Source organism: Medicago sativa, chromosome 6 (assembly GCF_051527215.1).
Source record: "Medicago sativa cultivar Bolivia chromosome 6, Bolivia_mono, whole genome shotgun sequence".
Classification (NCBI taxonomy): Eukaryota; Viridiplantae; Streptophyta; class Magnoliopsida; order Fabales; family Fabaceae; genus Medicago; species Medicago sativa.
Window position 1 is genome coordinate 96,047,927 of NC_140754.1, and position 122,755 is coordinate 96,170,681.

Here is a 122,755-nt window from a genome sequence, read left to right on the forward strand (position 1 = left end):
AGAGAATGTTTCTTCAGCCCCGGCTGCATTGTGTTATATATTTGTGGTTTACCACCCTGTAAAAAAAAAAAAATCATTAAGGTTTTGCGAAAACTCTCAGTGTCCGTAATTTAAAAACGAAAAGTAAACCCTCCTCTCATAAACCCTTCATCCAAACACATTTTTAAGGTCTAACTTAAGTAGGTTTTTTTTTAACATTGGAAACCTTATAGCTCACTAATATGTGGGTTGGGATCAAATTTCAAAGGGTCTTATAAATTGACAGATATACCTATATCACCTTACATATATTTTTGAAAGGAACCTATATCACCTTATACTCATTTAGCAGGTTATTAAATATCGAAAATGCTAAACTTTATTTGTACTATCAAGCAAGTTACATCTCAATTATTTGTACTATCATAATTTAAAAGTTAAAATCAAAACTTTGGGGTCATGGTATGGCTATATCTACTAGCTAGCTATATCTTATCTCTTTTATACATAGTACAAATGAACAGACGTGCCTATATGATCAATACCAATCTCATTCTCATAAAGAAAGCATCATCATGCTTTATTTAGCTAGCTATATCATATTTTGGAGGTTGTGTTTTATTTAGCATCATCATGCTTTTCACATGGCTAATTAAGCTTTTGAGAGTAACCAACCAATCTAATATATATATCCTAACCACTTCCTTTGTCCCCATATCTAAATCTTCACCATCCTTAAGATTTGTGCGTGCCTATATGATATGATCAATACCAATCTCATTCTCATAAAGAAAAATAAACCTTTATTATTCCTCCCAACTATTGATCATGACTAACCAACAAACCAAATCATAACTCTATTTGAAAGAAACCTAATATAGCGTTTGCCATGAAAGATGTACACACAATCTTAACATATGTATAGCCCATATAGGTGGCCTATATTCACCATACAAGTAACAACCCTAAAAGCCCTCAAAAAAAAAAAAAGTAACAACCCTAAATAAACATAATGCATATGAAACATTCTAGCTACATAGGTCTAGTTTAATTTGAATGATTTGATGAACAAACCTACGCCTATCTTTTGTTATTTATCAAGTTGTTGGCCTGGCATGTCCCTTCACAAGTTACAAAGCTTCATTTTTGTGTCAACCAATTAAATCTACTCCTAATTGGGTTAATCTCACAGCTTTGCATGTAGAGATTATTCGGTAAATTAAATAAGTAATTAATAAAGAGAAAACAAAATTTTGTTACTTTCTTCGTTTGGTAACATCTAGTGAAAACAAATAATTTTTCATTACATCACACTACTAAAAAAAGTTAAATTACGACAAAATTTAGAGAAAGAAAAAAAATCAGAGTGGTTTTGTTGTATAGCGATTTTAAACAGATAATGTTTGCCTAAAAATATAATGACCTATAACATTTTTATAATAACTTTTATAATCAAGATTTTGTAATTTGAATTCCCAAATATTTATTTATATGATCAAATTTCAAATAACTATATGAATTCATAAGTTTTTATGGAGAAGGGAGGGGAGGATTTTAGAGGAAAGGAATCAGCAAGTGTAAGAAGTAGAGGCAAATAGGATGGGATGACTGGGTTAATTTTTCTTCATAATACAAATCTCTTCTCAGTTGGGGAACTCAAAAATTGTATTGGAGGAGAGTTTTGGAGAGTTTATATAAATTTTTCAAATTTAATTAATATACATTGTTATAATATTCTTAAAATAAAAATATAGTAATCATATGCGTTAATTTATCACTACCTAAAAAACTATTCTATCAAAAAATATGAAAGATTTCTCTATTTTCCCTCATATTTTCCACCCCACAAAACCCTCCATTCCCCTCCTCTCCTCTCCAAACTCTCAAGCAAAGCCTAAGTAAATACCGAAGAGCAATGATAGCAACACACTCATTAACACAATATAATCAGAATACTCTTTTTTATTGATTATTGTAAAATTTTAATTTGATATGACCAATAGATTTTGAGATCTCATATTAATTTGATGAAACTCGTATGAATTTCAACAACAAAAAAAGGAGTATGTGTTAGATAACAAAAATTTGGTGAAACTCATATAAATTTCAACAAATAATTGTTATAGTATACTTATGAATAAATTTAAATCTTTTTTAAAGTACATTTTTGAAACTATATTATTTTTTAAAATATTGGGTGAAAAAGTTGCTACCAAATTTTTGAGGTTAATGGATGGATTCAAAAGAGATTTACCAATGATAACACAAGACAATTCTGAAAAAGTTGCTCTTTTGGTCCTTCTATTTTTCTTTATCTTAAAAAACAATTTTTGGGAGATATCTTTCGAAGCCTTTTAAAACATGAGAAACACTTGTGTGGACCATGACCAAAAATTTTGGTTTGGTCACACACAAAGAGAGAAGAGAGAAGAGAGAGAAGAGAGAAGAGAGAGAAAATGGAGAAGAGAGAAGAGAAGAGAGAGAAGGCAAATTCTTGTGTGTGTGACCAAACCAAAATTCTTGGTCCTGGTCCACACAAGATTTTCTCTTAAAACATATAAAAATGACGTTTGAAAGTTATCTTCCAACGATTTTTGCATTTTTGGAGGTCAAAAGAGAAACCATCTTTTGTGTGTACTTGAGTCCATGCTAAGAACCATAAAAATTGTACAATATTCATCTTTTCACGTTAAATTGCTTATCCAAAAAAAAAAAAAAAAACATTGCATGTTAAATAAGAGGGCCTTGAATTGACAACCAGTTATCCTAATTACACCTAGACTTATAAAAGCTTTATATCTGTGTATGTCCTTTAAACAATATATATTTTTGTGATATTTTTTATTTTAATTCAATCTTTTTTTTAAAAGAAAAATTAATTTTCTTTTTTAACTTTTTCGACAAAAAAAGAAAAGAAAAGATTTTTTTACGTGTTAAATGTAAAATCCGACCTACATTGAGCTATACCGAAAAGTGTCACAAATTTTGAAACTTCTGCTTGGCTTGTTGCAAACTACAAGTTCTTGCCACCAATAACTGCACTTGTTGCTGCTTCATTTGCAGTTTTATGCAAGGTGGAATACATAAAAAGTCAAAGATATGATACTTTTTATGCTTATCTTATATTAAAAAAAAAAAATCTTTGATTCAAGCAAACGTGCAACGAGTTGAACAAAGTTGCTCGTGAACTTTATACGAGTCGAACTCGGGCTAAAAAAATTGTTTGTTTTGACACGTTATTATAGTTGTTCCATATTGACGTAAAAGGTCTTGTATAAATAGTGCAAAAGAAATTGTTGTCTGAATATCGAAGCAAGCATGCATCATTACCAAATAACACCTTCTTTCGACATGGGGCACAATGCGAACAGGTCTTTAGTTGCATTTGTTTTGCATTTGTTTTGCATTGATGACACACTAAAAGTTGTGTTGCTTCTCCACGGAAAAAGCCCATATACATTATCCCATGTATTTAAACCAAGGATGGAGTATACTTTTACTTTCTTTAGCTATTACTTTGGTTTCGTGTCAATACATATTTTTCTTTGTAAAAATATGGTTGTCCAATTGATTGTCAAACAAATGGATGTTCAAATAACACTACTCTATTAAAATAGGGGGCTGATGGACCAAACTCATATTGGCAGTTGTATTTTAAGGCATAATCGCTAATCTTGTTAATAAAAAAAGGCTTCGATCATGCATGTAATTAAGTCTGGCAATGACTGAGTCAACTCGAATAAAGTTCAGAATTTGACTCGATAGTTAACTCGTCATATTTGGTTCATGAACCAAATGAGTTGAACGTGATCTAGAAATTTAGTTTGGTAACTAAATGATCTGAACTTGAACTACATATAGTTCAGCTCCTTTGTTTCATAAATTGACTCGATTATATGCATATGTTTGTGTGAGCGTGTGAGTGCGAGCGTTTGTTTGAAATTAGATATACTTGTTTTATTTTATTTTTTGTATTATTGTATTAGGTTCGTTGTAGCTTATTGTGTGTTTAGTATTATAATATGTCTATATTCATTGTATATTTGACTTATAAATATTTATTAGCAATCCATTAAGTAAATATACAATGAATATAGACATATTCTAATATTTAGTTTTTTATATTTATTTTATATTAATACATGTACTCCGTCCTGTCACTATTATAACTAGAAAAAATATATTTTAAGTTTATTGAACAATTGATATATCCGGTCTATAATATAGAGAAGATACATTACTAATTCAATAAACCTAAAAATATATTTTAAACTTATAATAGTGACTAGAGGAAGTATAAACTTTATTTTTGTGTATGTGATTTAACTGTGCTAATGTTGTGAACTTATTGGTGGCAAGAACTTGAAGTTTGCATTAACCCAAGCAGATGTTTAGAAATCTGTGATACTTTTCAGTTTAGATCAATGCACTCTAGAGTTGTCATTTAATAACTGTTGATCCTGCCTTAATAGTGCCATTGGAGAATTTTCAATGTATAAGGAGATTGCGAAAATTATTTCCTAAAACTGCATGGTTAATCATACTTCAAAAGTCTTTCAAAAATCTCAAGTTCAAAACGAAAATTTTATTGAGCATGAGTGCGGCTCAATAAAGTTCGCACTCGTATAAAGTTCATGAGTAACTCGGTTCGGCTCGTATAAAGTTCGCACTCGTATAAAGTTCATGAGTAACTCGGTTTGCCTCATTAGATTTAAGACGTCCGTTCGAATCAAAGAATTAATTTTTTTAATATCTAAAAAGTATAAAAAATTATATCTTTGACCTTTTAATTTTTCATTTAAAAAGGAAAAGAAAGAATTAAAATAAAAGCTATCACAAGCATAATGGTTAACCCGTTATTATGACAAAATTCTGAGATGCCTCCATGACACTAGGTACTCCTAACTCAAAAAACCTTAGAACTATCCTTGGTGAGAACCTTGATATAGAAAGCACAAGGTACTAAGCCCTCAAAGGGAGCCTATTCCCTTTAAGTTTTGTTTCCCAATTATCCATACTCACACAAAGCATACATGCATTGCATCCACATGCATAAAATCATTTTCTTGATATACAAGTTTGTTTCAGGGAATTGCAAAGGCTAAAATTGTGTTGCAAGTGCATAACAAATTGAACATGGGCTCCGAGAAAAGAACAACTCTGTCATACAAAGTCGACCTCCCAAATTTGGAAAGTCTTAAAGATTTGAGCGTCGAATTAACAGCAATTCCAAAGAGTGTTTTTGTCTTCAAGTATGGTGACATCCTTGACCTCTTATTCACCAATGTCCAAGCAGACGCTATCACAGCATTAGCACAGTTCTATGACCCCCCGGTCAGAAGTTTCCTATTCCAAGACCTCCAACTAGCACCCACGTTTGAAGAGTTTGAAAGGATTGTGGGCATTCCTCCAAAAGGCAAGGGTCCATATGTGGAAATCAGCCATCCTCCAAAAATTGAAAAATTGGATGAAGCTCTAAACATTGAAGTGTCCGGATTTGCTAGCATGTGAAGACAAGAGGAAAAGCTCTCGGTTTCCTCCGAAGTTATCTAGAGAAAAGGCTCGTGAGTTTGCCGCGTCCCGAGATAGCGTGCCAGCCCTCCTTGTTTATGGTTTCGTATTGTTCCCATCAACCGAAAACATTGTTGATTTCACCGCAATCAGTGTCTTTTGGGTTGTCCTTACGCAATCAGTGTCTTTTGGGTTGTCCTTTAAAATTATAGGACAGATGGGATGGTCTAGAAAGATACAATTGTTTATGTTTTCTTACAGTCTGGCTCATACTAAAATAAGGGGCCGATGGACCATACACAAATTCACAACTCTATTTTAAGCCATAATCGCTAATCTTGACAACAACAAAAAAAGGCCTTGATCATGCATGTATCTAAGTCTAGCAATGAACTGAGCAACCTAGAATAAAATTCAGAATTTGACTCGATAATTATCAAGTTATACTTGGTCCAGGAACCAAATGAGCTGAACGTGAGCTAAAAACTAAGTTTGTTAACTTAATTAACTGAATTGGAACTATATATAGGTCTGCTTCTTTGATTCATAAATTGTCTCGATTATATGCATATGTGTGTGCAAGTGCGAGTGAGCGCATGTGTGTGGAATTAGATATACATGTTTTATTGTATTTTTTGTATTATTGTTTTAGGTTTGTTGTAGCTTGCTATGTGTTTAGTTTTCTATATTTATTTTCATATTGATACATGCATTCCCTCTTGTCACTATTATAACAAGAAAATAATGTTTTAGGTTCATTGAACAATTGATATATCCGGTCTATAATATAGACAATATACATCACCAATTTAACAAACCTAAAAATAAATTTTAGGCTTATAATAGTGACTATAGGGAGTGTAAACTTACTTTTTGTACATGTCATTTAAATAATGTATATACTTGTGATACCGTTTATTTTTATTCTTTTTTTCCTTTTTAAAAGAAAAATTAAAAGGTCAATGATATAATTTTTTATAGTTTTTAGATATTAAAAAAATTTAATTCTTTGATTTGAGCGGACATGCTGAAGCTAAAGAATCGAACCGAGTTACTCGTGAATTTTATTTGAGCTAAACACAAGCTAAATAATTTTTTTTTTTTTTAAGGGTCTTGTTATCTTGTGCCCTCAGGGCACAAGTTAAGGAATCCAAAACTAGAATTTTTTTGTGGAAAAGAGTAAAACTTTGACTTTAAAAAGTTGAATGCACAACTTTTAAGACAACTATTTCTATTTTAAATTCCTTAACATATGCCCTTGGGGCACATGTTAACATTTGCCTTTTTTTAACTCTAGGTTTTTGGATGAGATTGAAGTATGATTAACTGAGCAATTTTAGGAAATAAAATTCTCACACTTTCCTTTCCATAACTAAGATCCATTGAAAAATTCTCCAATAGCACTATTAAGGCATGATCAGCAGTTATTAAATGACAAATCTATAGTACATTGAGCTAAACCGAAAAGTATCACAGATTTTAAAACTTCTGCTTGGATTGTTGCAAACTTCAACTTTTTGCCACCAATATGTGCACCTACTGCTACTCCATTGGTGGAATAACATGAAGCTTCCTACATTTTGTAGTTGTTCCATGTGGTAGCAAAAGGTATTATATAAACAGTGCAAAAGAAGTTTTCGTTAGAATATCGAAGCATGCATGCATTGTATCAAATCACACCGTCTTTTGACATGGGGCACAATGAGAACAGTTCTTTAGTTGTACTATTCTTTTGACATACACTAAAGTTTGTGTCGCCTCTCCACATAAAAAAAAATTCATATACAATATCACTTGTATTTACAACATTAATTGTATTTATACCAGTGACTGTAGTGTTGTAGAAACTGGTATTTTTCGAATGGAGAGAGAGAAATATCTTGTACTTTTACAATTGAAAAATAGAGGAATATAACAAGGATGAAGACAAATAATAAATTTTGGCTAACCACAGCGGTGGAATGTGCCGGTTTTTGTGGGATCAGGAAGAAATATTGAGAGAAAAAAAATGAAAACTTAAGTAGCTTTACTAAGGAAGAAATATTAGACTCTTCAAAATACACAACATTTATGATCTGAAATTAAGTTAACAAACTTAATGATCTGAACTTGAACTATATATATTTCAGCTTCTTTGATTCTTAAACTGGCTCGATTATATGCATATGTGTGCAAGCGCGTGCGTGCGAGCGTGTGTGTGGAATTAGATATACTTGTTTTATTGTTTTTTTTTTTGTATTATTGTATTAGGTTCGTTGTAGCTTGCTATGTATTTTGTTTTCTATATTTATTTTCATATTTATACATGCACTCCCTCCTGTCACTATTATTACCAGAAAAATATATTTTAGGATCATTGAACAATTGATATATCTGGTCTATAATATAGACAAGATACATTACTAATTCAATAAACCTAAATCTAAATTTTAGGCTTATAATAGTGACTAGAGGGAGTATAAACTTTGTTATTGTGTACATCATTTAAATAATATTATGTATATGCTTGTGATAGCTTTTATTTTAATTTTTCTTTTCCTTTTAGATATTAAAAAAAAATTAATTCTTTGATTCGAACAGATGTGTTGAACCTAACGAGCTGAGCTGAGTTACTCGTGAACTTTATTTGAGCTGAGCTCGGGCAAAAGAAAATGTTCATTTTAAACTTGAGGTTTTCGGAAGAGATTGAAGTATGATTAACTGATCAATTTTAGGAAATAAAATTCTCGCACACTCCTTTCCATAACTAGGATACATTATAAATTCTCCAATGGCATTATTAAGGCATGATCAACACTTATTAAATGACAAATCTAGAGTGCATTGAGCTAAACCGAAAAGTATCACAAATTTCAAAACCTCTGCTTGGGTTGTTGCAAACTTCAAGTTCTTGCCACCTATAAGTGCCATTGCTTCTACTTCGTTTGTAGTTTTATGCAAGGTGGAATAACATGAAGCTTTCTACGTTTAGTAGTTGTTCCAGGCTGAAGTTATGGTGCATAAGTGATTTCCTTATGCACCGTGCATAAGGACACCACAACCGTCAGATTTGTTTAACGTTCCAGATCTGCTGGACCCCATTAAGCATGCACGTGAAGGGAGGAGGTCATAACATCTCATTCTTCTCTCTCTAACAAACATGTTACCCTCTCCTTTCTCTCAAACTTCATCTTTCTCAATTTTTTTCCAGAAAACCGGTTAATAAACATGAAGATTCCGGCGACGGTTGAGTTTCCGGTGACGGAACCACCGCGCCGGAATCTTAAACTTAATCTTTTTACATCTTTAGAAACCTCTTCTCATCCCTGTTTCAAATCTTTCTCTGTTCTCTGAAAACGGTTTGTTGTTGTTGAGATTCGAGTTTCGGATCTACGATGCTTCACAATTTGGAAGGAGATTTGAACTGGTTTGATATCGTTTGAACGCCGATTTGTGGTTTTGGTGAGTATGTTATTGCTGTCCGATTTTGCAAAACGTAGATTCGAAATTCGGCTTTGAATTGATGAACGATTTGAGTTTGTGTGTTTAGATTTGTGCTTGTGTGGTTTGTAACGATGATTTTTGTGGTGTTATGTGAGTTTATGATTTTCTGGAAAAATTGCTCATGAACATTGTTTGAATGTTCTTGAGAATTTTCGAATGAGTTTGATCTGTTTTTTGGTATGAGAGAGGGTTTGAATTGTGTTTCTGGAAAGAGTTTTTTTAAGAAGACGAAGTTGAGAGAAGAGAGGAGACCGATCAAAGAAAACCATTAAGTACATCTAATGGTTTTGGAGTACAACTCACATAAACCATTTCCACAACAAAATGGTTTTGGAGTCCAACTCGCAGAAACCATTTCCACTGCAAAATGGTTTTGGAGTCCAACTCACAGAAATCTTTTCCATAGCAAAATGGTTTTGGCATTCCGGTACAGTGATGATGACGGTGATGATGATGAACGACAGTGTTGATGATGAGATTGAAGATTTTAGAAACCATTTCCACAACAAAATGGTTTTGGAGTACAACTCGCAGAAACCATTGCCACAGCAAAATGGTTTTGGCATTCCAGTACAGTGATGATGACGGTGATGAGATTGAAGATTCTGGCATAATTTACAATATTCAAGAGAGCAATATTTTGAGCTAAAACAAAACCAAAAGTTATGGCTAGGTGTTAATGATCATTCAGCCTTGGAAACATCGAGCTGCAATTCTTGTTATCATTATCACCATGGACTACTTCTTCATTTGTATCATATGTAATTATGATTTCCAATTTCTCGCAATCAATTATTTCCAAACTCTCCAACAGAAGTGGACAAGTTAAAAGCAGAAACTAACATTGGACATGATTTTAGCGTCACGTTCTTCAGATTGAAAAGATTTAGGCTGCTTTTGAACAACCTTTGTAAATTTTGACAACACTTGATGGTTAGCTTCTCTAAATTGTTCATAGAGTCAAATGAGATGGGACCATTGCATAATTCTTTTAAATTTTCCATTCCCTCCAGATATAGTTCAGCTAACTTGGAGAATACATGTACACTTGGTACTTGAGAATCAATATGTTCAATGTATATGAGGTACTGTAGTTGTGAATCATATTTCAAATGAAGCTCAGTTAGATCATTCATACCATGATCTATTCAAGAGAGCAATATTTACAATATTTTGAGCAATATTCTGGGGTGTAGAAAGCAATTTTGTTGGGCTAGGTGTTAATGGGCTGGACTTATGCAGGACTTATGCATGGTGCATAAGTTATGGCTTATGCATGATAACCACACCCGTTGTTCCATGTGGTAATAAAAGAACAAGATTCAAATCTAAGATTCGTATGCAAACATAGATGAAAGACCATATATTTAAAGATTGAAAGGTCATAAGAAAAGGAAAAACATGAATTTGAAGCTTGAAAATGCATATGCAAATAGACTAAAATGACAAAATTGCAATGATAAAAAGTTAAATGACCAAATTGTTACCTGAAATTAAGTTAAGAGACTAAATGTGTAATTTTGCCTAAAAAATATCTTTTATATTTACTTAAGTATGCAGGTCTCTTAGACCTAAATAGGCTTTTAAAAAAAATCTTAATCTTCTTCATTTAAAAAATTGGACATGATTTAATGTAAGATAGGTCGTTCACCCATCGATTGGTGATCTATTAATTCCTACCCCTACTATAGCCCTAAAGTGAGACTTGCACAGTTTGCATAGGAGGTGTTAAAATTGTCTTTTTTTTGTGTGGCTTATGTTATGGGCTTGGCCTATCGTACGTGTGATAGAAGTTCTCTTTAGACACCTCCCAGTTGCTCACAAACACCTCTAACCGACGAAAACACCCCCAATAACAATTAACTATTGTTCGCTTTAGAACAATAGTTAAAAACTGTTTCAAGAACGACAACTAACCGTCATTTGCAGGAATGGTAGTTAGCAATGGGTTACAAAGAAAAATGCAGTGCAGAACTAAAATGAAAAACCAAGACATAAAATGGCATGTTTAGACGCACCTAATACACAAACAATTCAACAACGAGTAATTTTCTCAACAACAATTACATAGCTCATATTCAACAACATTATACTATAATGGAAATTGATCAACAATATACAAACGATTCAATTAGCACTACATGCAATATCTCGATAATGTACTGAGAGCACAGAATTTGGGTCTGCCTACACCGACTACATGAAATGGTATTTTACCATTTCACATCCATACATCATACACCAGCATGAGGATGTTCATATCTTGAGGCCAGCTGAGCAGGAGGCCTTTGTTGAGATTTTCGCTGAGCAACATGAAGACTGACAATGAGATTGTCACAGTCGGAGCACACCAGAGACCATGCCCTTGGTAACATTTCCAGTAATCAAATGGAGGACTGAATTGTATGTGATTCTACAAGAGGCTCAGAGAGGGGTTGTCTATTAGTGTAAGCGTGTTAGGGGTGGCCATGCTACCCAATAGTTTCATGATTGTGTTGTAACATTTGGATAATTTATGTTTTTTTAATTTGTGTTTGGATCCTTTTGGTTGTAACCTTTGAATATTTGCGACACTATTTTAGTTTTATGTTACATGTGTATAGTTCCACATGCTTTCATTGATTTTTTTTCCTATAATTTGCTTGTATGTATGTTCAAATCAATACTGATTCGTCATTTTGTCAAACAACACAAATTATGTGAATATGTTTCTGTGCCGATACACTTCGAATTATATAATTCAAACTGTTTGTTAAATGTTTAGTTTATATAATCTAAACTGTGTCAATTTATACACTGCAATCTACTTTCAAAATGGTCTTTTAAAGGGTTTAACAGATTTTGGAATCCAAAATAATTTTGAAAGGTTTAGGCTTCTATAATCCAAATTGTATATTGACAAGCTTTGGATAGACATTAGTAATTTTAGAACAGTTCGAATTCTATAATCTAAAGCATAGTTTGGATTCTATACTCCAAGCAAAGAGTATTTTGAAGAAAAAAATGGCATGTGAAAAACGCATAGGGTGAGAAAAGTAATGGCCAAAAGATATTGGATTTGGTTAGTTCAAAAGCCCAGTTATATGAGTAAAAAAAAGGCCCGGTTGTAATTCTCATAAAGGCACTATCAATTATCAATGGGGAATTAGTCACTTTAGTCCCTGAATGGGGAACGATTCGTCAATTTAGTCCCTGAATGCAGATAAATTGCAAAATAGTCCCTGAATGTAGACTTTGTTAGTCAATTTAGTCCCTGAATGCAGACTCCGTTAGTCAATTTAGTCCATGAATGTAGACTTCGTTAGTCACTTTAGTCCCTGAAATTGACCATGCAGGGACTGTTTTGCATATTATCTGCATTCAGGGACTAAATTGACGAATCGTTCCCCATTCAGGGACTAAAGTGACTAATTTCCCATTATCAAATAATAAATTTGTAATATATAATTTACACATAAAAAAATTTCCACCAAGAAAATAAACTATATTATGAAAAATTAATAAACAATCAATGTGTATGATTAAACTAAAAATCGATCCATTCAGTCCCATCAATAAAGGTAAGTGAAAGAAAAGGTCTAGCTTCTTCATCAGTAAGTTCTCTTGACCATGATACTCTCCCTGCAAAACTTGCTCCAGGTCCTGTGCATTTGTATTGTCCATAGAACACAGTCCTGATAGTGGTGGTAGTGTACATAATAAAATACAAAACACATAAGAATAAATATATTTAAACCTACTAATGGGCATGCAACATTTTTTTGGTTACGATGGGCATGCAACATTTTATATATAGATGAATATCAAATAATGAAATAACACATAAGAAAATAACTTTTAATTATATTGACATTAATGATCGTTTTATAACCGTTTTGTATATTGAGTTTACAAAGTCAAACTCTTATTGCTTAATTGACACTTTACGAGCTTCATGTTAGGTGTGACACATGTATTTAAATGCAAATTGTGCATCGTAAATCCTAAACTTGAAACAATAATACTAGAGATTTGCCGTTGCTCTGCAGTCGACATATGCATAATTGATCGAACTTCGTGATCGTTTATTCATTATATGTTTATATCAGTATTCTTTTGATAATGCACCACCATATTGTGATCACATTGTGGTAAGGGCAACATTTTATATAAGTGCAATATATGAAGCCATGGGATTAGTGGCTGACACATTTTTCAGACACTATATGCTCATAGTGCTATGTCCTTATCTTATCTATATACAGTTAAAACTCTATAAATTAATAATGTCAGGACCGGAGAAATTTATTAATTTAGAGAGTTATTAATTTATCGATAAATTAATAATTATTAATTTAAAGAGTTTTTAAGTAATTATACTCTACATACCAAACAAAAAGGCAAATTAGTCTATGCCTCTTAGAATTACATTGCAGCGAACCTTGGGACTCAACGCAAATTAGTAACTACTGTGTTCATATGCATTGGAAATCAATAATGACTTTTGAAGTACAGTAAATGTAAACAAGAGGAACAAATGTGTTCAATGTATTCTTAATATTATTTTTTTCAGTTTCTATGAATTATTAATTTATGATTTTCTTGGGACCGAAAATTATAAAGGGATCTCCCGAAAAATTATTATCTTATTATTTTATCGAGTTTTTCAATTTTTTACATTGGCCCAAGTCGGGACCGGAAAAATTTATTATTTTAAAGAGTTTATTAATTTACCGAGTATTAATTCAAAGAGTTTCTACTGTACCAGCAAATACTGGCATCAAGTTTAGTGGCCAAAACATTATGTGTATTTAGTAGTTATTTGCTGGCCAGAACATTCTCTGTATTTAGAATTTACTTTATCCTTTTCCCTCAATAGTGGTACCAACAAAGAGTTCCTATAAGTTGTTTATTACTTATTTCAAAATAAAATAAATATTGGAGGGTGTATATAGCATAACAGGTAGATTTGCACCATACAAGTGCTATCTTTTGGATAAGATTTTCCACAAGCATTTAATAACAAACAAATATTATCATAAGTTGGAAATTAGTTTCTATGTTTTAATTTTTTTTTAAACACTTTTTTGTTTAACCTCTCTATCAACAATAGTAACCAAAAAAAAAAATACGTAGTTTTTTTATCAATTATGAAACAAAAATTTATTTTATTAATTGAAAATCTTTCACCTAGTTAAAATAAGTTCACATACACTCTCCTAAACAATTAATATGAAACCATATTTACCCAAAAAAAAAAAAAATCTATAGTGCTTGAACTCAAGTGATTTATGAATTTCGGTATAAGGCAAATTAGAGTAGTCTAATAGTTTCGGTTGAGACAACGATGCAGTGATATATGAGAGGTCCATGGCTAAATCTCTGCTACTAACATACTCTCGTCTAACAAACCAATCGCAAACATTTACATATAAAAAAATCATTTAGGAGAACCCGATTTTAAATATTGATTGAAACAATTTTTAGCTAAACTTTTCTTATTATCGACCGAACTTCAAATTATCATAATCGTTTCACCTGAGAACCATAAGGTTATGAAAGAAAAAAAAAACACTTCCTCTATGATTTATTTCCCTAAGTTTCAAGTGTGAATTGTTATCTATGTACTAGAAAAAAGACAAGAAAACATATTTATATACTAGTCAGGCACGGATCTAGGTAGAGTAGATTGGGGGCAACTGTCCCCACTACTCTTCCAGTTATATTTTGCTCAATGATAATAATGTTATTGTTATATCATTTTTGCATTGCTAAAATTTTCTATAAATATCTTTCATATAAAATCTTGTCCCTACAAGTCAATATTTCTGGATCCGTCACTTGTAATGTGTTGCCATGTGTGTGTCTATATACTATGTTAATGTGTCACATTGAATTGATAAAAGAAAGTGATAATATAGAGAGGAAATATGAAGATACATACATTTCACGGTTAGGATCACCCCAATTATACCATCCTTTAGGAATGATGATATTGTCCATATATGTATAAGCAAAGACAACTCGTGAAAAAGGACCCCAAGCTCTTCCAAGGTATAGTGCTCCTGACCCCGTGACCTTACAGTTTACAAATGAGAAACCTGTGTCTTGTAACATACTGCTCCTTCCTTGTGCTGTTAGTGCTCCTGTATTTCTTGCTATTGCATGCACGTGACATCCCTATTTAAAAGTGTCACATACATTATTAATTATAATCTAATCAATGATCAACAACTCTTATGTAACAAAATAATCTAATCAATCAACAACTTTTATGTAACAAACTATGCTCTCCCAACTTGAGACCTTGGAGTCTGCTCCTCCTTAAAGTCTTAAAGTTCGATTTTTTTTGGTATCAATTTCGGTAAAGTAGTTTACCTTTTTTTTAAAAAAAAAAACTATGTTCTTTTCAACAGTACTTCATTGAATTCAGATCATTTCTTTGTTTAGTAGACAACTAATCAAATTAGGGTCATGTTAACCAGTGCCCGGGGCACTGGTTAAGGAAGCAAATATAGTAATATTTGCATTGATAGTTGTGTAATCAATGCATTAAAAATTTAAAAAGTATCTTTTTTAACTTAGAATTTCTTCTTTTAGCATCTTTAACCAGTGCCCCGGGGGCATCGGTTAACATTTTCCATCAAATTATTACTACACTCGATCTTAAATATAGGACTCTATTGCCTAAATCATGAAAGATTAAGAAATTTATTGTATTAAATTTGTTGATAATTAGCTTCAAGATTTGGTCTAGTAACAGGTATTGGATTTGGAGAATTTGGATTAGAGTCTGGTTAGTGTCCCTAAAGAGATGTAATTGTAAATCACTTTATAAATACTTTGTTGGTTGACCCTAAAGTCATTCCTACCTTAAACTGAGACACCGTCACCTCATCCTAAATTTGTTTCATAATTGTTTTTGTTGATGATTGATATTATTTTACAAATTTATCTTTTAAGTAATAATTACTTTATGTTTCCATTATAATATAATTAGGAATATGTTGGTAAATAAAAAACTACTGCAATAAAAAATTTGAAACTGGTCCAATAAGAACAAGAAAAATTCTCAAAAGAGTCTTATATTAGAGGTGAATATGAATAGTTTTTTTTAGGGGTGAATATGAATAGTTAATGGTTAATATCCACCTAACTCAATGTACATGATGAAGGGATTTTGATGAAAAAAAGTGCCCTTTAAATTGGATTTGGGGTTAATTTTTGATCATTAAAAAAATTTATACATATATGTTGCGAGTCCTTTCATCTTGCAAGGGGTCCAGATTAGGTTATGTTGCATTGTTACTTATGTGGCCGAAAAAACCTAAATGATTCTTTATACCAAAAAAAACCCTATGATTCTACATTACATGTATTAAATGATGGACAGAAAAACTAACCTCAAATAGAGAGAGAGCATTGCCAAATATGAAATCAACCGAACCTTCAATGTAACAATCTTTATAGTAATGTCTACCAATATGATCATAAAGTGTATCTTGTGCTCCCAAAAATTTACACCCTAAGAATGATGCTGTGTCTGCTGAAATTCTAAATGCCACTGCTTGTTTTCCAATTGCTCCGGGTGCAGGAAGAGGAAAAGTATTCTACACATTCACAAAATTTTACAGGAAAAAGTTGAAATAACGATGAAAATTACCAATGGAAAAAATAAAATTAGCCCTTAAATTTGACGTCTCTAGCAAGGAGTGACATAATTAGAGACTGATTTCACGTTTTCCTATCTCTAAATTTATGCTGCTATTTCGACTTGTTCTAGCAATAATAAGTAATAACCATTATTGCTAGCAATAATTAGCCCTTATTTTGACTTGAAGGTTTTCCGCATATATACGATGTCGGTTGTTTTTTTCTATATACGAGAATAAATTTAGCCAATTAAAAAAAACTATGTTAATGTAGAAAAATAGAAAGTAGTTTTTTGTTTACATACTTTGAATGTGATGTTCTTAGCAATGAAATAAGGTGAATTAACTGCAAAAGTTGCTGAACCATATGTTCCCAATGGATTCCCTCTTGGACCAGGTGTTGCAGCAGTGTCACCCCATTGAACAATTGTTGTATCTGCACCATCTCCTTCTATGGTTATGAAGGATTTTAAAGGAGGAATGTTAACTTTCTCCCTAGACATAAAAACACACACAAACTATTAGAAGAGAAATCTTGGCTCAAAAGAAAAATCGATACGAAAAATACAAACAGAGAATACACGAGATTTGATTATGGAGTTCGGTCAATTGTGTCAGTCTCTGACTACATCGAGGCAACATTGATTTTATATTATTCAAGCTTAGGAATACATATTATAAGTGTTTAAATACTACAATTCAGTTTACAAGATTATCCCAGAGTCATACCATTGAGGACTCTGCACCAATAAGGGTATAAAAAAAAAAAACTAAATCTTCTTCAGTCAAAGACTAATAATTTGAGAATTGTAAAGATAGAAACTCACAAGGAAAAAACACAAAAAGAAACAAAAGTTGTCTATGTAATATCTTTCCAACAAAATTGTATGTTAAAACTAAAAAACATAACACAATACCAAATGCAGACAAACACCAAAGTTCATCTCTGACAAAAACAAACATCAAATTATTCAAAAATGTTGGCTACTCAATTTGGTCTGACATCAATGTTTTTGATGTCTTTTCGCAGTTTCAATTTAATCCAAAGCTCATCCGAGATGTAAATAAAGTTTGACTAAGGGATTGTTTCAGTTAGAATTCGAATTCAGATTCTTCCAAACAATATGTCTTCTACCTTACAACACTTATTTGATCACAATTTTTCACAATATTAAGAATTCCGACGTGACCGCAAATTAAAAACTTTGGACACAACCACACTACAAACAAAAGGAAAATGAGATGAAGTAGTACTACTCACGTGTAAACCCCTGCATGAACCTTGATGACAACTCTAACAAGATTAATGGAAGGAAGAGAATCAATGGCATCTTGAATTGTATCAAAATCTCCAAAAGAAGGATTCTTATCAACGTGCAAAGTATAAGAAGCAAAGAGCTTATTTTTTGCAGCCTTGTAAACAGTATGTTTAAGATTACCAACAAAACTCACCCATTTCATGAATTGTTGTTCTGCTAAGTCTGCTCTTGTTGTATTGTTGGTCGATAAACCGTTTCGAGTAGAACGTATCGGTCGAATTCCTTTTGTATGACAATGTATTGTGGTGAGATTTTGTACAAGAAGAAGAAATAACAACATGCTGAAAATGTAATGCATGTTTGACATTCTTAGAGAGAAGATTATGAAAATGAAGAAATGATGGAGAATGGTATGTTTTGGTTTGATTTATATATACTAGTTATGTTACCATAGTGCGCGTAATCATAGGTCTTGATTTCGAATTCAGTTAATGAATTGCAACAAGATTAGAACTCTAAACAAAATATTTGGTCGTATATTACGGTCCTATCTGACTCGACAGATTAATCAATGTAGGTTACATTATCCTTAATAATGTTATGGTACTTATTTTTGGTGGAAAAGGGAAGCAATGACAGAAGTATGTCACGGGTAGTTGTAGTGTCATCCATGTAGAAGAGACAATCTAGACCACAAGACAGTATAGGTTGAACTTTTTCTGTATATAAAAACAAAACATTGTCTTGTACAAATATTTGGCCGACTTATGTTATTCGAGCATAAAAAAAAATAAAAAAATTAACGTTATATTTTTATACCGTATTTGGTCTATATTATAGGGATTCGATAAAGTTTTATTGTGCCTGTCGTATATTTTTATACCGTATAAAAATATATTTATTTATAATTGTTGATGTGACAAAAAAATAAAGAGTAAGGAAAAAAGCATCATCATATCTAAATTGTATAAAAATACGGTGTTGGACATGAAAAAAAAAAAAAAAGTTTATGACTTTATGCAACGTTTCTCTATTTGTCCATTTATTTTTATTTGTTATTGTTATTTGGAAACTTCCTATTTTTGTGTTATGATGAAAATACTATTCAAATTAAGATAATGGAATGGGGTAGGTTATGGTCCCATTTAATAGTATTGTTACAATATACTAATTTGGAAACCAGTTGGCCATATTGCTCTATGGTGCATAAACAAACGAATACAATTGTAGTTTCTATAACTGTCCAATTAGATTAAAAAATAAGTGTAAATACGGTTACATAGACTAATTCGTCGAGTGAATGTGACTTAAAATTAGTCGGGATCTTTGATATAGAGTGACACAATCTTTGACTACTTTTGCTCTAAGTGGATTTAACCTCTTGTATCATCTTTAATTTTACTCATTAACTTTTTGATAAATTAAAATTTAGGTGAGTTAAGATAATGGAATGGGGTAGGTTATGGTCCCATTTAATAGTATTGTTACAATGTACTAATTTGGAAACCAGTTGGCCATATTGCTCTATGGTGCATAAACAAACGAATACAATTGTAGTTTCTATAACTGTCCAATTAGATTAAAAAATAAGTGTAAATACGGCTACATAGACTAATTCGTCGAGTGAATGTGACTTAAAATTACTCGGGATCTTTGATATAGAGTGACACAATCTTTGACTACTTTTGCTCTAAGTGGATTTAGCCTCTTGTATCATCTTTAATTTTACTCATTAACTTTTTGATAAATTAAAATTTAGGTGAGTTGGATCGTGAAGGTTCATTAAGGTTAGAGACGTCAAGATCTTAATATATTTATAAATTAATCGACCAACGATATTTTCACACTGAAAATAAAAGTTGAATCTTTACCTTTATTGAGTATGAGCTAACTAACTAACTCATTACCAACTAAATCAACTTCTTCTAACTTCCTCATTAGGACGATAAAAGATATATAATTTAAGAGTGCTAAATTAAAAACATGAGAGTCTATGATGAAATGTTCATTTAAAAAAAATAACAACCGTCCTACTTCATCATATAAATTCAGTGTATATAAAAAAAATTAAAAATATATTATGATTGTCAGAAGATAATTATATAATGGAAGGTTTCTATATTAGTGGATCATTTTATGAATAGTGGATTGCAGAGTGGTTCATCATGGACTTCCCATAAGGTAAAGTGTATAGATAACATTTAATGTGAAGATATATAATTTGAAGCTAACTTTCGGTTTGATAACACCTACTCTGAATCATGACTGTCCTAAATTTGGAACCACACATTAATGTAATTAGAATTATAATCTTTTTGTTGTTTAGCTTTTATTGTTATTTGATTGATCACTTGTAATATTTGTTTACAATAATTCTCAATTATAAATTCCAATTAGTTTGATGTATACCTTGGCATATGGTCTATGGTGGTGCATAGTCGTTCTTATAGTTTTTATTTTATTTCTCTTTATAACAAAGTATGTAATATGAATTCAAAATTATATCTAAAATAAATTTAATTAGTATAACTTGATTGGTATTAAAAATGAGCAAGTCTTACTTGATCATAAACCTCAAATGAAAAATATTTAGGCGCACATATAAATTGGAAAAAAAAATTAAAAGAAAAGAATTGAATGATAATAAATCATGTGTCTAAATTATTATTTTTTTCATTTGTACGTGTGTTCAAATGTTTTCCATTTAAAGTTGTGACCAAGTAATATATACTCGTTAAAAATATTTACATTTTTTCTAGAGGAAAAATATTTACATTCTTAACCATTTAAAATCATCATATAATTATTTCAAAAAAAAAATCATCATATAATTAAAAGCGTAATTTATTGATATTGTAAATTTTTATTGTACGTCAAAACTAAATGAGAAAAATATGGTAAATAAAATAGGTGGGAAAGAAAATTCTAAAGTAACTTTCATTCTTGGAAGGATACTAAGAAAATACTAAAGTACTTACATCACATAATGTTGATGCGTGATAGCAGCATTCAAAAGACACAAATTCTTTCTTCACAAAAAAAAAAAAAAGGACACAAATTCTAACCACAAGCTTTTGTAAAGAAAATTCAACTAAAAGCATTAATTAGCCTCCCCAAAAGACAAGCTAATAAAAATGATCCGTGAATTGTTTAGTTAAAAACAAAAAGAATCCGTGAAGTGAATGAATGAGCACATAGATTTGCTCTAAGATCATATCAAATCCAAAATCATTGGTGAATGATGAATGAATCAATGGTTGTACAATTTTAAGTGAGAAGAGCTTCATGTGTTTCAATTGTACATGTTGCAAGGAATGGTTAATAATAATGTCTTTTGTTTTTATCCCGTGAGCATAACTCAGTTGGTAGGACAATGCATTATTATATGTAGGGGCCGGGGTTCGAACTCCGGACACCCCACTTATTCACCTTATAAGATGAATTCTAGCCACTAGGCTAATAATAATGCCCTTTGTCTTGTTCTTGGAGCTCCCGCTACATACAGAATTTAATAGTAATTTATAAATGTTGATAAATTCCTAATCATGTGACATTAAAATCTAAGAATATAATTTTATTTTTTTAGGGAAAAAAATATAAGAATATAATGGTAGGTGTTTCGCCTAGTAGCTATAGCATCGAGTTAAATAGGTACTCTTATCGTCCACAAGTCCTAGCTCAACTGGCAAAATGTCAAAATTGTTAGGTTGAACGTCATGACCAAGGTTCGAACCCCGACACCTCCACTTGTGTGTGTGATTTTATGATGGCTTTACCATTTCGTCTATCTACCATAAAACCCCAACACCTCCACTTGTGTGTGTGATTTTATGATGGCTTTACCATTTCGTCTATCTACCAAAAAAATAGGTACTCTTATCTTCACTGAACGTCATGACCAAGGTTCGAACCCCGACACCTCCACTTGTGTGTGTGATTTTATGATGGCTTTACCATTTCGTCTATCTACCAAAAAAATAGGTACCCTTATCTTCACTAAGAGTAAATTTTTTGGGTATTGTGGTTATAAAAGCACTATATGTTTCTATAGTAATTTTTTGCGGATCACATTTAGCGTGTGTTTGGAAGGGCTTCACTTTTTTCAAAACCACGGTAGGAAATCACGGTGGCCCAAAAGCTCCACTTTGGAGCTTCATAAAATCACGGTAGGAATGCTTTGATAATCACGCCCACCGTGCTTTTGGGGCTGTAAACTCGGTACCAAACACACACTTAATAGATTGTATTGAAATAAATTAATTTTATCAAAATATAAAGATTTTCTTTTACAAATCAAAATATAATGATGTATACAAAGTTATTTGAAACATATTTGTTAAGTTTTTTTTTTTTTTTGTCAAGTATTGTTAAGTTTTTTTTTTAAGTAGTGTGTTGGAGAGATTAAATGTATCAAAACAACTATAAAATAGATGATGCGTGCCCACTAAACTTTGATGCGGGCCCCTCGTCTAATGGAATTTTGTATGTAACATGCAAACCATCACTGCTGAAATCTTTATCTATAATAAACTCATTAATATCAGCAAAGTGATTTGGATTTACCTTATGTTTTTTCCCTTCATATCTTCACGGTTTCTTTTCTCCTCAAACTTCAGTTGAGATGCACCATTCAATTCAATTGCTTTCGCCTGTGCCATTTGACCAACATTCAGGGACTAAAGTTTGATGGAATATCTTCCTAGTTCGTTTTCTCATGAACTAAAGGAATCTTCATCATAAAATTCGTATTTACCGGTTGTTGCACTTGCGAAATCTAATTCGTCTATAAATTTGCATCACTTATTGCAAACTTTGTCTTCTTAAACTCTCACAAGATCGTAAATTAGAACTCTATTCGTCTCTTAATTATTCGCGACAAAAAGCTTGTTGTCCGGACAAATTTCAACCTTGTGGTCATATTTTCTACAAATAAAACACGCTAATCCTTCACATTCAAGATTAAGAACAAAACATAAAGCGCACACAATAAACTTTGGAATGAGTTTCTTATCCATATATATTTTCACACAAATACAGACAAATAGACCACGAGATTAACTATAAGTCGAGTAGTCCACCTTCAACGTATACATATACAAAGCACCAAATGCCTATGCATGCAATGGAAAAGGATGGCCCGTATATTTTCCTATGTTTTAAATTTTCACTAAAGATTCTTCACCCTTAACTAACGGCTCAACATTTTATCAAATTATAAAACTCTCCTCATTTTCTTTCAATGGTCAAAATATGTACACTTCTTTTTTGTTGGTTTTTATTATTTATTTATTATAAAAAGAAAAACATCATAGAAACTTGATTAGTGGACAATCATAACATCAACGTGTCAAAATATTTAATGCAGATATTTAAAACCAATACAAATTGAAGAGGAAGATGCCAGTTCAAAAATTGCTATAGTTGCATATTGTCATGACTCATATTCAGAGAGCATAGCATTGTATTCTTCGGACATTAGGCATATTCTTATGTCGAGAAATATATACTTCGGCACAACCTCAAATCAAAATTATTTAAACACAGAGAAATGAAAATAAATAAAACCAGTCACATCATCTTTCTCTATCTCATTCTTACGGCAAACCATAGAAACCAAGAAACTTGTCCAACCTTAAACACTTCAAAATATCAAATAAGCAAAAAGAACATTATATATCCATCAAAGTTTTAATTAGCATATGCCATGATTAAAACAATCATCATTGCCTTATTAGCCATAGCCACATCCTTACTTGTTACTTCTTGTTACTCCAACCAAGAAATCTAGCTATTATATATCATTCTCTCTTTATATCCAATTCTCTATCAGATAATGTCTCAATATCCAACAACCTTAAAATTCTCACTCATAGGCCCCACATAGCAGGTTCTGAAGCCAACAATGAAGCTGCAGCTTATGTTGTCTCAGTACTCACTTCATGTAACATACCAACTCATGTAACATCCTATGATGTTTCCCTTGCATCCCCTTTTTCACGTTCCTTGGTGTTGATTGACAACCTCATCAACAGAACCTTCTTTTAGCTTCAATCTAAGACAAGAAAGCTATGAAGGTGGTCCTTATGCTGATGTGATAGATGAGGTTGTCCCAACATTCCATGCATATGCCAAGTCAGGTACTGCCATTTTCTTTTTTTTTTTTTTTATTTAAAATTTGAGAGAAGAGTAATAAGAAAATTTATCGTCGAAATTGTAAGCATTAATCAAAATAGTCCTTCATTTTTGGAAATTGGCAAATACATCCTTGAAATCGTAAATTGTCATTCAAATTGGTCCTCCTATTAACTTATATGGTTAGAGGCTGTGATTTAACATGTTAATTGGATATGTCACATTGCATGTTAATTTGCCTATAAAATTTAGATCATCTCACGAACAAATTTGGAAGTTATTGCAATTGTGCATAGACTAATTAGTAATTGCTAGCAAAATATTAGACAACCATTTTGGTCCCTGGACATGTGAGGTGTTGTAACTATAGTCTCCGAAAGTGTCGAAATTGCAAAATGTACTATATCTATTGTTAGTCTTTTTGGTTCTTGAGTATGTCTTTAGTTAGTTAATTTAGTCGTGAAATGTGTTTTTTTTATGTCAATTCAATCTATAAATTACAAACTAAAGTGACGCTAGGGATGTTTTTGTAATTTCAATACATCCAGGGACTATGTTGACTGCGTCTCAGACCGTCATGGACCAAAATGGTTGTTTACATTTAAGCAATTCCGTGAGTGAAATAAATTTCAAAGACAAATTAGTCTCTAGTGAGATGGCCATGATGTGAGACCAACATGAAGATGACACATATTCGGATAATGTGTCACGTCATAGTCTCTAACCGTAAAAGTTAATAGAGGGACTATTTTTATAGTCATTTTACAATTTTAAGGATGTATATGCCATTTCGCAAAATTTAGGGATCATTTCGACCGATGCATGCAATTTCAAAGACTAAATTGTCAATTAACTCTATTATTAATCAAAGTGTCATTGATGATCATTTTACAACTGTCCTTGATGAAATTTGAACTTTGTTCTGAACTAAGACCTTGTGGATTAGGTACCGCCATTGGTTCTGTGGTTTATGTGAACTATGGAAGGGTGGAGGACTATTTGAAACTCAGAAATGGGAATCAATGTTTCAAACACAGTTGTATTGGCAAAGTATGGAAAAGTCTATAGAGGAGACATTGTGAAGAATGCATATGATGAAGGTGCTATTGGAGTGGTGATATACTCAGATAAAAAGGACTATGGTGGTTCTGATGAAGCAAAGTGGTTCCCTGATGAAAAATGGTTGCCACCAAGTGGTGTTCAAATTGGGGGTGTTTGTAGTAGAGTTGGAGATCCTACAACACCTGGTTGGGCTAGTGGTGGTGAGTGTGAGAGACTATCAATGGATGAAGTGGAGAAAGGAGGAGATGTTCCTTTGATACCTTCATTGTCAGGTGAAGATGGTGAAAAGATAATTAGATCAATTGGTGGTCCTGTTGCTGATGATGATTGGCAGGGAAGTAAAGATGCACCTACTTATAGGGTTGGACCGGGACCAGGAATTCTCAATCTCAGTTACATGGTATCATATATGTGTTTATGTATCAGCTTAATTAATTTCTTATTGAATAATGTTTATCATGTAAGTGTTTATGTATCAGTTATTTCTTTAGTTAAAGTTGAAGTGCTTATGCCATTAGAGTTTATATATAAGCGAGCGCTTATGAAAATAACTAGCGCTTATGTAATTAGAGTTTAATTAAATTGATTATACAAATAGGCCTAAGTGTCTATGTATCAGCTGTTTCCATTCAGTGGCGGAGCCAGACAAAAATGTTTGGGGTGGCCGTCATCCCGCCATCAAAATAAACTAAAATATAATATATAAATCATTCAAAATAAACCAAAAACCGATCATTCAAAATTTAAACTACATATCTAAAGACGCACTTTACGCTTTCCAACACATGTTTTTCCATCAAGATATCTATTCTCTTCAACAATCCTCTGTCTCATTCTGATATCTAATTCTTCAGCACTAAGGTCCAATGGAGAATCTGAAGCCTGTTATAGGCCAAGGAGAAAAAAAAACATAGAATACTTAGACTTGGTCATAAGAACTTGTATTAAAATGAAATTTTATCATCAATAAATAATATATAAACTTACCAGGACCCATCCCCAAATATCAGCATAAGATGGGATATGAGCTGAATAAGGCACCACATCTGCAAACATGAAGAAAACATGTTAATAACAAATACTTGTCTCAAGGTGTTGTAAATACATGAGAAAACTTGTGTGTGGCTGAATATTCCAGCAGGCCCTGCCCGCATAAGAATAATAACAACAATATTACATTTTGAATTCTGTTTCTTTCACCTTATCATGTTTTTAATCATACATATTAGTGACACAAGTATATCTTCCACCACCTACCTGTGTCACAAATATTCCACCTTTCTTCAGTTTTGGCTTGAGAGAGAGTTCATAGAAGTCTTTGGTGTAAAGTTTATAGCAAGGACCTCCTTCTATTGGATCAGCTAAATCACCAACTATTACATCATACCTCTCTTCTTTGCCTTCTAGTTCAGCCCTGTAACATCAAAAGTATAAATTTTAGAAATGATCATAATCATTATAGCTGTAATATCAAATTAATCTTAGTAAGTGACCTCGCATCATTGATGACGACTTCAAGTCTCGAGTCATGAAACGCTTCCTTGTTTACAACTAAGTATGATTTGCAAAACTCAACCACCTCCTGCTTCCATCAAACATTAATACATTAAATTTTAACCACTTGAAATTGAAAAGAAAAAAATAAATATCAAAGTTAACATACCTCATCTGGTTCTGCACTCTGAAGCTTCCCATCAAGTACTAATGCCTGCAAAGGAATTAAACATGTTTTAGATTCATACCCACAATTCCAAAATCTATTTTAACAGAATCTGGAAGGAAAAAATTAACAATTCTTCACAAATTTGAACACCACAACCCAAATTCCAGAGAATGAAATCTGTATTCAAAAACACTTGAACAATAGCTAAAAAGCAAAAATCAGAGAGATAATTGAACTCAAAGTAAACCAACACTTGAAAAAACCATAAATTAAACAATCAGAGGTAACTAAAATTGATTAAAACCAACAAAAATTATAGAACAAATTATCACAACTAACAGTTAACTTAAATAACATCAACAAAAAAAAAACTATACTTTTTCAAACTATTAAGGAAAATAATCAATCAAAAACATGTAATCATCAGAGAATAATCATATTTGAAGGAAAATACATTCAATTTCACATTACCTTACAATTTACAAGAATTAGGGTTTGTGGAGAGAGATGGAGATAGCTCTTTAAACAACACAGAAGATGGAGGAGGATGTGCCGGTGATGGATGGAGAAGGATGTGAGTGGTCGCGGTGGTTAGACCGCGGCGGTGTGGTGTGGTTGTCTGGAAGTGGACCGGCGATGCTTTGTTGGTTGGGAGAAGAAGAAAACACGTTCTCTGTTTCACTTCATGAGAGAGAAAATGGCCAACCAAATGAAATTGAATTGGAAAATATTATTATTAAGCAAGGGTATAATTGTAATTTCACAGATATAATGGGGTGGCGGTGGCTCCCCCTTGCCACCCCCCAGTTCCGCCACTGTTTCCATTGTTAAAGTGTTCTGATATAATTTGTAAGTTGTTTATATGAACTGTTCTAAGGAAGTTCCTGAAATAAGCTGAAAATAGCTTAAGTATCGGTATGTCATAAGCTACTTTTTGTCCTGTCAAACACCATAAGCTACTTCTTTTCTGTCAAATACTTCCCTCTATGTTTTATGCTATACTACATAAAACTCCTATAATAAATAAGTTCTTAAAACAAGTTGAAGTAATTTTGGACATTGGTTTTCAGGGGCAGCAAGTTATAGCAACAATTCAAAATGTTATTGGTGTGATTGAAGGAGCAGAAGAGCCTGACAGGTATGGAAGAGTTCATATTTTAACAGCAATGATATGTGATGCAGCCCAAAATTGAGAACTATAGAAAATTTCAGTCTTGTTTTGTTGGAAACTTTTATTTAGTAACTTCTGCAACTGTTTGTAGATTTGTCATCTTAGGCAACCATAGGGATGCATGGACATTTGGAGCAGTTGATCCTAATAGTGGCACTGCAGCACTACTTGAGGTAACAATTGTTTTGTACTTTGTGCACATGGTTTAGTCTATGAGTATAATTTTGATGCACTTTACACATTAAATCGATGAAAAGTCATCTTGTACGTGATTTTTCGATGAACTTTCGGTCAAAGTTCAGTTTTTTCGAAGCAGTGTGGTTTAGTTTTTGGTTTTTTTCTAATAGTCCTAGTTATGATTAAAGTCAAATATTTTTAATAATCTCACGACTATGATTGATAGACCGTATAAAAAATCTTTATATTAACATATCATAACAATTAAATCATTTGATAATCCATGGCAAAACCAGCTAGAAAAAGAAAAGAAAAAAAAGTGACATGTCACATGAAAATTCAGGTAGCTCAAAGACTAGAGAAGCTTCAGAAAAGAGGGTGGAAGCCTAGAAGAACAATAATCTTATGCAATTGAGATGCTGAGGAATATGGCCTTGTAATTTTCTTTGTCCCTTATTATAATTTGTTGCACACAAGAGATCTATGCCACATCAAAATTTGACTCATTATATTTTTCAGATAGGATCAACAGAATGTGTAGAAGAGAATAGAGAAATTCCTGCTTCAAGGGCAGTAGTTGGACCAGGGTTCCATGCTAATGCTACTCCACAGAATTGATCAAAAAAGCAACTTAGAAAGTATGACAAAAGTTGAATGAAAATTTACTTGAATTAGCACTTCTGTGCATAATCAGTAAGACATCGGACACCACACAGACATTGACACCGAACACGGACACGACACGCCGACACACCTAATAATTTGAAAAAATCACATAATTCAGTGTAATTACAAGTCTCGGTGTCGTGTTGGTGTCGGACACGCCACGTGTCCGACACCGGGACACGCCTAATCCGAGGAGTGTCCGTGCTTCATATAGGAGAATATACATTGATGTGTCACCACTCACCAACACTTCTTTTATTTTTTTTTATTTGTAGGTCAAAGATCCAGATAACTCATCACAAAGTATCTATGATTCTTGGACTAGTTCTAGTAGTTCTCCTCAGGTAAGTATATAACAGTTTGTTCACATTTTTATATTGGAAAGTCCAATTAAATGTCTTGAGGTAGGGCTTGGAAGATACTGAGAGAAGATTAAAATCAACATTGCATAGAAGAAATATTCAGTTTACTTCTTTAATTTCAATAAATTAGTGATTATCAGTGACATACATTATCATAAACCATTTATCTAAAAGTTTGGAAGGTTAGGAGGTAGGGCATCAGATTATGCACCTTTTCTACAGCATATGGGAATTCCAGCAGCTGATAATAATTTTAATTATTATCAGCCTTTGGAAAAGGTAAAAGACATATCAATAATTTAATTTCTGTAATACTACATGCCATTGTTTGGTAGAAGCAAATCATTTTTTTTGGGTTAACCCTCTGGTTTCTACGGGAAAAGGGCCCTAGTAATCCAGAGTTTGGACGGGAGGTAACGTAAAGTATGGCTAAGAATTGTTTCCACCAGGAATCGAACTCGGTTTCTCCCGAACAATTCATCCTACGGGAGCTCATTAACCACTTGAGCTCAATTACTTGGTTAGCAAGTCATTCATGATCAATCAAGTCTCCAACACTATATTTCCCTCCTGCTTTGGAACTTGAGTAGTTGTCTCGGGTGTCTGCTCTGGAGCTTTAGCAGTTGTCTTGGGTGTCTGGTTTGGAGATTTAGCAGTTGTCTTGGTTCGAGGTCTAGCAGAAACTCTATGCAGTCGAACTTCAGCCGCTCTTTCAGCACGACGTTCAGCCTTTATTTCAGCACGACGTTTATCAATGAGATTACGAATCCACACCCCCACTCTCTCCTGCTGGTTTAGAGATTAATAATATAAGATGAAATAGAATGAATAGAAAATACGAATGACTCCTCTTTTTTTGTTGTCCAAGTATTTTTTGGTGAAAATATTTTGTTGAACTTGTTAAATTTTTAAATTATGAAAACTTCCACTTTAGTTTAATTTTCCCCGTTTTTCAGATCTATGGACCGTCTAAACATAATGACTATGGCTTCTAACCATTCACTGTAAAAATGGTCAAATATCAACATGCTCCAAAACGAAGTTTGAAGTCTCAAGAGTCATCAGACGTTAGTTCTTTCGAGTCAACTAACTTGAAAATCAATTCACTTTTATACAATATTTTCCATTGATGATAACTTACATCTCCACAACAATAAATATGATGGGTGATAAATAAATCTTTCATAGTTTGTAATTTGATTGATTAGTTGCACGTTGATTTCTGTCATGCATGGTACATGTTGTCACACACTTGTGTCATGAGAAGCCTAAATGTAAAATAGCAACAATACAATCAAAGGATCATTAGACACTCCATAACAAAATCCAAATCCTAAGAACCAAGCTAAATTCTTAAACATATTGTTATTATACACAAGACAGTCAACAGCAGGACTTATTATCAATCAAGTCTCCAACACTATATTTCCCTCCTGCTTTGGAACTTGAGTAGTTGTCTCGGGTGTCTGCTCTGGAGCTTTAGCAGTTGTCTTGGGTGTCTGCTTTGGAGATTTAGCAGTTGTCTTGGTTCGAGGTCTAGCAGAAACTCTATGCAGTCGAACTTCAGCCACTCTTTCAGCACGACGTTCAGCCTTTATTTCAGCACGACGTTCATCAATGAGCCGAAGAATAGACTCCCCCAGACTCTTCTGCTGGTTTAAAGATTAATAATATTAATTAAAGAACTCAAATATGCACTAAAATTGTGAAACTTGAATCAAAGTATTACATAATAATAATAATAATAATAATAATAATAATAATAATAATAATAATAATAATAATAATAATAATAATAATAAACTTGCCTGAGCTAGACGTCTATCGAGAGACACGGGAAAATCAATCTGATCCTTCATACGATCCTTCAAATCTTTACGCATACGATAATACGATGCCAGTGCGGTATCCTGTTGGTTTGGTTTAAAGAGTAATATTAAAGAAAGTAAAATAATTGTGAAACTAGGATACGATCAAAAGAAAGAAAGAAAGAAAGAAAGAAAGCATTTGCTACAGAAAAAACTTCTTGCCTTGGAGTAAGTCATTTTTGCTTGCGCTTATGAGATATCAAAAGCTGCATATATAATACAAAATAGTATAATTAGTTAAATTGTGAATTTTTGTTTGCAAAAAATCAAGTTACACAAGTTAGGTTACACCAGAAAATATGCATGCATAAGGTTTAAAACCCTAACCCCAAATTAAGAGATGTTGAATGAATGAATATTTTGAGCAATCAGTTCAAGAATTGTAACGAATTGTGTATTGATAAATCACCAACAGGATCAATACGCAATTTTAAAACCCTAACCCCAAAATAAGAGATAGTGAAAATCAGAGAACCCTAACACAAGATCACAATAATAGATTGATTGAAAAAGAAAATCAAAATAAACACAATTACCTGCAATCGTAATCATGAAATCGCAATCGCAGAGAAGGGAATGTGAACGTGTTTGGTTATTTTGGGATTTTTATAACCGAGTGACCCTATTTTTTTTTTTTTTTTGAAGGACAAATTTTCTTTTTTATTTACAGATTTTTTGAATCAATTATATTAATTACTCGAGGCAAAATTTATTTATGCACCAGAAAAATGTTCCAACTAACAACAAAAGCAAAGGGAATATTGATGTGAATTCAGTAGTAAATTTAGAACTTGTGTTTGAACAAACTGAATTGGCCAAATTAAAGGACTTGTGTTTTTTGTAGTGTTGAGTCTTCGGATGAAGACTGATAACAGTGTTTATGTTGCTGGATTTGAACAATATAGTTGACAAGCGATCAACTTGAATTTCTAACTCAACACAAACTGGTGTTGACGATAGTATATAAATTAACGAGTTAACATTATGTGTTTGATAGCTTGCCTTTAATCACTGCATGGAGAACTGTGATTAATTCCAATAAAACAGTTTCATAGTTATAGATGTCACTTTTTTCATTCAAGTTCCTTAATTTGTAGTACCTGTAAAAATCACAACGTAGTTAGTTTCACTTGACAAATCCATGATAAAATGAAACTTTATTTTTATATGGTTTTCATGTACTTCAAAAATGAATAGGGGTTGTCTTCGATACTTATTGGGACTTAAAGACATGTGCACTTATAAAAATATATAATGACAGGAAAGACTATTTATCTAGTATAGGAAGAAAAATGAACTAAACACAACTGAACCGTTACAACAATTTAGTAAAATTGAACCGAACTGTTGAGGGTACTTTCTAAACCGAACCGAACCGGTATGAAAGTTTTGGTGCATTTTTTCTATTTTTTGAACCAAACTATAACTACTTTTACAAATAGCTGCACTGTAACTTTTCTAACTAATTTTCTGTGAACCAAACTATACCAAACTGCTGCTATTGTTATTGAGTTTGTTTAAAAAAAATCAAAAAATCGAACCCAAAAAGAATTGAATTGTGATTGGCATTTGATGAATCGAACCAATCAGTTCAGTTATATTCTGCTCAGTGTAATGGTTTGTTTATTTTTGTTTTCCAACAGTCCTAATGACATGTCTATAGGTTATTTTGAGCAATAAGCTGTTAAAAATAACTTATGAACAAGGGCTTAATTACATGCTTTAAAATAGTTTATGCAATAAGTGCTTAATTCAAATGCATGCTCTAAATATCACACTGATTGATAAGTGAGCAACGTGTGATCGTGATTGTGATGTTGACAGTTCTTGGCACTAGAATGTAAAAGAAATCTTACACACTTTTTAAAAATTTTGTAGGGAATGATAAAAAATGAACCCCCAAACACCCCCTCATTTCAAAATCCTCAATTCTTTCCATTTTCTCTTTCCATTTTCCCAAAGTTTTCTTTTCCCTTTCCCTCAAACTTGCATATAAAGCCAGAGTATTATTTACTCATAGTGCCTTATATACAAAGGTACATAACATCATCATCATCCATCAAATTGGCTTTTAACAATTTTTGTTTTTACATATTATCTGTGCAGCTGAGTCCAAATCCAGTCAGTACGATTCTGCCAAATCCCCAAACCACCAACAAAACACGGCTGACCACATCTTCTGTTTCTCAAGTGCACACATCCATCAATACTTCACCTACTGATTCAAAACACTGTAACCGTGACTGCATAATAGCGTTCAGATCCACAACATGCCAAGATTCCAGAGTTCAGACAGTATGCGTCGGTATGCATCAACGACATATTCGCCAAATGAGATTACGAACTTTTGGAGGAGCTCTTGCTCGCCGGATACTACTCCAATCCCCTTGAATATGAAGCCTCTCTTCATGGCCGTCGGTGCTAATCTTGTTTCTTGACAAATTAAGTATTTGATCACTCTTTGGTAAACATCCTAGTGTGATGCAAACTGCAGAACAATAATAAAGAAAGCGAGTCAATAACCAAAGGGAAAAACCATCCACCTAAGAAGCCTGCCAATGGCTAATAAGCCTGGCCATCACAGTATAGAAAACACCAGAAAAATGTTCCAACTAACAACAAAAGCAAAGGGAATGGTAAAAAATACTGAAATGACACTGAAATATGGAAACCGTCCACCTATGAAAATAGTATTGAAATGATGAATTCAACAAAAGAAATTAACTTCACGTAAGAATCATCCAACTTGCTTTTCTTTACAAATATAAGGAAAACAGTCATAATCACCCCTATTAACTATGTATGTGGATCACACCACAGAACTTGCTTTTCTTTACAATATTTATATGAGAATGTTACAATATATTTTCATCTAATCTATTCTTGAACTACAAAAATGTAAATAACAGCAGAACCATTTCAACAAAACAGACAGCCAAGCACAGGCACATCCTAACCCCAACTTGATGTTCCACAAATAATTATATACTATTACTTCATCAAGTAAATTCAGAAGTAAAAAGTAAACTATACCAAATATGCATCAAGTAATGTGTTTGAAGTCAATGTTACCTCTTCTTTTATTTCTTCATGCTGCATTTTTGTTCTCTGTCTCACAATGCGATTCTCCTCCATTGTCTTTCACGGTATGATTTCATTTCATACTTGAGTCTTGTTTTACCAACAGTATCAATTAAAAAGAGACAAGAACATGTCAGTAATACTTTACTTCCATCATTCTGGCTTGGTTAACCTGCAAAACTGGTGAACATCAAACAGCCTAGTGAACTTTGTTATGTAGTTGCTTCTACAAACATGGCAACTTTTTTTACAGGAAATAAGCTTCGTTCATTGAAATGCTAAAATAGCAACAATACAATCAAAGGATCATTAGACACTCCCCATCCATAAATGAGGACTTATTAAGATAGATGCTAAGGGTACATATTGAACTTTCAGAAGGCATTAAGGCAGTAACAAAACAAAATCCAAATCCAAACAACCAAGCTAAATTCTTAAACATAGTGTTATTATACACAACACAGTCAACATGACTTATTTATTATGTTTCTTGGAACATCTAAAACAAACGAAGGAATATCAAGTCTCCAACACTATATTTCCCTCCTACTTTGGAACTTCAGTTGTTTTGGCTGTCTGCTTTGGAGCTTTAGCAGTTGTCTTGATTCGAGCTTTAGCAGAAACTCTATGCAGTTGACATTTAGCCAATTTTTCAGCACAACGTTCAGCCAATATTGCAGCCTCACGTTCAGCAATGGAATCAAGAATATCCTTCTTAAAATTCTCCTGCTGGTTCAGAGATTAATATTAAAGAACTCAAATATGCGGAAAGAAACTAAAATTGTGAAACTTGAATCAAAAGCATTGGTGAAGCCCACATAATAATAAACTTTTGTTAACATTTCTCGAAAAAACTTGCCCGAATTTCAAGTTCAGAGGGAGTGCTGGGCACAGCAGCATTCACTTGATCAAGCAAAATCTCATACGTTGCCAGTTCGAAATCCTGTTGGATTAAATAGTAATATTAGAGAAACTAAAATTGTGAAACTACGATCAAAAGAAAGCATTTGCAAAACTTGCCTTGGCTATGGTTTTTCTCATAGGATAGTTGGCAAACTGGTGCTTAGGAATTTTTCCGCGATACGGGCCTAAGCGGTGAGAACTGGCTGAGCGGCAAAAAGACATTTTTGCGCTTGTGAGATGTCAAAAGATTGGGGAGAGAAGAGAATCAGCTGCATATATAATACGAAAGAAATAAATAGTTAGTGAAATATGGCTTTATCAAAAAGTTATACTGACAAAAATAGGAATAAAAAACGAAAACATGATATGATGGAAAAGAAAAACCTCTGAACCTGATATGGTTTTATCAAACACTATAACAATAGAAAATACATAGCAGCACATAATTCAACAATAAGTCAAGCTACTAAGACATTATTACACTCAGCAGCATTAGTTATCAAATATAATATCATTCGAATCCACTATACAAGATACATTTTCAAAAAACAATCCTAAAAACGCATGTATTGATTTATCTATCATTAGGTGAATGATCCTAAAAACGATCCACCAATCAAACTCGTGAAAAAAGTTAACAAACATCATTCACCTAATAATAGATAAATCAATACGAAAGAACAAAATAGTCGGTGAAATATTTAAAAATCTGTGTTCACAATGAACAATCACTTTGTTATATGAATATTTGCTCACAAGTTAAAAATCTGTGTTCACAAAACTATAATTTTCTTTCTGTGCAACTAAAATTCATTAAACACAATATAGTAAATTCTGTACATAAAAAACAAAAATCAACCTTAAAAATCCTAAATCACTCACAATATAGTTAGTGAAATATGGCTTTATCAAACTAACAATAACAAGAGAAAATAGATAGCAGCAGCACATAATTCGTGCAATCGGAGAGAAAGAGAGAGAACCTGCAATCGTAATCGTGAAATGCAATCAGAGAGGAGAGAAAGCGAGAGAAATCACAATCGCAGAGAAGAGAAAGCGAGAGAATGTGAAAAATCGCAATCGGAGAGAAGGGAATGTCAAAGTGTTTGGTTATTTCGGATTTTTATAACTGACCCTAATTTTCTTTTTTATTTATACATTTTTTCAATCAATTATGTTCTATATCCGATACATCAAATACTAATAAGTCTTGGAAAAAAAATTAATTTAATTTTTTTTAGATCTTTTAAATAATTATTGTATTTGATCTATATTATATATCATATACATCAATTATTAATAAGTCTTAGAAAAAATTTAATTTTTTTATCGATTTTTTTAATAATTAATGTATCTAATCTATATCATATATCATATACATCATTATTAATAAGTCTTGTGCTCCAAATGTCCAACATCCATGTGGTGGCATTTCAGTCTTGTTTTCTTGAATTCTTTTATTTAGTAACTTTTGTCTGGGAGTGTCCGGACTTCATAGAGTTTAACTATTCTCACCAAATTTTAGAGAATCAAAGATACTTACAAATCAAATTAATATTTGAATGTCAGCTTAACATGGAGACACTTAAAAATGAGATTTCAAATGAAGATATAAATTTGTCTCCTATGTATAAGTCCATCAAGGAACTTGAAAAAGCTATAACTAGGGCTGAAAATGAGTCGAACCGAATCGAACTCAGTTCAACTCGGCTCGATAAGATTTTGTTCGGCTCGAAACTCAACTCGAGTTCGCGACAAACCTTTTTATAAGCTCAAACTCGACTCAATTAAAGCTCACGAACAACTCGGTTCGACTCATTAGCTCGACTCACATAATGAAAAAATTAAAATTTATAACTTTTTTACAAAAACAAGTCTTAAATTTTTTACTCCTTGGCTGGTGTTTATTTAATAATTAATAATCAAACGAAATGAGAATGTTACACTGACCAATTTATTAGTTGTGGTTCATCCTCTAACCAAGCGTTCTTTTTTCCGGTATAAGCCGCTCCTTTTATAGATGAAGTCATCCACTCTATTTTCTAAAACAACCGATGTGGGACAATTTCCTTCAAGCTTAAACGAAACTAATATGTAGAGCAGTTACATGTTGCTGGTATATCAAGTATCAACATGCAAATCACTCACTTTTATCTAATTATTATTATAAATTGATTATTGGTACGTGTTGGACTTGGTTATTTTTTATTTTATAATTGTTAGATTGTTGTTTTTAATAATATAGTATAGATTATTATTATTATTATTATTATTATTATTATTATTATTATTATTATTATTATTATTATTATTATTATTATTATGTACTCTTGGTTGTCAAAAGCGGCTACTGTGTTGAATTGTCAAACTGGCTTGATTCCTTTTGTGTATTTGGGGTTACCTATTGGAGGTGATAGTACAAAACTAAGTTTTTGGAAACCGGTAGTGGATCGTATTACTGCTAGATTGTCGTCTTGGAATAATAAGCATTTATCGTTTGGTGGCCGACTGGTTCTCTTGAAGTCTGTCTTGTCTTCTCTCCCGGTTTACTTTCTTTCCTTCATCAAGGCACCTACAGGTATAATTTCCTCTATCGAATCTCTTTTTAAATTTTTTTTTTTTGGGTGGGTGTGAGGTCTCTAAAAAAATTGCTTGGATAAATTGGGATTCTGTGTGTTTATCTGTGACTAGAGGTTGTTTGGGGGTTCGGAGGTTAGGGGAATTTAATTTGTCATTATTAGGGAAGTGGTGTTGGAGGATAATGGTTCAGAAGGAAGGGTTGTGGTATCGTGTCCTTAAGGCTAGGTATGGGGAGGAAGGTGGCAGGATAAAGGGAGGGGGTCGAAATTCTTCTAGGTGGTGGAGGTCGATTTGTAATGTGAGGGAAGTAAGTGGGTTGGCTGTAGGCAGGTGGTTTGATGATAATATTAGGAGGGTGGTTGGAAATGGTTGTAACACTTTCTTTTGGACAGATAACTGGTTGGGTGGAGTTCCTCTAAAACTTCAATTCAGCCGCCTTTATGAATTATTTGTGCATAAAGAGTGTACCGTGGAGGATATGGCGAGAGTGGGGTGGGAGGAAGGTGGTCGTGGGTGGGTGTGGAGGCGTCGTTTGTTGGCTTGGGAGGAGGAGAGTGTGAGGGAGTGTGTAGAGTTGTTAAATAACATTGTTTTCCAGGTTAATGTTCAGGACAAGTGGCGGTGGTTGCTTGATCCGATTCACGGATACACGGTTAAGGGGACTTATAGTTTCCTCACTACATCAGATGTTCCCGCAACTGATGTCGCTGTTTTTGACGTGTGGCATAAACTGGTTCCTTCAAAGGTATCTTTGTTTACTTGGCGCCTTCTTCAAGATAGAATTCCAACAAGATCAAATTTGGTGCATCGACATGTTCTTCAACAAACTGACAACGTCTGTGTTGGAGGATGCGGTGTCCCTGAAACGGCAGATCATCTTTTCATTAGGTGTCACCTTTTTGGGTGAATTTGGTATCTTGTCTGTTTGTGGCTTGGTGTCCCTTGCGTTTTTTCAGGTTCGGTAACGGAGCATTTCTCTCAGTTTATTCATTTGGCGGGTATGCCGCGGTCTTCTCATTTTTACTTAAAAATTATTTGGCTGGCTTCTACATGGGCAATCTGGAAGGAAAGAAATAACTGTGTCTTCAACAATATGGTTATTGATCCTCTTAGTATTGTAGAAAAAGTGAAGATGATTTCTTTTTTATGGCTTTCGTCAAATGTTGTTTCTCTTCCGTTTGGTCTTCATGATTGGTGGAGATACCCACTACCTTGTATGGGTATCATGTAATTTCTTTTTTTGTTTGTTGTCTTGGGTGAAGGCATCTTTGTTAGGTGCCTATTGTTTGTATCAGACATTGGGTGGTTCATCACTTTAGCACACCTTATGCGGTGTGAATCGCTTCTCTTTTGAGCAATATATTCTATTTTAATTTGTTCAAAAAAAAATCTATATGGGGAAAAAATGTTATCATGTTTTACTTACACCATTAATTGTTTATGTTGTGGAAAAAAGCTGCAAGTGTTTGGGGTTTACTTATACAAACATGGCAACTTTTACAGGAAATAAGCTTCATTCATTGAAATGCTAAAATAGCAACAATACAATCAAAGGATCATTAGACAATCCGAGTGACCGCATCTTCTGTTTCTCAAGTGCACACATCCATCAATACTTCACCTACTAATTCAAAACACCGTAACCGTGACTGCATAATAGCGTTCAGATCCACAACATGCCAAGATTCCAGAGTTCAGACAGTATGCCATTCATACAGTAAGCAATTTAAGGGACAGAAACCTGCATTGGTGCAACCTATCATGCGTCGGTAAGCATCAACGACATATTCGCCAAATGAGATTACGAACTTTTGGAGGAGCTATTGCTCGCCGGATACTACTCCAATCCCCTTGAACATGAAGCCTCTCTTCATGGCCGTCAACGGTGCTAATCTTGTTTCTTGACAAATTAAGTATTTGATCACTCTTTGGTAAACATCCCAGTGTGATGCAAACTGCAGAACAATAATAAAGAAAGCGAGTCAATAACCAAAGGGAAAAACCATCCACCTAAGAAGCCTTCCAATGGCTAATAAGCCTGGCCATCACAGTATAGAAAACACCAGAAAAATGTTCCAACTAACAACAAAAGCAAAGGGAATGGTAAAAAATACTGAAATGACACTGAAATATGGAAACCGTCCACCTATGAAAATAGTATTGAAATGATGAATTCAACAAAAGAAATTAACTTCACGTAAGAATCATCCAACTTGCTTTTCTTTACAAAAATAAGGAAAACAGTCATAATCACCCCTATTAACTATATATGTGGATCACACCACAGAACTTGCTTTTCTTTACAATATTTATATGAGAAAGAATGTTACAATATATTTTCATCTAATCTATTCTTGAACTACAAAAATGTAAATAACAGCAGAACCATTTCAACAAAACAGACAGCCAAGCACAAGCACAAGCATATCCTAACCCCAACTTGATGTTCCACAAATAATTATATACTATTACTTCATCAAGTAAATTCAGAAGTAAAAAGTAAACTATACCAAATATGCATCAAGTAATGTGTTTGAAGTCAATGTTACCTCTTCTTTTATTTCTTCATGCTGCATTTTTGTTCTCTGTCTCACAATGCGATTCTCCTCCATTGTCTTTATCAAACCAACAATAACAAGAGAAAATAGATAGCAGCAGCAGCACATAATTCAACAATAAGTCAAGCTACTGAGACTTTATTACACTCAGTTGGAAGCATATCAGGTTCAGAGGTTTTTCACTATATCAGGTTAACGAGCATCATTCATAAACAAGCAAATACAAGATCAATTTAACTATATGATTCTCTTAATTTTTTCTAGATAAAAAACATCAACATAAGCCTTCTCCAAATACAGTATTTTATAGTGTGTGTGCATAAATAGGAAGACTAGATAGATTACATAGAAATTTCATTGTTGAAATCACCAAAAGGATCAATACTGAGCAATCAGTTCAAGAATTGGAAAAGGAAAGAATGAAAATCAGAGATAGTGAAAATCAGAGAACCCTAACACACGATCACAATCACAGAATTGATTGAAAAAGAAAATCAAAATACACACACTAACTGCAATCGGAGAGAAAGAGAGAGCACCTGCAATCGTAATCATGAAATGCAATCGGAGAGGAGAGAAAGGGAGAGAAATCGCAATCGCAGAGAAGAGAAAGCGGAGGGAAGGGAATGTCAAAGTAGACTATTATACCAAATATGCATCAAGTAATGTGTTTGAAGTCAATGTTACCTCTTCTTTTATTTCTTTATGATATGATTTCATTTCATACTTGAGTCTTGTATTACCAACAGTATCAAATAAAAAGAGACAACAACATGTCAGTAATACTTTACTTCCATCATTCTATTCTAGCTTGGTTAACCTGAAAAACTGGTGGACATCAAACAGCCTAGTGAACTTTGTTATGTAGTTACTTCTACAAAAATGGCAACTTTTTTTACAGGAAATAAGCTTCATTCATTGAAATGCTAAAATAGCAACAATACAATCAAAGGATCATTAGACACTCCATAACAAAATGAGGACTTGATGCTAAGGGTACATACTGAACTTTCAGAAGGCATTAAGGCAGTAACATAACAAAATCCAAATCCTAACAACCAAGCTAAATTCTTAAACATATTGTTATCATACACAACACAGTCAACGGGACTTATTATGTGTCTTGGAACATCTAAAACAAACGAAGGAATATCAAGTCTCCAACACAATATTTCCCTCCTACATTGGAACTTCAGTTGTTTTGGCAGTCTGCTTTGGAGCCTTTAGCAGTTGTCTTGGCTGTCTGCTTTGGAGCTTTAGCAGTTGTCTTGGCTGTCTGCTTTGAAGCTTTAGCAGTTGTCTTGGCTGTCTGCTTTGGAGATTTAGCAGTTGTCTTAGTTCGAGCTTTAGCAGAAACTCTATGCAGTTGACGTTCAGCCGGTTTTTCAGCACGACCTTCAGCCAATATTTGAGCTTCACGTTCAGCAATGAGCTCAAGAATATCCTCCAACATACCCTCCTGCTGATTCAAAGATTAATATTAAAGAACTCAAAGATGCGGAAAGAAACTAAAATTGTGAAACTTGAATCAAAAGCATTGGTGAAGGCCACATAATAATAAACTTTGTTAACAACATTTCCCGAAAAAACTTGCCTCAACTTCACGTGTAAAGGGAGAGGCTGGCCGAGCCATGTCAGCATTCAGTTCATTAAGCATAATCTCATACGATGCCAGTGCGAAATCCTGTTGGTTTAAAGAAACTAAAATTATTGTGAAACTAGGATAGGATCAAAAGAAAGCATTTGCAACAGGCCCCAGAAAAACTTGCCTTGGCTTTGGTTTCTCTCATAGGATAGTTGTCAAACATGTGCTGGGGAGTTTTTCCGTGAAACTGGGGTAAGTGGTAAAAATTGGCAAAGCGGCCAGACATTTTTGCTTGCGCTTGTGAGATATCAAAAGATTGGGGAGAGAAGAGACTCAGCTGCATATATAATACGAAAGAAATAAATATTTAGTGAAATATGGCTTCATCAAACCAACAATAACAAGAGTAAATACACACACTACCTGCAATCGGAGAGAAAGAGAGAGAACCTGCAATCGTAATCGTGAAATGCAATCAGAGAGGAGAGAAAGCGAGAGAAATCACAATCGCAGAGAAGAGAAAGCGAGAGAATGTGAAAAATCGCAATCGGAGAGAAGGGAATGTCAAAGTGTTTGGTTATTTCGGATTTTTATAACCGACCCTAGTTTTCTTTTTTATTTATACATTTTTTCAGTCAATTATATTCTATATCCGATACATCAATTATTAATAAGTCTTCGAAAAAAAATTAATTTAATTTTTTTAGATCTTTTAAATAATTATTGTATTTGATCTATATTCTATATCATATACATCAATTATTAATAAATCTTAGTAAAAATTTAATTTTTTTATCGATTTTTTTAATAATTAATGTATCTAATCTATATTATATATCATATACATCATTATTAATAAGCCTTGCTCCAAATGTCCAACATCCATGTGGTGGCATTTCAGTCTTGTTTTCTTGAATTCTTTTATTTAGTAACTTTTGCCTAGGAGTGTCCGGACTTCGTAGAGTTTAACTATTCTCACCAAATTTTAGAGAATCAAAGATACTTACAAATCAAATTAATATTTGAATGTCAGCTTAACATGGAGACACTTAAAAATGAGATTTCAAATGAAGATATAAATTTGTCTCCTATGTATAAGTCCATCAAGGAACTTGAAAAAGCTATAACTAGGGCTGAAAATGAGTCGAACCGAATCGAACTCAGTTCAGCTCGGCTCGATAAGATTTTGTTCGGCTCGAAACTCAACTCGAGTTCGCGACGAACCTTTTTATAAGCTCAAACTCGACTCAATTAAAGCTCACGAACAACTCGGTTCGACTCATTAGTTCGACTCACATAATCAAAAAATTAAAAGTTATAACTTTTTTACAAAAACAAGTCTTAAATTTTTTTACTCCTTGGCTGGTGTTTATTTAATAATTAATAATCAAACGAAATGAGAATGTTACACTGACCAATTTTATTAGTTGTGGTTCATCCTCTAACCAAGCGTTCTTTTCTTCGGTATAAGCCGCTCCTTTTATAGATGAAGTCATCCACTCTATTTTCTAAAACAACTGATGTGGGACAATTTCCTTCAAGCTTAAACGAAACTAATATGTAGAGCAGTTACATGTTGCTGGTATATCAAGTATCAACTTGCAACTCACTCACTTTTATCTAATTATTATTATAAATTGATTATTGGTACGTGTTGGACTTGGTTATTTTTTATTTTATAATTGTTAGATTGTTGTTTTTTATAATATAATATAGATTATTATTATTATTATTATTATTATTATTATTATTATTATTATTATTATTATTATTATTATTATTATTATTATTATTATTATTATTATTATTATGTAATGCTTTTGGACCACATACATCATTAATTGAATGAATCTAACAAGTAAAATTTGCTTTTAAAAAGAAACGGAGGGAGTAAGAATATTTATAATGGTATGTAGGTGTTTCACATACTAGCATCAAGTTAAATAGGTATCTTATTTTTGGGTATTGTGGTTATAAAAGTAGGTTGTGAATTCATATTCAAAATCACACCAATAAACTTAGATGTGTGGAGTAAAGGAAAGTATTAACTAAATATCAAAGTAACCTCAAGAAACAACAACAATAACAAACTTAGATCTAACCTAGGAATCAAGTGAAAAGTACAAAACCACAAACAAAAGATAAAGACATAAGAGAAACAAACACACCAAAAAATGTTTACCCAGTTCGGTTCAAATTGACATACTCTAGTGAGAGATTGATCTCTCTCTAATCCACTATAAATGAGTTCTTTACGAAGAGATATAAAAGGGTTACAAGAAATTAGTTTCAACAAGCTCACAAAGAACAAACTCTAATTCCTACCCTTCCCCAATCTTTCCAATGAAAAGACATTCAATGATTTTCACCCATACAAGGTGTTTAGAAATATTTCACAACCCAGGAAAACCTCTCAAGAGAACCCTCACCAAAGATCCTCAACCCTAAAATTACCTCTTTTGATTTCTCAAGTTTCTCTCTCTTGAAGTCTCGCCAAAAACATGAAGAATGAAACCTTAAATAGTGTTCAGACCCCGAGGCATCGTGCCACGATGAGGTTGGTAATAGTACAACATTTGATCTTATCATCTACATCGTGCCACGTTGCTCTTGCATTGTGCCACGATTTTTCCGGTGACAGCCTCCCAGAAACACACCCAAAATCGTGCCACGGTTTTTTTTGGACTTTAACATCAATTTTGAGACACATTTCAACAAAGCACTATATGTTTCTACGCTTTTCGCATATCCAATTTAATAAATTGTATTGAAATAAACGAATTTTATTAAAAAAAATATAATGATATAAAGTTATTTGAAACATGTTTCATAATTTTTTTTAAGTGGTGCCTTGAAGAGATGAAATGTATTGAAACAATAATAAAATAGGTGATGTGTGTCCACCAAGCTTTAAACCCATCAAACAAGCTTTGATTTGGGTCCCTCACCTTATCGAGTTTTTTATGTAACGCGTGAACCATCGCTTCTGGAATCTTTATCTATAATAGACTTATTAATATTAATAAATTTATTTGCATCTACCTCATGTTTTTTTACGTTCGTATCTTCATGATTTTCTTTCTCCTCAAACTTCAGTTGAGATGCATCATTCAATTGTTTTCGCCTATTATGTCATCGTAGAATTCAAATTTACATGTTGTTGCACTTTTTGAATCTAAAACGTAGACAAATTTATTGGCAAAAAAAAAAGGTTAAATATGTTTTTGGTCCCTATAAATATGTCAATTTTTCGTTTTAGTCCTTTAAAAAATTTCTTCAACTTTTAGTCTTCCAAAAAAAATTCTTTTTCATTTTTGGTCCCTCCTTTAAAGTAAACTCAGATGTAGAATTCATATTTTTAAACAAAAATTTTCAGGAAAATGTATAATATTATAAGGATCTCTTCCAAAAAATTAGAATTTGTTTACCAAATCATGAATTAAATATGAATTTTTATATTTTTGACCTTAAAAAAATTCATATTTAATTCATGTTTTGTTAAAAAAAAATCTAATACTTTTTTGGAGTGGATTTTACAAAATTCTATACATTTATGCACAATTTCTTTAAAAAAAATACTTAAAAATAGGGACCAAAAGTAGGGATTGAAAATTTTATAGGGATTAAAAGTTGAAGGAAAAATTTAGAGGGACTAAAACGAAAACTTGGTATATTTATAGAGACGAAACACATATTTAACCCAAAAAAAATAAAAACCTCACAAGATCATAATTTTTTTTTTTTTGAGACTATATCCGTCTCTTAATTATTAACAATAAAAAGCTTGTTGTCCGGACAAATTCCAGCCTCGTGTCATATTCCCCACAAATAAAACACAAATGTAATCATTCATATTCAAGATTAAGAATAAAACCAAAAGCGCTCATAGTGAACTTTGGAATTAGTTTCTTCTCCATATATATTTCCACACAAATCGACCACGAGATTAACTATAAGTCAAGTGCTTCACCCTTCAACATATCACTGCTACGTAATAACTCCCCAACACGCCAGATAAAATATAAGATGAAATAGAATGAATAGAAAATATGAATGACTCCTTTTTTTTTGTCTATGTCTAATCATTACTTAGTGAAAATATTTTGTTGAAGTTATTAAATTTTTTAATTATGAAAACTTCCACTTTAGTTTAATTTTCCCCGTTTTTCAGATCTATAGATCATCTAAACATAATGACTATGGCTCCCAATCATTCCCTAGATTTGATGATGCTGTAAAAATGGTCAAATATCAACATGCTCCAAAACGAAGTTTGAAGTCTCAAGAGTCATCAGACGTGAATATCAATTCACTTTTAAACAATATTTTCCATTGATGATAACTTGCATCTCCACAACAATAAATATGATGGGTGATAAATAAATCTTTTATAGTTTGTAATTTGAATGATTAGTTGCACTTTGATTTCTCTCATGCATGGTACATGTCGTCACACACTTGTGTCATGAGAAGCCTAAATGTAAAATAGCAACAATACAATCAAAGGATCATTAGACACTCCATAACAAAATGAGGACTTATTAACATACATGCTAAGGGTACATATCAAAATCCTAAGAACCAAGCTAAATTCTTAAACATATTGTTATTATACACAAGACAGTCAACAACAGGACTTATTATCAATCAAGTCTCCAACACTAAATTTCCCTCCTGCTTTGGAACTTGAGTTATCTTGGGTGTCTGCTCTGGAGCTTTGGCAGTTGTCTTGGGTGTCTGCTTTGGAGATTTAGCAGTTGTCTTGGTTCGAGGTCTAGCAGAAACTCTATGCAGTCGAACTTCAGCCGCTCTTTCAGCACGACGTTCAGCCTTTATTTCAGCACGACGTTTATCAATGAGCTTACGAATCCTCTCCCCCACTCTCTCCTGCTGGTTTAGAGATTAATATTAATTAAAGAACTCAAATATGCACTAAAATTGTGAAACTTGAATCAAAGTATTACATAATAATAATAATAATAATAATAATAATAATAATAATAATAATAATAATAATAATAATAATAAACTTGCCTGAGCTAGACGTCTATCAAGAGACACGGGAAAATCAATTTGATCCTTAATATCATCCTTCATATCTTTAAGCATACGATAATACGATGCCAGTGCGGTATCCTGTAGGTTTAAAGAAACTAAAATAATTGTGAAACTAGGATGATCAAAAGAAAGAAAGAAAGAAAGAAAGAAAGAAAGAAAGAAAGAAAGAAAGAAAGAAAGAAAGAAAGAAAGAAAGCATTTGCTACAGAAAAAACTTCTTGCCTTGGAGTAAGTCATTTTTGCTTGCGTTTGTGAGATATCAAAGAGAGAGAGCTGCATATATAATACAAAATAGTATAGTTAGTTAAATTGTGAATTTTTGTTCGCCAAAAATCTTGTTACACAAGTTAGGTTACACCAGAAAATCCATCACCAATGCATGCATAAGGTTTAAAACCCTAGCCCCCAAAGTAAGAGAGAGTGAAAATCAGAGAACCCTAACACACGATCACAATATATAGAAATACACACACATACCTGCAATCGGAATGCAATCAGAGAGAAAGAGAGAGAAACTGCAATCGGAGAAGAGAGAAAGCTAAGAGAATATGAAAGAGTTTGGTTATTTGGGATTTTTATAACCAACCCTACCCTATTTTTTTATTTTATTTATAGATTTTTTGAATCAATTATATTTCTTATCAGATACATCAATTATTATCTCTCAAAAAAAAAAAAGATACATCAATTATTAATAAGTCTTAGAAAAAATTTAATTTTTTTTTAGATTTTTTGAATAATTATTGTATTTGATCTATATTCTATATCATATACATCAATTATTAATGAGTCTTAGAAAAATTTTAATTTTTTTATATTTTTTAAATAATTAATGTATTTAATCTAATATTATATATCAGATATATCAATTATTAATAAGTCTTGAGAACTTAATGATAGCCTTATGATGAATGAGCGTGCATTCACCGGGAGAGATGGTCTCTTAGGAATACCTTGGTATAAGCATTTGGTAACTCTATTTTTCTTGAGGAATTTTCCTACTTTTAAAAGCTTTTCATAAGCGCGCATCGGAAAAAATACAGTTTTTGAGCCGACTGAATGTGTACTTTTGATATTGTAAATTTTTATTCTACGTCAAAACTAAATGAAAGAAAATGCTAAAGTAACTTTCATTCTTCTTGGAAGGATGCTAAGAAAAGGCTAAAGTACTTTCATCACAATGCTGAGGTGTGATGAGAAAGTCTTACATAGGCACAAATACAAATGAAAAATGTTTGGACCCACTCACATGAATGGAGAAAAATAAATGAGAAAAAATTTAGTCACATCATCCAATTATTTTCTCTTTTAATTTTATCAACTTATGTGTGTGTGCCTAACCACTTTTTATTTGTGTTTCTGACCAGGTAAGTATTTCTCGAGGTGTGATAGCAACATTTAAAAGGACACAAATTCTTTCTTTAAAAAAAAAAGAAAGAAAAAAAAAAGGACACAAATTCTAACCACAAGCTTTTGTAAAGAAAATTCAACTAGATGCATTAATTAGCCTCACCAAAAGACAAGCTAACAAAATGATCCGTGAAGTATTTAGTCAAAACAAAAAGGATCCGTGAAGTGAATGAATGAGCACATACATTTGCTCTAAGATCATATCAAATGCACAATCATTGGTGAATGATGAATGGATGAGTGTTTGTACAATTTTAAGTGAGAAGAACTTGATGTGTTTCAATTGTACATGTTACAAGGAATGGCGTTAATAATATGCCCTTTGTCTTGTTCTTAGAGTTCCTGCCACATACAGAATTTAATAGTAATCTATATATCATTATAATATGCTTAATCAAAATCGGGTAACATAATGGAAATGTATCGGACTGCAAATCCTGGAATGACGGTTCGGTTTTATATGAGGGGAGTCCAGGGAGTGTCAAGAACAACAAAGGACTTGATACAAACATCATACTACATGTACAGTAAAGGTTAGGCTTAGGTTATGACAGAGATTATAATAGAATACTACCTTAGTACCTTAGGTGATCCCAATTTTTTTTTTTTTTTTAATCTGCCTTACTTAGATATTGTTTTTGGCTCTCCACGGTTTATAGAACTAATATCTGCAAACGAGACATTCGGTTTTTAAAGACGATCATAAGTTTTCTCTTAAATGAATCGTTTTATATAACCATAAGAAGAAGAGGAAAAAAAAAACATTTTACTGTTGATTAACTTGAATCAAATTTTTTTGTTCAAAAGAGTTCTCGATGAAACTCACACTCGTTTATTATTGAGAATTGAGAAATTGAGAATTGTACCAGAATAAAAAAAAAAGAAATTGAGAATTGTAGACTTTAACACGCATCGAAACATACTAAATGTTTTTCAACTATCATCTAAATTGTATTCACGGAACACCTAAAACAATATCTAAATCATTTTCTTAAGGGTTAAAGGGTTAAATATGTTTTTAGTCCCTATAAATATGTCAACTTTTCGTTTTAGTCCCTTTAAAAAATTTCTTCAACTTTTAGTCCCTATAATATTTTCAACATATAGCATTGTATTCTTCGGACATTAGGCATATCTTCATGTCGGGAAATATTTACTTCGGCACAACCTCAAATCAAAATTATTTAAACACATAGAAATGAAAAGAAGAAAGAAAAAAAAAAACCAATCACATCATTTAATTTTTCTCTTTTAATCAAAACCAACTTCAAGAAAATAGTAGTATATATAACAATCTTTCTCTATCTCATTCTTACGGGCAAACCCTAGAAACCAAGAAACTTGTCCAACCTTAAACACCTCAAAATATCAAATAAGCAAAAAGAACACTATATAGCATATGCAATGATCAAAACAAGCATTATTATCACCTTATTAGCCATAGCCACATCTTACTTGTTACTTACTCCAACCAAGAAATTTAGCTATTATCATTCTCTCTTTATATCCAATTCTCTATCAAATAATGTCTCAATATCTAACAACCTTAAAATTCTCACTCATAGACCCCACATAGCAGGTTCTGAAGCCAACAATGAAGCTGCAGCTTATGTTGTCTCAGTACTCACTTCATGTAACATACCAACTCATGTAACATCCTATGATGTTTCCCTTGCATACCCTTTTTCACGTTCCTTGGTGTTGACAAACTCATCAACAGAATTTTCTTTTAGCTTCAGTCTAAGACAAGAAAGCTATGAAGGTGGTCCTTATGCTGATGTGATAGATGAGGTTGTCCCTACATTCCATGCATATGCCAAGTCAGGTACTGTCACTTTTATTTTATTTTATTTTTAAATTGGGGTAGGGGAGAAATTATTATTGAGGATGGGAACAAGCTAGGCCGTCCGACAGGGGCCTACCGCCTAACCTATTTAAAGCCTAGTTCGACCCAGCTCGTTTATTAACAAGGTCAGACTCAAGCTTTTTATAAGGCCTATTTAATTAAACAGGTCAGGCTAAGGCTTACAAAAAAGCATATTAAGCCCATTAGGCCGGCCTATTAAGCTTTTCATATATAATATATCTTCCATTATTGATATTTTTGAAGTTTTTTTTTTATAATCACAAGCCTTCATATGATTGGTTATTTAGTAGCTGATATATTGGTGTGATTAGACCTTCGTAAGAATTCATTATTGGTGTTAAAGGCTTAAGTGTAATCATGATATTGGAAGTTGAGTTCTTCAAGAGCCACTTATCTCATTCCCCTTAGCTACTTATAATTTCCAGGTATAGAAATTAAAAATTAAAACTCCATATGATTTTGAACAACAACTTCAAACATATTAGCCTTGGTAGTGTTGTACTATATCAAGTGTGAGTAAGAGTTCAATATTTGATGGAAAATTGGAACATGTAAAAATCAATCATATACCTGAATTCTAGAGACATAATAATATAACTCGAGAATATCCAAACATGTAAAAGTTAATCATATATAGCTCTAGAATCAATTTTGCCTCCTTCTATGGTCGAACAGAATATACACTTAGTCAATTGGGTGATGTGCAAAACAAACAATCAAACTCGGGATTCTATGCTTAGATGTAACATTTTGTCATCGATGAGCAGACACTAAAACCAATTTTATTTCACATATGTTACAGGATACCCAGTATACCATTCACAATATGATGATTTCGTCTGGATGAAAAAATTTGGTGATCCTATGTTTCAAAGACATGTTGCAGGTTAGTACATAAATTATTTTCACAGTTTCTATCACAGTTTGCTTCCTCTTTTCAAATATATATAAAGCTTAGTATTGATACAAAGATGTAAATATTTTACAATGCAAATATATATAAACCAATTTTACACCTTTAATTGTTTGTTGTGGAAAACAGCTGCAAGTGTTTGGGGTTTAGTAGCACTTTGGCTAGCAGATGAGGAGTTCTTACCTTTTTAATTATTCATCCTATGCCAAGGCCTAAGGAGCTTCAGGTTTAATCAAATATTGTAGTTAGACAAAGACTATTCTCACTAAATTTGAGAGAATAAAAGATACTTATAAATCAAATAATGTAGTTAGATCAAATAGTGTTATCTGTTTTCATTCCACCTTCCTTTTTTCTAATTCAAATTCTCATCCATCCATGACCCAAATTTTATTTCCTGCGTTGGATGTTTTGTAAGATATCTATATGGAATGACAGTAGTACTAAATTAATGGCACGTCAATATTCATGTAAATATATTGGACCAGTAAATAAAATAGTTAGGAAAACTTGTTTGTTGATAAAATTATTGAAGAAATAAATTCTACAGACTGTAATCTTCATCTCATATTTGAGAAATTCTGAAAGACACTATTTAATGCCACTTTTACTTGGGAGTGGTATACAAAGCCTACAGCTGAAAGCAGATATTGGCAGACTTATAATCCAAGATTCGAGAGAAACTATTGATCTTGTTAATCTTTACATGAAACGATCAAGGGTAATTAACTAATTGGAGCCACAAGACTCTGAACATCTAACAAAAACTGGTAAATGCCCTCAAGACAAATAATCAGGCCAACCAAGACGACACCTTCAAAGAACTTTTTGTGCTTTATCTAAAAATATATTATTTAAAATAATAATCTTACTGACTACTGACACCGTCAACATTCAAAGTTTAACAAATTTATCTAATTCTCATTAATAATATCTGCTATACAAATCAAGTGTACACCAAAAATTTGGTTAGATCCTATAACTTACTTTATGTACAGTTCTACTAGCTACCAGGAATCACTAATTATGTACAACAATGCCAAAATGAACTTTAGTAATTTACTTCCAAACCTTGATGGCCCCGTCTCTACCACTTGAGAGTACGAGTCTCTGGTTTAACTTAACTGAAGCCACAGACACAATAGAATCACGATGGCAAACGGCAGAATCAGTGGCAGCAGCCGCAAGAATTGCCTTTGGTGTCAGCTTGGTTGCAACAGGTCGTCTTTTTGTCTCCTGTTCATAAGAGTAAAAGTTTAAAAGTTTGCTGCCTATATTCTAAACAAGTTGGAAAGTTTTAAGGAGAAACAAGCAATATCCAACAGCATTTAGATCGTACAATAAGTTGACTAATAAAAGTAAAACAATCACTGGGGTAACAGGAGATTTTGGTCATTGGAAAAACTGGACTGGAAAAAGTACAGATTCCTGTCAAACATTGATTCATATATTACATGTACAACTTGCACTCCAAAACTAGATTTTGTTTCATAAAAATCGTCATTTCCAACTCCTTTAAGGTTTGGTCCACAAATGCAGTAGCTTTTGTCAGGACTGAAACAGAAACAGTACATAAATCAATTAAATTAGACTATTTTCATAAGAAAAACAAGTAACCCAGATTATAGTTCAACACGAAACCTGTAATGATCCCATCTACGTATCTTCAAATCAGTGCCCCCAGTCAATAAATCACCCCCTTGTAAGGGAAGCAATGTGCGAATACCAGGAAGAGCAGGAGGAGGATCATTTAGCTCATCAACTCTGTACTTGCGATTAACATTTCGTCTTGGATCTGACTGAGAAGTTGGCTTACTTGAAGGTTTAGCCAAGGCCCAAGGCATATCGGACATTTCTGCATCACTGTCATAATTGGCCGTCCTACAAGAAAATAATCAGATTACTATCAATATGTAATGAAAATCAATGTATTTCATGTGATTCAACATAGTTATGAGCAATATGGCAGGAGGCTCATATCATAAGCATTATCAAACCAGCTCATGATAAACTATAATTTATACAACACTTTAGGTACTTAAATAAAAACAAATAGAAATTTGAATTTAGACAGTATATTTGATACAATAGAACTATATTTACATGAGAATGTGACTATATTTTTATCTAATCTATTTTTGATTGAACTACAAAAATGTAAATAACAGCAGAACTGTTTCAACAAAACAGACAGCCAAGCACAAGCACATCCTAACCCCAACTTGATGGTCCAAAAATAATTATATACCGAGAGTAAAAAGTAAACCAAATATGCATCAAGTAATGTGTTTGAAGTCAATGTTACCTCTTCTTTAATTTCTTTATGATATGATTTCATTTCAAACTTGAGTCTTGTTTTACCAACAGTATCAAATAAAAAGAGACAAGAACATGTCAGTAATACTTTACTTCCATCATTCTGGCTTGGTTAACCTGCAAAACTGGTGAACATCAAACAGCCTAGTGAACTTTGTTATGTAGTTGCTTCTACAAACATGGCAACTTTTTTGTCTTTTTATTATTATTTTTTACAGGAAATAAGCTTCGTTCATTGAAATGCTAAAATAGCAACAATACAATCAAAGGATCATTAGACACTCCCCATCCATAAATGAGGACTTATTAAGATAGATGCTAAGGGTACATATTGAACTTTCAGAAGGCATTAAGGCAGTAACAAAACAAAATCCAAATCCAAACAACCAAGCTAAATTCTTAAACATAGTGTTATTATACACAACACAGTCAACATGACTTATTTATTATGTTTCTTGGAACATCTAAAACAAACGAAGGAATATCAAGTCTCCAACACTATATTTCCCTCCTACTTTGGAACTTCAGTTGTTTTGGCTGTCTGCTTTGGAGCTTTAGCAGTTGTCTTGATTCGAGCTTTAGCAGAAACTCTATGCAGTTGACATTTAGCCACTTTTTCAGCAAGATGCTCAGCCAATATTTCAGCCTCACGTTCAGCAATGAAATCAAGAAGATCCTTCTTAAAATTCTCCTGCTGGTTCATAGATTAATATTAAAGAACTCAAATATGCGGAAAGAAACTAAATTTGTGAAACTTGAATCAAAAACATTGGTGAAGGCCACATAATAATAAACTTTGTTAACATTTCCTGAAAAAACTTGCCCGAATTTCAAGTTCAGAGGGAGTGCAGGGCAGAGCCAATGCAGCATTCACTTGATAAAGCAAAATCTCATAGTTTGCCAGTTCGAAATCCTGTTGTATTAAATAGTAATATTAGAGAAACTAAAATTGTGAAACTAGGATCAAAAGAAAGCATTTGCAAAACTTGCCTTGGCTTTGGTTTTTCTCAAAGGATAGTTGGCAAACTGGTGCTTGGGAGTTTTTGAGTGATACGGGCCTAAGCGGTGAGAACTGGCTGAGCGGCAAAAAGACATTTTTGTTGCGCTTGTGAGATGTCAAAAGATTGGGAAGAGAAGAGACTCAGCTGCATATATAATACGAAAGAACAAAATAAATAGTTAGTGAAATATGGCTTTATCAAACCAACAATAACAAGAGAAAATAGATAGCAGCAGCACATAATTCAACAATAAGTCAAGCTACTGAGACTTCTCCAAATACATCAACATAAGCCTTCTCCAAATACAGTGTCTAAAGAACAATACAATATTTTATAGTGTGTATGTGAAATCACCAAAAGGATCAATACGCAATTTTAAAACCCTAACCCCCCAAATTAAATGGGAAGAATATTTGAGCAATCAGTTCTAAGAATTGGAAAAGGAAAGAATGAAAATCAGAGAACCCTAACACACGATCACAATCACAGAATTGATTGAAAAAGAAAATCAAAATACACACACTACCTGCAATCGGAGAGAAGGAGAGAGAACCTGCAATCGTAATCATGAAATGCAATCGGAGAGGAGAGAAAGGGAGAGAAATCGCAATCGCAGAGAAGAGAAAGCGAGAGAATGTGAAAAATCGCAATCGGAGGGAAGGGAATGCCAAAGCCAAAGAGTTTGGTTATTTCGGATTTTTTATAACCGACACTAATTTTCTTTTTTATTTATACATTTTTTCAATCAATTATATTCTACATCAATTATTAATAAGTCTTGGAAAAAAAATTAATTTAATTTTTTTTAGATCTTTTAAATAATTATTGTATTTGATCTATATTATATATCATATACATCAATTATTAATAAGTCTTAGAAAAAATTTAATTTTTTTATCGATTTTTTTAATAATTAATGTATCTAATCTATATCATATATCATATACATCATTATTAACAAGAGAAAATAGATAGCAGCAGCACATAATTCGTGCAATCGGAGAGAAAGAGAGAGAGAACCTGCAATCGTAATCATGAAATGCAATCGGAGAGGAGAGAAAGGGAGAGAAATCGCAATCGCAGAGAAGAGAAAGCGAGAGAATGTGAAAAATCGCAATCGGAGGGAAGGGAATGCCAAAGCCAAAGAGTTTGGTTATTTCGGATTTTTTATAACCGACACTAATTTTCTTTTTTATTTATACATTTTTTCAATCAATTATATTCTACATCAATTATTAATAAGTCTTGGAAAAAAAATTAATTTAATTTTTTTTAGATCTTTTAAATAATTATTGTATTTGATCTATATTATATATCATATACATCAATTATTAATAAGTCTTAGAAAAAATTTAATTTTTTTATCGATTTTTTTAATAATTAATGTATCTAATCTATATCATATATCATATACATCATTATTAACAAGAGAAAATAGATAGCAGCAGCACATAATTCGTGCAATCGGAGAGAAAGAGAGAGAGAACCTGCAATCGTAATCATGAAATGCAATCGGAGAGGAGAGAAAGGGAGAGAAATCGCAATCGCAGAGAAGAGAAAGCGAGAGAATGTGAAAAATCGCAATCGGAGGGAAGGGAATGCCAAAGCCAAAGAGTTTGGTTATTTCGGATTTTTTATAACCGACACTAATTTTCTTTTTTATTTATACATTTTTTCAATCAATTATATTCTACATCAATTATTAATAAGTCTTGGAAAAAAAATTAATTTAATTTTTTTTAGATCTTTTAAATAATTATTGTATTTGATCTATATTATATATCATATACATCAATTATTAATAAGTCTTAGAAAAAATTTAATTTTTTTATCGATTTTTTTAATAATTAATGTATCTAATCTATATCATATATCATATACATCATTATTAACAAGAGAAAATAGATAGCAGCAGCACATAATTCGTGCAATCGGAGAGAAAGAGAGAGAGAACCTGCAATCGTAATCATGAAATGCAATCGGAGAGGAGAGAAAGGGAGAGAAATCGCAATCGCAGAGAAGAGAAAGCGAGAGAATGTGAAAAATCGCAATCGGAGGGAAGGGAATGCCAAAGCCAAAGAGTTTGGTTATTTCGGATTTTTTATAACCGACACTAATTTTCTTTTTTATTTATACATTTTTTCAATCAATTATATTCTACATCAATTATTAATAAGTCTTGGAAAAAAAAATTAATTTAATTTTTTTTAGATCTTTTAAATAATTATTGTATTTGATCTATATTATATATCATATACATCAATTATTAATAAGTCTTAGAAAAAATTTAATTTTTTTATCGATTTTTTTAATAATTAATGTATCTAATCTATATCATATATCATATACATCATTATTAACAAGAGAAAATAGATAGCAGCAGCACATAATTCGTGCAATCGGAGAGAAAGAGAGAGAGAACCTGCAATCGTAATCATGAAATGCAATCGGAGAGGAGAGAAAGGGAGAGAAATCGCAATCGCAGAGAAGAGAAAGCGAGAGAATGTGAAAAATCGCAATCGGAGGGAAGGGAATGCCAAAGCCAAAGTGTTTGGTTATTTCGGATTTTTTATAACCGACACTAATTTTCTTTTTTATTTATACATTTTTTCAATCAATTATATTCTACATCAATTATTAATAAGTCTTGGAAAAAAAATTAATTTAATTTTTTTTAGATCTTTTAAATAATTATTGTATTTGATCTATATTATATATCATATACATCAATTATTAATAAGTCTTAGAAAAAATTTAATTTTTTTATCGATTTTTTTAATAATTAATGTATCTAATCTATATCATATATCATATACATCATTATTAATAAGTCTTGTGCTCCAAATGTCCAACATCCATGTGGTGGCATTTCAGTCTTGTTTTCTTGAATTCTTTTATTTAGTAACTTTTGCCTGGGAGTGTCCGGACTTCATAGAGTTTAACTATTCTCACCAAATTTTAGAGAATCAAAGATACTTACAAATCAAATTAATATTTGAATGTCAGCTTAACATGGAGACACTTAAAAATGAGATTTCAAATGAAGATATAAATTTGTCTCCTATATATAAGTCCATCAAGAAACTTGAAAAAGCTATAACTAGGGCTGAAAATGAGTCGAACCGAACTCAGTTCAGCTCGGCTCGATAAGATTTTGTTCGGCTCGAAACTCAACTCGAGTTCGCGACGAACCTTTTTATAAGCTCAAACTCGACTCAATTAAAGCTCACGAACAACTCGGTTCGACTCATTAGCTCGACTCACATAATGAAAAAATTAAAAGTTATAACTTTTTTACAAAAACAAGTCTTAAATTTTTTACTCCTTGGCTGGTGTTTATTAATTTTTTACTCCTTGGCTGGTGTTTATTTAATAATTAATAATCAAACGAAATGAGAATGTTACACTGACCAATTTATTAGTTGTGGTTCATCCTCTAACCAAGCGTTCTTTTCTCCGGTATAAGCCGCTCCTTTTATAGATGAAGTCATCCACTCTATTTTCTAAAACAACCGATGTGGGACAATTTCCTTCAAGCTTAAAAGAAACTAATATGTAGAGCAGTTACATGTTGCTGGTATATCAAGTATCAACATGCAAATCACTCACTTTTATCTAATTATTATTATAAATTGATTATTGGTACGTGTTGGACTTGGTTATTTTTTATTTTATAATTGTTAGATTGTTGTTTTTAATAATATAGTATAGATTATTATTATTATTATTATTATTATTATTATTATTATTATTATTATTATTATTATTATTATTATTATTATTATTATTATTATTATGTAATCTTGGTTGTCAAAAGCGGCTACTGTGTTGAATTGTCAAACTGGCTTGATTCCTTTTGTGTATTTGGGGTTACCTATTGGAGGTGATAGTACAAAACTAAGTTTTTGGAAACCGGTAGTGGATCGTATTACTGCTAGATTGTCGTATTGGAATAATAAGCATTTATCGTTTGGTGGCCGACTGGTTCTCTTGAAGTCTGTCATGTCTTCTCTCCCGGTTTACTTTCTTTCCTTCATCAAGGCACCTACAGGTATAATTTCCTCTATCGAATCTCTTTTTAAATTTTTTTTTTTTGGGGTGGGTGTGAGGTCTCTAAAAAAATTGCTTGGATAAATTGGGATTCTGTGTGTTTATATGTGACTAGAGGTTGTTTGGGGGTTCGGAGGTTAGGGGAATTTAATTTGTCATTATTAGGGAAGTGGTGTTGGAGGATAATGGTTCAGAAGGAAGGGTTGTGGTATCGTGTCCTTAAGGCTAGGTATGGGGAGGAAGGTGGCAGGATAAAGGGAGGGGGTCGAAATTCTTCTAGGTGGTGGAGGTCGATTTGTAATGTGAGGGAAGGAAGTGGGTTGGCTGTAGGCAGGTGGTTTGATGATAATATTAGGAGGATGGTTGGAAATGGTTGTAACACTTTCTTTTGGACAGATAACTGGTTGGGTGGAGTTCCTCTAAAACTTCAATTCAGCCGCCTTTATGAATTATTTGTGCATAAAGAGTGTACCGTGGAGGATATGGCGAGAGTGGGGTGGGAGGAAGGTGGTCGTGGGTGGGTGTGGAGGCGTCGTTTGTTGGCTTGGGAGGAGGAGAGTGTGAGGGAGTGTGTAGAGTTGTTAAATAACATTGTTTTCCAGGTTAATGTTCAGGACAAGTGGCGGTGGTTGCTTGATCCGATTCACGGATACACGGTTAAGGGGACTTATAGTTTCCTCACTACATCAGATGTTCCCGCAACTGATGTCGCTGTTTTTGACGTGTGGCATAAACTGGTTCCTTCAAAGGTATCTTTGTTTACTTGGCGCCTTCTTCAAGATAGAATTCCAACAAGATCAAATTTGGTGCATCGACATGTTCTTCAACAAACTGACAACGTCTGTGTTGGAGGATGCGGTGTCCCTGAAACGGCAGATCATCTTTTCATTAGGTGTCACCTTTTTGGGTGAATTTGGTATCTTGTCTGTTTGTGGCTTGGTGTCCCTTGCGTTTTTTCAGGTTCGGTAACGGAGCATTTCTCTCAGTTTATTCATTTGGCGGGTATGCCGCGGTCTTCTCATTTTTACTTAAAAATTATTTGGCTGGCTTCTACATGGGCAATCTGGAAGGAAAGAAATAACTGTGTCTTCAACAATATGGTTATTGATCCTCTTAGTATTGTAGAAAAAGTGAAGATGATTTCTTTTTTATGGCTTTCGTCAAATGTTGTTTCTCTTCCGTTTGGTCTTCATGATTGGTGGAGATACCCACTACCTTGTATGGGTATCATGTAATTTCTTTTTTTGTTTGTTGTCTTGGGTGAAGGCATCTTTGTTAGGTGCCTGTTGTTTGTATCAGACATTGGGTGGTTCATCACTTTAGCACACCTTATGCGGTGTGAATCGCTTCTCTTTTGAGCAATATATTCTATTTTAATTTGTTCAAAAAAAAATCTATATGGGGAAAAAATGTTATCATGTTTTACTTACACCATTAATTGTTTATGTTGTGGAAAAAAGCTGCAAGTGTTTGGGGTTTACTTATACAAACATGGCAACTTTTACAGGAAATAAGCTTCATTCATTGAAATGCTAAAATAGCAACAATACAATCAAAGGATCATTAGACAATCCGAGTGACCGCATCTTCTGTTTCTCAAGTGCACACATCCATCAATACTTCACCTACTAATTCAAAACACCGTAATCGTGACTGCATAATAGCGTTCAGATCCACAACATGCCAAGATTCCAGAGTTCAGACAGTATGCCATTCATACAGTAAGCAATTTAAGGGACAGAAACCTGCATTGGTGCAACCTATCATGCGTCGGTAAGCATCAACGACATATTCGCCAAATGAGATTACGAACTTTTGGAGGAGCTATTGCTCGCCGGATACTACTCCAATCCCCTTGAACATGAAGCCTCTCTTCATGGCCGTCAACGGTGCTAATCTTGTTTCTTGACAAATTAAGTATTTGATCACTCTTTGGTAAACATCCCAGTGTGATGCAAACTGCAGAACAATAATAAAGAAAGCGAGTCAATAACCAAAGGGAAAAACCATCCACCTAAGAAGCCTTCCAATGGCTAATAAGCCTGGCCATCACAGTATAGAAAACACCAGAAAAATGTTCCAACTAACAACAAAAGCAAAGGGAATGGTAAAAAATACTGAAATGACACTGAAATATGGAAACCGTCCACCTATGAAAATAGTATTGAAATGATGAATTCAACAAAAGAAATTAACTTCACGTAAGAATCATCCAACTTGCTTTTCTTTACAAAAATAAGGAAAACAGTCATAATCACCCCTATTAACTATATATGTGGATCACACCACAGAACTTGCTTTTCTTTACAATATTTATATGAGAAAGAATGTTACAATATATTTTCATCTAATCTATTCTTGAACTACAAAAATGTAAATAACAGCAGAACCATTTCAACAAAACAGACAGCCAAGCACAAGCACAAGCATATCCTAACCCCAACTTGATGTTCCACAAATAATTATATACTATTACTTCATCAAGTAAATTCAGAAGTAAAAAGTAAACTATACCAAATATGCATCAAGTAATGTGTTTGAAGTCAATGTTACCTCTTCTTTTATTTCTTCATGCTGCATTTTTGTTCTCTGTCTCACAATGCGATTCTCCTCCATTGTCTTTCACGGCTTCTGTCACTATACCAAAGGATTCCTCAAGAGCTTTTGAATGTTTTTTTCTCGTTGACCATCTTGCTTTTCAAATAAAGAAGTTGCTGGTTGTTCACGCTCATTTGTTGGGTTTGGTGTACAACCATCTCCTGATATGATATGATATGATTTCATTTCATACTTGAGTCTTGTTTTACCAACAGTATCAAATAAAAAGAGACAAGAACATGTCAGTAATACTTTACTTCCATCATTCTGGCTTGGTTAACCTGCAAAACTGGTGAACATCAAACAGCCTAGTGAACTTTGTTATGTAGTTGCTTCTACAAACATGGCAACTTTTTTTACAGGAAATAAGCTTCGTTCATTGAAATGCTAAAATAGCAACAATACAATCAAAGGATCATTAGACACTCCATAACAAAATGAGGACTTGATGCTAAGGGTACATACTGAACTTTCAGAAGGCATTAAGGCAGTAACGTAACAAAATCCAAGATCCTAACAACCAAGCTAAATTCTTAAACATATTGTTATTATACACAAGACAGTCAACAACAGGACTTATTATCAATCAAGTCTCCAACACTATATTTCCCTCCTGCTTTGGAACTTGAGTTGTCTTGGGTGTCTGCTCTGGAACTTTAGCAGTTGTCTTGGGTGTCTGCTTTGGAGCTTTAGCAGTTGTTTTGGCTGTCTGCTTTGGAGCTTTGGCTGTCTGCTTTGGCTGTCTGCTTTGGAGCTTTAGCAGAAACTCTATGCAGTTGACATTTAGCCACTTTTTCAGCAAGATGCTCAGCCAATATTTCAGCCTCACGTTCAGCAATGAAATCAAGAAGATCCTTCTTAAAATTCTCCTGCTGGTTCATAGATTAATATTAAAGAACTCAAATATGCGGAAAGAAACTAAATTTGTGAAACTTGAATCAAAAACATTGGTGAAGGCCACATAATAATAAACTTTGTTAACATTTCCTGAAAAAACTTGCCCGAGTTTCAAGTTCAGAGGGAGTGCAGGGCAGAGCCAATTCAGCATTCACTTGATCAAGCAAAATCTCATACGTTGCCAGTTCGAAATCCTGTTGGATTAAATAGTAATATTAGAGAAACTAAAATTGTGAAACTAGGATCAAAAGAAAGAATTTGCAAAACTTGCCTTGGCTTTGGTTTTTCTCAAAGGATAGTTGGCAAACTGGTGCTTGGGAGTTTTTGAGTGATACGGGCCTAAGCGGTGAGAACTGGCTGAGCGGCAAAAAGACATTTTCGCGCTTGTGAGATGTCAAAAGATTGGGGAGAGAAGAGACTCAGCTGCATATATAATACGAAAGAAAGAAATAAATAGTTAGTGAAATATGGCTTTATCAAACCAACAATAACAAGAGAAAATAGATAGCAGCAGCAGCACATAATTCAACAATAAGTCAAGCCAAGCTACTGAGACTTTATTACACTCAGTTGGAAGCATATCAGGTTAAATAAAAAACATCAACATAAGCCTTCTCCAAATACAGTGTCTAAAGAACAATACAATATTTTATAGTGTGTGTGCATAAATAGGAAGACTAGATAGATTACATAGAAATTTCATAGTTGAAATCACCAAAAGGATCAATACGCAATTTTAAAAACCTAACCCCCCAAATTAAATGGGAAGAATATTTGAGCAATCAGTTCTAAGAATTGGAAAAGGAAAGAATGAAAATCAGAGAACCCTAACACACGATCACAATCACAGAATTGATTGAAAAAGAAAATCAAAATACACACACTAACTGCAATCGGAGAGAAAGAGAGAGTACCTGCAATCGTAATCATGAAATGCAATCGGAGAGGAGAGAAAGGGAGAGAAATCGCAATCGCAGAGAAGAGAAAGCGAGAGAATGTGAAAAATCGCAATCGGAGGGAAGGGAATGCCAAAGCCAAAGAGTTTGGTTATTTCGGATTTTTTATAACCGACACTAATTTTCTTTTTTATTTATACATTTTTTCAATCAATTATATTCTACATCAATTATTAATAAGTCTTGGAAAAAAAATTAATTTAATTTTTTTTAGATCTTTTAAATAATTATTGTATTTGATCTATATTATATATCATATACATCAATTATTAATAAGTCTTAGAAAAAATTTAATTTTTTTATCGATTTTTTTAATAATTAATGTATCTAATCTATATCATATATCATATACATCATTATTAACAAGAGAAAATAGATAGCAGCAGCACATAATTCGTGCAATCGGAGAGAAAGAGAGAGAGAACCTGCAATCGTAATCATGAAATGCAATCGGAGAGGAGAGAAAGGGAGAGAAATCGCAATCGCAGAGAAGAGAAAGCGAGAGAATGTGAAAAATCGCAATCGGAGGGAAGGGAATGCCAAAGCCAAAGTGTTTGGTTATTTCGGATTTTTTATAACCGACACTAATTTTCTTTTTTATTTATACATTTTTTCAATCAATTATATTCTACATCAATTATTAATAAGTCTTGGAAAAAAAATTAATTTAATTTTTTTTAGATCTTTTAAATAATTATTGTATTTGATCTATATTATATATCATATACATCAATTATTAATAAGTCTTAGAAAAAATTTAATTTTTTTATCGATTTTTTTAATAATTAATGTATCTAATCTATATCATATATCATATACATCATTATTAACAAGAGAAAATAGATAGCAGCAGCACATAATTCGTGCAATCGGAGAGAAAGAGAGAGAGAACCTGCAATCGTAATCATGAAATGCAATCGGAGAGGAGAGAAAGGGAGAGAAATCGCAATCGCAGAGAAGAGAAAGCGAGAGAATGTGAAAAATCGCAATCGGAGGGAAGGGAATGCCAAAGCCAAAGTGTTTGGTTATTTCGGATTTTTTATAACCGACACTAATTTTCTTTTTTATTTATACATTTTTTCAATCAATTATATTCTATATCCGATACATCAATTATTAATAAGTTTTGGAAAAAAAAATTAATTTAATTTTTTTTAGATCTTTTAAATAATTATTGTATTTGATCTATATTATATATCATATACATCAATTATTAGTAAGTCTTTGAAGTTATTGAAATTTATTTTATTTTATTATTTGAAGAAAAAGGTATTAAAATATTAAATATATATGAAAACTTCCAATTCAATATTATTTTTTCCTGTTTTTCAGATATATGGACCATCTAAACATAATAACTATGGCTCCCAATCATTCCCTGGAATTTATGATGCTGCAAAAATGGCAAAAAATGTACATACTGCAGAATCATGGAGTCAAGTACAACACGAAGTTTGGAGAGTCTCAAGAGTCATCAGACATGCTTCGTTGGTTCTTTCGGGTCAACTAACATGAATATCAATTCACTTGTATATTTTCCTGATATGATATGATATGATTTCATTTCATACTTGAGTCTTGTTTTACCAACAGTATCAAATAAAAAGAGCCAACAACATGTCAGTAACAACGAAGCTAAATTCAAATCCTAACAACAGTCAACAACAGGACTTATTATCAATCAAGTCTCCAACACTAAATTTCCCTCCTGCTTTGGAACTTGAGTTATCTTGGGTGTCTGCTCTGGAGCTTTGGCAGTTGTCTTGGGTGTCTGCTTTGGAGATTTAGCAGTTGTCTTGGTTCGAGGTCTAGCAGAAACTCTATGCAGTCGAACTTCAGCTGCTCTTTCAGCACGACGTTCAGCCTTTATTTCAGCACGACGTTCATCAATGAGCCGAAGAATAGACTCCCCCAGACTCTTCTGCTGGTTTAAAGATTAATAATATTAATTAAAGAACTCAAATATGCACTAAAATTGTGAAATTTGAATCAAAGTATTACATAATAATAATAATAATAATAATAATAATAATAAACTTGCCTGAGCTAGACGTCTATCGAGAGACACGGGAAAATCAATCTGATCCTTCATACGATCCTTCAAATCTTTAAGCATACGATAATATGATGCCAGTTCGGTGTCCTGTTGGTTTGGTTTAAAGAGTAATATAAAAGAAAGTAAAATTATTGCGAAACTAGGATAGGATCAAAAGAAAGAAAGAAAGCATTTGCTACAGAAAAACTTGCCTTGGAGTAAGCCATTTTTGCTTGCGCTTGTGAGAGAGCTGCATATATAATACAAAATAGTATAGTTAGTTAAATTGTGAATTTTTGGGGTAAAACAAAGGTGAGAAATGATCGAATTTCATTCGCCAAAAATCATGTTACACAAGAAAATCCATCCCCAATGCATAAGGTTAGGTTTAAAACCCTAACCAACCACCAACCCCAATCCCCAATTCTAAGAGAATGTTGAATGAATGAATATTTGAGCAATCAGATCAATAATTGCGTATTGATCCTTGAAATCACCAACGCAATTTTAAAACCCTAACCCCCAAATTAAGAGATAGTGAAAATCAGAGAACCCTAACACACGATCACAATCACAGAATTGATTGGAAAACAAAATCAAAATCCACACACATACCTGCAATCGGAGAGAAAGAGAGAGAACCTGCGATCGTAATCGTGAGATCGCAATCGCAGAGAAGAGAATGCGAGAGAATGTGAAAAATCGCAATCGCAATCGGAGAGAAGGGAATATGAACGTGTTTGGTTATTTTGGGAGTGACCCTAATTTTTTATTTTTTTTGAAGGACTAATTTTCTTTTTTATTTGCAGATTTTTTTAATCAATTATATTAATTACTCGAGGCAAAATTTATATTATATCATATCATATTCATCGTCCCCGGTGAGCTTAACTCAGTTGGTAAGGACAGTGCATAATATATGCAAAGTTTGCAGTTCGAACACCACAAAGAAAAAATATCATATACATCAATTATTAATAAGTCTTAGAAAAAATTTAATTTAATTTTTTTAGATTTTTTGAAAAATTAATATATCTAATCTATATTCTATATCATATAAATCAATTATTAATAAGTCTTAGAAAAATTTTAATTTGTTTTATCGATTTTTTTGAATAATTAATGTATCTAATCTATATTATATATCATATACATCAATTATTAATAAGTCTTGTGCTCCAAATGTCCAACATCCATTGCTGGCATTTCATTCTTGTTTTCTTGAATTCTTTTATGGGATATTAGTCACTTTAGTCCCTGAATAGGAAAGGAGTCGTCACTTTAGTCCCTGAATGCAGATAAATTGCAAAATAGTCCCTGAATATAGACTATGTTAGTCAATTTAGTCCCTGAATATACACTCCGTTAGTCACTTTAGTCCCTTAGATTGACCAACAGAGTCTATATTCAGGGACTGTTTTGCAATTTCTTTGCGTTCAGGGACTAAAGTGACTACTTATTTCCCATTCAGGGACTAAAGTGACTAATTCCCCTTCTTTTATTTAGTAACTTTTGCAACTATTTGAAAATTTGTCATCTTAGACAAACCATAGGGATGCATTTGGAGTAGTTGATCCTAATAGTGGCACTGCAGCACTTTTTGGAAATTTTTTTCTTTCTGCCCCTATCACCAAAACAAATGATATGTCTGCCCCTAGTTCAAACTTATTGATACATATGCCCTTGTTCTCCAATTGATATGGCGAACATGAACTTTTGTTTTCAATTTGTTCTGCTTTTTGCAGGTGTTATACAATTGATATGGCGAACATGCCATTTTTTTTTTTTTGGTTCTCTCTTTGAAATGGCAAACATATCATAAATTTGTTTTTTTTCCTTTGATTTTTTTTATCTTCACTACTATAAATACATCATTTCCCCTACAATAAAATGTTTCATTTTAATGTATCTTTGTTAAATGCTTGATAACAAAATCATTTTAGGTTGTTTATTTAAATTAAAGAAAGGTAGTTTTTTTAATTAAAAAAAATCATAAAAGAAAAACAAAAACAAAAGTAAGGCCGTAAAAAAAATTGGAAAAAGATGGGCATGCTCGCCATTTTAATTGGCAACATGTAAAAATTAAATGAAAAAAAAATAACAATGGCTAGTTCGCCATTTCACATCAAGAACATAAAAGAAAAGAACTAAAAAAAAAACATGCTCGCCAATTCATTTCGCCAATTCATTTCAGATAAAGCCTGCAAGTTTGCCGGAAATGTTGAAAAATTGGTTATGTTCGCCAATTCAATTGGATAAGAGGGGCATTTGTATCAATAGTTTTCAACTAGGGGCAGACATATCAATTTTTTTGTGATAGGGGCAGGAAAAAAAATCTTCGCACTTTTTGAGGTAACAATCCCTTTGTTTGTAGACATGGTTTTTTTTTTTTGAGGGAAACATGGTTTTGTTTTTTAGTATAGTTTTGATGCACTTTACCCGATAAATCAATGACAAATCATCTTATTTTTAAAGTATATCATCGAAGTCAAATATTTTTTCATAATCTGATAGCCATGAATCGTGATTGAGTCAATAAAAAATCTTTGAGTTGACCGTTCATGTCAATTGAATCTTTTTTTCCTTGTATTAATTATATGGTTTCTAAGGGAATGATGTCATGATAATCTAGAGTACGATCAGAATACAAGTATAGGCTAACTAAATATTGTTTCAGTCAAAATTCGAATTAGGTTCATCCGAACTATTTTAATTGAAGTTCATTAACCACTTAAGTATAATCATTTGGTTACAGCAATTAAATCCTTTTTGTATTCATGCCAAAACCAGTTAGGGGAAAAAAATTACATGTCACATGAAAATTCAGGTAGCTCAAAGACTAGGGAAGCTTCAGAAAAGAGGGTGGAAGACTAGAAGAACAATAATCTTATGCAATTGGGATGCTGGGGAATATGGCGTAGGGGTATACATATTAGTGAGACCGAGAGAAGATTAAAATCAACATTGCATAGAAGAAACATTCAGTTTACTACTTTAATTTCAATTCAATAAATTAGTGAATTATCAGTGACATTAAACTTTATAATATCTGTGTAATCTGAATATTCCCATAAACCATTTATCTAAAAGTTTGGAAGGTTAGGAGGTAGAGGATCAGATTATGCACCTTTTCTGCAGCATGTGGGAATTCCAGCAGCTGACATAGCCTTTGGAAAAGGCAAAACACAGTTTATTCTTTTAATTATTGATCATTATACATCAATAATTTAATTTATGTAACACTACATGTCATTGTTTCGTAGAAGCAAGTCATTAATGATATTTTTTTTTGTTAACCCTCCGGTTTCTACGGGTAAAGGGCCCTAATAATCTGAAGTTCGGCTGGGAGGTAACGTAAAGTATAAGAATATATTGTTTCCATCAGGAATCGAACTCGGGTTCTCCCGAACAATTCATCCTACAGGAGCTCATTAACCACTTAAGACCAATCACTTGGTTAGCAAGTCATTAATGATTAATCATTAACAATATGAAAGAAATACAAATGTTAAAGGGCTTAAGTGTAATTATGATATTGGAAGTTGAGTTCTTCAAGTGCCACTTATCTCATTCACCTTAGGTATTTATAATTTCCAATTGTGGAAATTAAAATTCCATATGATTTTGAACAACAACTTCAAACATATTTTTTCGGTAGTGTGTGGTATATCAAGTGTGAGTAAGAGTTTCATATTTGATAGTAGAAAATTGGAACATGTAAAAATCAATCATATACCTGAATGCTAGAGACAAAATAATATTACTCGAGAATATCCAAAAAAGTAAAAATCAATCATATATAGCTCTAGAGTCAATTTTGCCTCCTTCAATAGTCGAACCGAACATAGGATGTGCACAACAATAATCAAACTCAGGATTATATGCCTAGAGGCTAGATGTAACATATTGTCATCAATGAGCAGACATTAAAACCAAATTTATTTCACAAATGTTACAGGATACCCAGTACCATTCACAATATGATGATTTTGTCTGGATGAAAAAATTTGGTGATCCTATGTTTCAAAGACATGTTGCAGGTTAGTACATAAAATATTTTCACAGTTTGTTTCTTCTTTTCAAATATATATATATTTATAGAGTTTAGTATTGATACAACGACAATGTAAATATGTTTACACCGTCAATCAATTACAACCAATATAGTATGAGAGACTTTTAAATAGTTTGAATTAAAGTCAAACATTTTTTAATAATTCAACGATTATAATTGGTTGATATGTGTAGATTTTTACACTGAAAGTGCATATCAATTAAACTTATCTATATGGGGAAAAAATGTTATCATGTTTTACTTACACCACTAATTGTTTAAGTTGTGGAAAAAAGCTGCAAGTGTTTGGGGTTTACTTAGGGTGCGTTTGGCCCTACTTTTTTTAGGTCTAAAAGTCACTTTTAGAAAAAAGTTGAAAATTAAAACTTTGAAATTAAAGTTAAAGTTGTTTGGTATTTGTTGTTTTTTTCAACTTCATTAGTATATCTTAAGTTAAAAACTGTTTGGCAAAATATTTTTAAAAGAGCTTCGAGATTTTACTACAAATTATCATAAATAAAATAAAAGACATTTTTTTATTAAAAATTAAATTTTGTAAAGACCTGATTTTTTTTAGACCAAATGAAAATTTATAAATTATTATATAAAACATTATCATAAATTAAATTGAAAGAGTTTGGAAATAATCCAATATTAGAATATAAAGATGGTAAACAATGACATTACCAAATGAAAGGTGGCCGCAATTTGAGCCTTTTCAACTTCATTATGACCTTCGGCTGCTTCAACTAACCGCTCAAATGTTTTTCTCATGGTTGTTGCCGTCCCAACCTTTGCCTTTCCCTTTGTCACTTTCTCTCCAATATATGGTGAAACCTTTCTTTTCTTTTTGGGTTGAGTATTTTCCACAGGGCTAAAGTGGTCACCAATATCAAATTCACTATCATCAGAGTCAATTATTTCTTGTGGCACATCTGTAGTAGTATTTTTGCCACTAGATTCAAATGGTACACCCAAAGCAGGTGACCATTGGTATTGACTTGTTGCCACTGCATCCCCAAATATGAATTCTAGTTCATCACGAAATTCTAAACCTTGATAGCGAAATTTTGCATATTTTACATTCTCCTGCATAACCAATAACAAGAAATAATATTCAGACAAACCAAATTCTCTTATTCAATTTTCACAAGATAAAAATTCTATATTTATAATACTCACTCTTATCTTATCATCCCACCATGAAGCATCAGCATCAATATTTCCTATCTGGTGATTCCATCCCAAACCTGTTTCTTTACCGATTAATTGTTTCCGTGTCGTCCAATCAGTTCTCAAAGTTTCCATTCTATTTTTCAACTGCTTTTGGTTATAGTTTTTATCAGCACGTTTATTGAATTCTTCACGTATTTCCTCCCATTTCTTACTCTTAAAAGAAATACCGGGTTTTCCACATTTACGGATCTCACTCGTACAAATATCAAGTAACATTTTGGTATCCGATGAAATTTTCCACGTTGCTTTTACTAAATTTTCAGTTTTACATGGAGGGATATTAGTAGCCATAGCTGCAATGTGTTTTGAAAATTATAAATAATTAAGTGCAAACTAATAGTTTCATTAGGTAAACAAACTGGCTATCATTTTTAACGAAAGAAAAAAGAGATCCAATAAGACGAAATGTTAAGCAAACTGAATGGATCTACCGAGATAAGGATCCATATGATCATATGTAATCAAACCATATAATAAACAAAGAGAAAGCTAGTAATAATAAGAAAATGATATCACATATTATTGAATGACAATATTAACAAACAAAACGCATACTGATATATATATATATATATATATATATATATATATATATATATATATAGGCTTTTAACAAGATTATCACTAAAAATCAAAAGGACAGAATCTGATCATGACATGACAAAGCAACAAAAGTATAAAAACTTCATGTACATATATCATATAAAAGGCCTAAGGAAAGTAACAAAAGGACAAAAAATAAATAAGATTTGTAAGAATTGAAAGAATAAAATATAAAGATGGTGTACCTGCAAGGTCAGCGGCGGCAGCAAGGATTGGTGTGCAGATACACTGAAATGCAATGGATATATATATATATAACTAGGTTTATGTTATTTTGGCGGTTTCCTGAAAAAGGCAAAAAGGTTTGGCGGGATTTGGCTAAAAATAATAATAAAAAAAGAAGAAATAGTAGCATGTGCGGGAATCGAAGGTGTAGAAGCATATATCAGTGCCGAAAAGTTGTTTCAAAGTTCCCTTTCACATCTTATTTCTAAAGTCACTTTTATTGGTTTTTCTTCTTTATAAAAAAGTTACTTATTTTGTAAAGAACTTTATTCAAATTGTGTTTGGCCTCACTTCTCATTAGAAATAGAATAGAAGTTAAAATTAAGTCCAGGCAAACACTACCTTATACAAACATGGCAACTTTTACAGGAAATAAGCTTCATTCAATGAAATGCTAAAATAGCAACAAGCTAAATTCAGAAGGCATTAAGGCAGTAACGAAACAAAATCCAAGATCCTAACAACCAAGCTAAATTCTTAAACATATTGTTATTACACACAACACAGTCAAACAAAGGAAGGAATATGAATCAAGTCTCCAACACTATATTTCCCTACTGCATTGGAACTTGAGTTGTCTTGGGTGTCTGGTTTGGAGATTTAGCAGTTGTCTTGGTTCGAGGTCTAGCAGAAACTCTATGCAGTCGAACTTCAGCCGCTCTTTCAGCACGACGTTCAGCCTTTATTTCAGCACGACGTTTATCAATGAGATTACGAATCCACACCCCCACTCTCTCCTGCTGGTTTAGAGATTAATAATATTAATTAAAGAACTCAAATATGCACTAAAATTGTGAAACTTGAATCAAAAGCATTACATAATAATAATAATAATAATAATAATAATAATAATAATAATAATAATAATAATAATAATAATAATAATAATAATAATAATAATAATAATAATAAAAATAAACTTGCCTGAGCTAGACGTCTATCGAGAGACACGGGAAAATCAATCTGATCCTTAATATCATCCTTCATATCTTTAAGCATACGATAATACGATGCCAGTGCGGTATCCTGTTGATTTGGTTTAAAGAAACTAAAATAACTGTGAAACTAGGATGATCAAAAGAAAGAAAGAAAGAAAAACTTGCCTTGGAGTAAGTCATTTTTGCTTGCGATTGTGAGAGAGCTGCATATATAATACAAAATAGTATAGTTAGTTAAATTGTGAATTTTTGGGGTAAAACAAAAATCATGTTACACAAGTTAGGTTACACCAGAAAATCCATCCCCATGCATGCATAAGGTTTAAAACCCTAACTCCCAAAGTAAGAGATAGTGAAAATCAGAGAACCCTAACCTAACACACGATAACAATAATAGAATTGATTGAAAAAGAAAATAAAAATATACACACATACCTGCAATCGGAGAGAAAGAGAGAGAACCTGAAAGAGTTTGGTTATCTGGGATTTTTATAACCGACCCTACCCTATTTTTTTTGTTCATAGATTTTTTTGAATCAATTATATTCTATATCAGATACATCAATTATTATCTCTCCAAAAAAAAAAAAAGATACATGAATTATAAATAAGTTTTAGAAAAAATTTAATTTTTTTTTTAGATTTTTTGAATAATTATTGTATTTGATCTATATTCTATATCATATACATCAATTATTAACAAGTCTTCGAGAGAAAAAATTAGATTTTTTGAATAACTGATGTATCTAATCTATATTATATATCAGATACATCAATTATTATTAATAAGTCTTGTGCTCCATATGTATCGATATGGTGGCATTTCAGTCTTTGCATTCTTGAAATCGTTTATTTAGTAGCTTTTGCAACTGTTTGAAAATTTGCCATCTTAGGCAAACCATAGGGATCCTTATTATGGAACAATTTTTGGAGTGGCTCAATGTGAAAAAGATTCTCTAAAGTGTAAAATAATTGAAATGTGATTATTCAGGAAATAGAAGCATGCAAAGGTTGGAAAACATGGAAAATGGACCACTCGAAAGTGAGAGAACTTAATGATAGACTTATGATGACTGAGCGTGCATTCACTGGGAAAGAAAGATGGTCTCTTAGGAATACCTTGGTATAAGCATTTGGTTAGTCTATTTTTCTTGAGGAATTTTCCTACTTTTGAAAGCTTTTCATAAGCGCGCATCGGAAAAAATACAATAGCCGACTAAATGTGTACTTTCAGGCAAAAAAAAACAGTTTTTGTGCAGTCTGAATGTCTACTTCCAGACAAAATTGCAATTTTTGTATTGTCCGAATGTATGTTTCTTGAATCATGTGTTATTTTTTTCTCCTTTACTTTTTATACAAAACATTTGATAAGCCATTTTTTAAGAACCAAACCATTTATGAATTTCAAGCCACCTCATTTTTCGTCTGGTTTGACAATATATCATAATCAAAAATCAATATATCATAATCAAAAATCAATGGTATGTAAAATTTGTATGAGGCAACTCAAGTATGAAAATGTTTAGACAAATGAAGGGTGCTTGCTGAAGATAAAATTGAAGGATTTTATCAACAAATTACAAAGGAAAAGAAGATGAAATAGAATGAATTGAGAAAAGGAACAAAAATTGGCAATGTCTCCTCTCTTTTGGTTTCTGTCACTGCTGATCTGATGATCAAGTGGAAACATTTTGTTGAAGTTATTGAGGAAAAAAAATTGTAGAAAAAGTTATTGAAATATTAAATTTATGAAAACTTCCAATTTAATATTATTTTTTCCTGATTTTCAGATATATGGACCATCTAAACATAATAACTATGGCTCCCAATCATTCCCTGCAATTTATGATGCTGCAAAAATGGCAAAAAATTTACATACTGCAGAATCATGGAGTCAAGTACAACACAAAGTTTGGAGAGTCTCAAGAGTCATCAGACATGCTTCGTTGGTTCTTTCGGGTCAACTAACATGAATATCAATTCACTTGTATACAATATTTTCCATTGATAAAAACTTACATCTCCACAACAATAAGCATGATGAATGATAAATAAATCTTTCATAACTTGCAATTTGAATGACTAGTTGCAAATTTGTTTCTTACATGCATGGGACAAGGCTGTCACACTTGTAATGAGAAGCCGATATTCCGGTCCAATTTGGTGTTTTTCTTTTTCCAACATATTTGTAACACTGAGTATTACAAATCTAAACAATCTGCAAGGATTCAATTTTCAGATTTTGTTCCTAGTTTCATACAATCAAAGATCTATCATTCATATTATTATTAGAGAAATGATTAAAAGACCTCCCTCATACATTCATTTGAGCAAATCCATATTGATTTCTAAACATGCTCTGATGTACATATAGATATCTTACAAAACATCCAACACAGGAAGAAAAAAAAAATGGGCCATGGATGGATGAGAATTTGAAATAGAAGGAAGGAAGAGTGGATCGAAAACAGATAACATTATTTGATCTTTAAATGACATTTGTTTGACAGCACTAAATTAATGACAGTAATTTGACATAATTTGCCCTGCAGTAATGGACAGTAGGAACCCATAACTTCTCTTATTTGATCTTTAAATCACAGTAGTTTGACAGTACTAAATTAATGGCTCATCGATATCCATGTAAATACATTGGAGCAGTAAATAACAGTCTGGAAAACTTAATTGTTGATAACATTATTGAAGAAATAAATTCAACAGACTGTAATCTTCATCTCATATTTGAGAAATTCTGAAAGACACTATCTAACGCCACTTTTACTGATACTCATCACTGCAGTTTAAAATGATATACAAGCCTACAGCTGAAAGCAGATATTGGCAGACTTATAATCCAAGATTCGAGAGAAACTAATAATCTCGTTTAATATTTACATAATACGAGCAAAAGGTAATTAACAAACTGGAGCCACAAGACTCAGAACATCTAACAAAAACTGGTAAAAGCCAGAGTATTATTTACTCATACTGCCTTATATACAAACGTACATAACGTCATCATCATCCATCAAATTAGCTTTTAACAAATTTTGTTCTTACATATTATCTGTGCAGCTGAGTCCAAATCCAGTCAGTACGATTCTGCCAAATCCCCAAACCACCAACAAAACACGGCTGACCACATCTTCTGTTTCTCAAGTGCACACATCCATCAATACTTCACCTACTATTTCAAAACACTGTAACCGTGACTGCATAATAGCGTTCAGATCCACAACGTGCCAAGATTCCAGAGTTCAGACAGTATGCAATTCATACAGTTAGCAATTTAAGGGACAGAAACATGCATTAGTGCAACCTATTATGCGTTGGTAAGCATCAACGACATATTCGCCAAATGAGATTGCAAACTTTTGGAGGAGCTCTTGCTCGCCAGATACTACCCCAGTCCCCTCGAACATGAAGCCTCTCTTCATAGCCGTCAACGGTGCTAATCTTGTTTCTTGACAAATTAAGTGTTTGATCACTCTTTGGTAGACATCCTAGTGTGATGCAAACTGCAGAACAGTAATAAAGAAAGTGAGTCAATAACCAAAGTGATCATATAAGAAATCACAACCACCTAACCAAAGGGAAAAACCATCTACCTAAGAAACCTTCCAATGGCTAATAAGCCTGGCCATCACAGTATAGAAACCACACCAGAAAAATGTTCCAACTAACAACAAAAGCAAAGGGAATGGTAAATAATACTTGAATGACACTGAAATAAGGAAACCGTCCACCTATGAAAATAGTATTGAAATGATAAATTCAACAAAAGAAATTAACTTCATGTAAGAATCATCCAACTTGTTTTTCTTTACAAAAATAAGGAAAACAGTCATAATCACCCCTATTAACTATATGTGGATCACACCATAGAACTTGCTTTTTCTTTACAATATGTTACAATATAATTTTATCTAATCTATTGTTGAACTACGAAAATGTAAATAACAGCAAAACTGTTTGAACAAAACAGACAGCCAAGCGCAAGCGCATCCTAACCCCAACTTGATGGTCCACAAATAATTATATACCGAGAGTAAATTCAGTAATAAAAAGTAAACCAAATATGCATCAAGTAATGTGTGTGAAGTCAATGTTACCTCTTCTTTTATTTCTTCATGCTGCATTTTTATTCTTCTCCATTGTCTTCCACGGCTTCTGTCACTATACCGAAGGATTCCTCAAGAGCTTTTGAATGTTTTTTTCTCTTTGACCATCTTGCTTTTCAAATAAAGAAGTTGCTGGTTGTTCTCACTCATTTGTCGGGTTTGGTGTACAACCATCTCCTGATATGATTTCATTTCATAATTGAGTTTTGTTTTACCAATGGTATCAGAAAAAAAGAGACAAGAACATGTCAGTAATACTTTACTTCCATCATTCTGGCTTGGTTAACCTGCAAAACTGGTGGACGTCAAACAGCCTAGTGAAACTATTCCTGTTTTAACTGTTGGATTCAAATGTCAGCGTATGTTTGAGGTACTAATAACAGAACAAAATATACTTATGGTCGTTAATAAGAGTCCACATTCTATACAAATATGGAATAGATTATGAAATAACTCAAAAGAAATTTAAGTGCAACATATACAAACTAACTCAAAAGATTATGAAATAAGCAAAAGAAACCTTAAGGATGTGTAAGTGCTTTGTTAGATGGGTAATCATGTTGCCACTTTTTTATGTTGTGTTAATCATCCAGTTGGTAGGGGGAAAGGGCCCCTAGTAAACTGTGTTATGTAGTTGCTTCTTCAAATATGGCAACTTTTGTCTTCTTTTTTTTACAGGAAATAAGCCTCATTCATTGAAATGCTAAAATAGCAACAATACAGTCAAAAGGATCATTAGGATGGGACACTCCCCCGTCCATAAATGAGGACTTATTAAGATAGATTGTAAGGGTACATATTGAACTTTCAGAACGGCATTAAGGCAGTAACATAACAAAATCCAAATCCTAACAACCAAGCTAAATTCTTAAACATATTGTTATCATACACAACACAGTCAACGGGACTTATTATGTGTCTTGGAACATCTAAAACAAACGAAGGAATATCAAGTCTCCAACACAATATTTCCCTCCTACATTGGAACTTCAGTTGTTTTGGCAGTCTGCTTTGGAGCCTTTAGCAGTTGTCTTGGCTGTCTGCTTTGGAGCTTTAGCAGTTGTCTTGGCTGTCTGCTTTGAAGCTTTAGCAGTTGTCTTGGCTGTCTGCTTTGGAGATTTAGCAGTTGTCTTAGTTCGAGCTTTAGCAGAAACTCTATGCAGTTGACGTTCAGCCGGTTTTTCAGCACGACCTTCAGCCAATATTTGAGCTTCACGTTCAGCAATGAGCTCAAGAATATCCTCCAACATACCCTCCTGCTGATTCAAAGATTAATATTAAAGAACTCAAAGATGCGGAAAGAAACTAAAATTGTGAAACTTGAATCAAAAGCATTGGTGAAGGCCACATAATAATAAACTTTGTTAACAACATTTCCCGAAAAAACTTGCCTCAACTTCACGTGTAAAGGGAGAGGCTGGCCGAGCCATGTCAGCATTCAGTTCATTAAGCATAATCTCATACGATGCCAGTGCGAAATCCTGTTGGTTTAAAGAAACTAAAATTATTGTGAAACTAGGATAGGATCAAAAGAAAGCATTTGCAACAGGCCCCAGAAAAACTTGCCTTGGCTTTGGTTTCTCTCATAGGATAGTTGTCAAACATGTGCTGGGGAGTTTTTCCGTGAAACTGGGGTAAGTGGTAAAAATTGGCAAAGCGGCCAGACATTTTTGCTTGCGCTTGTGAGATATCAAAAGATTGGGGAGAGAAGAGACTCAGCTGCATATATAATACGAAAGAAATAAATATTTAGTGAAATATGGCTTCATCAAACCAACAATAACAAGAGTAAATACACACACTACCTGCAATCGGAGAGAAAGAGAGAGAACCTGCAATCGTAATCGTGAAATGCAATCAGAGAGGAGAGAAAGCGAGAGAAATCACAATCGCAGAGAAGAGAAAGCGAGAGAATGTGAAAAATCGCAATCGGAGAGAAGGGAATGTCAAAGTGTTTGGTTATTTCGGATTTTTATAACCGACCCTAGTTTTCTTTTTTATTTATACATTTTTTCAGTCAATTATATTCTATATCCGATACATCAATTATTAATAAGTCTTCGAAAAAAAATTAATTTAATTTTTTTAGATCTTTTAAATAATTATTGTATTTGATCTATATTCTATATCATATACATCAATTATTAATAAATCTTAGTAAAAATTTAATTTTTTTATCGATTTTTTTAATAATTAATGTATCTAATCTATATTATATATCATATACATCATTATTAATAAGCCTTGCTCCAAATGTCCAACATCCATGTGGTGGCATTTCAGTCTTGTTTTCTTGAATTCTTTTATTTAGTAACTTTTGCCTAGGAGTGTCCGGACTTCATAGAGTTTAACTATTCTCATCAAATTTTAGAGAATCAAAGATACTTACAAATCAAATTAATATTTGAATGTCAGCTTAACATGGAGACACTTAAAAATGAGATTTCAAATGAAGATATAAATTTGTCTCCTATGTATAAGTCCATCAAGGAACTTGAAAAAGCTATAACTAGGGCTGAAAATGAGTCGAACCGAATCGAACTCAGTTCAGCTCGGCTCGATAAGATTTTGTTCGGCTCGAAACTCAACTCGAGTTCGCGACGAACCTTTTTATAAGCTCAAACTCGACTCAATTAAAGCTCACGAACAACTCGGTTCGACTCATTAGCTCGACTCACATAATGAAAAAAATTAAAAGTTATAACTTTTTTACAAAAACAAGTCTTAAATTTTTTACTCCTTGGCTGGTGTTTATTTAATAATTAATAATCAAACGAAATGAGAATGTTACACTGACCAATTTATTAGTTGTGGTTCATCCTCTAACCAAGCGTTCTTTTCTCCGGTATAAATGAAGTCATCCACTCTATATTCTAAAACAACCGATGTGGGACAATTTCCTTCAAGCTTAAACGAAACTAATATGTAGAGCAGTTACATGTTGCTGGTATATCAAGTATCAACATGCAAATCACTCACTTTTATCTAATTATTATTATAAATTGATTATTGGTACGTGTTGGACTTGGTTATTTTTTATTTTATAATTGTTAGATTGTTGTTTTTAATAATATAATATAGATTATTATTATTATTATTATTATTATTATTATTATTATTATTATTATTATTATGTAATGCTTTTGGACCACATACATCATTAATTGAATGAATCTAAAAAGTAAAATTTGCTTTTAAAAAGAAACAGAGGGAGTAAGAATATTTATAATGGTACGTAGGTGTGTTTCACCTACTAGCATCAAGTTAAATAGGTATCTTATTTTGGGTATTGTGGTTATTAAAGTAGGTTGTGAATTCATATTCAAAATCACACCAATAAACTTAGATGTGTGGAGTAAAGGAAAGTATTAACTAAATATCAAAGTAACCTCAAGAAACAACAACAATAACAAACTTAGATCTAACCTAGGAATCAAGTGAAAAGTACAAAACCACAAACAAAAGATAAAGACATAAGAGAAACAAACACACCAAAAAATGTTTACCCAGTTCGGTTCAAATTGACATACTCTAGTGAGAGATTGATCTCTCTCTAATCCATTATAAATGAGTTCTTTACGAAGAGATATAAAAGGGTTACAAGAAATTAGTTTCAACAAGCTCACAAAGAACAAACTCTAATTCATACCCTTCCCCAATCTTTCCAATGAAAAGACATTCAATGATTTTCACCCATACAAGGTGTTTAGAAATATTTCACAACCCAGGAAAACCTCTCAAGAGAACCCTCACCAAAGATCCTCAACCCTAAAATTACCTCTTTTGATTTCTCAAGTTTCTCTCTCTTGAAGTTTCGCCAAAAACATGAAGAATGAAACCTTAAATAGTGTTCAGACCCCGAGGCATCGTGCCACGATGGGGTTGGTAATAGTACAACATTTGATCTTATCATCTACATCGTGCCACGTTGCTCTTGCATTGTGCCACGATTTTTCCGGTGACAGCCTCCCAGAAACACACCCAAAATCGTGCCACGGTTTTTTTTGGACTTTAACATCAATTTTGAGACACATTTCAACAAAGCACTATATGTTTCTACGCTTTTCGCATATCCAATTTAATAAATTGTATTGAAATAAACGAATTTTATTAAAAAAAAATATAATGATATAAAGTTATTTGAAACATGTTTCATAATTTTTTTAAGTGGTGCCTTGAAGAGATGAAATGTATTGAAACAATAATAAAATAGGTGATGTGTGTCCACCAAGCTTTAAACCCATCAAACAAGCTTTGATTTGGGTCCCTCACCTTATCGAGTTTTTTATGTAACGCGTGAACCATCACTTCTGGAATCTTTATCTATAATAGACTTATTAATATTAATAAATTTATTTGCATCTACCTCATGTTTTTTTACCTTCGTATCTTCATGATTTTCTTTCTCCTCAAACTTACTTCAGTTGAGATGCATCATTCAATTGTTTTCGCCTATTATGTCATCGTAGAATTCAAATTTACATGTTGTTGCACTTTTTGAATCTAAAACGTAGACAAATTTATTGGCAAAAAAAAAGGTTAAATATGTTTTTGGTCCCTATAAATATGTCAATTTTTCGTTTTAGTCCTTTAAAAAATTTCTTCAACTTTTAGTCTTCCAAAAAAAATCTTTTTCATTTTTGGTCCCTCCTTTAAAGTAAACTCATATGTAGAATTCATAGTTTTAAATAAAAAAATTCAGGAAAATGTATAATATTATAAGGATCTCTTCCAAAAAATTAGAATTTGTTTACCAAATCATGAATTAAATATGAATTTTTATATTTTTTTACCTTAAAAAAATTCATATTTAATTCATGTTTTGTTAAAAAAAATCTAATATTTTTTTGGAGTGGATTTTACAAAATTCTATACATTTATGCACAATTTCTTTAAAAAAAATACTTAAAAATAGGGACCAAAAGTAGGGATTGAAAATTTTATAGGGATTAAAAGTTGAAGGAAAAATTTAGAGGGACTAAAACGAAAACTTGGTATATTTATAGAGACGAAACACATATTTAACCCAAAAAAAAAATAAAAACCTCACAAGATCATAATTTTTTTTTTGAGACTATATCCGTCTCATAATTATTAACAATAAAAAGCTTGTTGTCCGGACAAATTCCAGCCTCGTGTCATATTCCCCACAAATAAAACACAAATGTAGTCATTCATATTCAAGATTAAGAATAAAACCTAAAGCGCTCATAGTGAACTTTGGAATTAGTTTCTTCATATATATTTCCACACAAACACCACACAAATCGACCACGAGATTAACTATAAGGGTGCGTTTGTTTCAAGTTATATTTGTAGATTCCCGGGAATAAAAAGATGGAAAAATGTATGCCTATGTTTGTTACAAGTTTACTAAATTTTATTCCTGGGTATAAAACGTTCCTGGGAATAGAAAAATTTTCCCAAAGAAAATGGTGGGAATAAAGTTCCCATGAAGATGGGAATAATTTCATATGTAATTGCCTATTATATTTCCTATTTTTATGGTTCCCGGGAATATTATAATGTTAAACAAACATCTTTTTTCTATAAACCTTGGAATAAAATTCCCATCTTAAAGTTCCAAGGAATGTTATTCCTAGGAATAAATTTGATAAACTTGAAACAAACACACCCTAAGTCAAGTGCTTCACCTTCAACATATCACTGCTACGTAATAACTCCCCAACACGCCAGATAAAATATAAGATGAAATAGAATGAATAGAAAATATGAATGACTCCTTTTTTTTTTGTCTATGTCTAATCATTACTTAGTGAAAATATTTTGTTGAAGTTATTAAATTTTTTAATTATGAAAACTTCCACTTTAGTTTAATTTTCCCCGTTTTTCAGATCTATAGATCATCTAAACATAATGACTATGGCTCCCAATCATTCCTTAGATTTGATGATGCTGTAAAAATGGTCAAATATCAACATGCTCCAAAACGAAGTTTGAAGTCTCAAGAGAAGCCTAAATGTAAATGTAAAATAGCAACAATACAATCAAAGGATCATTAGACACTCCATAACAAAATGAGGACTTACTAAAATAGTTGCTAAGGGTACATACTGAACTTTCAGAAGGCATTAAGGCTCCTAAGAACCAAGCTAAATTCTTAAACATATTGTTATTATACACAGCACAGTCAACAACAGGACTTATTATGTGTCTTGGAATATCAATCAAGTCTCCAACACTATATTTCCCTCCTGCTTTGGAACTTCAGTTGTCTTGGCTGTCTGCTTTCGAGCTTTAGCGGTTGTCTTGGGTGTCTGCTTTGGAGATTTAGCAGTTGTCTTGGTTCGAGGTCTAGCAGAAACTCTATGCAGTCGAACTTCAGCCGCTCTTTCAGCACGACGTTCAGCCTTTATTTCAGCACGACGTTCATCAATGAGCCGAAGAATAGACTCCCCCAGACTCTTCTGCTGGTTTAAAGATTAATAATATTAATTAAAGAACTCAAATATGCACTAAAATTGTGAAACTTGAATCAAAGTATTACATAATAATAATAATAATAATAATAAACTTGCCTGAGCTAAACGTCTATCGAGACACACGGGGAAATCAATCTGATCCTTCATACGATCCTTCAAATCTTTAAGCATACGATAATACGATGCAAGTTCGGTATCCTGTTGGTTTGGTTTAAAGAGTAATATTAAAGAAAGTAAAATAATTGTGAAACTAGGATAGGATCAAAAGAAAGAAAGAAAGCATTTGCTACAGAAAAACTTGCCTTGGAGTAAGCCATTTTTGCTTGCGTTTGTGAGATATCAATGAGAGAGAGAGCTGCATATATAATACAAATTAGTATAGTTAGTTAAATTGTGAATTTTTAGGGTAAAACAAAGGTGATAAATCCATCCCCAATGCATGCATAAGGTTTAAAACTCTAACCCCCAAATTAAGAGAATGTTTGAATGAATGAATATTTTGAGCAATCAGTTCAAGAATTGTAATGAATTGTGTATTGATCCTTGAAATCACCAACAGGATCAATAGGCAATTTTAAAACCCTAACCCCCAAATTAAGAGATAGTGAAAATCAAAGAACCCTAACACACGATCACAATCACAATCACAATCACAGAATTGATTGAAAAAGAAAATCAATATACACACACATACCTGCAATCGGAATGCAATCGAAGAGAAAGAGAAAGAACATGCAATCGTGCAATGCAATCGGAGCAATCAGAGAGGAGAGAAAGGAGGGAATGTGAAAGAGTTTGGTTATTTGGGATTTTTATAACCGACCCTACCCTATTTTTTTTATTTTATTTATAGATTTTTTGAATCAATTATATTCTATATCATATATCAATTATTATCTCTCAAAAAAAAAAAAGATACATCAATTATTAATAAGTCTTTAGAAAAAAAATTTGAATAATTAATATGACCCCTTTGTTTTAGATTTTTTTTTTAAAAAAAAATTTAATCATTTTTTTCATTTTTAAGTGTTTGTTTAGGATTTTCTAGAAAAATCATTTTATCAAAAAAAATCTATTTTGATCCTAAAATAAAGAGCTATTAGGGGCTCGTTTGTTTTATATTTTTTACAAAAAAAAATCATTTTTTTCATTTTGAAGTGTTTCTTTAGGAGGTAATATATGTACATGTTAAAAACTGATTTTCTTTGAAAAATGGATTTTTATGGGTATTGACTCACTTTCTTTATTACTGTTCTGCAGTTTGCATCACACTAGGATGTCTACCAAAGAGTGATCAAACACTTTCAAGAAACAAGATTAGCACCGTTGACGGCCATGAAGAGAGGCTTCATGTTCAAGGGAGTTGGAGTAGTATCTGACGCATAATAGATATCACCAATGCATGTTTCTGTCCCTTAAATTGCTAACTGTATGAATTGCATACTGTCTGAACTCTGGAATCTTGGCACGTTGTGGATCTGAACGCTATTATGCAGTCACGGTTACAGTGTTTTGAATTAGTAGGTGAAGTATTGATGGATGTGTGCACTTGAGAAACAGAAGATGTGGTCAGCCGTGTTTTGTTGGTGGTTTGGGGATTTGGCAGAATCGTAATGACTGGATTTGGACTCAGCCGCACAGATAATATGTAAGAACAAAAATTGTTAAAAGCTAATTTGATGGACGATGATGATGTTGTGTACCTTAGTATATAAGGCAACTGGGGGTTCATTTTTTATCATTCTCTACAAAAATACTCTTTCAAAAAGCGTGTAAGGTTTCTTTTACATTCTAGTGCCAAGAACTGTCAACATCACAATCACGATCACACGTTGCTCACTTATCAATCAGTGTGATATTTAGAGCATGCATTTGAATTAAGCACTTATTGCATAAACTATTTTAAAGCACTTAATTAAGCCCTTGTTCATAAGTTATTTTTAACAGCTTATTGCTTAAAATAACCTATAGACATGTCATTAGGACTGTTGGAAAACAAAAATAAAAACAAACAGTTACACTGAGCAGAATATAACTGAACTGATCCGTTCGATTCATCAAATGCCAATCACAATTCAATTCTTTTCGGGTTCGATTTTTTGGTTTTTTTAAACAAACTCAATATCAATCAACAATAGCAGCAATTTGGTATATTTTGGTTCACAGAAAATTAGTTCGAAAAGTTAAAGTGCAGCTATTTGTAAAAGTAGTTATAGTTTGGTTCAAAAAATAGGAAAAATGCACCAAAACTTTCATAGCGGTTCGGTTCGGTTTAGAAAGTACCATCAACAGTTCAGTTCAATTTTACTAAATTGTTGTAACGGTTCAGTTGTGTTTAGTTCATTTTTCTTCCTATACTAGATAAAAATTCTTTCATGTCATTATATATTTTTATAAGTGCACATGTCTTAAGTCCCAATAAGTATTGAAGACAACCCCTATTCATTTTTCAAGTACATGAAAACCATATAAAAATAAAGTTTCATTTTATCATGGATTTGTCAAGTGAAACTAACTACGTTGTGATTTTTACAGGTACTACAAATTAAGGAACTTGAATGAAAAAAGTGACATCTATAACTATGGAACTGTTTTATTGGAATTAATCACAGTTCTCCATGCAGTGATTAAAGGAAAGCTATCAAAACACATAATGTTAACTCGTTAATTTATATACTATCGTCAACACCAGTTTGTGTTGAGTTAGAAATTCAAGTTGATTGCTTGTCAACTATATATATTGTTCAAATCCAGCAACATAAACACTGTTACCCTATTTTTTTTTTATTTATAGATTTTTTGAATCAATTATATTCTATATCAGATACATCAATTATTGTCCACGTGACTCAGTTGGTTGGGACAATGCATAAAATATGCAAAGTCCGGGTTCAAACTCCGGTCACTACCAAAAAAAAAGATACATCAATTATTATCTCTCAAAAAAAAAATACATCAATTATCAATAAGTCTTAGAAAAAACTTAATTTTTTTTTTTAGATTTTTTGAATAATTATTGTATTTAATCTATATCATATACATCAATTATTAACAAGTCTTCGAGAGAATAAAATAGATTTTTTGAACAACTGATATATCTAATCTATATTATATATCAGAAACATCAATTATTATTATTATTAATAAGTCTTGCTCCAAATGTCTAGCATCCATATGGTGGCATTTCAGTCTTTGCATTCTTGAAATCGTTTATTTAGTAGCTTTTGCAACTGTTTGAAAATTTGTCATCTTAGGCAAACCATAGGGATCCTTATTATGGAACAATTTTTGGAGTGTCTCAATGTGAAAAAGATTCTCTAAAGTGTAAAATAATTGAAATGTGATTATTCAGGAAATAGAAGCATGCAAAGGTTAGAAAACATGGAAAATGGACCACTCGAAAGTGGGAGAACTTAATGATAGACTTATGATGACTGAGCGTGCATTCACCGAGAAAGATGGTCTCTTAGGAATACCTTGGTATAAGCATTTGGTAAGTCTACTTTTCTTGAGGAATTTTACTAGTTTTGAAAGCTTTTCATAAGCGCGCATCGGAAAAAAATACAGTAGCCGACTAAATGTTTCAGGCAAAAAAAACACAGTTTTTGTGCCGTCTGAATGTCTACTTCCAGACAAAATTGCAATTTTTGTATTGTCCGAATGTATGTTTCTTGAATCATGTGTTATTTTTTTTCTCCTTTACTTTTTATACAAAACATTTGATAAGCCATTTTCTAAGAACCAAACCATTTATGAATTTCAAGCCACCTCATTTTTCGTCTGGTTTGACAATATATCATAATCAAAAATCAATGGTATGTAAAATTTGTATGAGGCAACTCTAGTATGAAAATGTTTAGACAAATGAAGGGTGCTTGCTGAAGATAAAATTGAAGGATTTTATCAACAAATTACAAAGGAAAAGAAGATGAAATAGAATGGATTGAGAAAAGGAACAAAAATTGGCAATGTCTCCTCTCTTTTGGTTTCTGTCACTGCTAGTCTGATGATCAAGTGGAAACATTTTGTTGAAGTTATTGAGGAAAAAAAATTGAAGAAAAAGTTATTGAAATATTAAATTTATGAAAACTTCCAATTTAATATTATTTTTTCCTGTTTTTCAGATATATGGACCATCTAAACATAATAATTATGGCTCCCAATCATTCCCTCGAATTTATGATGCTGCAAAAATGGCAAAAAATGTACATACTGCAAAATCATGGAGTCAAGGGCAACACGAAGTTTGGAGAGTCTCGAGAGTCATCAGATATGCCTCGTTGGTTCTTTCGGGTCAACTAACATGAATATCATCAATTCACTTGTATATTTTCCATCGATGATAACTATCATCATCTCCACGACAATAAATATGGTGGATGATGATAAATAAATCTTTCTTAACTTAAAATTTGAATCATTAGTTGCAAATTTGTTTCTTACATGCATGGGACAAGGCTGTCGCACTTGTAATGAGAAGCCGATATTCTGGTCCAATTTGAAGTTTCATGCAAGGATTCAATTTTCAGATTTTGTTCCTGGTTTCATGCAATCAAGATCTATCATTCACAGTATTATTAGAGAAATGATTGAAAGACCTCCCTCATACATTCATTTGAGCCAATCCATATTGATTTCTGAACATGCTCTGATATACATATAGATATCTTACAAAGCATCATCCAACACAGGAAGGAAGAGTAATATTAAAGAAACTAAAATTAATTATTATGAAACTAGGATGATCAAAAGAAAGAAAGAAAGCATTTGCTCACTACTAGAAAAATCAATTTTAGAGAGGGTACAAATCCCTCACTAAACTACCAGAATTCCCTCGCAAACTAATTTAGTGACGGATTTAGTGACGACCGGTAATCCCTTAAGAATTTTGGCCTTGCTAAATATTAGTGAGGGATTTTGGTTTCCGTCCCTAATTGATACGGATACAATCCCTCACTAAGTATATAAATCCGTCACTAAATATGAACCAGAAATGAGCTGAAATTTGGACAAATCCGTCAGTAATTAGTGAGGGATTCTTGTTCCTTCAAATCTTTAAGCATACGATAATATGATGCCAGTTCGGTGTCCTGTTGGTTTGGTTTAAAGAGTAATATAAAAGAAAGTAAAATTATTGCGAAACTAGGATAGGATCAAAAGAAAGAAAGAAAGCATTTGCTACAGAAAAACTTGCCTTGGAGTAAGCCATTTTTGCTTGCGCTTGTGAGAGAGCTGCATATATAATACAAAATAGTATAGTTAGTTAAATTGTGAATTTTTGGGGTAAAACAAAGGTGAGAAATGATCGAATTTCATTCGCCAAAAATCATGTTACACAAGAAAATCCATCCCCAATGCATAAGGTTTAAAACCCTAACCACCAACCCCAATCCCCAATTTTAAGAGAATGTTGAATGAATGAATATTTGAGCAATCAGATCAATAATTGCGTATTGATCCTTGAAATCACCAACGCAATTTTAACACCCTAACCCCCAAATTAAGAGATAGTGAAAATCAGAGAACCCTAACACACGATCACAATCACAGAATTGATTGAAAAACAAAATCAAAATCCACACACATACCTGCAATCGGAATGCAATCGGAGAGAAAGAGAGAGAACCTGCGATCGTAATCGTGAAATCGCAATCGCAGAGAAGAGAATGCGAGAGAATGTGAAAAATCGCAATCGCAATCGGAGAGAAGTGAATATGAAAGTGTTTGGTTATTTTGGGAGTGACCCTAATTTTTTATTTTTTTTGAAGGACTAATTTTCTTTTTTATTTGCAGATTTTTTGAATCAATTATATTAATTACTCGAGGCAAAATTTATATTATATCATATCATATTCATCGTCCCCGGTGAGCTTAACTCAGTTGGTAAGGACAGTGCATAATATATGCAAAGTTTGCAGTTCGAACACCACAAAAAAAAATATCATATACATCAATTATTAATAAGTCTTAGAAAAAATTTAATTTAATTTTTTTAGATTTTTTGAAAAATTAATATATCTAATCTATATTCTATATCATATAAATCAATTATTAATAAGTCTTAGAAAAATTTTAATTTGTTTTATCGATTTTTTTGAATAATTAATGTATCTAATCTATATTATATATCATATACATCAATTATTAATAAGTCTTGTGCTCCAAATGTCCAACATCCATTGCTGGCATTTCATTCTTGTTTTCTTGAATTCTTTTATGGGATATTAGTCACTTTAGTCCCTGAATAGGAAAGGAGTCGTCACTTTAGTCCCTGAATGCAGATAAATTGCAAAATAGTCCCTGAATATAGACTCTGTTAGTCAATTTAGTCTCTGAATGTAGACTCCGTTAGTCAATTTAGTCTCTGAATATAGACTCTGTTAGTCCCTTAGATTGACCAACAGAGTCTACATTCAGGGACTGTTTTGCCATTTCTTTGCGTTCAGGGACTAAAGTGACTACTTATTTCCCATTCAGGGACTAAAGTGACTAATTCCCCTTCTTTTATTTAGTAACTTTTGCAACTATTTGAAAATTTGTCATCTTAGACAAACCATATAGGGATGCATTTGGAGTAGTTGATCCTAATAGTGGCACTGCAACACTTTTTGGAAAAATTTTTCTTTCTGCCCCTATCACCAAAACAAATGATATGTCTGCCCCTAGTTCAAACTTATTGATACATATGCCCTTGTTCTCCAATTGATATGGCGAACATGAACTTTTTTTCCAATTTGTTCTACTTTTTGTAGGTGTTCTACAATTGATATGGCGAACATGCCATTTCTTTTTTTTTTTTTTTTTTTTTTGGTTCTCTCTTTGAAATGGCAAACATATCATAAATTTGTTTTTTTTTCCTTTGTTTTTTTTTTATCTTCACTACTATAAATACATCATTTCCCCTACAATAAAATGTTTCATTTTAATGTATCTTTGTTAAATGCTTGATAACAAAATCATTTTAGGTTGTTTATTTAAATTAAAGAAAGGTAGTTTTTTTAATTAAAAAAATCATAAAAGAAAAACAAAAACAAAAGTAAGGCCGTAAAAAAAATTGGAAAAAGATGGGCATGCTCGCCATTTTAATTGGCAACATGTAAAAATTAAATGAAAAAAAAATAACAATGGCTAGTTCGCCATTTCACATCAAGAACATAAAAGAAAAGAACTAAAAAAAAAACATGCTCGCCAATTCATTTCGCCAATTCATTTCAGATAAAGCCTGCAAGTTTGCCGGAAATGTTGAAAAATTGGTTATGTTCGCCAATTCAATTGGATAAGAGGGGCATTTGTATCAATAGTTTTCAACTAGGGGCAGACATATCAATTTTTTTGTGATAGGGGCAGGAAAAAAAATCTTCGGACTTTTTGAGGTAACAATCCCTTTGTTTGTAGACATGGTTTTTTTTTTTTTTTGAGGGAAACATGGTTTTGTTTTTTAGTATAGTTTTGATGCACTTTACCCGATAAATCAATGACAAATCATCTTATTTTTAAAGTATATCATCGAAGTCAAATATTTTTTCATAATCTGATAGCCATGAATCGTGATTGAGTCAATAAAAAATCTTTGTGTTGACCGTTCATGTCAATTGAATCTTTTTTTCCTTGTATTAATTATATGGTTTCTAAGGGAATGATGTCATGATAATCTAGAGTACGATCAGAATACAAGTATAGGCTAACTAAATATTGTTTCAGTCAAAATTCGAATTAGGTTCATCCGAACTATTTTAATTGAAGTTCATTAACCACTTAAGTATAATCATTTGGTTACAGCAATTAAATCCTTTTTGTATTCATGCCAAAACCAGTTAGGGGAAAAAAATTACATGTCACATGAAAATTCAGGTAGCTCAAAGACTAGGGAAGCTTCAGAAAAGAGGGTGGAAGCCTAGAAGAACAATAATCTTATGCAATTGGGATGCTGGGGAATATGGCGTAGGGGTATACATATTAGTGAGACCGAGAGAAGATTAAAATCAACATTGCATAGAAGAAACATTCAGTTTACTACTTTAATTTCAATTCAATAAATTAGTGAGTTATCAGTGACATTAAACTTTATAATATCTGTGTAATCTGAATATTCTCATAAACCATTTATCTAGAAGTTTGGAAGGTTAGGAGGTAGAGGATCAGATTATGCACCTTTTCTGCAGCATGTGGGAATTCCAGCAGCTGACGTAGCCTTTGGAAAAGGCAAAACACAGTTTATTCTTTTAATTATTGATCATTACACATCAATAATTTAATTTATGTAACACTACATGTCATTGTTTCGTAGAAGCAAGTCATTAATGATATTTTTTTTGTTAACCCTCCGGTTTCTACGGGTAAAGGGCCCTAGTAATTTCGTAGAAGCAAGTCATTAATGATATTTTTTTTGTTAACCCTCCGGTTTCTACGGGTAAAGGGCCCTAGTAATCTGAAGTTCGGCTGGGAGGTAACGTAAAGTATAAGAATTGTTTCCACCAGGAATCGTAATTTATGTCATTATTTCGTAGAAGCAAGTCATTAATGATATTTTTTTTGTTAATCCTCCGGTTTCTACGGGTAAAGGGCCCTAGTAATATGAAGTTTGGCTGGGAGGTAACGTAAAGTATAAGAATTGTTTCCACCAGGAATCGAACTTGGGTTCTTCCGAACAATTCATCCTACAGGAGCTCATTAACCACTTAAGCCCAATCACTTGGTTAGCAAATCATTAATGATTAATCATTAACAATATGAAAGAAATACAAATGTTAAAGGGCTTAAGTGTAATTATGATATTGGAAGTTGAGTTTTCAAGTGCCACTTATCTCATTCCCCTTAGGTACTTATAATTTCCAATTGTGGAAATTAAAATTCCATATGATTTTAAACAACAACTTCAAACATATTAGTTTTGGTAGTGTGTGGTATATCAAGTGTGAGTAAGAGTTTCATATTTGATAGTAGAAAATTGGAACATGTAAAAATCAATCATATACCTGAATGCTAGAGACAAAATAATATTACTCGAGAATATCCAAAAAAGTAAAAATCAATCATATATAGCTCTAGAGTCAATTTTGTCTCCTTCAATAGTCGAACCAAACATAGGATGTGCACAACAATAATCAAACTCAGGATTATATGCCAAGAGGCTAGATGTAACATATTGTCATCAATGAGCAGACATTAAAACCAAATTTATTTCACAAATGTTACAGGATACCCAGTACCATTCACAATATGATGATTTTGTCTGGATGAAAAAATTTGGTGATCCTATGTTTCAAAGACATGTTGCAGGTTAGTACATAAAATATTTTCACAGTTTGTTTCCTCTTTTCAAATATATATATTTATAGAGTTTAGTATTGATACAACGACAATGTAAATATGTTTACACCGTCAATCAATTACAACCAATATAGTATGAGAGACTTTTAAATAGTTTGAATTAAAGTCAAACATTTTTTAATAATTCAACGATTATAATTGGTTGATATGTGTAGATTTTTACACTGAAAGTGCATATCAATTAAACTTATCTATATGGGGAAAAAATGTTATCATGTTTTACTTACACCACTAATTGTTTATGTTGTGGAAAAAAGCTGCAAGTGTTTGGGGTTTACTTATACAAACATGGCAACTTTTACAGGAATTAAGCTTCATTCATTGAAATGCTAAAATAGCAACAAGCTAAATTCAGAAGGCATTAAGGCAGTAACGAAACAAAATCCAAGATCCTAAGAACCAAGCTAAATTCTTAAACATATTGTTATTATATACAAGACAGTCAACAACAGGACTTATTATCAATCAAGTCTCCAACACTATATTTCCCTCCTGCTTTGGAACTTGAGTAGTTGTCTTGGGTGTCTGCTCTGGAGCTTTAGCAGTTGTCTTGGGTGTCTGCTTTGGAGATTTAGCAGTTGTCTTGGTTCGAGGTCTAGCAGAAACTCTATGCAGTCGAACTTCAGCCGCTCTTTCAGCACGACGTTCAGCCTTTATTTCAGCACGACGTTTATCAATGAGATTACGAATCCACACCCCCACTCTCTCCTGCTGGTTTAGAGATTAATAATATTAATTAAAGAACTCAAATATGCACTAAAATTGTGAAACTTGAATCAAAAGCATTACATAATAATAATAATAATAATAATAATAATAATAATAATAATAATAATAAACTTGCCTGAGCTAGACGTCTATCGAGAGACACGGGAAAATCAATCTGATCCTTAATATCATCCTTCATATCTTTAAGCATACGATAATACGATGCCAGTGCGGTATCCTGTTGATTTGGTTTAAAGAAACTAAAATAACTGTGAAACTAGGATGATCAAAAGAAAGAAAGAAAGAAAAACTTGCCTTGGAGTAAGTCATTTTTGCTTGCGATTGTGAGAGAGCTGCATATATAATACAAAATAGTATAGTTAGTTAAATTGTGAATTTTTGGGGTAAAACAAAAATCATGTTACACAAGTTAGGTTACACCAGAAAATCCATCCCCATGCATGCATAAGGTTTAAAACCCTAACTCCCAAAGTAAGAGATAGTGAAAATCAGAGAACCCTAACCTAACACACGATCACAATCATAGAATTGATTGAAAAAGAAAATAAAAATATACACACATACCTGCAATCGGAGAGAAAGAGAGAGAACCTGAAAGAGTTTGGTTATCTGGGATTTTTATAACCGACCCTACCCTATTTTTTTTGTTTATAGATTTTTTTGAATCAATTATATTCTATATCAGATACATCAAATATTATCTCTCCAAAAAAAAAAAAGATACATCAATTATTAATAAGTTTTAGAAAAAATTTAATTTTTTTTTTTAGATTTTTTGAATAATTATTGTATTTGATCTATATTCTATATCATATACATCAATTATTAACAAGTCTTCGAGAGAAAAAATTAGATTTTTTAAATAACTGATGTATCTAATCTATATTATATATCAGATACATCAATTATTATTATTAATAAGTCATGTGCTCCAAATGTCTAGCATCCATATGGTGGCATTTCAGTCATTGCATTCTTGAAATCGTTTATTTAGTAGCTTTTGCAACTGTTTGAAAATTTGTCATCTTAGGCAAACCATTGGGATCCTTATTATGGAACAATTTTTGGAGTGGCTCAATGTGAAAAAGATTCTCTAACGTGTAAAATAATTGAAATGTGATTATTCAGGAAATAGAAGCATGCAAAGGTTGGAAAACATGGAAAATGGACCCCTCGAAAGTGATAGAACTTAATGATAGACTTATGATGACTGAGCGTGCATTCACTGAGAAAGATGGTCTCTTAGGAATACTTTGGTATAAGCATTTGGTAAGTCTATTTTTCTTGAGGAATTTTCCTACTTTTGAAAGCTTTTCATAAGCGCGCATCGGAAAAAATACAGTAGCCGACTAAATGTGTACTTTCAGGCAAAAAAACACAGTTTTTGTGCCGTCTGAATGTCTACTTCCAGACAAAATTGCAATTTTTGTGTTGTCCGAATGTATGTTTCTTGAATCATGTGTTATTTTTTTCTCCTTTACTTTTTATACAAAACATTTGATAAGCCATTTTCTAAGAACCAAACCATTTATGAATTTCAAGCCACCTCATTTTTCGTCTGGTTTGACAATATATCATAATCAAAAATCAATGGTATGTAAAATTTGTATGAGGCAACTCTAGTATGAAAATTTGTGAAAAAATTTCAGCTGTTTTTGGATTTATTTTGGTTGTTAGATATATTTTGAGACTTATTTTATGCTTTTGGGTTTATCTTGATTGCTGAGTTTATTTATTTTGAGACTTATTTTATAATTTGTTTTATGTTGCGCATTTGCCTTATTTTGCTATTAGTTTTTTTTTTTGAAGAAAGAAAGCTATTAGTTATGATGTTGAATTCGACAATGATAATTATCTTGTTTTTCACAAATTTACTTGCTACCTATTCTTTTATATTTTTTTACGATCAAAGCAACCTAGTATTTTTGTAACAATTAAGTTGTAAAAAAATTAAAAAAAAAAAGTTTTTGTATGGCGGGCCGGCCCGCCAACTCGCAAGCCCGCCACAAAACGGGGCGGGGTTAGATTTTAGACTCGGTCACAAAATTTGACTCGGCTCGTCTCGTCTCATTTTTAGCGGGCTTAGACGGGGCGGGCCTAAATGGGGCGGGCCGGCCCGCTTTGCCACTTGGTTCTTTCGGGTCAACTAACATGAATATCAATTCACTTGTAGACAATATTTTCCATTGATAATAACTTACATCTCCACAACAATAAGCATGATGAATGATAAAGAAATTTTTCATAACTTGCAATTTGAATGAGTAGTTGCAAATTTGTTTCTTACAAGCATATGGGACATGTCACACTTGTAATGAGAAGCCGATATTCCGGTCCAATTTGGTGTTTTTTTTTTCCAACATATTTGTAACACTGAGTATTACAAATCTAAAAAATCTGCAAGGATTCAATTTTCAGATTTTGTTCCTAGTTTCATACAATCAAAGATCTATCATTCATATTATTATTAGAGAAATGATTGAAAGACCTCCCTCATACATTCATTTGAGCAAATCCATATTGATTTCTGAACATGCTCTGATATACATATAGATATCTTACAAAGCATCCAACACAGGAAGAAAAAAAAAAATGGGCCATGGATGGATGAGAATTTGAAATAGAAGAAAGGAAGAGTGGATCGAAAACAGATAACATTATTTGATCTTTAAATGACATTTGTTTGACAGTACTAAATTAATGACAGTAATTTGACATATAATTTGCCCTGTATTAATGGACAGTAGGAACCCATAACTTCTCTTATTTGATCTTTAAATCACAGTAGTTTGACAGTACTAAATTAATGGCTCATCGATATCCATGTAAATACATTGGAGCAGTAAATAATAGTCTGGAAAACTTAATTGTTGATAACATTATTGAAGAAATAAATTCAACAGACTGTAATCTTCATCTCATATTTGAGAAATTCTGAAAGACACTATCTAACGCCACTTTTACTGATACTCATCACTGCAGTTGAAAGTGATATACAAGCCTACAGCTGAAAGCAGGTATTGGCAGACTTATAATCCAAGATTCGAGAGAAACTTATAATCTCGTTTAATATTTACATGATACGGTCAAGGGTAATTAACTAACTGGAGCCACAAGACTCAGAACATCTAACAAAAACTGGTAAATGCCCTCAAGACAATTCATCAGGCCAACCAAGACGACACCTTCAAAAACTTTGTGCTTTATCTAAAAATATATTATTTAAAATAATAATAATCTTACAGACTACTGACACCGTCACGTCAACATTCAAAGCTTAACAAATTTATCTAATTCTCATTAATAATACCTGCTGTACAAATCAAGTGTATGCCAAAAATTTGGTTAGATCCTATAACTTACTTTATGTACAGTTCTACTAGCTATCAGGAATTGCTAATTATGTACAACAATGCCGAAATGAACTTTAGTAATTTACTTCCAAACCTTGATGGCCCCATCTCTACCACTTGAGAGTAGAAGTCTCTGATTTAACTTAACTGAAGCCACAGACACGATAGAATCACGATGACAACCGGCGGAATCAGTGGCGGCAGCTGCGAGAATTGCCTTTGGTGTCAGCTTGGTTGCAAGAGGCCGTCTCTTTGTCTCCTGTTTATAAGAGTAAAATGTCAAATTTTTGCTGCCTATATTTTAAACAAATTGGAAGTTTTTGAGGAGAAACAAGTAATATCCAACAGCATTTAGATGGTACAGTAAGTTGACTAGTAAAAGTAAAACAATCACTGGACTGGAAAAAGTAGGAGATTTTGGTCATTGGAAAACACTGGACTGGAAAAAGTACAGATTCTTATCGAACATTGATTCATAAATTACCTGTACAACTTGCACTCCAAAACTAGATTTTGTTTCATAAAAATCATCATTTCCAACTCCTTTAAGGTTTCGTCCACAAATGCAGTAGCTTTTGTCAGGACTGCAAACAGAAACAGGACATAAATAAATTCAATTAGACTATTTTCACAAGAAAAACAAGTAACCGAGATTGAAGTTCAACACAAGACCTGTAATGATCCCATCGACGTATCTTCAAATCAGTGCCCCCAGTCAATAAATCACCCCCTGGTAAGGGAAGCAATGTGCGAATACCAGGAAGACGAGGAGGAGGTTCATTTAGCTCATCAACTCTGTACTTGCGATTAACATTTCTTCTTGGATCTGACTGAGCTGGCTTACTTGAAGGTTTGGCCAAGGCCCAAGGCATATCGGACATTTCTGCATCACTGTCATAATTGGCCGTCCTCAGTACCTGTTCGTACAAGAAAATAATCAGACTACTATAAATATGAAGTAATGAAAATCAATGTATTTCATGTGATTCAACATAGTTATGAGCAATTTGGCAGGAGGTTCATATCATAAACATCATCAAACCAGCTCATGTTAAATTATAATTTATACAACACTTTAGGTACTTAAATAAAAACAAAAGGTGGTAAACGTCAGCAGAAACCCATATCTTCTCTTGATAAATAGAAATTTGAATTTAGACAGTATATTTGATAGAACTAGCTCTTGTTCTGGCACATATTGCTCTCATTTTCTATAAACAGTTACAAATATCCCATACCTGGTGGCAGCTGGCATTCTCTGCATTCCAAAGAGAAACTTCATTGCAACCCGCGGCCACATAAACAAGGGGCCTAGTGGTTGAGGACAGAGAAGCATTTGGAGGAGGAAGGAAGAGACAAATCTTTTCTATTGGACAGGCAAGAGAATACTTCCAAGAGTTTACAGGCACAAGAAATCTCAGATCCCAAAGTGTAATTACACCCCTGGACGACCCTGATACAAACCAGTTGGAGCAAGGCCCTGATGCTAGGGACAAGGCGTAGCCCTCATCAGGAGTAGCTTTTAATGTCCAAGAATTGGAATTTGACCTCGTATCCCATAGATGAATGCCACAGTTCTGGGTGCTATACATAACGCTGTTATTATCCATGGGGCAATTTAAAAGGCCAAGTATTGCACCTTCTTTGGTATCCTTCTTTGTGACATCAGCAATACCAGAATACTTCTCAACAACATTTCCTAGACCTCTAGAGATATGATCAACAGAAAACATATGAATAAATCCATCAGATGCTCCAACTATCACTTGTGCTGAACCTGGAAGCATTGCTACACATAACGCATGGCTTCCCTCCAGGTGATAAGTTAGCTTTGACCTGAAGGAAATGTCTTTTTCCAGCTTTTTGGAATCCCAAATCTTGACTGTTGAGTCATCAGATGCACTCACAAAAAAGCTATTGTCAGAAGAAACAGCTATGTCGCTGACAGCTGAACGATGCTCCTGGAGGTGTGCAACCAACACCCCACGCGGCCTCCAACCAGAATCAGGGATGGATGTCCGAGCAAAAGATTGAAATCCTGATAAATCAGCTTGGGTAGTAGCATCTTCTAGTGAAATTGATGTACCTTTATTATTAGAAGAGAGTCCCACATCTTGAAATGTGCTATTGAGAAAGGCTGTCTCATTTTCCTTAGGATCTGGTTCATGTACCACTCGGTGGAACTGTTTAGAACCATTGCTGATGCTAAAAGAACCTGAAAAAAGTTTTGGTGATGGAACTGAATTGGCTAAATTAAAGGACTTGCTAAGTGGATTAACCCAGGACATTGCAGATGAACTAACACCCAGAGAATTCATTTGTAATGGAGAATCAGAAGCTGCAGGAGGTATTCCCATTCCTCTCCTGTCCACACTGAAGGAGTATAAAGGTATGCCTTCTGATGGCTTGTCATATGTCAAACTGTTCGCACCACTAAAGGTTGGTGACATAAATCCTGAAAACTGTAACTTCTCCGAGAACTGCGGATCACGTTGTCCCAACATGTTGCTATCATTATGCATAAAGGCCCCCATATCTCTAAATTTAGACTCAGCTTTGTCACTATCAGTTAGCCCTGGCTGTTGGATGCCAGTTCCAACAATTTGTTGAGCCCCAGAACCCTGTTGCTTTTCAGCCCAGCTCTTCAATGAGTCCAACTCATCAATTCCTTTTTTTAGTAAATCCATTTCCCATATTTTAGACTGTGATGAACTATACCATATCTTTCTCTGTCTTTCTAACATGTCCGAGCTTCTGGAGTTCTCCAAGACTTCATAGAAAACCTGTCTTGAGACAGGAGGTTTTAAACATGACAAAAGAGCTTTCTCTGAAGCAAGAGATACAGGTTGTCTACGAAGGAAAGGGCGTATAACAGGAGCAAGGAAAACATATGAATCCACTGCACCCAGGCTCTCACTACTAGCAGCAATGAAAGACACAACTGATCTTCGTACCCATTCACTAGGATAACACAATAAAGCAAAGGCGCGTTCTATCATTTGAAGCAATATCCTCTTCCGGAAGAACCCATTTTTGCATAGAATAGCCAAACATTCTAAGGCTCTAACAATGACAGCTTCTGTCATGTCACTTAAAGCTTGCTCAATGTAAGGTAATAGATATTCTTCTACACTTCTTTGTCCCACAAAAAAACAAACATAAACAATCTTCTCATAGAATACCGTCCTTAATTGCTCATCTCGATCATTTAAGAAGGCGGGAAGGATAGGTAAGAGAGTGTCATTACTCTGTCTCACACCAAAAAAGTAGCAAAGTTTACCGATGTCCTGAAGAAGCGCTCTCCTAATATTTGGCGTTTGCTTTGGACCCATGACAAGTTCTTGAACAACCTCTGCAATTGATTTCCTCAGCTGCAGAAGCTGGACATCACTATTTATCATCATTCTCCCTGAGGTCTGGGTGGATGATGTAAATGGCTTCTGTGGCAAACTCAGTTCATCAAGGACACCTGCCTCACTCAAGCTTATTGAGTGTATCAAGAATCCATAAGCAGTGAGCGCAAGCTTAGCTATGTTGCTGGCATAACATATCCTCACACTTTCCTCAGGATCATCAGGAAGCATAGAAAGCATAGGAAAAATATACTCGGGAAATATCTTTGCATCACTAGGAGGAAAATCCCGCACTATGGGCAGAATGTCACACAAAGTCTCCAAAGCAGCGCAACGCACAATTGCTGCTGGATCAGAAAGCATTGCAATCACGTATGGAATAACACGCTGCAAACGGTCTTCATCATCAATATATAGGGCAGAAGCCTTCAACAAGAGTACAGCTGCCCTCCTTAGGTGAGGCAACTTGACATTGCGTATGCAGGAGCAGAGCAAAGAAGTTATCAAAACCATGCCTTCACATCTCATACTATCCTTTGGTAATGGTAGAAAGGGCGTTCCAAATGTATCCGACTGACTATCATAATCGGACATCAATGAATTTAAGTCTTTCATAGTAATACTTTTCAAAAAGGGATGATCGTTTCCTCGAAATGCATTTGATATAGATTGAAGCAGCTCACCAGGAGACTGCAAACTTTTTAGATTTTCAGGAAAGGTTGAATTCTGTGCATTTCCTATTCCTTGCTGAGGACCAGCTGGACTCTTATTATTATTTTTAGCATCCCTCAGTAAGCTATTAATATCACCAAGAAGTTCATACTGATCATGAACTAAGCCTTTGCCTATGTCCTCTCTTTTCCTTCGTGAGTCCATGAAACTCGCGCTTTCTTTGGCAACCATCTCTTCCAAAAGTTCTCCAGAGGTAACACCTGCATCGTCGGATGACTGCTTGTTCATCATTTGTTTAAGTATCTCCTGGAAAGCACTCTGGCATAGTAAAACCTGCATAGATTGTTCCCACAGAATCAAGGTAAAATAAGCAAGTTACAGAAAACATCAAATAATCAATGCACAGAAAATATATTTCGGTAAACAAATATACCCTCATATCAGAATGGAGAGGACTCCAGCAACGGTAAAAATCATGCAGAAATGGTGAAAAATAGGTAGGGAATACAACTCCAGCGTATTCCTTTAGATACATTTCAGCAGAAAATCGAGACTCTGGTTCTAACTGAATCATGTGCTGAATCATCTTGCGGATTCCGATATCTGGTATCTGCACCCATAAAGAATGAAGTATTTAAAATATTAAAAACTGAGTCATGAGTATGCCCAGGTGGGTATAACCCCTTACTGATGGGACCGTGTGGGAGCACGAAATAAGACACAAACACACAAATAGAGTACTTTTTCAAGATGTTGACTTGGATCATGTTGCCCTCTGCGATAAGCAAGAAGTTGAGACAGTTCAAATAGTGGTTGACCCTCGAGGAAAAGTTCCGCAATTACACACCTGAGGAAGTAAAATGATATTTGTACCTTAGCAAGAAGGAACACAGTAAAAATAAAACAATAATAAAAAACATTATGTCTGCATGACCACACTGGTTGCTTTTCAATAAAGTAAATCTAGAGACTTCAGGTTCGACAAAAATTTATATGACAATCAACTCGACAGCAAACTAAACATCACCACTACCTCACCATAATTACACAATATGATGCATTGCAGATTATATTACTACAATAACAAATACACAGCAATTTATTTTTCTCCATTGTTAAGTCAGTTAATTAAATTTCGTGCACATAAGTATTTGTAAACATGGTTGAAAAACAACATATTCAGCAAGATAAAGATTCTTGGAGCAACAAATGCTCACCCGACAGCAAATAAATCCATAGATGGCTTTAGGGGGGAATCTTGTGCCACCTGCATCTCCCCTCCATTTTCATAAAATCTCTGGTAGGACACAGCCCCAAAAAATGATGAGTAGAGAGTTAGAAATATAATATTGTTCTGTAAAAACAGTATTGACCAGCAAGGTAGCACTTAAGCAGTGACACACTGGAAGGATTAATGTCTTGAGCCACTAATTGCATTTTTTATTTGAGCAATACCAGGGGCACTCTCTTTTCAATATTCTCACACATTCTCTCTAATTGGATTAAATTAATGTATGGTATGTCCCACCACTTTAAGTGTAAACCCATTTCCCAAGTGTGGGATCCACCTTGATTTAAGCCAATAAGAGAGTGTGTTAGAGTGTTGAAAAGAGAGTGTTGCTAGCACTACTCTTTTTATTTTGAACAAAGTACAGAAAAAAAATGTGCTCTCTATTGTTGCCATAAAGTTCAAAATTGTTAAATAGGCTGTCTGAGAACATGACGGATTTTTTGTTAACCTTGGTTTCTAACCTAAAGCACAGATGACTAGTATTTCTAAACATGTAAAACCAAAACTTAATAACCAGTAGAGTCCTAGTTTAATCAAGTAATCAGGGCCACTTAATTAATTCACAATTTAAATAAGCCTCTAAACAGATAATTTCCTGGTACACATTTCACTAGCGTCTTTATACTAAAATTCAAATCAAATAATAAAAGTAAATAGAAAACCCAGCAATATTGTACGCAATAGTTTCATAAGATGACTTGTAGAGTCCTAGTTTAATCAAGTCATCAGGGCCACTTGATTAATTCACAATTTAAATAAGCCTCTAAACAGATAATTTCCTGGTACACATTTCACTAGCGTCTTTATACTAAAATTCAAATCAAATAATAAAAGTAAATAGAAAACCCAGCAAATATTGTATGCAATAGTTTCATAAGATGACTTGTAGGAAACTTCTAACTCAATAATAGCACAAAAGCATCTTGGCTGAGCCAACCAATTGAAATAAGACAGACAATATAAAAAGTCAAATAGATATAAAAAGAAAATGATCCAACCTCAGGCGCCAGATAACAGAGTCTTCTTCCACCCGTGTCAAAGAAAAAGGAGAAATCGGATGGGTCATCATACGGAATGTAAGTAGGTTTGAAAGATGCAAAGTCAGCAAGGTAAAGCCAATTTGAGGATGTAATTAGCACATTTTCACACTTGATATCACCTTCAAAAAAAGAATGCAAATTTACAAAACTAACATCAATGTAATGTCAATCAACCCATGATAAGAGAAAATACAATCAGAAACTAATAGATCCTTCTCCACTGCACTCTCTCTTTTCTAATTGTGTATGTCTTTAAAAGCTTAAGTTTCAATCAAAGCAAGACTTACCATGACACACTCCCTTCTCGTGGCTCTGTTTTACAGCTAAAAGCAACTGCGTATAACCCCAAACCGAAAAAGAAAAAATAGTCAACAACAATACAAAACATTAATATGCAAAAAAAAAAAAAAAAAATTAAGTGGACAAGTGACAAATACCTGAAAAGCCAACCATTTCTTCTCAACGAAACTAAGAAAAGGTCGAGTGCTTAGTCGATCATGCAAATTATGGAAGAAATATTGCCTCAAAAGATAAGCTGCTTTATCTGTTTCTTGCCAAAACTGCAAAATCACAGACACTGCCACATGAGTAATTTAAAGTAGATACAAAAGAAGATCTAAAAAAGGTAAAAATAAATATCAGAACATCATCAAGCCTTTTAAGTAACCAAATCAATGTTGTCAAATCACTGGTAACGGAATATTAAAATTTTGCTACCCAATAGTACTATAGCGTCATGATAGCAGCTATTTGACAACATTTTGTAGTAAAAAGCGGATTGCGGAACAATAGTGGTTTGTTCAAATTCCACTACGCTATAGTGGGATAGCGCCGATATAGCTGCTATTCAACAACGCTGAACCAAATATGGTAATTGGAAATTCCCTCAAACTACATACACCATTAAAATCAAATAGGCTTAAAGTTCAGTTAGGAAACACAGCACAGCCACAATGCCAACTTAAAAATCAAAATTAAAACAGGAAAAACAACAGCAGAATATCCGCAAGTCTTTTCAGTAACAAAACACAGTATTCGAAATTCCCTCAAACTACAAAACAGTGCCTCATTCAAAACTTAAGCCATTAAAATCAAATTAACTCAGCAATAAGTGTGGAAACAGAGTGCAACCACAATTTCAACTCAAAAATCTAAACAACTAAAAAATAGCAGAGTATCAACAAGTCCTTTCAGTACCAAACACAGTAATCATAATTATCTTAAACAATGACGTCTCATTCAAATTTTAATCTATTAGTATAAAAAATGACTCAGCAATCAGTTAGGAAATAGCACAACCACAATTTCTACACTAAAATCAAAACAAGCAAGAAATAGCAAAATATCAATAAATCTTTTCAGTAACCATGCATAGTGATTAAAATTCCCTCAGACTACAAACAAAGTTTCATTCAAATTTCAAGCCGTTAAAATCAAATTTACTCAGCATTCAGCAAGTAAACACATCAAAATCACAATTTCAATTCAAAAATTAAAAACAATTGCTTCCACTTTTGGAGGAACCAAAATTGATTCTAGAGATTTAGAATCAATTTTGACATGTTTGGTTTCTCTCGAGCATAGTTGATTTTGCCTCCATAGTTGATTCTAACTTGAAGCTAGAAATTTGAGTTTTTTATTCTAGAATTGATTACACTCAAGTTTAGTATTTGTTTCACTTTTACATGAATGCATCAAACATAAACCAATTTACCTTCAGCTAACTTTTAAACGGAATCAATTTTATAGATTCACTCAATCAATTTTTGTCACGCAGAACCCAACACACGCTAAAAGAGCAAAATATCAACAAGTCCATTAAGTAACCAAAAACAATAAAATCCTAATTAGTTCAACACTTCTTAAAAGCCTAATCAACTCAAACCACAAAATAACTTCTCATTCAAATTTTAATCCAAAATCAAAATCAAACTAACTCAACAACAATCAAGCCTTATCCCACTAAGTGAGGTTGGTCGCATGGATCAAATGACGCCATAATGTTCTACCATGTACCATATTTCTATCCAACTCATTAATCTCTAGGTCTTTTTTAATAGTTTCTCTTATAGTTTTTCTAGGTCTTCATATGCCTCTAGTGATTTGACGACACGCCATCTAATCTACTCTATTTACTACAAAATCTACAGGTCCTCTGCTACATGCCCAAACCACCTAAGTTTAGTTTCCACCATCAACACTAAGCATATATTAACACACCGCAACCACAATTTTCAGCTAGAAAAATCAAAATCCAAAATTTCAACTCAACAATCAAAATCAAAACAGCAAAATATCAACAACTACATTTAGTAACCAAAAACACTCAAATTCTAATTAGCGCAAACAACAAAATAACATCTCATTCAAACTTCAATCCAAAATCAAATTAATCTAAAAAATCTAAATCCAAAATAGAAATAGGTGAACCTTGAACCTGAGAAGCTGTTTTTAGTAGCTTCTCGGAAAATAATTTTATATTAAAAAAATTATTTCATTTAGGTAGACAAACGCAAAACAGTTTTTGCTTTTCATAAAAATCTCTACATTACGTATCAAAGTCACTCTTTTTATAATCCGTACCAAAGGGACCCTAAATTATTAAGCAACAAAGTCACTTTTTCTATAATCTTATCCCAACTCTCTATCTAATGTAGTCATTTATAACCCTATCACATCTAGTCTTACCACACATCCAACACAATATCTTCATCTCTGCTACGCTTAATTTATTTTCGTGTAGATTCTTTACAACATCGCTAGTCTTACCGCGGTCCGATAAACTTTTCTCTTCAACTTGAGTGGTACTCTACATAATCAATTCACTCTACATAAAAAAAATCCCCTTCTACATAATCAATTCACTCAAAATCAATTTTTGTCAGAGCCAAACACATAGTAAAAAAACAAAATATCAACAACTCCATTAAGTAACTAAAATCAATAAAATCCTAATTAGCTCAAACTACAACATAACTTCTAATTCAAATTTCAATCCAAAATCAAAATCAAAATCTAATTAACTCAACAATAAGCTAAAATCAAAATCCAAACTAGAAGAAAGTGAAATTCAAACCTGAAAAGGCCAAACATGAGGATGATCAATACTACTAAAAATCTCCTTAATCATCGAAATCCTCCGTTCATACTCGGAAAGATTAATAGAATCACCGCGTTTGAAATAAACCTTAACAAGAACCAAACCTTCATCATGCTTACACTGAATCGATTTGAAGAATCGACCGCGTCCAAGAACTTCTTTCAGAACCAAATTATACGTTGATGGTAACTCGTGCAGGTAATACTCCGACGCTGATACTTGCGTCGTTCGTGCGATTTTGTTCCCCATCGAGATTATGGATGGATTATTTGCAGAATCGCTTTTTTGTGATGTTGCTTCGATGCTTTTTGAACACGTTCATTTGAAATGTGTTTGGGAATTAGTTAGAAACGTGATTCTTTCTTTCAAAATCGATTATAGTTTAAGCTAGCTTTTGCGTTTGCTAAGTTCATTTTGGTGCTTTACAGATTTACCCTCGTGTTCATGTGCTGCGTTTTTTTGCACTAAAATACTTACAAATCACTCATCTTAGCGAAAGTTAAACCAACGACTTTGAATCAACTTGTTATCAAAATATGGCTTTGAAGGCCTTTGTTATATTAATCTAAAATTTGCATGGGTTACTTAAGTTTTTTCGTTATGTGAAATTATCGAATTTTAGTTTTCGCACCTATAAGAAAAATATAATATTTTCGTCTCTAGTTAATTTTTCGAAAGGTTTTCATCACTTAAGTTAGGTCAACTAACGGTTGACAAATAAAATATCATTCGATCGTGTCATGTGGATGTTTTAAGTATTGTGGACGCCACCTAAACATGTCACATCATCTCTAAATAAAATTAATAAAAAGTTAATAATAATTGGTTTTTCTTTTTTAATAAAACAAATCATAAACTTAAAAATCAAATTTTAGGGTTAATAAAAAAAACCTTAAATCGGTTTCATTCAAACCTCAAATCATAAACTTCGTTCTTATATTCCATTTTCATCGTTTGTCAGAGCCTTAAACTCGATTTCATTTCTTCCTTTAGATTGATTTTGTTTTGCAATTCATTATTTCTCTTTAATCCTCCTCCATCGCAAATCCAGTCTGCTACACATACAACTCGATGAGTTCAAACTCCATAAATCGCGGTGCACATTCACGAGGAACAAGTTCACATGCTTCGTCTTCTTCGCCTCCAAAGGCTCGTTCCGGAATTTCACTGTAGAGCTCGAACTATTATGCATTTATGTAACAAACATCCCAACAAAGGAAGATTTTTTTAGAGATGTTTGATAGAGAAATACTTACGTGAAAACAAACCTAAGAGCTAATTTTTAGGAACAACCAATTAAAACGCTACCACACATTAAAAATTAAAAAACATATTAAATTAAAAAGTACAGACCGTTTCTTTTCTCTTTCTTCAATCAACCATTTTTTTTCTTCCTACTATTGACACCAGATCATCATCTTTTTCCTATTTCTTATTGAACCTATCCTTAAATCAAATTGAAAAATAACATTTCATACTAAACCATTCTCATCTATATGTGCACCTAAATAGTAAATATTGTGTCTGAATATGATTTTTTTTTTATAGTAAATGAGATTTTTTTTAGTACACAATACTTTCTATATGACACACTTTTCATTCCACATGCATTATTCTATTGTTATAATTAACTTTAACATTGTTATAATTACAATACATCGGTTTTAATTTTTCATACTTAAAGACAAGATTGATTTGTCGTGGAAGCAAATGAGTGCTACTGTTCTGTGAAGGATAGATTGGGTCTCTGTTAATAGACCACCATCTGTAGAAAAAATTGTTGATGGAAAAGAGAGAAATTGAAACGGTTTCCACTTTTTAATTTAATATTTTAAGAAATATATATTAATGTGTTGTAGTGTTTTAATTGGTTGTTACTAAAAATTAACTTTTAGGTGCGTTTTCATGTAAGTATTTCTCTGATTGATATTGATGGTATGTGTTGTTTCAAGTTGGATACATGTTGCATATGTAAATTTCCTAGAGAATTTTTCATGACACAAGCAATTTTGTCAATGGGTTGGTGAATCCAAACAAGACAACACAGTGGGGGAAACATTAAGATTGTAGAAACTCTAAATAATGTCTTTGAGATGTTGGAAGACATTAAGAGGAAGAATAACAAGACTCAAAAGAAACTCAATACAAAGAGATTTTATGGAAAGATCAAGCTATCATGTCTCATTGCGTCAATAATGTTGAATGTTTACTTTGAAATGAAATTTTTGTATATTAAAATTGTATTTGAAAGAAAAAGTAAGGATGATGATTTTTTTTTTACAAAGGATGGTGTTTTTTATTTAAAAGGAAATGTGTTTCAAATTTTAATTATCATATTTGTTTGTTCATTTTGGTAGGTCGTGAAAGAAGAGTGAGTGAGCATTAATCGAAAGCACCGCTTCGAAAAAGTTCGTGACTATATTATCTGCTTTGAGTTATAGGTAGTGGATCAAAGATATTTTTTAAAAATTAATTTACTACACACACACCATCAAATACTTTGAGTTATATTGCTAAGAAAAATACTTTGAGTTATAGTTTAACACAATATCTTTAAATATAACATCTTATTAGATTTCAAATGATGTAACAGTTAGATATACCATCAAACAAGATAAAAAATACTCCATTAAAATATTTGTTTCATCTTCATAAAGTATTTCTTCCATATTTGTAGATTTATTTTTCCATATTTTTCTGCAGGTACTCTGATACACTTGTGTTTGCGAATTTTCACAAACCAAAACGTGGAAGTATCACAAATTAGTTTGCGTGAAACAATTTGCGATTCTCCAAAGGGTAATTACGTTTCACATTTCAGTTGGCAAATGTCATAACACATAAGTTTATTTGAAAATAAAAGAGAGAGGTATGATGGATTTTGTTAAACTAAAAATGACACAATGACATGAATTGTTGATGAAGGGAAAACTTTTACCCTAATTGGCACACAGGAGTTGGAAATACCAACCAACGTAGTTGATTGAAGAATAATTTCAATTGTCATAGATGTGTCTCCATACTCGAATTATATTGAAATAGAATGTTATGACATCTGGAACAGTAAAAAGGCTTGTAGTGACAAGCAAATGAATTGTTAAAGTTTGTGCGCTAAACAAGATTGATAGTTACATAATATGAAAACTGAAACTGAAGTATGACATTGTCCAACAAAATTAAGATTATAATGAATTAGAGTACGAGATTAGAAAGAATTTAAGTCTAGCATTACCAAGTTTTCATTTATGTAATATAATGTTGCAATGTTAGAAAGCCTTAAAATTGTTTTGCACAATATAATTTCACTTTATAGTGAGAATCATTAAACTAAATCTTGGTAGTGAAAATTAGTATAACTTAAACTATATCAATGGCATTGAAGTGAGAATCACTAACTATTAAAAACAATTAAGGGTAAAAAATTAAATGATTGTGTGTTAAAAAGAAAAAGTAAACATTGTATTTTTTTTATTTAAAAAAATGTGTTCCAAATTTTAATTATCTTATTTAATTTATTTTGTTTGGAAGGATTATTAAAGAAATACAAGTGAACATAAGTATCAAATAAAAAAACCTGAGATCACCAACTTTGTTAATATTATATATATTGTTAAAACGTTATTTGTATTATTTGTTAAACAAACAAAACATTAAGATTATACATCGAACAAATGAATATAGAAACGAATATGTTAACCAACATGGTAATTTTTTATTTAAACAAATGTGTTCCAAACTTTAATAATCCGATTATTTTTATATTTTGTTTTGTAGGATTATGAAATACGAGTGAACGTCATTAAAACCATCAAATAAAAAAACTAAGATTTAAATATGAGTGTTAAATGAGTGAAATATCAGTGTTAAATGATATCAATCTATTAATACCTCAAAACTTGAAAACTAAACCCTAATTGACTTGTAATCGAAATAAGGCAGAATGGGCATCAAAACTTTCCAATAACCTTCACCTAAATAATCACTCATTTATTCAAGTAACAAATAATCGAAATTCAAACAATCAGAAACCAAACAAAGAATATTTAATTTAAAGACACTATAATCAAACAACTAATAATCATAACAATTCAAGTTTAAACTTACACTAATCGTAACAATAAAATTAATCGATAAAATAAGAGCAACAACAACACTAACAATTCTAGAAAAGTAAGAAAATGCACGACCTTCATCCTCCGATTTTGTTTCTCATCGTCTTCATCTTACTCTTTTGTTCCATTTCATCTTCATTCTCTGTGTCATCTTGTAGGTACTTGAGAGGATCAATCCACAACTTCTCCACTATAACATGTCCAATCCGGTATCCGTTCTTTAACTCTTCTTTATCACTTGAGGAGATAAACCAATTGAGAAAACTGTAGGAGATAAACTTTATTTCAAATGTATCGTCGTCCTCCTCGTCGTTCTCTTTAGAAACAATGTTGGGAATCTTTCCTTTCCAGTCTATAGGTGTAGATACAATTGATGTTAAATCTCCGTCGCGCAAGTTATAACGCTTTGAAATGTGTTTATTGAAAAATATTCATTTTCAGTGAATTCAAATATGATGGAAAAATCTGATTTTGAATTTGCATTGTATTCAACTTCAATAAAAGTGAATGGTTCTTAAAAATAATGGAATATGTGGCATTTAACTCTATTAAGGATTGGAATAGCCTTAAACGCCTTAGACCAGAATCCAGGTAAGCGCGAAATTTGTTCCTTGCGCTTAGCACAATGCTTGCTTAGTTTCTGAAAAAAAATTGTGTTCTATACCTTCTTCTTCAATCTTCTCCTCTCAGATAGTCTATAATAATAATAATAATAATAATAATAATAATAATAATAATCAAAATTAAATTACGTAAAAATAATAAAACATTCAAAACAGTACACACACGAGAGACCTAAGTTTGTATTATTTAACATGGGTCTTAGGATTCAATAAAATAAGGAGGGTCAATGAAAAGAAAAAAAAAATAAGAAAACTCGTAATTTAAAAATTTAATTTCTAATAAATAACCAGCAATAAATTAAACACTTGAATTCTTTCAAAAAAAAACTTGATATGATATCTTATTGTATTCCTGTTGGTTTTGCATCATCATTGATTCAAAACTCTTTCCCTCTTTATAAACTTTCATCACACTTTCAAAAATCCTTTCCTCTTCAGTGTTCGGAGGTAAATCGGTCTGAGCGACCTCCTTTCCTTTGTGATTGACATTAGGAGGGTGAAGGTTGAGTCGATGGAATCTGAGTCAATGCATGCATGAACCGTATAAGAAGCAGTAGTTCAAAACCAATTTTTGTGTAGAGGCAGAACATAACGAACAATAGATGTAGGAGACTGATAGCTGCGTTGTTTTTACCTAATCATAACAATTCTAGTTTAAACTTACACTAATCATAACAATTCTAGTTTAAACTTACACTAATCATCATGGGCGGATCCAGTGTGAAACATGGTGTGGCAGCTGCCACACCAGATTATTTCCTACTAAGTATATATATAGTATAAGTCATCTTTATATCAAAGATTCTTCGATAGCCTAGCGGTTATGTTTGATGGTGGCTTGCAGGTCCCCTGTTCAACTCTTGGCGAGTTGCTGTTTTTGATTTATTTTTTAAGTTATTAATATTAAAAATGGTGTTGCAGGGAGTCGAACCTGTAACACTATGGTATAATGCCCTCGCCCAAACCACTTGGCTGCAGCTTTTAAGCTGTCAAAACTTTTCTCTGTTAATATATATAGTTTCTTTGCAAATTTTGCCACACCAATATCAACGGTCTAGATCCGCCCCTGCTAATCATAACAGTAAAATTAATCGACAAAATAAGAGCAGCAACAACAACATTCTGATATATCAATCCTCAACTTCATCCTCTGTGTCGTCATCATTACCTTGTAGGTGATTAAGAGGATCAATGTACAACTTGTCCAATGTATCTCCAATTTGGTTTCCATTTCTCAACTTTTCTTTATCAAATGTTGAGTTGAACCAATTGAAAAAACTGTAGGAGTTAAGTTTTACTTCAAATGAATCGTCATCCTCCTCATCGCTCTCTTTAGGAACAATGTCGGGAGTTTCTTTTTTCCAGTTTATATGTGTTAATTATGTTGATATTAAATCTCTGTCGCGAAAGTTAAAACGTTTTGAAATGCGATCATGGTAAAAAAATTCATTTTTAGTGAAATCAAATATGATCGAAAATCCTAATTTTGAATTTGCCTCATATACAACTTCAATAGAAATGAGGTGATTCTTTAAAATATCAGAATCTGTTTTATTCAACTGGTTACCAAGGTTTGGATCAACCTTAATCACCTTAAACCAGAATCCAGGTAAGCACGTAATTTGTTCTTTGCGGTTATGGTAGTGAATGTTTAGTTTGTCAACAAAACTCTGACATATCCTTGCACATGCAATCTTCTCCCCTTGGAGAGTCTAAAATAATAATAATAATCACAATTAAATTACATAAAAATGATAAAACCATCACACAACCGTACATAAACAAGAAGCTTAAGTTTGTTTTATTTAATATGGGTTTTAGAGTTCAATAAAATCAATCAAGGATTTATAAGGAGGTCTAATGAGACAGATAAATAAAATAAGAAAAATGTCACAATTTGAATTTTTATTTCTAAAAAATAATCAGGAATAAAATAAACACTTGAATCATTCCAAAAAAAACACTTGAATACGATAACTTATCATATTCTTGTTGGTTTCGCCGCATCTCAACTTCAAACCTCCTTCCCACTTCAGAAGCTTTCATCACTCTTTCAAAAGTCCTCCCTCTTTAAAAGGTTCAGTTTTCGAAGATGAATCGATCTTAGCAACCGTCTTTCCTTTATCATCTGTCATCTGCAGAGTGATCTTTCTTTCGTCAATCAACTCATTCCATTGAATCCAACATGGAAAATAAATAATCAATTGATGAATTAAATCCACACACCATCAAATTCTTAACTAAAAATTAATAGTTATGCGATGATGATAAAAACTTATCCTAAAAACGATCCACCAATCAAACTCGTGAAAAAAGTTAACAAACATCATTCACCTAATGATAGATAAATCAATACAAGTGTTTTTATATAAATGATCCTAAAAATGATCCACCAATCATTTCTCAATTTCATCGTTGGAATCACCAACACGATCAATACGCAATTTTAAAACCCTAACCCCCAAATTAAAAGAATGTTGGTTGGAATGAATGAATATAATATCAAATATTTTGAGAGTATTTTCGTTTGAATATAAAAAACATGAACATAAGCCTTCTCCAAATACGCAATTTTTAAAACCCTAACCCTCAAATTAATAGAATGTTTTTTGGAATGAATGAATATAATATCAAATATTTTGCGAGTATTTTCGTATGAATATAAAAAACATGAACAAAAACCTTCTCCAAATACGCAATTTTTGAAACCCTAACCCCCAAATTAATATAATGTTGTTTAGAATGAATGAATATAATATCAAATATTTTGAGAGTATTTTCGTATGAATATAAAAAACATGAACATAAGCCTTCTCTAAATACGCAATTTTTGAAACTTTAACAACAAATTAAGAGAATGTTGGTTGGAATGAATGAATATAATATCAAATATTTTGAGAGTATTTTCGTATGAAGATAAAAAACATGAACATAAGCCTTATTTAAATACGCAATTTTTGAAACCCTAAATTTACAAAGAAAATAAGGTATTGACACAAAATCCAAAACAATAGATAGAGAAGATAAAAATATAATTTGAGTATGATGGTTAAAAAAGTCATAACTTAATATCGAAATCGGTCAAAAACTCATTAAGTGTAGGATGGTTAAAAAAACGGCAAAAAAAAAAAAGGCATCATAGTTTCAAAACACACAGTAAGCAAAAATATATAACCTATATGAAATTTACAACATTTTTTTAACACAACCAAACTCACAACAGTTTACCAGAAATAAGGAATCTTTTTGATAATTTCATTACAGTCATCACTAATATGTTTCCTTTTCTCCATATACTTCTGTTCTAAGTACAAAAGAAAAATCATTTTCTCTTAAATATCCTACAAACATAACATTAAAAATAACAAGTCTCAACATATCATATTCAATCAATGGAAGCAGGTACAATTACCGATAATTTGTAAGATTGAAACATACACATAGCAGTTTGTTTGAAAATGTCTAAGTCCTCAAGTATTTTTAGACAAAGCATTTCAGTTAGTTAAATTGGCTAACGATTCTTTTTATCATTAACAAATATTACTTACAACCAACTTATATCTAGTTTGGTTTTAACAACATATATCTAATGTCGTTTATTACATTGAAAATTAATAAACAACTAATGAATACGAATACCTTTTTGATGTCCTGTTGGGTTTTAAAGATATCATCAATTGCCTCCTTGATAATTTCAATTCGAACAAAGAGCAAACCGACGATCTTCTTATTTGCCCTTGAGTCATATTTCTTCGGCTTCTTCTTGGAGGATCCACTCTTTCTCGTCAGAGTGTATCAATGAGAAAAGTGGGTTACGTAATGAAATAGTTAATTAAATAAAGATGAAATATTTGGGTAAAATAAAGGTGAGATATTGAGTTAAAAATTATGTTACATGATTATGGTTTTTTTATTATACGTACAATAATGCGTAAGATAAAGTATGTTATTATACATATAATAATAAGTTATATAAATTATTTATTTCTCTAGACAAAAAATATTAATAAATATACTTTTCCTTCCTTTATTTTGTGTTTTTTTCTTCAAATAATAGTTTTTAAAGTATTTTTGAAATAAATGATGTTGTGGTATGTAAATGATAATAAATGTTAAATGTATGATAAGATGACTGTCTAATTGTTTCTTTTTTTGTAAAGAACATCTAATCGAATTTAAATGTAAACTTATGAATATATTATTATTATTATTATTATTATTATTATTATTATTATTATTATTATTATTATTATTATTATTATTATTATTATTATTATGTTATATATGTTAACGAGTAAATATACAACATCATTCAGTGAAATAATTATCAAATCAATATTGAAATCATTATAATTTTGATTAAATCAATATGTATCATAATGAATCATGATTCAATTTGATTATGATATTCATGTCCAAAATACAATGACTCAATTGAATTTATTTTTCATCGAATTGATGTTTGCTCGCATGTAAAATAAAATAATGATAACTATATTTGACACATTTTTTTAAGAAGCAAAAGAATTTTTTATTAGATAAGAATAAACACACTATATGTAATTATGTATAACAACACACCGGACGAGACAATGATTACAAATAAGATCAATTTTGTGTAGGTGCAACAAGATCCGAGGAACATAATCTTAATAATGGGGTTATGAAAATAAAAACGATGTCTTAAGTATAAGACAATTAAATAATAATAATAATAATAATAATAATAATAATAATAATAATAATAATAATAATAATAATAATAAAACTCTTTTCAAAGATACATTTGAAAACTCTAAAAATATATTATTGTGTTTCCCATTTAGAAGTGAGCTACCACATTTTCTTTTATATAGCGAGTCCTCCTTTTTGTGACTTAAAAACTTTTAATGTAAGACAAAACATATTCTACCCCTTCTCTTTGTACCAAAATAGAGATCTGATGGCCGCGTCTCCACTATTTCCTTGTGCTAATAGTGCTCAGTCTACGAGAGGATTGCCCGTCTTGTTGGTTTGAGTTTGAACCGAGCGTGGAAAGAATTGAATTGTGCATGAATTGCTTATCAGGACTAGTGACTACCATAACGGTTTTTATTTTAAAGCAACACAGGTTACCGCGCGAGGTCGGGCGGGGCGCTACACAAGTTATCGCTCCCATTCGGTACCCCCGGGGTCCCTCACTCCCGCTTGCTTCCCGTCAGGATTAGCTTCTCTGGTCGAATCTACACTCTCCACGCCTCATCCGCCCTTACCCTTTTTGTGGTCCAGGGCGGGGCGCTCCCCCATAAACCAACCCCATATTTGTATTAGTGGTTGCGGCTCATCGAGAACTGTTGCGGGAAATGGTCTCGCGAAGCCGGGAACGGGCGAGAGAAAGTCAATATGATATTTGCGTTGGTTTGAACACCAGGAGCGGTCTGATCCCTGATTTGATCAAACAGACTGCTCTTAGAATATATCAGCCAATAGTTCGGTAGCTGACGCAGCAAGACCCGAGGAATCGGATACGGATCTTCGACGTTGCACAAAAGCCATTACTTTACGTTCAGCTAGCACTAAAAAGGCTACTCATATGCTTTGAAACATAAATCATAACATTTGCATATGCTAATGCTGTATCATATTCACTGCTTATAATGTCCTGAAAACATAAAACACGTAATTATCACACATGGTAACGACAAGATCGAACAAACTTAGAATTTATTTTGATTTCAGATCAAATTTACCAGCTTACAAAATAAAATATTGGGTTTGATTGTGTCTATTGGTCCATAATAACTACGATACTAACCAGTTATTTTCCATAATTTTGTAATGTCACTTTCAATTTTTAATGTAACTTAAACTACTTTAAAGACTTGGTTTGGTGAATATGCTTAAGGAAAATGTTTAAAAGAATGACTCTTTTAAAATAGTTTGAAGGTTGATAATGTTATTAGTTTGAAGCAATATTTCTTTTATGTTAGTTACAATGATGACAAATTTTTATGTTCTTGGTATTAGACAAAGATCACAGACAATCTATTGCATCACTAGTCATCCTTGTGGTTACAAAATTATGAAGAGGTTGTGAACCACTTGCAATGTCATGTAGAACATAAAAAGAAGAGAGCGCAAAAGTTTGAGAGTGTATCTCAAAGCACTATATTGGATAATCTCACATACTATAGGGAATAGACTAATCCAATTTTGGTGAACCATGATACCTTTCTTGTCATATTCTCTATCCTCAATTTATTCATTTTAAAAAATATTAAGCATACACATACACTTAGACCATCCGCAACACAACACCTTAAATTGGGTGCTTAAATTGAATTCATATGTCCACATCACTCATTTTACCGTAATACTTAATAAGCACCAATTTTCTCCAACCCAACACCTTAAAAGAAATTATTAAATAGGTCCCAAAAATAATTTTATAACATTACATTTCAACAAAATTTATTTATTTTATTAAGATTTATTAAATAAGACCCATGAAAAATGAAGAGAGAGAGGGTGCTTCCATAACCACCATTCTCCATAGTCACCCATGTATTATACTCCACAATGGGGGTGACTATTTAATGTGGTGTTAAATAGGTGAAACACTCACCATTGTGGATGGTCTTATACTCGTCCTATATTAAATTTAGTTTAATACATACTTGATACTTCAAATTCACAAATTTGAATCACTTCTCAAAGTTGAGATCAAGCCAAAAATTTTAAAATGTCATAATTCAAACCTCATTGCATGTCTGCTATTTTAACTTCAACCGAAGAAAACACCATGTGAATTGTGATGGAGAACGGGGAGTGGGGGATCACTCTCCACCCAACATTGCCTCTTCAACATCCCTAAATCTATGTCATTTTTCATGCTTAAACGAATTAAATGAAAATAATCTCACAAATAATTAAAAAAATCAAAATCACTTATTCAAAAAATTCTCCAACACAAGATAATTTAAGTTGATATGTGTTACACTAATTCATACTCTTTATATCTCTCTATCTCTCTATCCATCTCTCTTTCAATTTAAGATAAATGTGATATAGAGATTATAAACATATGCAAAATAAAACTTATTTTTAACTTTTTTCATATAATTTATAAGATTAAAAGATATGAAGCGTCGATAAGTTTTACGCTGACAACAATTCACAATTCGTCAACACATCAAAAAATTAGGTAGCCACATTTTATTTAAAGAGTGTTAAATGTAAAGCCGCTGATTAAAAGGTCTTGATTAGATGTCAGTGTAAACCAACTTTACACTAACAATGTTGATAAAGTGCCAATTTTCAACATGTATTTCACGACAGAAATTGTGTGACTTTCCTAATGGAGCTTTGAGAAATCATCTTCAACAATCAATATATTTATTCTCTTCTCATTATACATTGCAAGGTTAAACTCTGCAGCTAACTTTTGTTGAATTATTAGTAAATGAGTAGTGATATTTGAACAATCATTTATAACAACTTTTGTGACAACTTATTTTTTCTCTCTTTTAATTGGTCAAAAACAATGGAGAGAGAAAAAAGAAGAGAGAGAATAAGGGCATAATGTGAGTATGAGAGAGATAATTGTCAAAAAGTTGTCACAAAATGGCTGTACAAATATCATTTCTCTTAGTAAATTAATCACACTTATGTATTAATTTTGATTTAGCGGTTGTTTACACTGTCAACATATCGTAACCGTCGGATCACTGAAAATCATTTGACTTTAACTATGATTGTAAAACTTTTTACACTGCCAGTGTATACAACTAAATCTCAACAAATTTTCATGCAAAATTCTTCTTAAAATCCAAACACAAACCAAACAAATTTGAATAGTGATGAAAACTTTAAACTACTTTTATATCACCGATTAATTTACAAAACTATATAGAAAATCACATAAACATGATAAATCTAAATCTAGATTAAGCAAACTCCAACACATTATTCAATTCAACACGATACTTATTAACCACAATCGAAAGAAAATATGTGATTTTCCCATGGAGCTTTGAGGAATCAACTTCAACAATCAATATATTCTCTTATCATTATGTACTGTAAGGTTCCTGTGTGTGGCTAATTTTTCTTTTGTTGGGATTATACGTAAATTAATCATACTCTTATGTATTAATTTTGATCTAGCGGTTATATATAATCTTGTTTTTATTATATTGATTGATGAGTTATTCTTAGTCTTAATGCTTTTCGAAACTCATACTTTCAAAATTGAGCTTTTGATTTATTAAGTGCTTGACATAAACTTTTTAGATAACTGGTCTAGAATAATTTCATTTGTGAATGTTAGTTGTTAGACTTAAAACTTATAACTAAAAAGTAGTTAAATATACCCTAAAAAAAAATATGAGATTAAATTCACAAGAGAAAAGTTAGCTATACACATTAACCTTACACGTTAATCAAGATTATGTAAGCTTTCAAAAAATGGTGGGAATAAAGTTCTCATAAATATGAGATTAAATTCACGTGTAACCATCTATTAATCTCTAACATCTTTTTTCTAAATACTTTGAAACAAAATTTACATCAATTATATTTCAAAGAATGTCAATCTTACGGGTAAATTTGATAGAAGCACACTTGTGTGCATCCGTCCGTAATGCTAATTGGAGGCCATCTTCTCAGCTTGAACCTAACAAGCACAAACATTAACTTTCCCCTCTAATCATAAAAAGGAAATAAACTATATAGTTTTCTTTCAACTTTTTCATATTCTTTTGGTTTCTTATGATTTGTTTCGGTTATACGACAAACTTTGAGTTTTTTATATTGTTTGAGTTTTGTTTTATGTATTTGACTCTACTAATGTTATCCTATTTTTTGTTTAAGATCTTTGGTTATTTTATCTCAAAGGATAACATTTGCTATGGTTCCTAAATTCATGAGACTGATTCTCTCCCGTGACATGATAGTTCAGTCAAATATGGACCAGAAAAAACAAAACTTAGGAAATTCAAATATCAAATATATTTTAATGTTGTGGATTTTTTTTTAACAAGCCAAAATAAAATATGATATTAAAACGAGACTGTAACACCGCGCACAAGTGTGCAACACATAAAACACCTAAAGAAGTTACAAAGTTATCAGTGCAATATCAAGGGAGCACCACCCTATGGACGAAATAATAATGAAATAATTACACAAAAACACCCATGCATGACAGAGGGTTTCGCCACATGATAATCAAAAGCAAAAGTGAACAAATGTGCCTTTAACCACAAAAAAGAAGTAAGCTTGACCCTGTTGAGAATGATAAAAGGATCAGCTGACTTATCCAGACACATGCAAGCCAAATTATTTTGAAGAACGAATGAGATGACCACGACATCGCCGCCATATGACTAAACCGAAGAAAGTGACCATTAAGCGATAAAGGGGACACAGACACAAGCTGTAGCCACTGCCAAACAATGTACAATGTGTCTTTAATGGTGTGGATTATTCACATGAGAAAACTTAAAACGTAATGGGGTTCATTGCTTCTATGTTTCTAATTTTTTAAACAATAAGATTTCATTTCATTAATAAGTGGACTATGATTGTGCGTGCATACAAAGCATTGGATTTTGATCAAGCTCAAAAGTTTTAATGGGTTATAAACACTTACTCTACACACACGGTCTCTCCATCTTCAAACTCTACTCTCTAAATCATGGGGTTTGGAGGTATTCTTCCATGATCACAAGACCAAATCAACAGTGTTTAGACACACACACATAAAAAGATGGTTCTTAAAATATTCAATTATTTTTTTATTATTTTTTTTATCAATTTCCTCTTTACTATTAAAAAAATATTTCTTTGTGTGTGTGACCAAACACTTTTTATTTGGTCATGTGACCATATTAGAATTTCACTTGTAAAGATAATTTTACATTCAATTGTTCAATTCAGAGTTTTAGTATATATCAAAATAAAAATGGTTTTCCTTTCAACTCGCGTTTTTTAAAATTCAATTTACAAAATTAATTCAATCAAAATTATAATCAAACACGTTAAATAAAGATTTGTGGTAAGCGTTCTCTATTTTCACATTCTTCACACATTGTCAGTGTAAAAGTTTTTTACACTGTCAACGAATCGTAACCGTCGGATCACTGAAAATCATTTGATCGTAAAACTTTCTACACCGACAGTGTATACAACTAAATCTCAACAAATTTTCATGCAAATTACTTCTCAAAATCCAAACACAAACCAAACAAATCATGAAAACTTTAAACTAGTTTTATATCACTGATTAATTTACAAAACTATATAGAAAATCAGATAAACATAAATCTAAATCTAGATTAAGCAAAAACTCCAACACATTTCTTCATAATCTCACTTTCACAATTCACATTATTCAATTCAAATTACTCTATTTACATAACTAGTAACAAAACACAACCACCGCAATCAAACGGTAACGGAAGCGGTGACAGTGTCAGTGTCGGCGGCGATGATCTCTTCTTGATCTTCGAAATTTGGATCCTTAGAATCCAAAGCAGCTCCATGTTCTGCACCGATCTGAAGAGGATCAGATCCGATCCATGTGAACTTCCCTCCGTGACCTCCTTTCTTCGGTGAACCGGTCATTCCAGAGGATGATTTGCGATCTTTACGAGATTCCGATGCGGAGGAGGATTTTCCGGTGGTGGATTTGTGGCTTTTTCCGGTGGATTTCATTGTTGAAGTGTTGAAGATAAAGGAAGAGAGTGACAGTGATGAATGAGGGGGTATGGGGGTTTATATAGAAAAAAGGTGAGGGTAGTTTTGGAATTTGGGGTTTTGGTGATTTGATACTATGGGAATGGGACGTGCCGACGTGGGTGATTTGAGATTGGGGAGGTGGAAATGGATAAGGATGGTGGGGGGAGATTGTATGTGTAAGGTGCACATAAGATAAGATGGTAGATAATTGACCATTGACTAAAGTTTATACACATGCAACAATTTTACGTTGGCTAATGGAGATAAGATAAGCCAAGAGACTCTACTAACTTCTTTTTACGTGTTATTTTCATATTTTTTTTTTGAAAATAAAGTTTGGTGTTGGATGGTTCAACTAATTCAAGTTCTGACAAAAAGAAAAATCTTAACATAACAATTAACATATAACTTTTTATTTTTAAGAGTATTAACAAACTAATATTTATCATTATAAAAAAAAAGAATGATGAATGGTTGATGTAAGTTAAATCTATGGTGATTTATTAACATAAAAACTAAATAACATAAAAACTAAAAACAATCTATGGTGATTAATTTTTGTTGTTAACCCTATGTTTGATGGAGAAATGTGGTTAAGAATTGTTTAGAGATAGAAAACGAAATTGGGTTTTAAGTTTTTAACAAATGTTGGCTAGGTGATAAAATAGACTTTACATTTAAATGTTTTTGCTAATATATATAGTTTGTAACTAAGACATCATCTTTTCACCCTATATTTCATTCTATAAAAAAAATTATAAAGTCAAATTTTTTAAAAAATAACATTCAGTTTTTGCTAAGAGAAACAATGGTGCATAAAAACAACCTTGCTACCTTACATAAAAAAAAGAGATTTTTATATAAGGTAGCGATTTCTTATGTAAAGCATTGACTTGAAAACATTGATAAAAAAGATTTATATTTATACAACATTGCTACCTTCCCACATATTATTCAATGTTGTTCTATTTTCATTTAATTGAGAATTTTGCCCTATGTTCCATTCTGATTCCCTTCGGCGATCCCATTTTTTATATATTTTGTAGTGCTCCTTTGCTTTCACTTTTCATGTAACAAGTGAGTATCTGTTTTTTCACATATCCTAATTTTCAATTTTATTTTACTAAATAATAATAAAGATATACTTTTTTTTAATAAAAATTCATATGAAAAAAAGACAAATAGTTATTTTTCTCTCTAAATCTATGACAAATAGTCACTATAATCCCTCAATTTATTAAAATTTCAAAATAATCTTTAAATATACATTGAGTTAATCAAAATAATCCTTTACGATAAAATATTTCATTGATACTTATATAACAATCTCTCGATATACTCATCTATTATCATATGTGTTTTATATAAAAAGAATTATGATGAGTATTGAACGACTATTTTAATTTCAGAATTATTTTAACTAAGGAAGTGAATAATCAAAAATTATTTTAAAGTTTCCATACATTAAAAAAAAGAGTAAATAGTCACTTTGGTCCCTGAGTTTACACATCGCTGTCACTTTAGTCCCCGACTCAGGATAAAATACAAAATAGTCCTTGAATGTGTATCTCTGTTATCAGTTTAGTCCCTACCGTTAAAAATTCTGTTAACTAATGATGTGTCAATCATAGGGACCAAATTGAAAGTAAGAAAATACTAATTTTTTATTAATGATAAAAACAAAAAGATGTTGTTCTTTTGGTTTAAAGTTGAAAAACCAAATAAGTTAATCATCGAAAACAAGTCGCAGCACATAACTAATCAGCCAAGACAACCGAATCACTGCAAGCACATCCGTAAGACCACTGAAGAGTCCAAAAGAAAAGGTCTAACCTGCAGAAAAAACTGAAACCATCTTTCTACCCATTCTTGACTTTTTTGTTTCTGTTATATGGATAAATAGGTAACTCTAATTGAACATTTCAAAAAGAGACACAACTTTGAAATTAAGATGTTAGCAACAAGAAAGAATTACCACTTGATGCACACACCATTTATGTTATTATTTTTTTCAATCACAAATAAGTTATTTTGAACAATA

General features: G+C 32.4%; 17 protein-coding genes and 4 long non-coding RNA genes across 38 annotated transcripts; 2 read left to right on the top strand and 19 right to left on the bottom strand.

Moving 5' to 3' along the window:
- Positions 1 to 12,436: 12,436 nt before the first annotated feature.
- LOC146918553 (putative pectinesterase 53) lies at positions 12,437 to 18,558 on the bottom strand. The gene is made up of 5 exons (XM_085720191.1): positions 17,866 to 18,558; positions 16,910 to 17,099; positions 16,356 to 16,562; positions 14,897 to 15,132; positions 12,437 to 12,647 (listed from the first exon to the last, which is right to left on the bottom strand). Exons 1-5 carry the CDS (start codon positions 18,228 to 18,230, stop codon positions 12,500 to 12,502), a joined length of 1,146 nt encoding a protein of 381 aa, XP_085576317.1. The 5' UTR covers positions 18,231 to 18,558; the 3' UTR covers positions 12,437 to 12,499.
- Positions 18,559 to 23,440: 4,882 nt separating this feature from the next.
- On the top strand, positions 23,441 to 68,005 carry LOC146918554 (protease-associated (PA) domain-containing protein). Of its 2 annotated transcripts, XM_085720198.1 has the most exons (8): positions 23,441 to 24,000; positions 24,942 to 25,457; positions 27,791 to 27,858; positions 27,983 to 28,064; positions 28,412 to 28,504; positions 28,588 to 28,706; positions 29,010 to 29,078; positions 67,863 to 68,005. In XM_085720198.1, the coding sequence occupies exons 2-5, from the start codon at positions 25,008 to 25,010 to the stop codon at positions 28,481 to 28,483; spliced, it is 672 nt and encodes a 223-aa protein (XP_085576324.1). In that variant the 5' UTR covers positions 23,441 to 24,000; positions 24,942 to 25,007; the 3' UTR covers positions 28,484 to 28,504; positions 28,588 to 28,706; positions 29,010 to 29,078; positions 67,863 to 68,005. The 2 variants fall into 2 exon arrangements, with proteins under 2 accessions (XP_085576324.1, XP_085576325.1); XM_085720199.1 differs by lacking the exon at positions 67,863 to 68,005 and having other exon boundaries at positions 29,010 to 30,032.
- Positions 25,712 to 27,311, bottom strand: LOC146918555 (thermospermine synthase ACL5-like; the record flags this gene model as incomplete). Its single annotated transcript, XM_085720226.1, has 6 exons — positions 25,712 to 25,939; positions 26,045 to 26,201; positions 26,311 to 26,471; positions 26,551 to 26,639; positions 26,721 to 26,765; positions 27,192 to 27,311. Coding segments are annotated over 6 exons (612 nt in total), but the record flags the coding sequence as incomplete, so codon positions are not given.
- LOC146918556 (uncharacterized) lies at positions 29,184 to 31,567 on the bottom strand. 3 transcript variants are annotated; one of them, XM_085720224.1, is made up of 4 exons: positions 31,501 to 31,567; positions 31,127 to 31,170; positions 30,905 to 31,006; positions 29,184 to 29,882 (listed from the first exon to the last, which is right to left on the bottom strand). In XM_085720224.1, exons 2-4 carry the CDS (start codon positions 31,139 to 31,141, stop codon positions 29,640 to 29,642), a joined length of 360 nt encoding a protein of 119 aa, XP_085576350.1. In that variant the 5' UTR covers positions 31,142 to 31,170; positions 31,501 to 31,567; the 3' UTR covers positions 29,184 to 29,639. The 3 variants fall into 3 exon arrangements, with proteins under 3 accessions (XP_085576350.1, XP_085576348.1, XP_085576349.1); XM_085720222.1 differs by lacking the exon at positions 29,184 to 29,882 and adding an exon at positions 30,264 to 30,748 and having other exon boundaries at positions 31,501 to 31,557; XM_085720223.1 differs by lacking the exon at positions 29,184 to 29,882 and adding an exon at positions 30,264 to 30,745 and having other exon boundaries at positions 31,501 to 31,546.
- Positions 34,352 to 40,722, bottom strand: LOC146918557 (uncharacterized). Of its 6 annotated transcripts, XM_085720216.1 has the most exons (5): positions 40,673 to 40,698; positions 40,626 to 40,641; positions 35,066 to 35,217; positions 34,905 to 34,988; positions 34,352 to 34,774 (listed from the first exon to the last, which is right to left on the bottom strand). In XM_085720216.1, exons 3-5 carry the CDS (start codon positions 35,168 to 35,170, stop codon positions 34,592 to 34,594), a joined length of 372 nt encoding a protein of 123 aa, XP_085576342.1. In that variant the 5' UTR covers positions 35,171 to 35,217; positions 40,626 to 40,641; positions 40,673 to 40,698; the 3' UTR covers positions 34,352 to 34,591. The 6 variants fall into 6 exon arrangements, with proteins under 6 accessions (XP_085576342.1, XP_085576345.1, XP_085576341.1 ...); XM_085720219.1 differs by having other exon boundaries at positions 34,352 to 34,771; positions 40,626 to 40,722; XM_085720215.1 differs by having other exon boundaries at positions 40,626 to 40,722.
- On the bottom strand, positions 41,001 to 62,828 carry LOC146918558 (uncharacterized). Its single transcript, XM_085720206.1, has 5 exons — positions 62,667 to 62,828; positions 46,952 to 47,002; positions 46,706 to 46,807; positions 46,241 to 46,558; positions 41,001 to 41,132 (listed from the first exon to the last, which is right to left on the bottom strand). Exons 1-4 carry the CDS (start codon positions 62,709 to 62,711, stop codon positions 46,319 to 46,321), a joined length of 438 nt encoding a protein of 145 aa, XP_085576332.1. The 5' UTR covers positions 62,712 to 62,828; the 3' UTR covers positions 41,001 to 41,132; positions 46,241 to 46,318.
- LOC146918559 (uncharacterized) lies at positions 41,136 to 54,895 on the bottom strand. 3 transcript variants are annotated; one of them, XM_085720203.1, is made up of 4 exons: positions 54,790 to 54,895; positions 41,856 to 42,008; positions 41,681 to 41,770; positions 41,136 to 41,545 (listed from the first exon to the last, which is right to left on the bottom strand). In XM_085720203.1, exons 2-4 carry the CDS (start codon positions 41,955 to 41,957, stop codon positions 41,279 to 41,281), a joined length of 459 nt encoding a protein of 152 aa, XP_085576329.1. In that variant the 5' UTR covers positions 41,958 to 42,008; positions 54,790 to 54,895; the 3' UTR covers positions 41,136 to 41,278. The 3 variants fall into 3 exon arrangements, with proteins under 3 accessions (XP_085576329.1, XP_085576327.1, XP_085576328.1); XM_085720201.1 differs by lacking the exon at positions 54,790 to 54,895 and adding an exon at positions 42,095 to 42,229; XM_085720202.1 differs by lacking the exon at positions 54,790 to 54,895 and adding an exon at positions 42,122 to 42,137.
- Positions 51,735 to 52,800, bottom strand: LOC146918560 (serine/threonine-protein kinase VPS15-like). Its single transcript, XM_085720200.1, has 3 exons — positions 52,561 to 52,800; positions 52,374 to 52,473; positions 51,735 to 52,155 (listed from the first exon to the last, which is right to left on the bottom strand). The coding sequence occupies exons 1-3, from the start codon at positions 52,770 to 52,772 to the stop codon at positions 51,979 to 51,981; spliced, it is 489 nt and encodes a 162-aa protein (XP_085576326.1). The 5' UTR covers positions 52,773 to 52,800; the 3' UTR covers positions 51,735 to 51,978.
- Positions 53,507 to 54,922, bottom strand: LOC146918561 (uncharacterized). Its single transcript, XM_085720211.1, has 4 exons — positions 54,763 to 54,922; positions 54,226 to 54,380; positions 54,059 to 54,148; positions 53,507 to 53,926 (listed from the first exon to the last, which is right to left on the bottom strand). Exons 2-4 carry the CDS (start codon positions 54,328 to 54,330, stop codon positions 53,747 to 53,749), a joined length of 375 nt encoding a protein of 124 aa, XP_085576337.1. The 5' UTR covers positions 54,331 to 54,380; positions 54,763 to 54,922; the 3' UTR covers positions 53,507 to 53,746.
- LOC146918562 (uncharacterized) lies at positions 53,507 to 62,833 on the bottom strand. Of its 2 annotated transcripts, none has more exons than XM_085720213.1 (5): positions 62,696 to 62,833; positions 62,053 to 62,204; positions 61,886 to 61,975; positions 61,606 to 61,753; positions 53,507 to 53,800 (listed from the first exon to the last, which is right to left on the bottom strand). In XM_085720213.1, the coding sequence occupies exons 2-5, from the start codon at positions 62,155 to 62,157 to the stop codon at positions 53,790 to 53,792; spliced, it is 354 nt and encodes a 117-aa protein (XP_085576339.1). In that variant the 5' UTR covers positions 62,158 to 62,204; positions 62,696 to 62,833; the 3' UTR covers positions 53,507 to 53,789. The 2 variants fall into 2 exon arrangements, with proteins under 2 accessions (XP_085576339.1, XP_085576338.1); XM_085720212.1 differs by lacking the exon at positions 53,507 to 53,800 and adding an exon at positions 59,664 to 60,245 and having other exon boundaries at positions 60,840 to 61,753.
- LOC146918563 (uncharacterized) lies at positions 64,392 to 65,541 on the bottom strand. The gene is made up of 4 exons (XM_085720225.1): positions 65,388 to 65,541; positions 64,985 to 65,022; positions 64,779 to 64,880; positions 64,392 to 64,658 (listed from the first exon to the last, which is right to left on the bottom strand). Exons 2-4 carry the CDS (start codon positions 64,997 to 64,999, stop codon positions 64,419 to 64,421), a joined length of 357 nt encoding a protein of 118 aa, XP_085576351.1. The 5' UTR covers positions 65,000 to 65,022; positions 65,388 to 65,541; the 3' UTR covers positions 64,392 to 64,418.
- Positions 68,006 to 69,416: 1,411 nt separating the features above from the next.
- Positions 69,417 to 70,496, bottom strand: LOC146918564 (uncharacterized). The gene is made up of 2 exons (XM_085720197.1): positions 70,009 to 70,496; positions 69,417 to 69,915 (listed from the first exon to the last, which is right to left on the bottom strand). Exons 1-2 carry the CDS (start codon positions 70,351 to 70,353, stop codon positions 69,481 to 69,483), a joined length of 780 nt encoding a protein of 259 aa, XP_085576323.1. The 5' UTR covers positions 70,354 to 70,496; the 3' UTR covers positions 69,417 to 69,480.
- Positions 70,497 to 71,347: 851 nt separating this feature from the next.
- LOC146918565 (uncharacterized) lies at positions 71,348 to 83,218 on the bottom strand. 4 transcript variants are annotated; one of them, XM_085720207.1, is made up of 4 exons: positions 83,087 to 83,218; positions 82,695 to 82,747; positions 71,815 to 71,916; positions 71,348 to 71,630 (listed from the first exon to the last, which is right to left on the bottom strand). In XM_085720207.1, exons 1-4 carry the CDS (start codon positions 83,124 to 83,126, stop codon positions 71,445 to 71,447), a joined length of 381 nt encoding a protein of 126 aa, XP_085576333.1. In that variant the 5' UTR covers positions 83,127 to 83,218; the 3' UTR covers positions 71,348 to 71,444. The 4 variants fall into 4 exon arrangements, with proteins under 4 accessions (XP_085576333.1, XP_085576334.1, XP_085576335.1 ...); XM_085720208.1 differs by having other exon boundaries at positions 71,348 to 71,627; positions 83,087 to 83,187; XM_085720209.1 differs by lacking the exons at positions 82,695 to 82,747; positions 83,087 to 83,218 and adding an exon at positions 71,994 to 72,143.
- LOC146918566 (uncharacterized) lies at positions 74,502 to 75,931 on the bottom strand. The gene is made up of 2 exons (XR_015016271.1): positions 75,437 to 75,931; positions 74,502 to 75,346 (listed from the first exon to the last, which is right to left on the bottom strand). It is a non-coding gene; the product is annotated as an uncharacterized LOC146918566 (long non-coding RNA).
- On the bottom strand, positions 76,641 to 77,937 carry LOC146918567 (uncharacterized). 2 transcript variants are annotated; one of them, XM_085720205.1, is made up of 4 exons: positions 77,782 to 77,937; positions 77,516 to 77,668; positions 77,341 to 77,430; positions 76,641 to 77,205 (listed from the first exon to the last, which is right to left on the bottom strand). In XM_085720205.1, the coding sequence occupies exons 2-4, from the start codon at positions 77,615 to 77,617 to the stop codon at positions 76,939 to 76,941; spliced, it is 459 nt and encodes a 152-aa protein (XP_085576331.1). In that variant the 5' UTR covers positions 77,618 to 77,668; positions 77,782 to 77,937; the 3' UTR covers positions 76,641 to 76,938. The 2 variants fall into 2 exon arrangements, with proteins under 2 accessions (XP_085576331.1, XP_085576330.1); XM_085720204.1 differs by having other exon boundaries at positions 77,755 to 77,920.
- Positions 81,969 to 82,687, bottom strand: LOC146918568 (uncharacterized). Its single transcript, XR_015016269.1, has 2 exons — positions 82,489 to 82,687; positions 81,969 to 82,377 (listed from the first exon to the last, which is right to left on the bottom strand). It is a non-coding gene; the product is annotated as an uncharacterized LOC146918568 (long non-coding RNA).
- Positions 83,219 to 86,346: 3,128 nt separating the features above from the next.
- Positions 86,347 to 88,146, bottom strand: LOC146918569 (uncharacterized). The gene is made up of 3 exons (XR_015016268.1): positions 87,981 to 88,146; positions 87,575 to 87,624; positions 86,347 to 87,166 (listed from the first exon to the last, which is right to left on the bottom strand). It is a non-coding gene; the product is annotated as an uncharacterized LOC146918569 (long non-coding RNA).
- A 3,872-nt stretch (positions 88,147 to 92,018) lies between these two features.
- On the bottom strand, positions 92,019 to 92,880 carry LOC146918570 (uncharacterized). 2 transcript variants are annotated; one of them, XM_085720221.1, is made up of 3 exons: positions 92,746 to 92,880; positions 92,567 to 92,668; positions 92,019 to 92,430 (listed from the first exon to the last, which is right to left on the bottom strand). In XM_085720221.1, exons 1-3 carry the CDS (start codon positions 92,758 to 92,760, stop codon positions 92,188 to 92,190), a joined length of 360 nt encoding a protein of 119 aa, XP_085576347.1. In that variant the 5' UTR covers positions 92,761 to 92,880; the 3' UTR covers positions 92,019 to 92,187. The 2 variants fall into 2 exon arrangements, with proteins under 2 accessions (XP_085576347.1, XP_085576346.1); XM_085720220.1 differs by having other exon boundaries at positions 92,019 to 92,433.
- Positions 92,881 to 95,646: 2,766 nt separating this feature from the next.
- On the bottom strand, positions 95,647 to 105,614 carry VPS15 (protein kinase family protein / WD-40 repeat family protein). 2 transcript variants are annotated; one of them, XM_085720195.1, is made up of 11 exons: positions 105,237 to 105,614; positions 102,598 to 102,720; positions 102,448 to 102,493; positions 102,119 to 102,279; positions 101,047 to 101,126; positions 100,571 to 100,676; positions 100,263 to 100,439; positions 97,043 to 100,162; positions 96,477 to 96,721; positions 96,289 to 96,388; positions 95,647 to 96,063 (listed from the first exon to the last, which is right to left on the bottom strand). In XM_085720195.1, exons 1-11 carry the CDS (start codon positions 105,507 to 105,509, stop codon positions 95,887 to 95,889), a joined length of 4,608 nt encoding a protein of 1,535 aa, XP_085576321.1. In that variant the 5' UTR covers positions 105,510 to 105,614; the 3' UTR covers positions 95,647 to 95,886. The 2 variants fall into 2 exon arrangements, with proteins under 2 accessions (XP_085576321.1, XP_085576322.1); XM_085720196.1 differs by lacking the exon at positions 101,047 to 101,126.
- Positions 105,615 to 110,703: 5,089 nt separating this feature from the next.
- LOC146918572 (uncharacterized) lies at positions 110,704 to 111,039 on the top strand. The gene is made up of 2 exons (XR_015014345.1): positions 110,704 to 110,839; positions 110,917 to 111,039. It is a non-coding gene; the product is annotated as an uncharacterized LOC146918572 (long non-coding RNA).
- Positions 111,040 to 120,225: 9,186 nt separating this feature from the next.
- LOC146918573 (uncharacterized) lies at positions 120,226 to 120,735 on the bottom strand. The gene has a single exon (XM_085720227.1). It carries the CDS (start codon positions 120,688 to 120,690, stop codon positions 120,421 to 120,423), a length of 270 nt encoding a protein of 89 aa, XP_085576353.1. The 5' UTR covers positions 120,691 to 120,735; the 3' UTR covers positions 120,226 to 120,420.
- Positions 120,736 to 122,755: the final 2,020 nt, after the last annotated feature.

Bases quoted from the DNA above. Each gene is read 5' to 3' on its own strand.
- LOC146918553 (XM_085720191.1), bottom strand. From the start codon at position 18,230: ATGTCAAACATGCATTACATTTTCAGCATGTTGTTATTTCTTCTTCTT. The intron at 17,100-17,865 runs GTGAGTAGTACT...TTTTATGTCTAG, and splicing joins GTTCATGCAGGGGTTTACAC to GGAGAAAGTTAACATTCCTC. The intron at 16,563-16,909 runs GTATGTAAACAA...GTGAATGTGTAG, and splicing joins CTAAGAACATCACATTCAAA to AATACTTTTCCTCTTCCTGC.
- LOC146918554 (XM_085720198.1), top strand. From the start codon at position 25,008: ATGGGAATCAATGTTTCAAACACAGTTGTATTGGCAAAGTATGGAAAA. The intron at 25,458-27,790 runs GTATCATATATG...ATTGGTTTTCAG, and splicing joins TTCTCAATCTCAGTTACATG to GGGCAGCAAGTTATAGCAAC. The intron at 28,065-28,411 runs GTAACAATTGTT...ATGAAAATTCAG, and splicing joins GCACTGCAGCACTACTTGAG to GTAGCTCAAAGACTAGAGAA.
- LOC146918556 (XM_085720222.1), bottom strand. The intron at 30,749-30,904 runs GCAAGTTTATTA...TCTTTAAACCAG, and splicing joins TCGATAGACGTCTAGCTCAG to CAGAAGAGTCTGGGGGAGTC.
- LOC146918557 (XM_085720215.1), bottom strand. From the start codon at position 35,170: ATGTCTTTTTGCCGCTCAGCCAGTTCTCACCGCTTAGGCCCGTATCGC. The intron at 34,989-35,065 runs GCAAGTTTTGCA...TTAATCCAACAG, and splicing joins TGAGAAAAACCATAGCCAAG to GATTTCGAACTGGCAACGTA. The intron at 34,775-34,904 runs GCAAGTTTTTTC...TCTCTGAACCAG, and splicing joins CCTCTGAACTTGAAATTCGG to CAGGAGAATTTTAAGAAGGA.
- LOC146918559 (XM_085720203.1), bottom strand. From the start codon at position 41,957: ATGTCTGGCCGCTTTGCCAATTTTTACCACTTACCCCAGTTTCACGGA. The intron at 41,771-41,855 runs GCAAGTTTTTCT...TTAAACCAACAG, and splicing joins TGAGAGAAACCAAAGCCAAG to GATTTCGCACTGGCATCGTA. The intron at 41,546-41,680 runs GCAAGTTTTTTC...TTGAATCAGCAG, and splicing joins CCTTTACACGTGAAGTTGAG to GAGGGTATGTTGGAGGATAT.
- LOC146918560 (XM_085720200.1), bottom strand. From the start codon at position 52,772: ATGTCCGATATGCCTTGGGCCTTGGCTAAACCTTCAAGTAAGCCAACT. The intron at 52,474-52,560 runs GTTTCGTGTTGA...TTTCTGTTTCAG, and splicing joins CGTAGATGGGATCATTACAG to TCCTGACAAAAGCTACTGCA. The intron at 52,156-52,373 runs GTAATATATGAA...TCTTATGAACAG, and splicing joins TTGGAGTGCAAGTTGTACAT to GAGACAAAAAGACGACCTGT.
- LOC146918561 (XM_085720211.1), bottom strand. From the start codon at position 54,330: ATGTCTTTTTGCCGCTCAGCCAGTTCTCACCGCTTAGGCCCGTATCAC. The intron at 54,149-54,225 runs GCAAGTTTTGCA...TTAATACAACAG, and splicing joins TGAGAAAAACCAAAGCCAAG to GATTTCGAACTGGCAAACTA. The intron at 53,927-54,058 runs GCAAGTTTTTTC...ATGAACCAGCAG, and splicing joins CCTCTGAACTTGAAATTCGG to GAGAATTTTAAGAAGGATCT.
- LOC146918562 (XM_085720212.1), bottom strand. From the start codon at position 62,157: ATGTCTTTTTGCCGCTCAGCCAGTTCTCACCGCTTAGGCCCGTATCAC. The intron at 61,976-62,052 runs GCAAGTTTTGCA...TTAATCCAACAG, and splicing joins TGAGAAAAACCAAAGCCAAG to GATTTCGAACTGGCAACGTA. The intron at 61,754-61,885 runs GCAAGTTTTTTC...ATGAACCAGCAG, and splicing joins CCTCTGAACTTGAAACTCGG to GAGAATTTTAAGAAGGATCT.
- LOC146918558 (XM_085720206.1), bottom strand. From the start codon at position 62,711: ATGATTACGATTGCAGGTACTCTCTCTTTCTCTCCGATTGCAGTT. The intron at 47,003-62,666 runs AGTGTGTGTATT...TTATATATGCAG, and splicing joins CTTTCTCTCCGATTGCAGTT to CTCTCTCTCTTTGATATCTC. The intron at 46,808-46,951 runs GCAAGAAGTTTT...TTAAACCTACAG, and splicing joins CAAAAATGACTTACTCCAAG to GATACCGCACTGGCATCGTA.
- LOC146918563 (XM_085720225.1), bottom strand. The intron at 64,659-64,778 runs GCAAGTTTATTA...TTAAACCAGCAG, and splicing joins TCGATAGACGTCTAGCTCAG to AAGAGTCTGGGGGAGTCTAT.
- LOC146918564 (XM_085720197.1), bottom strand. From the start codon at position 70,353: ATGGCTACTAATATCCCTCCATGTAAAACTGAAAATTTAGTAAAAGCA. The intron at 69,916-70,008 runs GTGAGTATTATA...TTGGTTATGCAG, and splicing joins GGTGGGATGATAAGATAAGA to GAGAATGTAAAATATGCAAA.
- LOC146918567 (XM_085720205.1), bottom strand. From the start codon at position 77,617: ATGTCTGGCCGCTTTGCCAATTTTTACCACTTACCCCAGTTTCACGGA. The intron at 77,431-77,515 runs GCAAGTTTTTCT...TTAAACCAACAG, and splicing joins TGAGAGAAACCAAAGCCAAG to GATTTCGCACTGGCATCGTA. The intron at 77,206-77,340 runs GCAAGTTTTTTC...TTGAATCAGCAG, and splicing joins CCTTTACACGTGAAGTTGAG to GAGGGTATGTTGGAGGATAT.
- LOC146918565 (XM_085720207.1), bottom strand. From the start codon at position 83,126: ATGTTCTTTCTCTTTCTCTTCGATTGCATTCCGATTGCAG. The intron at 82,748-83,086 runs GTATGTGTGTGT...TTATATATGCAG, and splicing joins CGATTGCATTCCGATTGCAG to CTCTCTCTCTCATTGATATC. The intron at 71,917-82,694 runs GCAAGTTTTTCT...CCAAATCAACAG, and splicing joins CAAAAATGGCTTACTCCAAG to GATACCGCACTGGCATCGTA.
- LOC146918570 (XM_085720220.1), bottom strand. The intron at 92,434-92,566 runs GCAAGTTTATTA...TCTCTAAACCAG, and splicing joins TCGATAGACGTCTAGCTCAG to CAGGAGAGAGTGGGGGTGTG.
- VPS15 (XM_085720195.1), bottom strand. From the start codon at position 105,509: ATGGGGAACAAAATCGCACGAACGACGCAAGTATCAGCGTCGGAGTAT. The intron at 102,494-102,597 runs GTATTTGTCACT...GGTTATACGCAG, and splicing joins AGAAATGGTTGGCTTTTCAG to TTGCTTTTAGCTGTAAAACA. The intron at 96,064-96,288 runs GTAATTTATGAA...TCTTATAAACAG, and splicing joins TTGGAGTGCAAGTTGTACAG to GAGACAAAGAGACGGCCTCT.
- LOC146918573 (XM_085720227.1), bottom strand. From the start codon at position 120,690: ATGAAATCCACCGGAAAAAGCCACAAATCCACCACCGGAAAATCCTCC.